The 144,179-nt window shown below is 39.4% G+C and overlaps 1 pseudogene; it reads right to left on the bottom strand.

The window, feature by feature from the left end:
• Positions 1-46,677: 46,677 nt before the first annotated feature.
• Positions 46,678-94,072, bottom strand: LOC149251289 (uncharacterized; annotated as a pseudogene).
• Positions 94,073-144,179: the final 50,107 nt, after the last annotated feature.

The following is a 144,179-nucleotide window of genomic DNA, read 5'->3' as shown; positions in this document are numbered from 1 at the left end:
GGGTATCGAATATTGTCCCTGTTATGAAAAAACAAGGGACGATTAGAGTGTGTGTTGATTATAGGGATGTAAACCAAGCTTGTCCGAAGGACAACTACCCTACATCCTTCATCGACCAGATAATTGATGAATGCGCCGGATGTGAAATCTTTTCATTTATGGATGGATTTTCCGGGTATAATCAAATAAATATCCGCCCACAGGACCAGTCAAAGACTGCATTTATTTGTCCGTGGGGCACATTCGCTTATCGAAAATTACCCTTTGGTTTAAAGAACGCAGGGGCGACGTTTCAGAGGGCGATAAATTATGCCTTCCATGACATCAAGAACATTGTTCAACCTTATCTCGACGATCTTCCGGCTCATTCGCGAAAGCGGACTGATCATCCGCAACATTTAAGAGCGATATTTCTACGTTGCCGACACTACAAGATAAGACTCAATCCGCACAAATGTGTGTTTTGCGTCGGTTCTGGTCGTTTACTTGGCTTTGTAGTCTCTAAGGATGGGATTCGTCTCGACCCCTGCAAGGTTCAGGCAATCATTAATTTGCCTCCACCTTCAAATTTGCTTCAGATTCAGAAACTCCAAGGGAAAGCAAACTTTCTGAGGAGGTTCATTCCAAATTACGCAGAACTTGCTAAGGGTTATACTCGTCTATTGAAAAAGGATGTACCTTTTGTCTGGGACCAGGTGGCGCAAGCTTCTTTTGATGCTCTGAAAGATTGTCTAGTAAAAGCATCATTAATGTACGCCCCAGACTATCAAAGAGATTTTAACCTGTATCTAGCTGCAGCGGATACGACCATTGCGATGGTTTTAGTTCAAGAAGTCGATGGAATAGAACATCCTATCTATTATTTAAGTAAAAACTTAAACGATACAGAAAGTAAATATTCTTATGTTGAAAAACTAGCGCTTGCAGCTGTTCAAGCGATTCAAAGGTTTCGACATTATGTCCTCTTTCGGAAAACTACCATCCTGTCAGATTGCAACCCCATGACTTATATACTGTCGCGACAGTTGCTGGGGGGCAAATATTCAAAATGGATAGCAATCCTTCAAGAGTTTGATCTGGAATTTGTAAAATCCAAATCAAAGAAGGTCCTAGATTTCGCAGAATTATTGTGCGATCTCCCATCATCGTCCAACGATGAAACATCGGAAGAGTCAATCGTGGACGAAAGTTTGTTTCTGATATCTGTAAGCGATGAGTGGTATGGGGATATCATAGTTTATCTCCAAACCCAAAAGTTCAGGCCTAACACCTCTCACTCCGAATAAAAACGTATACGATACCAAGCAAAAGACTACATGATCGTCGGTGATACACTTTACCGTTGTGGTGTCGATACAGTTCTGAGGAGGTGCCTTACCCATGAGGAGGCCGAAAAAGCCCTGAATGATTGTCATTCAGGCGCGTGTGGGGGGCATCAGTCTGGATATGCAACAGCACAAAGAATCTTACGAGCAGGATACTTCTGGCCAACCATGTTCAAAGATTGCATAACCGCAGTCAGAAGTTGCCATGCTTGTCAAATCTTTGATAGCAAAACCAGACGACCACCCGCACCTTTACAGCCGATAGTTGGTGTTGGGCCCTTCGCCAAGTGGGGCATCGATTTCATGCAATGTAACCCCACCTCGACTGGGGGGCATGGGTATATTATAGTCGCTGTTGACTATTTTACCAAATGGGCCGAGGCGATGCCTACATCGGATAACACTGGTGAAACAGCCGCCCTTTTCTTTTTTAATCATGTAGTCGCCAGGTTCGGCGTACCACAGGCTATAGTTACAGATCATGGGTCGCATTTTCGCAACCACATGATGGTCGAATTAGCTGCCAAGCTAGGGCTATCTCACGACAGCTCTACCCCATATTATCCGCAAGCCAACGGACAAGTTGAGGCAATCAACAAGGTCCTGAAGCGTATGTTGCAAAGGATGATCGGGGTTCACAAAAGAAGGTGGCACCTAATCCTGTACTCAGCCTTGTGGGCCTACCGAACGTCGGTAAAGAACGCAACCGGGTTCACACCTTTTCAATTGGTGTATGGCCTGGAAGCAGTCTTACCGATCCAGTGCGAAATTTCGTCGCTTAAACTCGTAATTGATCTTCTCCCCGGAACCTCAGAAGAAGAGGCTCGTTTCTTGGAATTAATCCAGTTGGATGAAACCCGTCGTGACGCCGCTTTGGCTAACAAAGCTCATAAGAAACGAGTCAAGGCTCAGTTTGACAAAAATGTCAAACCCCGTGTCTTCTCAAAAGGTGATTTGGTCTTGCTTTATGACCAAGAATCCGATAAATTGGGAGCAGGTAAATTCAAGTCCTTATGGATGGGCCCCTATATTGTTAAAAGGGTGTTAGCAAAAGGAGCCTACGAGTTAATGGATTACGATGGAATTCCACTGGCGCAGCCCCGCAACGGGTTGTACCTCAAGCGTTACTATGCTTAAATAGTAACCTGCATGCTTTTGTTGTATTTTGTTTTCGCTAAAGTGTTTGTTCTGGTCGAGTGATCCACCTTTTTTCCGTTGCAGATGTCGAACCTTCTGGAGACATGTGTTGAATATGCCGACGGAGCGAGTCGTAGTTCGCGGAACCTGTCCTCCGCAGCCTGGGCCATTTTTGATCCAAGCGGCGAGTTAGTAAGTTTCAGAGGTGTATGTATTGGGCAATCAACGAATAACATCGCTGAGTATAGCGCGTTGATAGAACTACTCTCTGATGCCATCACACGTGGCATACGCCGACTAATTGTCAGGCTAGACTCACAGCTCGTAATACTGCAACTCAATGGTATATATTTTGTTCGCAATCCAGCTATTTATCGCATGTTCCTAAGGGTTAAGATCTTGGAAAGACGATTTGATTCAATTCAATATCAACATATTTCAAGAAACTTAAACACATTAACTGACTCATTAGCGAACTATGTGTTAGATAGACATTTGCAACATTTATAAAAAAGGGACACATCACCAAAAATTGTACATATGGATCTCGTAAATCAACCAGAATAAAACCCGAAAATCAAAATATATAAGCTGTTTATATAAGTTCATACATAATGTTCTGTAACCAAGACAAAATTGGTCATATGACCTAAGAACTCAAAAAGATGCTAGGGGGCACCCTAGCCTAGTGGTGCTCATGATAGTACGTCACGGCCTGTGCAATCATGCGCAAGAGACGAGTCCATCGTCTAGGCACACCAATGGTATGCCGCTGCATCTGTAAAGGTAACTCGTCAATCTGTACATCCGGAAGGCCACGAGTAAGGCTCTCAACCTGCTCCTGCACAGCTGTAAGGGTCTCGGTGTCGTCAAGATCGCGAATAACAACTCTCCTAGCAGGCTCCCCTGCCGGGGCAGCAGCTGGCGATCTCGGACGAACTGCTGGACGAATAGGACCAATATCTGCATGCACCTAAGAGTACAATTAAAAGTCTTGATAGAATAAAGCACAGCAACATTATGAGTAAGAACAATAAACAGTAATATGGTCAAAGAGTTTATCAATGGCACCCTACTGCTCGCCATCCGGTAGCACCAAATCCCGATCACCTCGGAAATCCATACCCACATATGGATACTCAGAAAACGCCATCTCCTGACGCTCGAACCACCTAAAGAAGGCCTCAGTAAAAGTAATCTGAGGTTGACCTGCATGCCTAGACATGTGGTCAACCCACCTCTGCATGCGTGGCTCGGTCAGAGAAGGCAAGTCAAGTATGATGTACTGAGGCTGCATCAGTGGGATTTTCTCCAAGGCGAAGGCAGTCAGAATAGAACCAAATCCAAAGTTCTTCAGCTTCCCGTCCTTTACCTTGGTCAATTGACTTTTCATCTGAACAAGTACCGCATCACACCAGTTGAATACTTTCGGTTGGAGACACTCCAAGGCGTGCTGCATATAAGACCTGTTGGCAACATGTAAAGCTGCGCTGCCGGCCATCCTACCAATAGTGAACAGAATGGACCTGAGAGCCCGATCAGTAATCTCACGGATAACAATCTTGCCGTCTCTGCTCGGCTGAGAACCTTCCCTGCAATACTGGCAGACATAATCTCTGGTGGAATCAGTCCCCCGGGCCGTACCTGATAAGGAAATGAGGGCACCTCGTCTTGACAACCCAGTCAAGAAGTACATGTCCTCTATAGTCAAGGGGATGGTCTTCCCCCTAATCTGGAACACTTGGTTAACAGGATCCCAAGCATCAAGCATATACTGCAGTAAAGAAATCTGTGCTCTCATGCTAGAGATACGGAAGAACTTCAGCAGGCCACAGTTCCGCAGCGCGTTCACCGTGACCGGGTCATGGAGGGCAATCATGTCCTCCTCTTCATGTTCTCGTTCTCGCCATGTAAGGGACATTTTGTTCAAGGTTCCCTGCAAAGCAAACAAGAGAAAGAGTGAATTCCTGATTTGATGAAAAACTGGCGAAAAATTCATCAAAAATAACCTTAAAGCTCAGTCTTTTTGAGCCCAGCGCAGGCAAGAAGTCTCCCACTTGCGCTGAGGGTCAGGCTGCCTTAAGGCAGCTTGACCTTCAGCGCAGGTTTTGAAAGGGAAACCTGCGCTGATCCTAGGGCGCCCTGGCAAAACCCCAGGGGCTCAGAAAGACCGGAAAACAGGCAAAAAACAGGAAAAGAAAACCATGAAAAGAAAGAGCTAGGGTTTAGCTCCTACCTGGTCCAGACGGCACCGAAAATCGTCCGCAGAATCTCCCGGAATCAGCTGGTGAAAATCAAGGGGGAAGAGGCACCTCCAGAGCTCCAACAAACCAAATGCAAATGAAATGGTAAATGAGAGGTAAAAACACCTTTTAATGGCTTTTTACACAGTTTAAAGTGAAATATTAGGGTTATAATCTCATTTTCATGCATCTTCTATTCATTTCTAACAAAGTTTGTTGCAGCAATTGAAAAAGCAGTACTATATTTGAAGAGAGAAAAGCTAGTAATAGTAAAAAATCAAAATTTTGACCATATAATTCGAGCAGTTTTACCGCGGAATTTATGCTCGTTAAAAAATAGAAAAGCGAGATCCGAGCAGTTTTAGCGTCATAGTTCATGCTCGTTAAAAAATAAACATAAGCTTTTGAGCAGTGTTTTGGCGCATTCAAGCTCTTTAAAAAATGAACCCAGTACCGGTAAATAACCATTGTGATCGTAAATTTATTAGCCATAAAAGCCTTGGTCGTGTTTGCACCCGCCACCTCCATTTCATTTGGCCAATCGTTCACCTCCATATGATTGTTTACCCATTTTGAGGAACAGCTGCGAAGAGTGATTTCACTTAGCCATCCTTGTGACACTGCCGTGATTGGAAAATTCCAACCTGTACCTGGAATCCACTGCTATCCCTGTTTATCACTCGTTCCTCAAAAGACGAGTCTTCTTTGAGCTCTTTTCTCCTGACTCGTAAAATATGAAAAGTTTGCCGAGTTTTGGCCTTCCAGCTCGTTAAAGTGACCGGAAGAGCTATCCCTCCTCTAGATTTTAATCTTTTTGGACCTGAGGGATTATTGCACAAAAAGTTCGAGCGCTTGTTTTATTCGGCTCGTTAAAGTTATCGAAAACTCATCCCTTTTGTATTGTTTTATACTTTTTCGGACTTAAGGGATTAGATGACGAAAAAGGAATTTTGGAGTTAACTTTCTGTACCTTTTCAGACTCTCTAAAAATGAAAAGGACCGAGTTTTCCTTGTCGTTAGACTCGTTAAAATGATTAAATAGCGACAAACTTGTCTTTAGACGAGAACGAGTTTCCCTATCGCTAAGCTCGTTAAAACATAGCGATGGGCTTGCCCGAAGGGCAGGTTATAGAACAAGCATATGTTATCCTCCTCAAGCTTGACAAAAATAAAGAGGTACTGGTCAGAAATGACTGGGGAAAAATTGGGAGAACCTCAAAGCTTTAATGGTAGCAAGTCGCTCTTGAACATGACACTTTGTCCTCCGTATCACATCGGGTTGGGTTGTTTCATTCACCGGTCTCATCACCATGGTCCTCGCCAAACCATCCACATTTGGGGTAATGCTACCGATCCATCACATCAGTGTCGTTATATGTTCAAGAGATGTTGTTCAGAAAGAGTCAACCGTGTCCCATCCACTGCCATACATTATCCTTCATCCACCCATGATCGCCACCCTGAATCATATTTCACAGATTGTTTTCGCCTCCACTAAAATCATTAGCTCCGTTCCGTGTCATTGATGTGGGATTCATTAAGGCCCTCCTTTGACGGATCGCTTCTTGTCGACTTCAGCTCATTATCCAAGAATTTGATCTAGGAACAAACCCCCCAGTACTTTGAAGCTTGCATGCCTCAATGGCAAGTTTCTCACTTCCGGCGACAGGTATACATCAATGACCTTCGACCAGAAGATTTTGCGTGGTGTTCGACGCCAAGTCCTTTATTCACACCACGTGAATTGTACTGCAGTACCTTGAGGGTCATTGTCATTATTGGTGATTCCTCTCGCGCTTGTTAACGGTTTACATTATTGACCGGTAATCAAGCGATGTCTTTCCATGTTCGACTTCAGCGCAATTCTCACATGGATCGACTTGTACTTAGAGTGAAGATCGAACGAGTTTGAAGACCCCGGATCTAGTTTCATCCATCCGGGCTGCGATATATATATTCAGGATATAAAGACATTTGTTATGTACATCATTGCAACAGATGATCATCCTACTCAAAGGATGATAATTTCAGCAGAGAATTATCAGTCTACCATCAGACGATCGTCTGTTCTATGTACCAAAATGAATTTATAAAGCTGAGCATGGGAATGCCCGCCTCAGCTAGATCATGAAAGTAGAATGAAAAAATAATGTATTGTATTGTATTTTATTACAGGGCACCTCTCAGCGATTGAATGAACTTCGGATCCTCCTGATAAAGCATTTCACCCGATAAACGACCTCATACTTTAGGGGGCAACTGTTATAGACATTTTTGTGCCTTACAGCATGAAGCATGAAATGTCGATAATCTGAGGGATCCAAAGTCCCTAAACATGTTGTTCCTACCCCTAGAGGAACAAGGTCAGCAAACCACAGCACTGAAAATCAGTTCTCCACCTGAAAACACTCAAAAACAAGCTATTTCTGGATCATGTTAGCTGATCCACTGAGCATCTGCGCTGAATGTCAACTGCTCCACTCTGTACCTGCGCTGAATGTCAAAAGCAATGAAGGCTACCTGCGCTGGGCGAGATTGGCCAAGTGGCACAGTCATTCTGCAAGGTGTCAAATGCCCAGGAAGCTTCCAAAATGACACTTGGATCAGGGAATTCGCCTTGTGATGAGTAAGAGGATCTAGATCTCCAAGTGGAAGCAAGAAACTTCAAGTGGACTCAAGAACTGAAGTATAACTGAAGTGGGAGAGGACACTAGTCAGCTTCATGCCAGCCTCAAGCTGACTCATCCTTTCTCCAAAACTCCTATATATAGAGCTCTCTCATGAGGTCTAGGGAGGCTGGAATCGGGTGAATGTAAGGAAGTGTTGTTGGTTTGTGAATAGAACTATTGGGTGATTGCTTTGAAGGAGGTGAAGAGGAGATTTCTTTCTGCTGGGAGGTGTTGCTGGATTGGGCCTATTATGGTTGTAACACTCTCAGAACTTTACTTCTTCTATTAATAAAGTATTTGAGGTTCTTCTATATGCATGTGTCTCTATGGTGAATTGATGCTTGTATATTTGATTTATTCTAATCCTTGAATCAGTTATGGATGAATGCTTCTTGTAGTTTCCTTTCTTTGTGCTTTTACAGGATCTTTGTGTAGCTGGGCCAGTGAAAGAGCAAGGAGCTAGGAGCAAGCAGCAAAGAGGGAAGATTGGATCAACCATTAGCGGAAGATAACGGTTAGTGGATCCCTTTTCTCTTCTCTCTCTCATCTCATAAAGAAGTAATCTTGAATAGCTTTGCATTCAGTTGTTGCTGAGGTACTATCACCCTTAGAGTGGGATAGGGTCATTCCGTATTGGATACTTTTCCCAACAACAAACTAAGAATTATTTTTCAGTGATAGTGTAATTCAACTCAGCTTTAGAGAAATTCTTACTAATGAAATAGATGGTATAGCATAATTTATCATCTACTTCTACTAAGGCTACCCCCACAGCTTTATCTGATGCCTCAGTATGGATATGGAAAGGCAATGCCCAGTTGGGACCCCTAAGGATGGGTGTAGTGGTTAGTTTTTCTTTCAACACTTCAAGGGCCTCTTGACAATCGTTGGTCCAATAGAAATCTAAATCTTTGGCCAATAATATAAACAAAGGTGAATACACTTTACTAAATTCTTTTATGAATCTCCTATAATACCCAAATAGACCTAAGAAAATCCTGACATCTCTTTGCTTTTTATGGGTAGGGACCGTTTTGATGATGGAAATTTTGTTTGGGTCAACATGTATCCCTTCCTTAGATATGGAATAGCTGAGGATAGTCCCTTCATTCATCAAGAATTCACATATCTCAGGGCTCAAACAGAGATTCATTTCGATACATTTATTCAAGACCTTGCACAAATTGGGGAGAGCTTCATCGAAGTGACACCCATAACCAAATGTTTTGTGAAGACACTCTAATTGCAAGGTAGGCTACCTAAACTCACTTGTGCATCAAATTTGGTAAAGATATGATGGTTTCATGCCTGTGATTGAATGCAAAAATTTCTTAGAGCAACCACAAAAAGACACCAAGAAATCATCTTGCTAGGGTTGTATAACAGTGTTATTGCTGCCAAGGTATTTTCCCTTCCCTACCCCTGTTCCTTATTCTGCTATTGCATTCTTCCTACTATCACTACCCTAACACTACCAAACTCATATTCCCTTACCCCTCCTCTCATTACTCAGTACAAACCCTAAAACCCTACCTTTCCAAAAACCCAAACCCTACCCTATCAAAAATACCCAAACCCCCTACATGTCCCTAAACAAAATTCTCCCTATAACCCCTGTTCCCATAATATTATTCCCCTCCTAATATTCCCTTGTTTCATTGTCCCCTTGGTGGCAGATTCTACCAATGGGTTTCCTTCTAGCCTGCAACTCCACCAGATCCCAAGCCTCATTTTTGTGCAAAGATGCCATTTCATCAACCATGGCCTCTTTCTAGAGTTTTCCATCCTCTGAATCTACTGCTTCCTTCACAGTTCTGGGATCATTGTCAGTAATATATAAAGAAAAATTTGAATAGAAATCAAATGGACTATACCTTTCTGGCTGCCTTCTTTCTCGAATTGATCTTCTCACGCCCAGATTTTGTGGCTCTTCATCTTCTAATTACTCCTCTGTTGTAGAGTGCTCTTCATCTTCTAATTACTCCTCTGTTGTAGAGTCTGATTCTTCCTCCTTAAGCTCAAACTCTATCCTCTCAGGTTCCTTTGGTTGGAATTCATGTTTAATAACATATTTTACCTCTTTGAACACCACATCTCGACTGTACACAACCTTCCTTGTTACTGGGTTCCAAATCTTATAACCCTTTAAATGATCCTTATACCCAATAAAGATGCACTTTTCAGATTTACTATCCAACTTGGTTAGTTTCTCCTTTGGAACATGTACATATGCATCACATCCAAATACCCTCAGATGTGAAAGGGATGGTTTCTTACCAGTCCATATCTCTTGTGGAGTCTTATCCTCCAACGCTAATGAGGGTGATTTGTTGACCAAGTAACATGTTGTCTCCATCGCATCTACCTAGAATTCCTGTCCTAACCCAAAACCATTGAGCATGCTTCTTGCCCTTTCCATCAACATCTTGTTCATTCTTTTGGTAACTCCATTTTTCTTATGTGTGAATGGAGTAGTCTTCTACCGTGCTATACCACACTTCTTACAGAATTCTTTAAATTCCTTACTTCAAAACTCTCCATTGTTATCTATCCTCAACACCTTTATCTTCTTCTCTGTCTAGTTTTCCACTATAGCCTTAAATTCTTTAAACCTCTCAAAGAATTCATATTTCTTCTTAAGGAAATATATCCATGTATTCCTTGAGAAGTCATCTATAAATGATACATAGTATACAAACTTACCTAGTGATGGAACCTTCACAGATCCAAACACATCACTGTGAACAAGTTCTAATATCTATTTTACCCTCTTACCACTAGAGGGGAAACTCACCCAATTCTGCTTCCCATATACGCAATTCTCTTAGAAATCAAAATCCAGAGAGCTATTACCTCATACCTTCTACCATACCTTTACCATGAAGTATTCGAAGGCCCTTCTCTCTAATATGTCCAAGCCTTTGATGCCACAGCATGGTATTCTCTCCAGAGACCACTAGATTGTTTGCTCCACTTTCAGGAAGCACAAAGATTTTGCACCCATCAAGAACAGTGCTACCTTGGATCTTGTATAGAGTTCCTATCCAAACTCCTCGCATCAATACCAATGCTCCTTGAACCATCTTGTAGATATCCTTCTCGAACACTATTTTTACACCTCCATCATCCAGCTTACTTACATAAATCAGATTTCTGGCCAAAGTAGGTTTATGCAGAACACTCGGAAGTGTTCTAACCCTTCCACCTTGCAACTTCAACTTTACTTTTCCACGAACAATGATTCTAGCCTTCCTATCATCCCCTAAGAAGACATCACCACCATCGTATTTCTCATATCACAGAACCACTCTCTATGGGGAGTGAAGTGAAGGGATGCACTTAAGTCAATCAACCATGCCTCATGATCTACATGTGTACTTGAAGAAGCCAAGTACATATCCCCACCTTCATCTGAGGTGGTTTTCGCCTCTATAGAAGGAGCATCATCAGATCCCTTTCCTCTATCAGGAGCTTTAGATTTACAGTCCCTTTTGTAGTGCCCTTCCTTTCCGCATTTCCAACACACCACCTTTACAGGTTTTCCTGGAGACTTAGATCTCCCACTAGATTTAAATCTCTGACTTGATGACTTATTTTTGTTTCTGTTTTGGGACCATACTTGTACAGACAAGGCATCACCATTCTGGATCTCCATATTTTTTCATCTCATCTCCTCCATCAGCAAGGATGAGACTATTTCATCAAACTGCAAGGCAGTTGTATTGCTACCTATTGCAATAACCAGACTATCCCACGAATCTGGTAGAGAACACAACAAGCTGATGCACTTATCTTCATCTAAAATTTTAATATCAACAAATAATAACTGACTTACCACAGTATTAAATGTGTTCATATGCTCTATCATCGAGTCTCCATCATCCTCAAGTTATACAAATTTTTCTGCAAGACTAGTTTATTCACTAGAGACTTAGATTGGTACAAAGTCCCAAACTTGTCCCACAAAGCCTTCGTCATAGCTTCCCCTGATACATTCAGCAATACTGAATCTAAGACACACAAGTGTATTGTTCTCTTTGCCTTCTGATCCAACTTCTTCCATTCTTCATCGGACACTCCCCTTGGTTTAGTATGTGGATCTACCGTGATCCACTAATCTTTAATCACCAATAGATCCTCCATCTTGAGTTTCCACAATTCAAAACTCTGACCATTAAATTTCTTGATCTCTATCTTTCCACTGCTCGCCATCTTCTTTCACCACCAGAATCGATCTCACAGATCTCCCACTGAACAAGGTCTACCACAGGCCCGAGCTAAACCCCTCAGCAACAAAGGCATCCCCTTGAAGCCAAAATAGCTCTGATACCAAATGTAGGTTTTAACCATGTACCAAAATTACCTGCATACAAATTCTAAAACACAGAAAATAAACAATGCAAGAGCATAACACATAAAACACATATACATAGAGATTTTCCCTTGGATCCCAAAACCATAACTACCAGCTTGATTTTTCATTATATTCTTTTCAATGTTAAAATACATATTTATACATTCCGAAGCATCCAATACCATGGACCAAAAAACCATCGCGTCCAAAACCGTGTGCAAAAATCATGCACAAAACCATAGGTTGGTCCACCAACCTAATATAGGGTCTAAAAAACAAAATTTTCTAGGGCACTACCCAAGACCCCATAAAGGGGGGTTACCTACACCCCTCAATCCCCTGTGACCCCCCGCTATGAAATCGGTGTAATGAAGGGGGGCTCCACCCCCCTCTAACTCCCCGATTAACGACGTGGGCTAGTCGCGGAAAGAATATAACACAACCCAACAGGAAATTGTGATGAGACTGCATGAAATGCCGATTCAAGACATTGATTTAGGAGTACAACAGATCCATGTGGAGTTGCAAAATATTTTCCTAGAGTTTCAAATTTTAAAGAAGGATAGAGCGGCTCAGCCAGAGGTGCAAGAAGTTTGGTGCCTGAAGTGTAAGAGCCAGGGGCATGATAAAGATCACTGCCCTGTCTTCACGAATTATGTTACAAGAGGAGGGCCAATGCCTCCAAGGCTGGAAGCTCAAGCAGGGCCAAGTACAAGGCCCACGCTATGGTGCACTATCTGTTAGGTAGCTAGAGAACATGTAACAGAAAATTTCCACTTACTGTAGAAATTTTTGCAGACACTGCAACAAGTCTTCTGAAACTTCTGTAAATCGGTGGGTCACAATGAGCACAACTGTCGTATCTATGAGTTAATGATGGAGAGAACACCCGCGTGTCGAATGCAAATAGAAAATAGACCTCCAGATCATGGTATTGGGGGAGTGCGTGAAGGATATCAGGTGTGCGGATGAGGCCAATGTGGAGCAGGACATGCGAGAGGTCGGGGGAAAGTTATTTTCTACAATTGTGGAGTTCCAGACACTACACACAGGAGTGTACGAGCCCAACACACCTGTCATTCTGATAATGTACTCAGTTTGATCACGTGATAGAAGACTGCATTGTATTGATAGCTAAAATGTAGGAGAAGAGGGTGCAGCCTCAGCAGCCTACCCAGATCCTGCAGATGATGAGGGTTGAACCCCACGAAGAAGATCCTAATGTGAATATCGTGTTGCAAAGTGGAATGACAACTTGCGAGGATAAAGGAAAGCAACTTGAAGAATGTGAGTGGGTCCACAAGGCTCAAAAAAAGGAGGTTGGGTTTGATTTGGAGCATGTGAAAGAAACATTCATGGAGGCAAAGAAAAGCTTCGCTGAGGCCTCTACCTCAGGAAGTTAGGATAAGTTGTCTGAAGAAATGGAACCCTCCATGATTAATACGTTCTTGGAGACTCGTTTGAAGCTGTTACACAATAGAAAGGACGTGAAAAGGTTACAGGAGTTGATAAATAAACGTGGCAGTAAAGAAAATGCTCCTGAAGGACCCTGCGTAGTTTGAAAAATTGGTAAGCATAAGGCAAGAACTGGGCGTGAGATGAGGTTCACCGTGAATATAGGAGAATATGAGATGGACCAACTTATTATGGATCTTGGGGAAAATGCAAATGTTTTGCCTAAATAGACATGTGAGAGAATGGGGAGACCTGTGCTGTAGTGGTCTTCGATTCAATTGAGGATGGAAAATCCGCAGAATATTATCCCCATAGGAAGATTGCAGGGAGTGATAGTAGACGTTGAAGGCATGAGCATGTTGGCCGATTTTGAAGTGATAGAGATTGTGGATGACAACAATCCATACCCTGCGCTCCTTAGGATCGATTGGGCTATTTACATGAATGGAGTAATCAATCTGAAGAAGTAGATGATGTCATTTGAAAGAAAAAAATCTCTCTGCGTGGTAGTGCCTTTGGACCCGGTAGAAGGACTACGCTATACTGAACCGGTCTGTGATTATGAGGAAAGTGATGATGATTTGGACCAGATCTACAAAATAACAGCATGAGACCAAGATTGGTTGAATCCAACAGTAGATGGATGCATTTTAAGGGACTATGAAAGTTCCTGTACATGAGATTTAGATGAGGAGTTGGAACATTGGAAGAGTAGGTTGCACGAAGTATCTACAATGCACTGTAACATTATGACTAAATCGTTGCACTGTGTATCATCAGAGGTAAGAATTTTGCCTTATTATGATGGTCTAATGGATGTAGATAATGTTTTGGATGCATTTGAAAGGGAAGTTCTTGAGAAGCATCGCTTCCAAGCACTAGATTGGCATTGTGTGCTATGCCCACAAGGTGGTGGGGTACGCATAAAGAGTTTTGAGGGGTGGTGCGAGTGCAGAAAAATGATGTGATTATGGTTTGGTTGACCAAAAGTCTGGTTAACAGAGAAGTATGATGGAAGGACTAATCTGCGTGATCACTTAGCAAAATGGACTGACGCTTATGGAACAGAGCTGCAACCTTAGTGGTTACATTTATTCTGTCACACTTTGGATGTAATACCAATCAATTGGTACCTGGAAACAAAGCTCTTCCATGGCATTGAAGAGTGGGACGTTTTGAGACAATGATTTTTTATGAAATTCAACTTTAAGGATGGATTTGAATGCTTCTATGAAGTGTTGCATTAGGTCAAGGCAACGATCTTAAGAATACCGCAGGATCCCTTGGATTTGATTCAACCAGATTGGACCACCCAACTATGCCATCCGCTGGAGTGATACAATGTGACTGCTGAAGAAGAAGACGAGGATCCTAGGAATATTAATATCCTAGAGGAAGAAGGCCATCGCAAAGTGGAGGGACCACAAATAGAGAATCCAGATATCACTGCGCCACTAAAAAATAGACAAGTGAACATTGGAATAGAGGTGGAGCTGAATTTTGTGAAGATAGTGGACTAATGGGATTATGCTACGGTGGATAAGGTCATTCAGTTTCTCTGTGGATATCAGGATTTGTTTCCCACAAATTTTTCAGACTTAAAAGGGATCATATGCGATTTGGGAATGATGAAAATAACTTTGAAACCAGATGCGAATCCTGTTAAGTAGAGGCCATATCACATTAATCCCAAGTATAAGGAAAAGTTTCGATTAGAGTTGGACAAGATGCTTGCAATAGGTATTATTAAACCAGCAGAGGAATATGATTGGGTGAGTCCAATGGTAGTTCAGGAAAAGAAGAAGAAGGATGAAATAAGGATTTGCATAGATCTCAGGAAGTTGAACGATGCTTGTGTTCATGATCCTTTTCCAACTCCGTTCACAGATGAATTACTGGATAATGTTGGTAGGTAGGAGGCCTATTCATTCACTGATGGATTCTCTTGATACCATCAGATAAAGATCATGTCAGAATATAGGAGTAAGACTACCTTCGCAACTAAGCAGGGATGCTTTCAGTATATGGTAATGCCTTTTGGACTTAAGAATGTGCCAACAATATTCTTGTGTGTAATCATCACAACGTTCAAAGAGTTGATTCATAAGTTTTTGGAGGTATATTTTGATGATTGGACAGTGTTTGGACTCGTAAAGCACCATGTAGCTAGTATGCGCTTGATGTTGGATACATGCTGAAGATATCTAATTGCGCTAAAATTGAAGAAGTGCTTATTTTGTGTCCCCTTTGGAATCTTGCTGGGTCATGTAGTGTGCAAACAAGGATTAATGGTGGACCATGCTAAGATCATGGTTATAATTAATTTGGAGGTGCCAAGAAGTGTTAGACAACTGTGTGCAATACTGGGTCATATTGGATACTATCAGAAGTTCATCAAGAGTTATGCCCAAATCACCGCGCTGATGGAAAAGCTACTAAAGAAGGACACTACATTCTATTGGGATGAAGAATGTCAGTGGAGTCTAGATGTATTAAAGGAGAAAATGTCACCACGTTGATCCTAGTCTTTCCGGATTGGAAGAAGGAATTTCATGTGCATGTGGATGCTTCATGTATTGTGTTGGGAGCAGTGTTGATGCAAGCTGGTGAAGGAGAATTGTATCACCCTATAATGTTTGCAAGTAGGAAGTTGTCTAAGGTTGAAAAGAGTTATTTGATGACAGAGCGCAAAGGGTTGCCTACGGTGTACAGGCTCCAGAAGCTCGTACATTATCTATTAGGCAGACACTTTAAGATGTATATAGACCATTCTACATTAAAATACCTAGTCAACAAGCCTATGTTGGGGGGGCGATATGTAGATGGCTATTGTTGTTTCAAGAGTATGATTTTGAAGTAATTGTGAAGCTAGGGAGAATGAATGCAGGGCCAGATCATATGTCATGCATTGAAATAGGAGAGAAGGCTACCAATTTAGAAGAAGGGATACCTGACGCATAGCTCTTTACGGTGCATGTAGCCGACAATAACTTTGTAGACATTATCCACTTCCTAACTACGGGAATGGCTCCAGAAGGATACACAAGTCAACAGAAGAAGGAATTGGTGGTGTGTGTGACAGATTTTTCTGTTATTATAGGCCAATTGTATAAGATGGGATCAGACAAGATGATGTGACACTATGTGCCTGGTTTTGAACAAAATGGTATTCTAGCTAAAGCTCATGGAGGGGTTGCGGGAGGCCATTATGCAGGAAGACAACAACGTAGAAGATTTTACATGCTAGGTTATGGTGGCCGACACTGGATAAGGATTCCAAAGCATATTGTTGGGAATGCGATGCATGTCAGAGAATAGGTAGGCCATCGTGGAGGGATGATATGCCTTTGAATTCATAGGTATCACTGCAGCCATTTGAGAAATGGGCAATTGATTTTGTAGGACTGATTCAACCCCCGTGAAAGAAGAAAAGTGTGTAGTATTTCGTCACCATGACTAAGTATTTGACAAGATGGGTGGAGGCACAACCCATGAAGGACTACACAGGGGAAACAATAGTGAAGTTATTATTTGAATATGTTTTGACCAGGTGCGGTTTCCCAAATATTTTGATGAGCGATCGCAACATGCACTTCTTCGATGAAACAATTAGCATGCTGATAGAAGAATTCCAAGTTTATCACTAGAAGAGTACACCATATCATCCTCAGTCCAATGGGACAATTGAAGTGTTTAATAAGGTATTGGAGAATTCCATGACAAAGGTTTGCAATACATAGAGGACTTATTGGGGCGTGCATGTACCAGTAGTATTATGGGCTTACATAACTACTTATAAGAAGATTACTGGCCAGACACCTTTTCGGTTGGTCTATGGCATAGAGGCTGTGATGCCTATGGAATACATTGTGCCTAGTCTACAGATAGTAGTGTTCATGGGAATGGCGGACCATGGAGCCTTAGAAGAGAGGCTCCCGCAGCTGACAAAGCTCAAGCAAGATAGGTTTTTGGCTAGATTCCATCCGCAAGTTCAGAAGGAATGCAAAAAATCTTGGCACGATCGGCACATCAAACTGCACACCTTCAAGGTAAATGATTTAGTTTTATTATATGATAGTAAGTTTGATAAGTTTCAAGGAAAATTTCACATGCACTAGTTGGGGCCATATGTTATCAAAGAAATTACCAATGGTGGAGCAGTTTAGCTTGTGAAATTGAATGGAGATCCATTTCCAAGAAAGGTAAATGGAATCTAGTTGAAGCCATACACAGGGGATTCAACCTAATAAATACATGATGGTAGCACAACCTTAGTGCTCCAAGAAGCTGTAAGGAGGCATGAGACTATAAACTACATTTCACGTGTTGTAGAGCTGCACGACAAGGGGTCTGTGCGAAATAGGAGGGTGTCACAGTACTAGAAGAAGTGTGAAGGGAGTTGCACTATAGGGTTGGAGACCACGCAGCACAGCCAAAAAGTGACTGTTACCGTCACTATTCATGATTTGACAGTGAGAAGACAGTTAAGAGGTGCAGGAAGGGGTGGAATTTAAGGCTGAATTGAAGAGTGAAATCTTTGTAAATATTCCACCAATCTAGCATTTATGGACATATTTTGGGGGGAAGGGTTGAATTGGAATTTGAATTCGCCTATAAATTACACGTGGCCGCCCAATGTAAAAAACTTTTCATTTTGAGAATTTCTGTGTTGTGTTGTCTATTGTGCATGAACCATGAGTTCGTTGAGGATTTGCTTACAAGTCCTATGTTTGATCAGTGTCCCGAGTTAGACAGAAAGCTTATTCGTGATATCATGTTAGGACCAAGTCCTGCAGAAATTGCAAGCACTGTAGGGACTATTGCCTTTGAGGGAGCTGCTCCTAAGGTTGTAAGTATGGAGGTTCCAATAGTAGTGCCTATGGCGCCGAGGTCGCCTAGACCGAAGCCTACACCAGTGAGAGAGGTCCCCAAGCAGAAGAAGGATAATAAAAAGAAGTTGATTCAAGTGTGCGAATTACCAAGGTAGCATGTAGCTACATAGGCTCAGAGAAAAGAAAAGCCAAGCACAAAATAAAAGGGGAAAGTGGTAGATCTCGAGGCAGAGGAGGGCACAAAAGATATTTACATTGAGGGGGTGGACCCTATTTCTAAGCTACTGGAGTATATCCCTCCACGCAAGGGAAAGGTGAAGATCATGAAGGACCTAGATGTAGGACATTTCCTCCTCAACACACCTTGTTGCCGAAGAACATCACCTTTGAAGGTCTATTCTTGGCGCGGATCCTGCACTTAAAGCTCGAAGACTAGGATTTGGTAGACCATGAGCAGTTCCCCCACCTTGCTACTAACACCTTCATATAGAGGGTCTTCTACAAATAATTTGGTGTCACTACATTGGATTCGGTGGAATGGATTCGCGGAGTAAAAAAATCAGGGTTTTTGAACCTATTGTGGGTGCTGCACTACCATCAGTCAAATATAAACATGATTGTCATTAATTAGTTCTTGTTCCTGGTGCATGACGGGTGCTTACGGTTAAACGCACTGATCCCCATCACCGATATGATGAGCCATCAAATCACGTTATTTCCCCATTCAGGATTGAATCCAACCAAGATGTTTGGCAAGAAGACGAGCAAGCATGACCTCGCTGAGAAGATGAAGGACAAGTTTAAAGTTGTGAAGAAGCTACGTGGATACTCGATTACTTCAATTACAGACCCCGCGGTTAAGATTTCCATGTAGATTCTAGCTGGAAAGGTTATGCGAAAGTGTCACGCAGACGAGTTGCTGGCACCAGTGGTTTCATTGGCAGCTTAGTGTGTGGAGGGTGTACAGTTCAACTGGGCACATTACTTGTGCAGTGAGTTCCTCGCAAACTGTAGAGAGGCATAGAATGACAGTAAGACATTCCATTATTCATGGTTATTTCTTTCGACAGTGCTCATCACTTGGTATTTGTTGAAGGACAACGAGTTTCCTCCAGTGGAGAAGGATTAAAAGGAAGCAGTGAAGTTTGCATCTCTCTGGGCCACCAAAGATGTTCCACATGTCACAGAGAGAAAATTCTTTTGGGTGCTGATGGAGGTGAGAATTCGCATGGTTGTCAACTAGAAAGGACCCCGAGAAAAAATGGTTCACCTAAAATACCTTGCTATGGATGACGCTATTGAGGAGGTCATCAAGCGTTGGCCAGCAGAGTGGAATTCTCCTTCTAACCTTGTCGTAGGGACTAGCAAGTCCACGAAGAAGAAGAAAAAGGAAGCAACCAAGTAGAACATTCAATAGTTGGCTAAGAAGAGGAAGAAAGAGGCCAAGGAAAAGGCCCGAGTAGAAGAGGAGCATGCTGCGAAGGAACAGGCATAGAAGGAAGAGTGTCGCTCCAAAAGAAGTTATAAGTATCCTTTACCCCAAACAGAGGAAGAAGAATGGCCAGAGTAGGGCGGCGAAGATCAGGAGGAGAGCACTCCCTTCCAAGTGAAGTGCTATAGGGAGCAGGGGAAGGAAGGACAACGAGAGAAGACAAAAGCCATCAATTCGTCGCCAGATCTGATTACCTTGACAGATGGCAACTTGGACGAAATCGACAAGAAGGTATAGCATACTACTGTGGAACTATTGCAACAGTTTGAGTAGGAGTAGAAGCAAGCATTGAGAATCATACATAAGGATCTGCGTGATCTATAGATCCAAAAAAATAGAATCCAAGTAGGTGCAGGACATAGCAGCGCTACATCAACAAATTTGGTATTGGGGACCACTCAAGTAGTAGAGATGGTTCGGTCAATGGATCTTCAGGTAGTGGTGCTGCTTGATGGAGCTTTTAGCATGGAGGCAGCCACTGACAAGGCTATTTTGGCACTTTGAACAATATTGGCCTCAACCTAGTTGCGCTCCTCAGTGATTTCCTTCACACATTGCAAGCAAGTCAGATAGTAGAAGTTAAGGCCCGGGAGCAGCGCACACTGAGCATGATCAGCGAGTACAAAGTCGACAACGAACAAATGATCATGGAAAAATCAAGAGTGTTGGAATCATGGAAGAAAGTTTAGGTGAAAAATGAACAAACTGTAGCCATGGTGGTTGAGGCATGCAAAACAGTCTCTAAACTGCATATCCTATGGGAAGTGCCATTGGAGGCGAAGATCAGGAAGTTGGTTACAGGTGTGCACGACACAAAGACATAAGTGGCCAAGGTTCAGTTTGAACTAAACCTAAAAATTATAGAGTTAGAGTTGAAGTCATAGCCTTCAACTCTGCCAGAGGTCAGAGAATAACAGGAAGCAACTGTAAAGTATGGACTCGCAGTAGTGGATGCTGTGGTGGTAGATTTCATTGCGCTCTTTAAGTAGTCCATGGAGGTAGTCACGACACTGTAGGAAGATCCTAACCTGTACAGGTTAAACACAGAAGCCTGTGAATTTCAGCATCAGTATGATGAAGCGAGAACGATGATGTGCACCATCACCATAGCCTAGTGATTGGCCAAGCTACATGAGGAAAAAAAGTTGCCTGAACAGATGGAAGCAGCGCAGAGGAAAGAGGCGGTCTTCAAGGCCATATTGGGGCCTTGGCTGATGAGGCCTATGTTATCTCTGCCAACATTGAGGAGAAGTTAGATACAACAAACACAACATAAAATCAAGGAAGACAGTGCAAGACTAGCAACAGAGCAGCTGATGGAGCAGATTAAACAGGTAGCCACGTAGAGCGTGGCTGAAGTAGCGATAGCACAAGTAGAGTTGGGTGGTATCTGCAGTAAGATCTTTGTGCCAGCAGAGTAACTTAAGGCTGAGTCATGATATTTGTGTTTGGGGCCTATTGGGACAAGGTCCCCTAAGGTCAATTTTGGGGCAAAAGCACAAGTTTTGGGGCAAAAAGCCCAAGTTTTGTTGTATAAAATGTAAAGTCTCCACAAGTTTGGTCGTGGATCACGTAGATAGTAAAGTGTCATAAAGGGTCTTACTCTTATTTTATGTAAGTTGTGTCGGCTTGTATAAACCTACCCATGGTCCATGGACCATGGTATTGTATAAGTAAGAGAGTCTTAGAGAGTCTAAGGACAAGAAAGGGATGATGAAGATGAATGGGATGGGTCAGTAGAGAAAAGAGCAAGGAAGTCTTAGAGTATAAGAGAGGCTCTGTAGCTGTTTGCGCAGAAGCCTAGAGTAGATTCCACAGCTGAGTACGCATATCCCTACAACTAAGTGCGCAAGGAAGTCTTGAGTCTATAAGCAGAATTGAAGTATTAATAAATGGATTATTCTAGAAATTCTTGTGTTTGTCTATTTTAATTCTGTTAAGAACGAATGCACTATTATTTCATGATGAATGATGGGTTTATGAATTAATGTTGTATTGATGCATGATTTTACAGGATTTGTATTATCATATGAATGCAAGTAATAGTAACCCTTTACATGAATAATATCTTGTTGCATGTTGAAGTTATCCAACACTTAAACTGATCTAGGTAAATACAGGATTAAGGGTAATCACAGAGGCATGTAAGTGGTTGATTCACCTATTTAGGTTCCGTGAAAGATAGTCATGAAAATTCGTAGAGGTATAGAATCTGATTAAGGGAAGTTATATCGATAAACCCCAAAAGGATTATCGATCTACTCGAAGGAAATTTTAAGACATAAAATGACATTACACTAATCTCTAGGTGAGGAAACTTGCTTCCAACATCCCCCCATATTGCTTTGGGTGAGACTTCCATTTGCGTATTGTTATCTATCAGGTTGTTCCCTCACTCCTGAAGGGAATATGGCCGAGGTAACCACTAACTAGTCTTTTAGCTGCAGGTCCTAGCCTACCTGCAACCAGAGAGGGCTCTCTCTTTGTAATTTAGCTTTGTTTTTGGAGTATTTTAGGCTAGTTATCATGCACAAGTTTTTGTTTTAAGTTTGTTGGATGGTGATTTTAGGCAAAGCCGGGATGCAAGTCTAAGATAGTCTATTCCATTGGGCTATGGAGTCTATGATGGTGTACAGTTGAAAGTGTTTCTTGGGTAAAGGCAATACTCCAGAGCGAGATAGGCAGTTCTGGAACAATTTTCAAATCTAGAAATTGGTGGAATGAAGTCAAGGAATGAAAGGAAATCAAGAATCTTTCATTATGTTGGCAAAGGGAAAGTGTATGAATGTTATTCAGGAGCAATTAATAATTCATAAACAATATTCAAAATGAAAGGAATTAGTGAAAACATGAGCATTTAAGAATTCATATTTGTGACTAACCCTGAAGAAAACATAATTAATAGCAGAGATTGAGCACAGGGTGCATTTAAACAAATCTTGGGCTATTCTTCTTCTCTATTACTAAGATTATGGAACATACATGACATCTTACAAACACAGAAAACATAAAACAGAATTTAGAATAACTTATTGTTCCATAGAGTGACACAGGAATCCTGTTGCAGGTCCCAGACCATCATTTCCACATTCAGACAGTGCAGAAACCATGAACTTCAATAGCCATTTGTATTAGACAGTCTTAGAATTACAGCGTAGCTTAGAAAGAAAATCACCAACCCCAAATACATATTATGGGGATGTATTTATACAATAGAGAGATATAAAATATCATGAAGATAAGTCTTGAACTCATAAATTCCTTTACCAACTATTAAGTAGTAAGTGAGGGAATAAATGTTGTAGTAAATATGAATGTGCTAGCTCTCCAATTTGTCAGAGGTATTTTGACTTTCTGGGATGAATGAGTCAGCTAGTTACTGCGCATTCATTCTGCGTTTGCTGCCTTGATGTTACTATGCTGCTTGTCGCTGTCTTGGCCTTTATTATCGGTGCTTGCTTCCTTTGCATTCAATGAGCTGTAGTGACCATTCCATTTCTGCCTTGCGCTGCTTTTTCTTCCCTTTGACAGGTGGACCGTGCTATCTGTATGTGTTGACCTGTAGCTGATCAAAAAAGAATTAATAAACAAAATCACCTTAGCAATGTCTCCATCATTCCTTTCCACCAATCCTCTGTAGGCAGCTGATGTCTTTGTATCTTTATCACTGTTTCAGCAGCTTCAGTGTATCTATAAAAGTTTGGCTGAACTTCAAAGAGATGGTTTATCTCATGTTTAATATAGAATAAATTTTCCAGCTTTTCATAAAGACTCTGTCCGGATGGAGGCCCTGTTTCTTTTGAGGTGCTTGAGGATGTTGTGATTTGATTGGAGGCATAGTTATTGACCCTGTTGGCATAATGCTCATGTGACAACAATCTTCCAGCGCTAGTTACTAAACTGGGTAGCCCTCTGCTCTGCAATGCTGCAAACTTTATTATGAATTCATTCACCTCTGCTTGCATCTCTTGGCATTTTCTTTCGAGAGTTTGCACAAAATTCCTCAGGGTCAACACCCTTTTTACTAGTAAAATGGTATTAGTCCTGTTCCTGATTCCTATTGCTGCCAACTGCTCTTTGGTGTGAGTGTTTAGGAATTGGATCATTCTATTGGCTTGCTTAGGCATATTTCCCAAAGATGCTCTAGCCTTTTGATTTTCAAACTGAGCCAAGCCTATCAAATCCATTTGCTCATGAATAGTTTCAATGGATTGCCATTGGTCTGTAATGGATTGGCCAATTTTGGCCCACAAAATTCTCTTGACTTCAGCCAGAGTTCTATCAAGAGTAAGCTCCTTTTCCAGCTCCTTTATCCTTTTCTCCAAGGTTTTTACTTCCCTTGTCTTCTCAGCTACATCCATCTTTGACTTGTCATATCTTTCCTCAATTTTGGCCAGCTTTTCTTTGGCCTCTTTCAATTCTGCCATTTGCACTTCCAGGGCCTTTATTTCTTTCATCATCCCCTCCATACTTAGGCTGGCCTCTTGCTCTGCTGCTGCTGTAGTTGTTGTTGAAACTGGTGTTGAGCTTGAGGTACCTGCTTCTGATGTTGGACCAGTGGGAGGGACTTTTGTGGTGGCCATAGGAGGAGTAGCTGTAAGAATCTGAGTTGTTTGAATTGGCTGAGAGGCCAACTCTCCCTATCTTCCTCGCAATGATGCCTCCAAGGCACTCTATGTTTCTATCAATCTTTTGTGAAAGCTCATAAGTAAAGTTACCACATCCTGCTCCTCTTTTTGTTGTGCTACCTCTGTGGTTTGGGGATGTAGTGTAGCTGGCAGCCTAAGTTGTCTTTTAAGGGCTACTATGTCTTCCTCTTTCTTTTTGATCAAGGCCTGAATGCCCTTCAGATTCTAGGGATCATGTCCCAACTCTATAATAATCTCCTCCAAGGACTTGATTCTATTATCCTTGGCCTGTGATGAAGCTTTCTCCAATTCTAGTTGGGCAGCAGTATTATGCAATGAATTTTGTAATCTATGGGCCAACAATGTTTTGTTGGCCAAGGTAGAATATACCATTTCGCCAGTCTGCTTGTGCAATTCAATCTGGTCCATCGGATGGATATCCCTGGAGAGAACTTCCAGATTGGTTCTAATATAGTCAGCAGCTGATTGTGGTTGCTGCGTTGTAGGTCTGAAATGACTGAGGGTCATTTTCCCTTCTTGAATGTCATAGGCTACCATTAGCCTTTGCTGATTAGTGGGAGCCATTCTTAGCAGTTGGTTGTAAAGCTGGAACCTCACTGGCTCATTTCTAGCCTTAATATCAATGAATGCTTTTTAGATATTAGAGTCCTATCTGCTTTGTTGCCTGGTGGATGTGACCTCCACCCCTTGTTGTCTTTCTTGCTCTGGCTGGAAGGAGCTGGCTGATGTCTCCATGCTTTGGGGAGCTTGTTGTTCAGTTGGCCCCTCTGGCATTTCTTCCTATGAATAAGGATTCAATCTTTGTCTCTTTTCTCCTTGCTGATCTGTAGATGTCCCTGTAGGGGTTTCTTCCTGTCTATCCCTTTTCTTGGCCCTTTCCTCATTGAGAGGAGTTTGTAATATTGGGATTTCAGTTGCCTTTGCTTGAGTAGAAGGGTCTTGCTCTTGAATTTGTTCATATGTAGAAACCGGCCGGTCTGCCATTGTCTCTTGCTGCTCAGAATGATGCACTTGCTATTCTGAATGCTGCACCTCTTTTCCTTTAGCTGTCCCTGTTGGTGGAGCACTTACTTGAGCAGGTTGTTGGGGAGCAGTAGTGGATGAGGTGCTTCTCCAGGGTGCCGAGGAGCTGTGAAAAACAACTGTCCAAAAGATTCCAAGTTGTTACACTAAAAAATGTCACCATGACTATTCACAGTTAGGATGGCTCTATCAACAGTCATGCTACCCTCTTAGGCAAGTCTTATGCCTCTGCTCTCCATGTCAAACTCCAAAAAGAGAGAAAGTCTTTCTAAATGTATTTATCTCTGGGGATGCAGGTTCTCTCAACCTTACCTGCGGGGCCGCACCCAATGTTCACAAAAGCTGCGTCTTTGGACGCTCTGTATGTAAAGGTGCAGGTGCGTCCCCCTGAAAAGGTTAAAATGTGCAAGTTTCATCTTTAAAAAGTCACTTGTGGTCATTTCTAGAGCATTCTAGAAGGTTGTTCGACGTGTATTGAGCACCTCCAGATGGTTCATGCACTCCTACCAAAGAGGAACTTATCCCATCAATAAGGGAGCTATCCCATCCAAAGAGGGGATTATCCCATTGATGGTGGACCTGATTAACTTCCTCTTGAGCACTATAAATACAGGCATTGGGCCAGAAGGAGAGGAGGTTAAAAGCTATACATTTCTAAGGGTAAATGCTGCAGGAATTAGGACTCCCATTTAGAAGCTTGTGAGGAGAGATTGCCATCTTTGCTTTTTCTATTTGGAAGTGGGTGAGCTTTGTCAAAGTAAAGGAGAACTCTTGATGGACCCTGGGAGGGACTTGCACAACACCAAGGCTCAGGTTGTATTTGTTCCTTTTGTTACCTATTAATGCAAATGAGTCCATTCTTCTCAATAACTTGTTATTTATGAGTTGTTTCATGTACTCCTTGGTCTATGTGTTAAATATGTTTTATTCTATGAGATTATCAAGTGCTATTTAATCGTTTGATTGTTAGTGTATGCAGGTTTCAAAGTGAAGGAGGAGCTCATCCGGATCAGCGGAGCTGGACTGCTACAACAGCGTTGGATTACAGGTAGGATCTAAACACTTGATTTCCCGTATAGTAAATGCATGTTTAGAGAAGGATTGCTCTTGTTTGTCACTAGAGAGTCTTAGGCTCCTAGGGAGGTTGGTTGTGTCCGCACAATCGACTCTTTCCGCCTGACAAATTGACGACTCCACTGGGGACTCCATTGATGTGAAAAGTATTTTCCTTTGTGTGAACTTTGCTCTGAGAAAATTGGTTTATTTTTCTGGTTTTGGCTCTGTGACTTTGTCTTTGGGTGGGTTAGCTTAGGATTAGATTCATTTTGGTTTTTCTTGAGTTTTTCAGTAGGACGCACCCTCTGAGTGTTGCACAGTGCGTCCCTGGACGCACTGTCGCTGTGTGCACAGAGCGGGCCCGCACCTGTTCTAACGGGTCGCCTGCGTCCCCTGCTAAAATTTGAGAAAATTCCATTTTTTGCATTTTTGCTCTTAGATTTTGTTTTTTCTTAGTTTTTACTGCCCAGATTCATTAGTCACTTGTCAAAGATCTTCACCTGAACTTGTTTCGATAGCATTGAGTGTTTTAGTGGATTTCATCGAAGTGTAAGCCCTAGGGTTTGATTTTTGAGTAGGTCTTGTAGTGACTTTGGCGGTAGAAGTTGTCAAGCCTTAGATCTCTCTGGTTTTGTCAGCATTCTAAGAAGTCAGACCTGTCATAAAGTCTACCTGTGTGAGCAACTTACCATTGAGTTGTCTCTTTGGGCAAATTTCGAAGTGCTTGTTGTTTAAGTCTTGAATTCCATTTTACAAAAAGAACAAAAAGATTTGAGTTTTGTTTTGACTAGTCTTTTGATTCTGCATTAGCTGGTCCTTGATTTGATTTTGGTCAAGTAAAACAACCTAGAATCATCTTTGTGAGCTTTTGCCTTGTTAGGTTTGCTTAGAGTAATTTCCCTTTTGATTTGCTTGTGAGTCCAGTTTTCATAGATTTTATATCTTTTGAGATTGTTTTTGTTAAGATAGGTTTATATGCTTAATTAAAAAGAGAAAATACAAAAACATCTCCTTTGAAAAGTTTTGTTTCAAGTAGCTTTGAAAAGTTTTGAAAGAAAAAGAGTTTTTTCGTGCACGTAAGGAGTGGTCATGTTTGTATGCTTGAAAAGATAAAGAGAATTGTTTCTTTGATTGTCTTTTCTAAGAAAGTGGTTTTCTATAAAATTTGCATCTCTCAACTCTCTTAGTTAAGAATTTCATTGAAAAAGGAAAGTAGCATAAATCATCTTAGGTGCATCTTTGTAGTGGTTTGAGTCGAGTCTACACACCATTGGTTTCACTTCCGCTACCTTTTGTCTTTAAGAAAAACCATAAAATTAACGCTTAAAGTAAAATCAACGTAGTAACTTTTATTTACTAGGGCTCTGAAACACCAATTTAGATTAGGCTAGTGTCTTGGAGTAGGTGAGTAATTAACTCTCCAAGACAACAAAACCAAACAAGTAGCTTATCTTGTGATAGAATAAATCCAATTGTCTCACTTGTACTCTGGGAAAGCTCCTCTTAAAGGAGAAGCACGAGCTCGTGTCCGAACCAGTGAGGGGATCAATCCCCCCTCGTTGGGAACGACGCCAGACACGCACGTATTACAAACGGTAAACCTCGGATTAACCATTGTCGAGGAGCCAGGGGTCACTTGTCGGTAAACCTTGGATTATTGTCAAGGAGCCGGCAAGGGGATTGAGCTTGCTACTCTGCCCTTGCGTGCTGTCGGAGTTTAGACTGTTCCCCCAGGTGCATTTGTTGCGGTTGGTAACCTTAGTGACCATTATCTTTAGGATTCTACCGAGGTGACGGTGGAGGGAAGGTCCCACTGTACCTGGAGCAGACGTCGGCTAGACTCACTTGGATTTTCTGGGGGGTTCACTTCACTCGAGACGGTTAAAGTGGAGGAACTTGGTCCAGTCTATTCATTAAGCAGGTTGCCGGGGTAACTGTTCCACCCGCCACTTCTGTACTGAATCCAGCGATGTTGGGCTTCATCACCAACTAGCGCTTTCGGTCTGGAAGGCTACTGTTTGTGCTTGGTTTGACGCCCTAGATTCTTTAGGCGTGTGATTCAAATTTGTTTGGTTCTTTAGAGACTTTAGGTGGTTTGATTTGAATTTTTATTTTGTTTTCGTGTGTAGTAGTTAAAAGTTTTTAGCTGTGGCGGAATTACCGAGACAGTCCCGTAGACTTCGGGGCCAGTCTCCTGAAGTTGTTTCTGTGGCCGAATTGTTGAGAAGATCTCGTAGGCTTAGGGGATCGCCTCCTCGAGACGACCCAGGTAATCTAGAAGGTTTAAAGGTCCTTATAACTCCTCCTAGTGGCAGTAGAGTAGGTTCACCTGAAGAAGGAGAATCTTCCTTGGTAGTCCATTCAGATTACCAAGGCTTAGAGACAGGGTATAATCCCGAAGCTGTTACAGTTTCCGAGCTTGTTGGTAGTTTTTCGTCTGCTAGTGATACAGGCGAAGAACCAGAAATATCTGAACCTGTTACTCCGACTTCTAGTGTTCCTGATTCACCGAGAATAGAAAGAATTATCACCGAAAATCTTCCTACTGGTTTGATTGCTATTGAAGAACTTGCTCCAGAGGAAGAAATAGGCGTCTCTAACCTTGAAGATCAACTTACTATTGATCTAAGGGAGCGTGAATCTATCTTTTACAGTCCTCCTAGAAGTACTACTTGGTACCTTTCGTTAACCAATTATTTAGACAACTTTGGGCTAGGTTTTTCTACACCTCGTACTCCTTTTCCACCTGGAGGTATTCATACTCCTGTAAATATGTCTGGTCAGTCGTCCGTGTTTACTCAAAGTCCTGAATCTTTCTTACACGGCGGTCCTTCTGTTCCCACTGGGTATCAATCTCTTTCTGGTACCTTTGCGGGGGCATCTCCTCAACCCGTTGATCATGGGTTATTAGTTGGAAACAGTGGTAATATACCATTGGGTGTAGGAGACATTTACATGATGTCAGGTTCAGTTCCCGTTTCCCAACCTCAAGGTGGCCAATTACCGCCTGGGGGGCAGCCTCAGTTAACGCCTGGGGGGCAACCTCAAGGTACATCATTTGTGTCTGGGGGGCAACCTCAAGGTCAGTACGCGCCTATGGTGCAATACATACCTCAAGGTCAACCCCAGCCTCAATATGTACCCCAGGGTCAACCTCAGTATCAATATCAACCTCAAGGATGGCAACCTCAAGGATGGCAACCCCAAGGGTATCAACCCCAAGGGTATCAACCTCAAGGGTACCAACCTCAAGGTCAAGGTCAACCCCAGTATCCGTATTTACCTCAAGGTTATCAACCTCAAGGTCAATACTCAGGTCAAGGTTATCAACCACCTCAAGGTCGATCATATGTTCCAAGTATAGGAACTGCACCTTACAATTATCAATCCTATCCTCAATCCGGTTATGGATCTCAGTATCCTCAACCTGTTACGGGTCAATACCCTGGAATGTTAGTGTGGGATCCATCACAGGGTCAACAGGTGTTGCAGCCAAGTATACAGTCGGTACCTCAAGCTGGACAACCCGTAGTTTCTGGTCCACCCCAGCAACCGCAACCTGTCCAGTCAAATGTTCAAACTTCTGTAACTTTGGTAGTTACTCAGCCGCCAATCGCACCTAGTACTCCATCTCAAACGACTGCTGCAACTACCGCCACATCTACCATACTTACTTCTGGAGTATCGACGGCTCCAGTTTCTACTGTCCCTGTGACCACTCCTCAGACATCTTTACCGTTGTCTGGATCTACGATTCAAACCACGGTCCAGATGCCTGTAGGTCAGCCTGGTATAAGTACGGTTGTCACTACTCAACCTCAATTTGTTCAACCTCCGTACCAGGGACAGTACCAACATGGGCAAGCTGTCCAACAGCCAGTTTACCAGTATCAACCATATCCTGGGTACACTTATCAACAACCTCAACAACCCCAGTACGGTCCGGTTAATCCTGGTTTTCCAGGAGGATATAATATCCCAAATGCGACTCCTGTTCCTAGTTATCCTGGATATCCTCCTCCTGGGGCTGGTATTGTGACCCAGAGTTTTAGAGATCCTAACCGGCAGTTACCGTTTATCGCAACTTTGGATTTACCAGACTTGACGCGCCTAACGAACGATCCAATTCAATATCTTCAGTTCTGGCCGCCAATGCCAAATAAGTTGCCCAGTGATATACCCAAGTTCGAAGGTAAGTCTGGAGAGGATCCGTCCAATCACGTGATGACTTACCACCTCTGGTGTGCTTCAAATTCTATCTCGGATGATTCGATCCGCTTACGTCTTTTCCAGCGTACACTCATTGGTCTCGCGGCCAAGTGGTACATTGAGTTACCACGGGCCTCTTTTTACAATTTTAGCCAGTTAGCTACCTCGTTCTTAACTCACTTTCAGTTGCCGGTCAGATACGATAACGGCACGGAGTTATTAACTTCACTAAAACAATCGACGTCCACGTATATTTCTGATCACATTCATGAGTGGAGACGTCGAAGAAGGCTAGTGAAAGTTTTTATCCCGGACCAAATCTTAGCTGAATGGTTTGTTAAATCATTATTACCGAAGATTACTGAAGATGTAGCTAAGGCCGGAGTAGTTACTGAGGAGCAAGTCATTGCTCAGGCGCAATACCTTGACTTAGTTTATACTCAGTCGGGTACGTTACACGAGAAGATTCCGGATCTTCCAAAGTCGAATCAAATTGCTGCTGCTCCTTCGGGATCTCATGCCGCTGATGGTATGATTGGTATCGTGAATACGAAGAACAAGAAGAAGTCTTCCAAGGCTTCAACTACTCCTATTATCACTTTGCCTGATTCCCCGACAGGAGAGTCTTCTCCTGAACTTACCGCCGATATTCACGCTGTAGAGACATCTACAGCTAAATCAAAAAACGGTGGAAAGAAGAAAGGAAAGAAGAAGGCTAAAGCAGACAAGGCTCCGAAGGAGAAAACGGAAAAGTCGAAAACCAATGACGAAAAGCGCAAACCTCGATATCCTTGTCTTATTTGTGAAGAGGATCATTTTACGAGAGATTGCCCTCATCGGGCCGAGGTTGTGAAAATAGTCAAAGGTTCTCCCACTCCTGCTGTATTAAAAAATCCATTTCCGGAGCAGGAGAATAAGATGATAGGTTCTTCCTCGAATGCCAGTGAAGAACCCATTTTGATGATGTCTCATGTGAGGATTGCGACTCGATCGCAAGATTATGGTAGTAAGGCTCCTGTTGATGGTAAGGAAGCAGAATCTTCTCATTCTAACCCATCAACCTCAGCTCCTGGTTCCGATCCACTACAGATCGAAAAACCTAACCCGGACTTAGTAATTAAACCGCCCGCCAAGGGTGTACTTCGAAGGTCTGCTTTCAATCCACATGCGAGAGCAGCCCAGAATTACAACATTGTTGAGGACTTAGCTGTTTCACCCTCAGCAATGTCGGCGTTAGAAGTGCTGCAATCATGCCCAGCACAACGAAAGTTACTTTTGTCGGCTATCGGAGCTGTTGATGTTCAGGACCCGAACCTGATAATCTTCGATCTAGAAAATAGTACACCACGTCTCCCCCATCAAATGGCTTTCCAAATTCCAGTGATAGTCAAAAACAGGCCTATTCATCGGACTGTGATTGATGAGGGAGCCTCTACGTGTATTATGTCGATTCAATGTTGGAGATCTCTTGGTTCTCCTTCGTTGAACCAATCCCCCACCATCCTTAAGGCCTTTGATGGCCGTGGGTTCCGTCCGTTTGGTATTCTACAGGAATTGCCTATAGGGGTAGAAGGTAAAACCGTTAGTCTGGATGTGGAAGTGGTTGATGCCCCTCTAGACTACAACCTTCTTTTGGGTCGAAGTTGGTCATATGCTATGACGGCGGTCGTTTCATCGGTCTTCAGAGTAATTAAGTTTCCACATAACGGTAAGATCGTGACTATTGATCAGCTGACATACTTTTCATCCGACCCAGCCTCTTCAGAGAGTATCCAGCATGTCGGTAAGACGACAATCCCTTATAGGGACGTTGGCGTAGGTTTAGTTAAAGATTCCGGTTTACTGGGAACTTTTTCTCTCCCTCCACTCAGCGTAGATCCTTCATTTGCAACAATTCATATGATTACATCAGAAAACATTATTTATGATGATCCTTGGATTGTCCCATCTGAATCTGAGATAGACTCATTCGGTGATGCTATGCCTTTGAGTCCATATGAAATTGCTTATGAAGCTGTCATGTCTTTTACCGACTCGCGTTCAACCGAAATCGACCAAATGAATGTGGTCAGTGAAGAATCACTTTTCACCTCAACCTTAGAACGGATAACGTTTCCCGAAGTCGTGTCATCTGACGAACAACTTCGCGAAATCCTAAGTGTAGACGATCTACCATGGGAGGATCTCCATCACAGATCTTCGTTTTTACCTAAGGATGATGTATTTGAAAATGATTTTTCATCTATCTTTACCGCTGAATATGTCAAAGACGCTCAGGATCCAACGAAACATTCTGATTCAGAGTTGAATTTAGGGAATATTTCTCGTACTACTCCCATTGATATTTCAGTGAAGCCCGGAATTGAGGAGAACATTCATATAGGTGCCGCATGTACAGAAGATGAAATCCACACTTACAAGGCCCTATTCCAAGAATTCCGCGATGTGTTTGCCTGGTCTTACGAGGAAATGCCAGGAATCGATCCTGCCATTGTTGTTCATGAAATAAAGACCTACCCGGATGCTAAACCCGTCCGGCAACGGTTGCGTCAGATTCACCCTCGAAAAGCGGCTGCGATTAAAGCAGAAGTCGAAAAGCTGTTGAAAGCAGGTTTCATATATCCGATCCCCTTAACGGATTGGGTATCGAATATTGTTCCAGTCAACAAGAAACAAGGGACAATAAGAATCTGTATCGACTATAGGGATATAAATCGAGCTTGTCCAAAAGACAACTATCCTACGCCTTATATCGATCAAATTATTGATGATTGTGCCGGAAGTGAAATGTTTTCCTTTATGGATGGTTTTTCGGGCTATAATCAAATCAATATTCTACCTGCCGACCAACCAAAAACGGCATTCATTTGTCCATGGGGGACATTTGCTTATTGCAAATTACCTTTTGGGCTTAAGAATGCCGGGGCCACTTTTCAACGGGCGATGTCTTACGCATTTCATGACATCAAGCACATTGTGCAACCGTACCTCGATGATTTGCCTGCTCATTCTTTACATCGAGCTGATCACCTTGTCCACCTACGAGCAATCTTTATGAGGTGTAGGCATTATCGAATTCGTTTGAATCCCCACAAGTGTGTTTTCTGTATAGAAACAGGTCGATTGCTGGGATTTGTTGTTTCAAAAGCCGGCATTCGCGTCGATCCCTCGAAAGTCGAAGCTATCATCAAATTGCCTCCTCCTTCGAGTTTGCGCCAACTCCAAAGTTTGCAAGGGAAAGCGAACTTTTTACGCCGATTCATCCCAAACTACGCCGAGGTCACTAAAGGTTTTACACGGTTGTTGAAACAGAACGCACAATTCTTTTGGGACGAGATTGCCCAACAATCTTTTGATGCACTAAAACACGCGTTGACCCATGCACCATTGTTGCATCCTCCCAACTACAACCAGGACTACTTCTTATACCTCGCAGCTTCGCATTCCACCATTGGAATGGTGTTAGTTCAAGAAGATGAATTCGGAGCGGAACATGTGATATATTATCTTAGTAGGACCTTAAATCCCACTGAGTTAAAATATTCGCATGTGGAGAAATTGGCCCTGGCAGCCGTTCAAGCTGTCCAGCGTTTTCGTCACTACATTCTTCTCCGTAAAACTACAGTTATTTCGGATTGCAACCCTATGATTTATATTTTGACAAAACAACTGCTAGGGGGAAAGTACTCTAAATGGATCGTTATCCTGCAAGAGTTCGACTTGGAGTTCGAGAAGTCCAAGTCTAAGAAATCCTTAGTTTTTGCGGAATTGATGTGTGATTTCCCGTGTGCTGACACAGAGACTGTGGCAGAGGAGTCCATTGCGGACGAATCTTTGTTTCTTATCAGTACTGTAGATCCGTGGTACGGAGATATAATCATCTATCTCCAAACCCAAACCTTTCGGCCTGAAGCTTCCAAAGCGGAACGTCGAAAAATTCGGTTTCAATCCCAGCAATACAAAATTATTGGAGATACACTTTATCGCCGGGGGGCAGACTTAGTTTTTCGACGTTGTTTAACTCATGAAGAGGCTGAGAAGGTTTTGAATGATTGTCACTCTGGAGCATGTGGCGGTCATATGTCTGGGTATGCCACAGCTCAGAAGGTGTTGCGCGCTGGCTATTTCTGGCCGTCTATGTTTAAAGATTGTATCATTGCAGTCCGGAAGTGCCACAACTGTCAAGTGTTTGATCGCAAGATGCGTGCACCACCTGCTCCTCTCCACCCTATAATTGTCGTTGGTCCATTCGCCAAATGGGGTATCGACTTTATTACTTGTAACCCTCACTCGGCCGGGGGGCATGCGTATATCATCCTCGCGGTTGATTATTTTACTAAATGGGCCGAGGCGATGCCTACATTCGACGCAAGCGGCAAAACAGCTGCAGTTTTCGTATTCAATCATATTATAACTAGGTTTGGTGTCCCACAAGCAATCATTACTGACCATGGGAGCCATTTTCGAAACATCATGATGACTGAGCTTACAAGCCAGCTTGGTTTGCGCCACGATAGCTCTACTCCTTATTATCCGCAAGCCAACGGTTTGGTTGAGTCTATCAACAAAGTTCTGGTTATCATGATCCGACGAACCATTGGTATTCATCGGTCGAATTGGCACAACATGTTATTTTCGGCGCTATGGGCATACCGAACCTCAGTGAAAACTTCAATAGGGTTCACTCCTTTCCAGCTAGTTTATGGCTTGGAAGCTGTGTTACCCATTGAATGCGAAATCCCATCACTTCAAATGGTTGTCGAATTACTCCCAGCTACTTCCGAAGAGGAGAAACGTTTATTGTACTTAGCTAAATTAGATGAGACTCGACGTGACGCTGCATTGGCAATCGAGACTCACGCGAAGCGAATGAAAGCTCAGTATGATAGAAATGTGACCCCTCGAAGTTTTTCGGAGGGAGACCTAGTGCTATTATATGATCAAGCTAACGATAAGCTAGGTGCTGGAAAATTCGTTCCTATGTGGCATGGACCCTATATTGTAAAGCGAAAGCTAGCAAAAGGGGCTTATGAGCTGGTAGATTTTGATGGGGACTCTTTGGGTAAACCCAGAAATGGACTTTACCTAAAGAGGTATTATGCTTAAATGGTGGGTATGGAGATTTTTTAGTTAGGTTAGGTTTTCTTTCTAGCTAGTATGTTTGTTAGTTAGTCAGTGTGCTTAGCTTAGAGAGTGTGTTTTTCGTCGTTATTCTGGCTTATCTTGGTTTTACTCTTGATATTGCAGATGTTGACGCCTCTCCAAACATACATTGGATTTGCTGATGGTGCTTGTCGTAGTACACGGAATATCTCTTCCGCAGCTTGGGTTATCTATTCACCCTCTGACGAGTTAGTTTCTATGCATGGGGTAAGCCTCGGTCAAACAACGAACAACATTGCAGAATACAGTGCAGTGGTTGAATTATTATCCGAATCTATTTCATTTGGAATTCGACGTTTGATAGTGACGTTAGATTCTGAACTTGTTGTATTACAGCTTAATAGAGTTTATGCCATTAGAAATCCTGTGTTATTAAGGTTGTTTTTGAGAGTGCGTCTCTTGGAACGTGAATTTGATTACATTGAATATCAGCATATTCCAAGGTCTTTAAATACATTAGCAGATGCAATTGCTTCTCGAATGTTGGACAGACATTTACGATAATCATGCAAGTAAATTTAAAAACATTTCATCACATATGTTAAACAAGATAAGCCGGTAATAGTGATATATATAGATAGGAGTGTGTCAAAAAATATACATCGTCTTCGATCATAGGTTGAAAAACACCTTATGATCGGCAAAAATGATAAAGTACAAAAAGTCAAAAATGTCGCATGTGTCTACAAAGTGACTAGCCAATCACTGGTGGTGCTCCCTATACGACACCACTGCACGGGCTACCTTACGTAAAAATCTCCTAAACGGTCCAGGGACTGCGACTACATAGCGCTGAAGCCTGATAGGAATATCATCCATGGTAGTCTCAGGCATATCCGCCGTCAGACGCTCTAGATCATGCTCCAACTCAGCTAGTACCTCTGCAGCCGCGTCCTGTGGGGCCGGTACCGGTGCAACTGGATGTCTCCTTTCAAAAGGCCGGAGGTTGGTTGGGCGCTGTGGACCAACATCTGCATTTTGAAAATTTTTACTGTCAGTTTTGAGACGATATATATAAAAAACAAAAAAAAAATACATAATTTGAAAACTTGTGAAAAATAAAGTACCTCTGTCATCCCATTGTTCTCCCTGTGGAAGAACCGTGTCCGGATCATGTCGAAAATCTACTCTGGCATACGGAAAGTCCTGGATCGAAAAAACCTGGTCCTCTAACCAGTGAAAATAACTATCAGAGAATCGAACAACCGCCGCGCCCTCGTCAGGATGCCGGGCCATCACCGCAACCCATCGTACCAGCTTTGGCTCCCGAGGACCCAAGATATCAACAGTGAGTTGCTGAGGGATCAGCATCGGAACTCTCTCTAAGGCAAAGCTCACGACTAAAGGCCCATATACAAAAGTTTTCAGTCGTCCGTTCTTTGCCTTAGTCAGTTGGCTCTTCACATTAGCCGACACAGCATCACACCAGTTGAAAATGGTGCCTTGGTAACAGTCAATTGCCATCCGCATTTGGGACCCGGAAGCAATGTGTAAAGCGGCTGCGCCGCAAATTCTGGTAACCGTGAAAGCTATAACTTTGAGTTCACGCAGAGAGATGTGTTTGATTTCCACGCCTTTCGAATGGTGTGCATTGGGTGTGCACCAATCTTCCCGGAGACTAACAAGGGATTGGCCACCCGGCCTAGTCCCGGCTAGATTGAGTTGCTCGCCTCTATTTGGCAAGCCAGTGAGAAAGTATACATCAGAGGGCTCTATCTCGAGCTGGTGCCCTCCTATGTAAAAGCATTGCTCTTGAACGTTCCATCTCTCAACCAGCCATTCTAAGAATCTCACCTGAGCCCTCATGCCAGGTATGGCCCAGTATTTATATAGCCCGCATGCTTTTAGGGCATCAATGGAAGGTTGATGTTCAATTGCAGCTAAATCAACGTCCTCGTGCTCTCTTTCTCTCCAATCCAACATGGTGAGTGCCCTACACACCAAGAAACAATGATTAGAATTAATTTGGGGAAATTTGAATGGTTGTTTGTGAGGATTGGGGTTTCAAATTCCGCGTTCCACGGAGGACGCACCCCGCGTTTAGAACACAGGGCGTCCGGACGCAGCTGGCCTGAAGGTGGGCTGCGTCCCCCGACCATTTTCCTGTATAGGAAAAAGTCGGGGGACGCAGGTCACCCGAAGGGCACCTGCGTCCACCGAGGAGCGCATTTTGAAACCTAAACCCCCCCAAAAAACAAAACTAAAACCTAAAATACAATTTTAATCGGATGAAATTGAAGAGTAGGATGTTGTAAAATACCTGGAAGAGACGGCGTTCGATTCTGACGGTCGGATTTTCCGCAGCGACCACGGGAAGTTTCTTGCCAAAAGCCCTTTTTTCAACCTCAACAGTAAAATGGTAAAAATGACATGGTAAAAAGTCTTTTTATAGGTTTTTTGGATGAATTTGTTCATTTTTCACCATGGAAGGATGTTTTTCGATGTATTTTTGCCTATCTTAAACAGGTATGAGTAATGTGTTGTTTTTGTGCAGGACAAAGGGACTTAGAGGGAAAATTGTCATTTTTCACAAACCAAAATATCAGAGTCATCTTTTAAGCCCTTTTCTGACTCCTAAAAAATGAAAAGATTGCCGAGCGTTTCTTTTACGCTCGTTAAAACGGAATTAAAAGACGGTCCCCTTATAGCTCTTTTCTGACCGTAGAATCAGGAAAAGATTGCCAGGTTTTTGTCGTTTCAAACTCGATACGGAAATAAAACGACGTGTCCTTGATCGCTTTTTACTTTTCAGGTCAGTGACACTAATTATGAAAGTAGTCCTTGGTCGCAAGATCAAGCGGTTCCCCCAGGTATTATTTTATACTTTTTCGGGCTTGAGGGACACAAATCTACGAAAAAGTTCAACTTGGAGTCTTCTTAAGTTTTTCAGACTCTCTAAAATTGAAAAACGCCGAGTTTCTCCTATACTGGACTCGTTAAACATTTCACAGTAAAGGACCTGTTCAATTACAAACAGGAACGAACCACTCCTTCCTAGGGTTCGAATCAAAACTAGGTTGGACTCATCCGAAGGATGAGCTTATAATCAAGCATATGTTATCCTCCTCAAGCTTGTTAAAAATAAAGAGGTACTTGCCAGAAATGGTGGGGGAAAAGAGAGAAGAATGAGCCTATTTGTTACCTTTTGTCTCAGAAGAAACTTTATTACCACTCTTGAACACGACACTTTTTATTCACCTGGGTTGGGAAATCCTTCACCTCACAGTTGATCAAACCACTTTGAAAGTCTTCAGCCGGGTTCCGGGGATTAACTTTGAGTTATTCAGCACCAAGCCATCTGTCGTGTCGTTATGTGTTCAAGAGGTCTGCAAGCAAAACTTTCATCTGCAAAATACTTGTCATCCGTTTGACCATCCCCGAGTCAGTCCTTACAGCAACATTTCTTCAACTTGAACAATGATTTCGTGTTGTAGGCTTCCCTGCAACGGGTCGCTTTCTATCGACATCAGCACATTATCTAGAGAGATGACTTAGAAATCGTCAGTACCTTGAAGTCTGCATGCATCAATGGCAGGTTTCTCGCCTTTGACGTCAGTTTACATCATTGACTTTCGATCAAAGGATTCCGTGAAATGTTCGACATCAACTCATTCATTCACATCTCATGGATTGTACTGGGTACTTTGAGAACCATCGACATTACTGGTGGTCTCTCTCACGCTTGTTAACAGTTTACATCATCGACTGGTAATCAAGTGGTTTCTACCATGTTCGACATCAACTCATTTATTCGCATGGCTAGAATCGTACCAATTTGAGAAGTAGAAATGAAGACCCTGGATCTAGTTTCCACCATCCAGGCTGCGAGGAGTTTTGTATTCATTATCTAAGTAGACTAATCATAAACAGATGGCTGCGCCCATACTGTGTCTACAAAAGTCTATGATTATGATGTACTGCAAGATCATTCCTGTATCAGAGTAGTTAGTCTGTTAGTTAAAGTTTTAATCTGAGTATGGGAATGCCTACCTCAGTGATGATATAATCTTATACATGTATTTTGTGTTGAAAATTGCAGGTTCTGACCAGGCTCTCCACGAGATAATCCTTGAAATGATAAAGCGCTTCACCCTTCCTAGATAATACAAAACCCTAATCTATTTCAGGCTTCGCACTTTAGGGGGCAATCTGTTACACTAAAAAATGTCACCATGACTATTCACAGTTAGGATGGCTCTATCAACAGTCATGCTACCCTCTTAGGCAAGTCTTATGCCTCTGCTCTCCATGTCAAACTCCAAAAAGAGAGAAAGTCTTTCTAAATGTATTTATCTCTGGGGACGCAGGTTCTCTCAACCTTACCTGCGGGGCCGCACCCAATGTTCACAAAAGCTGCGTCTTTGGACGCTCTGTATGTAAAGGTGCAGGTGCGTCCCCCTGAAAAGGTTAAAATGCGCAAGTTTCATCTTTAAAAAGTCACTTGTGGTCATTTCTAGAGCATTCTAGAAGGTTGTTCGACGTGTATTGAGCGCCTCCAGATGGTTCATGCACTCCTACCAAAGAGGAACTTATCCCATCAATAAGGGAGCTATCCCATCCAAAGAGGGGATTATCCCATTGATGGTGGACCTGATTAACTTCCTCTTGAGCACTATAAATACAGGCATTGGGCCAGAAGGAGAGGAGGTTGAAAGCTATACATTTCTAAGGGTAAATGCTGCAGGAATTAGGACTCCCATTTAGAAGCTTGTGAGGAGAGATTGCCATCTTTGCTTTTTCTATTTGGAAGTGGGTGAGCTTTGTCAAAGTAAAGGAGAACTCTTGATGGACCCTGGGAGGGACTTGCACAACACCAAGGCTCAGGTTGTATTTGTTCCTTTTGTTACCTATTAATGCAAATGAGTCCATTCTTCTCAATAACTTGTTATTTATGAGTTGTTTCATGTACTCCTTGGTCTATGTGTTAAATATGTTTTATTCTATGAGATTATCAAGTGCTATTTAATCGTTTGATTGTTAGTGTATGCAGGTTTCAAAGTGAAGGAGGAGCTCATCCGGATCAGCGGAGCTGGACTGCTACAACAGCGTTGGATTACAGGTAGGATCTAAACACTTGATTTCCCGTATAGTAAATGCATGTTTAGAGAAGGATTTCTCTTGTTTGTCACTAGAGAGTCTTAGGCTCCTAGGGAGGTTGGTTGTGTCCGCACAATCGACTCTTTCCGCATGACACAAGTCAACTGATTTTTCAAGATTCTTGATTGCTTTTTCTGTAATTTCTTCTTCAGTAATCTCTTCCACTAGTGTGCCCTCTACCCATTCTTGTTGGTTGGCATATTGTTCAATTTCAGGGATTCTGTGGTGGGGATACCCTGTGAGCTTGTTCTTGACCCTTCTAAATCTTATGAAGTGTTCAGGGTCATATGGTGACCAATAAAAACTCAGTTTGAGCTTAAGTTTCTCTCTCAGAATCTCATCGGCATCCTTCCATGCTTCTTCCCTTTTATTAAAGATAAAGGGGCCCAATTGATGTCTTATTTTAAGTTGTGCCTTTTTCCTACCACCATAGAAAAGCTTTAAGTCTGCACTGTTGAACTGCCAATAGTACTCCAAGGCAAAGAATCTCATGGGGACATATTTTGGTAGTTTGCATGGGGCTAATTCACAGCCATAGATCCTTATTACAGTGTGGTTTTGGTAGTAGTACCAGTCACCAATGCTGTATCCCTTTGAGAGGTGCAGAATTCTCTACATTTCAGCAGTGAGCCTAGGAGGAGGATCTGCTGATAAAAGGCAAGTGGCTGGGTAGATAAAAAGGTCAATGAACTCACAGTATGTGTATGGGGAGAGATTAACATGATGGAACACTGATGACCAAAATATCATAGACCTTCGCTCCCCCCTAGCATCCAATTTCTTAAGGAAGACCGGGAAACTTTCAGACTGATAGTATAGAAGCAAATGATAGATATATGAGGTGTATTTGAATACCCTTTCCCTCTCTAAGTTCATGAACTGCTCATGAATCTTGTTGGCTATGAAGGTGGCATAGTCATACTTGACAGCAGGGGGTTGTCCTGGAGTAAAGATAGACATCAAGGCAAAGACAGTCTCATCCACAATTTCACTGGTTCTGAATCCTAGGATGTAAGAGATCATGTCTATGAGCAATTTCCCCTCCTCAGTAAACCAAGCATGGTGATAGGGGATTGTGAATCTGGAGTAACACTCTGGTGGCATAAACAGCTTGGCAACTCGGTCAACTTCTGCAGAGGACAACTTTGAGGCTTGATCCAGTAATTGTTTCATGGAAAGGGAGACTAGAGGCTGAGTTGGCTTGAATTGCAACATCTCATTTATGGACTGAGGGGTAATATAAAATAGGATATTTCTAGTAGGGTCCATCACTGCCCTTTGAGAAGGCTCATAATTTGCACAACATTGGTGGATAAGGTCAGGGAAGACATTCACTGAGGGCAGGTAGTACATAGGCATGTTGGATTCCCATATTCCTAATAGGTCAACTTTGTTTCTGAATTTATTCCTTATTTCACAGAAAGCCTGAAGGTGAGGCTTGACTCCCTCCATATCATCAATTTGATAGTCTCTGTCTGCCAAAGGTATCCACTCTAACTCTCTATGGGGTGCATTTAATGGTGCAATATTTAAGGCTACTGGGGCCTCCATGATTTTACTGGGATTATAATTGGATTTGGTGTATACTTCAACAGGAAACAGAGTCCTGATAATGGATTTCTTGGCAGGAAATTTACAGTGTTGAGTTCTGTGCAAAGATGTCCCTGCTGAGCAGAGCTTCAAGGGAAATAAAGAGTATGCAGGGCTCTGCAACAAGTAAGCCTGAAAGGAATGGAGATAGCAGGGATTTTGCAGATTTTCTTTAGTGGTTTTGCGGGCGAACTGGAGCCGGATTTCGAGCTTCAATGGCAATTTTGCAGAGGGCTATAGGGTAAACAGGTTTTCTTTGGAAGTAGTGGTGAGTGGTGAGTTGAAACAGGGAGGTTTAGAGGTTCCAATATATTTCAAACACATTTAATTCTTTCGGAGGTGTTTTAACAGAGAAACTTGACAAAACAGGGTTTCCGGGTGACAATCGAATAAATACCTATTTATTCGTGACTTTGTGGTGGAAAGGAGCTGCAGGTAGAGCCGAGGAGGTCAGGTTGGTAGGTTGAACACGCGTGGGCGGCCAACTAGGATGTAAATGGTGGACTGAACATAAAAAATCATGCATGAAATTTTACAATTGGTCACGCAAAAACAAATAAAAACATCACTTTCATTGGTTTTTAACAAAAACTTGTGTTTTTTCAAGCCTTTGGCGCTTCTTTTCGCTGACGTCAGCATGACGTCACATGGTACTGTAGCAGGGTACAACGGGTAACATGGCGCCTGACGTGGATTGGTGACGGGGCAGCCACGGTGAACTATACCGTAGCGGGCGTGCTAATGCAAAAGCTGACGTGGGCATCGGGGAGGACAGGCAGTAAGTGGTTTGCTATCGGACCGCCTTTGGTACGGGGGCGGTATGTGTCAGCGCAGGCCCGATGCAATCAAAACGGGCCACGCGTCCCCCCGTACGGCGACAAAACCACCCTCTATCGGGAGCTAACCCTCGTATAACGGGGTCGCTCAGATATCGGTGAGGGTCGTCCAATCTGCCGAATGTAAATCAACGGCTGACGGGATGCATAGATGTGGGCGCAATACGTGTGGGGACCCGCCCATATATTAAACATTATAACATGTCGCAGGGGGTTAAAAACTTTGGATTAATGGGTTGATATGGTTATGCGGGTTGACATGGCTATTAATTTAACCAAAGATTAAATTAATCCCGAGTAAAGGTATATGCGCGGGGTTCTCATGTATGGTTTATGTGTGGTAAAGTGGGAGGGTTAAAGCGGTTAGGTATTTAACCTGAGGTTAAATAAATCCCGAGGGTTATACGTGGAAGGGTTAATATGAAGTCCCGGGTGGACTTAATATTTCCCAAAACTATATTATATGGCTATAGTGCCAAGGGGTAGGGATATTTAGTGTTTTTTGGGGTTTTTATTATAGTTTTTTGTAGAATAGGGATGGGAAAATGATTTAGGGAGCTATATAATAGGGTTAAATGTTAATATGACCTTATGAATTGAAGTGGTATGGATGAATGCTAAGTTTATAGAATGAAAACTTAGGCATAGGAAAATGAAAGGAGTATGGAATGATCATTTTACACAAGAAATGTGGCTTCTTTCCACTAAGTAAACTCAGAGTTTAACTTAGAATTTCTCATAGAATGAAGTGAAATAGGATTATTGGGTAGATCCCAATGTCCTTGAGGGGATGTTAGCAAATGATTTCTGGGGAATGAAGGGGAAATTAGTCATGCTTCCACTATTATGCAACCAAACAACTGCCATGGTACTTATGTCACTGATGATATGAGTCTTTCTTGACAAGACAAGAGTGAGCACCCATCTGCTTCTGCAACCTCAAACTACCTACCCAGCCTAATACACCTAAAATATCTTCTTCCTTTTGATTGGGTGCACTTAAACTGGCAAACCTTGAAGTTCCTCTTTTCTTTTGACTGCCCTCCTATCTATGTCTACCCTTATCTCTTTCAAGGGCCCAGATTAAGTAGTTAGGCTCCTTAATTTCTCTGCCTAACTACTCATCTGCCAAGCTTTAATTACAGGTAATCATTCTCTATTCTATAACAAGCAATTTAAACATGGCATGGTTCAGATTGAACTGTTGGGCCATCCATCAAGTGTGATAACTAACAATATTTGCACATTGTAGACTTGCAAATAAGATAGTAGTGGCATTTTTACTGGCCACTTTCCTGGTCTTTTGGTTAGGGGTTCATTTTCTTTACTTTTGTTGACCAGTTTACTATTTTTTCCCTTTGATTTTTCTTTTAGGGCATACCCTCTTTACATTTTTAAATTTTCCCTATCTGTATACAAAATATGGAACCTTTGCAACATAAAAAGATGAACATATTTGGCACTTCCCTGGTCAATCATGAAAGATGAAACCTATTGGTATAGGAACCTAACACGTACCATGGACTAATGCCAAAAGGTCCAATAGTCTAGGGATTTGTTTGGAAAATCTAACTCTAAACCTGGGTCAGGACCCACTAAGCCAAAAAAATTTGTAATCTTCATCTTGTTGAAGATTGTTGGTAACTAGCATTTGTAAACCCTAGTTAGTATACCCTATTCATATGAAAACCCTAATCCTAATCTGCTTGTTCCCTCATAGAAACCCTAAATTTTAATTTCTAGGGTTTTTAGGTACTATATGGTAAATAACGAGGATGAAATTAAATAAATTCTAGGGTATGACATCATGTCCCTAGAGATGGTTAGATTTTGTACTTGAAAACCCTAGGAATCACCCTATAAGACTCCATGGAATCCCTAGATTAACAAGATTGGTGATTATCCTCTTGTGTTTGTATGTCTTACTTGGTGGTACTTGTCGATGATTAATGCAGGTGCACAATGAAGGAAGCAAAATGAAGGAAATCAAATCTTATGCTTTGATGGGAATGATGGATGGAGGGAACTGTAAAGACCCTGGAAGTATTGATGATATCAAGTTCATTAAAGGAGTAAGCATGCATCACTCAATTTTTTATTTATTATGGCATCATGTGATAGTAGGATATCTAGATTTTACTTGATTGGCTTACTTTATAAGAATTATCTAGTCTCTTAAATTTTAAGATCAACTTACATAAGGTTCATCTCTCATTCTCTAACATTATGTTAAAGGAATTCAACTTGCTAAGCTGGGCTGTTAAGATCCTATAAGAACCATCTCTTTGGAGGTTCTTAGAAGAAGCAATATGACGTAGACTCTTGAAGGTTGATAAAATGTAGATGGTCTCGTTACAGTCTCATAAGGAAAGAGATCAATTTCTCTTTCAATATAAGATGTTGACTCATTTAAGATATAATAGCGAGATGAGTGAATGAAAGCATAAGAATGCATATTTAAAGACAAATTTTGGGTAGGACATATAAATCCTACAAGAAAAGTTTATTATGCCTATAAAAATTAAGTTGACTTACTCTATAAATAATGGAATGTTGATACTTTCTCATTAGAATCTGTAAGTTCAACATCTAATATGATCTCTAGAAAAGAATGGTAACGTGATAATCAAGTTGGATCCTTGGGTAATTTGATGCATAAATCTAGACTCATGTGGAGATAATCTATGAAGATGTTGATGCCTTGTTGAGAAAGTCATCACGTTGAGGTAAATTTTTTGTTAATATCTATTATTGGTTATTTTGTTAACATGTTGTTTTTCTATCTGGAGGAATATTACAAGTATCCATGATAAAATTTGAGGCAAATTCAATTATGTGGATTGAATACTTGAATAATATTAATAAGAGCTCAAGCTTTGATACCTGGACACTAATGTCTAATACATGGAAATATTTGATAATCTAGGATTAGAAGGTAGCAGTGGGAGAAGGTAACATGAAGGTCAAATTTCACACTACGATAAGGAAGATAACTTTTGAAGAAACTATGGCCTTGGAGTCTGGGAAGGCTCAAGAGAATGTCTTCATGAATCAAGACAAGATGAAAGTGATGTGAAAAATGGATGACCCAAAACATGTCATGAGAAGATGGCTCTATGACCTATGACACTAAGAAAGGAAGCATGCTCAATATAATGATATGCAGAGGAAAGAGGGGTCCATATAGGCTTTGAGGAACTAGTAGCTAAATGAAATACAAGTAAGAAAACTTGTGGACGTAAATTTTCTAAGGAAGTTTGGAATCTCCTCCGGTTTTGATAGTTTATGGTGCCAAATACTCATGAGTTCTTATGAATGACATGGATTGGGTACTTATTGGCTTTGCAATGAGCTCAAGAAAAGGAGTCACTTGAAAGCCAACTTCCAATGTGTCGTAGAGAACTTAAATAACATATCACAAACATTTACCATGCTAATATGCCACACTGATTTCTAAACCAACAATATTCATTTCCACATTGATGTAGACAAGTAGTTACAATTGTGCAAACTATGCTATTGATGAATCACATCCTAAGAAGACCCATCAAATTTTATCATGTATTGTTTGTCTGGTGATGAATGTGCCAACAATTTCGAATCATTGCATTAGACTTTGGTGTTTTTTTAATATAAATTCGAGCGTGAAGAAAATGAAAGAGGCCTTAATTTATGCCTTGCTCTTTGGAATTTATTATCAAGATCCTAAGAAATATGTCTCTCGTAATCTTCAGGAATGATCAATTTTCACTTAAAAATATCCTTATATCTTTAAGAGCTATAGATTTTATGTCAATTGCATAAGCATAAAGATCAGAAACAAACTATAGAGCAAGTCATTCATCACATTTTAAAATAAAAATGCTCAAAAAAAGTTGGTTAAATTTTTCTTCATCGTTGTCATCCACTTCACCATTTTACCTAAAAACTGATTGACACAAGATGAAGACCTTGATCTGCTCATGGTTACCAGTTCTTGAAAAAATAGGGCCATTTGTGCCAAGATTATCTTTAATAACAACGGATGGTTTTGGACGGTGTTGGTTTGAGGGGGCCTAACCTAGGTTCAGAGTTAATTAGCCAAACAAATCCCTGTACTACAGAGTGTAGACTAAGGTCTCACCTGAAGCAGTATGGGGGGATGTTGGAACCAAGTTTTCGCACCCTTGAGATGTCTGAGGGGTCGCTTTAGTCCAACTGTGAATACCTTTGCGCAGGTCACTCTGTGCACTATCCTGACCTGCGAGGCCTTCGCCATCTGTTATAATCGCCTTCACGCAACCCTAACTAGGGGTTGAGGTGCTTTTGTGCTGCTAAAGCAGCGATCTGTTCTATTTCCCCATGTTACACCACAGATCTTACTTATCTTCTTATAACTATTAGTTACCTTCATGTAAACAGATACCTTATCTTATATTCACTTAATCAACATAATCATATAAGTTCATGCATCTTATAAACAATAGAAATGTAATTTATAACCGATACATTCATTGAAAAAAACAGGAAATAAATACACAGGAATGGTATAAAACTTCTCTTTATTAATGCTTCAATCAGTTATAGACTCAATCTTCCCTGCACACTCAGTTGCAGGGGTTCACACACTCATCTACGAACTAATAGGCCTCTGTGCACTCAGCTGTAGAGCCTTCTCCTACTTTACGACCCAAAGACTTGACTCTACACTTAGATAAGACTCAATTCTCAATCTATTGCTTCCTTCTCCCTCTTACTTCAATACAGCTTAGAGCCTTGCTCTATTTATACAATCCCATTATCTGCGAACCATGGTAAGATTTGTAAAGCTGACATTGCATTACAAAAATGAGGGCGGACAACCCTATGACTTATTTACAATCTTCGCACTCCGCTCCCACGAAACGCGGAGTCTTTACATCCGATTTGGTCAAAATCTGGGATTTAAGCCCCAAAACTTGCCTTGGGGTATCCCAAGCGCAACATGCCCCCAACACTAACATCGTGACTCACCCTCGAGTCACTCTGTTGGTGCGGAGATCTTCACGCGGAAACCTCCAAACTCTATCCAAACTATTGCAATATCGGCAGTGCACTGAGCAGTTGCCTGCTATACTTCCTACACATGTTGTTCAGAGACCGATGTAACGGAACTGCTGCCCTGCACCTGTTTATAGTCCAGCACCTCCTTTCAGCTACCTGGTGTGCTAAGGCTATGCTTCTATCGATTATTCATATAGACAGGTGACCCGTGTATGGCTTCAACTGGCTGCCATTCACTTTTCCTGGGAAAGGTTCTCCATTTAACTTTACCAACTACACTTCGCCTCCATTTGTGACGTCCTTAATAACATACTTTCCCGGCCAATGCATTCTGAATTTTCCTAGGAATTTATCAAACTTATTATCATACAGTAACACTAAATCATTCACCTTGAAGGTGCACAATTTAATATGTCGATCGTGCCAAGCCTTTTCACGCTGCTTTTGTACATGTTTGTGAAAGCCAGCCAGAAATCATTCTTCCTCGAGTTCCTCCAACTGTGAAAGTCTTTCCTCCAGGGCTCTGTGGTCTATCATACCCTTGAGTGCTGCTATGAGGAGACTAGGCATGATGTATTCCATCGGCATTATGGTTTCCACTCCATAGACCAGCCAGAAAGGTGTTTGTCTCGTCAGTTTCTTGCATGTCATCCTATAAGCCCATAATACTACAGGTACGCATAGGTCCCAATCGCTTCATTGCATGTTGCATACTTCGGTCAGTGCAATCTCAAATACTTTGTTAAATGTCTTGTGGGTGATATGGTGAACTTTTCTGATGATACACCTAAAACTCTTCTATCAACACATTGATCGTCTCGTTCAGGAAATGTGTGCTTCAATCGCTCATCAAGATCTTCGGACATCCAAATCATGTCAATACGTGTTCAAATAGAAAATTCATGTCATGGTGGCCATGCAATATTTTACCATCTGCACTTTTGCCCAACGAGTTAGGTACTATGTCGCAATGATAATATATGTCGCGCCCATTTTTCCTTGAGGTTTGATAGGTCCTACGAATTTGATCGCCCACTTTTCAAATGGCTACAATGTCATTTACAGATTTAAAGGTATCTCGTCCCTCCGCAATGGTTTATCTGTTCTTTGACATACATCACAGGCCTTGCAATGTGCTTTTGAATCTTGATGAAGGGTCGGCCGCCACAACCCTGCATGGAGAATCTTTTGCACGGTTGCTCTTCCTGCATAGTGTCCTCCCATAGTGCCCCCATGATTGTCTGCGAGGATATGGATTTGTTCAAATTCAAGTACATACCTTCGCAGTATCTCATCATTACCCATCTTATATAGGTGGCTTGCAATGACAAAAAAAAATGTCGCCCATACCACTAGTTCCTTCTTCTGCTGGACGAAGTACTCGTTTGGTGTAGTTCCAATTGTGATAAAGTGGATTATATCTTCAAATTGTCCATCCGCTATGCGCATAGAAAATAGATGCATGTTTATTAATCCTTCCTCCAGACTAGTAGGTTCTTCTCCTGTCTTAATGCATGACAGGTTATCTAGTCCTGCGTTCAATCATCTAGGTTTCACAACAACTTCAAAATCATATTCTTGGAACAATAGAAGCCATTTCCTAGCAATGGAACCATTTGTTCACTTGAGGGGGCCTGACGTAGGTTCAAAGTTAATTAGCCAAAAAACTCCCTATAGTACTCGCCCTTTTGGCAATAGCCCATGGAGTGCAAACTGAGGTCTCACTCGAAGCAGTATGGGAGGATGTTGGAACCAAGTTTCTACACCCTTGAGATGTCTGAGGGGTCGGTTTAGTCCAACTATGAATAGCTTCGCGTAGGTCACTTTGCGCACTATCCTAACCTATGAGGCCTTCATGATCTATTATAATCACCTTCACATAGTCCTCACCAGGGGCTGAGGTGCTTCTGCATTGCTAAAGCAGCGATCTGTGCTATTTCCCCGTGTTACACCATAGATCTTACTTGTCTTCTTATAACTGTTAGTTACCTTCATGTAAACAAATACCTTATCTTATATTCACTTAATCAACATACTCATATAAGTTCGTGCATCTTATAAACAACATAAATCTAAAATACCTGATACATTCAATGCAGAAAATAGGAAATAAATACACAGGAGTGGTATACAACTTCTCTTTATTAATGCTTCAATCAGTTACAGACTCAATCTGCCCTGCGCACTCAACTGCAGGGGTCTGTGCACTCAGTTGCAGAGCCTTCTCCTACTCTATGACCCAAAGACTCAACTCTATATTTAGATAAGACTCAATTCTCCATATATTTCTTCCTTCTCCCTCTTACTTCATTACAACTTAAAGCCTCACTCTATTTATACAATCCCTTGGTCTGCGGACCATGGGTAGATTTATAAAGCTGAAATTACATTACAAAAATGAGGGTGGACAACCTTATGACTCATTTACAATCTTCACGCTCCGCACCCACAAAACACAGATTCTTTACATCGGATTTGGTCAAAATCTAGGCTTTAAGCCCCAAAACTTGCCTTGGGGGATCCCACGCCCAACAGAGGGCCTATTTTTGGAGGTGGGCACATCCTGGAGGCTTCAATGTATTGGTCCTTTAGGTGTCCCAACAAGCTTCTTTTTCAATGGAAACATAGCTCCCACTTGAAAAATGAGCATGATGTACTTGTTGTGTCCCTGGGAAACTGCATGTTTGGTTATTTTTTATAAGCTTGGGAACCCCAAACTTAGAGGTGTAGAACAAGTACTAGAATTAGGCCCGAGGAAGAAAATCCATCAATTCTATCATCAGCCATTCCAATTGTAGAGTCATCACTATGAAGAATATCAAAATTTTAGACCTTGATAGGAGATTTTGTGCTTATATTTTTATCATTCAAGGATATGGGATGAGGATCACATGTACCACCAACTTGACTACACACTATAGGCAAAATAGTTGATGCATGAGAACCTATATGCTTTTTATTATCCTCGGATGCAAGTTAATATTTTTCCTTTCTCCTTATTTATGAGGGTATTTTAACAAATGAACTTGAATGTTCTTCCAACTCTTTTGAATGACATAAATATTCAGAATCCCTAATGCAAACATTTTTTTTTGCAACCAAAGAAGTTTCAAGATTATCCTTATTGTCATCCTATGATGAGTTTGAAGAGGGAGTTAGCATGTCAAAAGGAGGTTTGGTAGTATGAATATGAGACACAAAATTTTTCCTTTTTTCATCTAATACTAAGGTTCTTACTCCATCATAATCATTAGAAATCCTTATATCCACAATTTCAGAAGATAGTGAAATGCATTCAGATCTCTCAGTTTCTACATTTCTCTCAATATGTGAATTTGCTAGCAGTGTTCAATTTGATAATGAGTTATGAGAAATCCTTTTAATTCTTTCCTTAACTCCACTTTTTAGATGTGGATTACTTCCATCAAACTTCTTTTGAGGGTTAGTTTGTCTAATATGCCTTTCATAGGTGTTAATGTAAAATGTATCTACACCTGCACTAATTGCCAAGTTTATTCTTGTTATATAGGGAATATTCAAAAAAATTGGTTTGGAAGGTATAGAGCATGCTACATTGCTAAAAAACAACTAAATATGGTTTACTATGCTCTAAACTCATGGAATTTTAGGTGGAAGAAAAAAAGATGGAATGTTTAAAACAACAAACATGATACAACAATGGAAAATAAAATCAGGTTGGGAGAAGGGGTTAGATGTCAAACATATAAGGAGCTGAAAATTAAAAAATATTGTTTGTCCCTAATAAACCAAAGGAATTAAAATTAAGTGCTAAAAATCAAAATCACCTTACCCCATAATTTTTTAGTTGGCAGCACTTACTTAAATGATTATTGGATGATTACGATACAAAGGTAGATATCTTTAAAAACTAGTGCTATGATCACAAAAGGTTGAACTGCTGAAATCAAATGTTGATGCTAATATATATATATATATATATATATATATATATATATATATATATATATATATATATATATGGTTATATATATGAATATAATGATAATATATATATATATATATATATGGTTGGTGCCCTAAAATGAATAATAATGATAATAATAATAAATAAGAAGAATAAGAAGTGGAACTTGGACTGTATGCATGGTTAAGAACTCTAGAAATGTGGAAACCATATTGAAACTACAGGTGTGTAAGCTACTATTGGAGATTATATCCTTTTCTTATTAGAAAACTATTGCAAATTTATTTTATAACCACTGTTATAGACATTTTTGTGCCTTACAGCATTGAGCATGAAATGTCCATAATCCAAGGGATCCAAAGTCCCTAAATGAATTGTTCCTACCCCTAAAGGAACAAGGTCAACCAATGACAGCTTCTCCCAGAAGTTCTCCACCAAAAACCACTCAGAAACAGTCAATTCAGGATCAATTCAGAGGCTCCACTAGCTGTCTGCGCTGAAATGCAGAGATTACACTGGCTAGGTGCACTGCAATGCAGGTAGAAGCACTACCAGGGTGCGCTGAGCGGGAAATGACAAATGACAAGTTCATTCAACGAGGTGGAAAGACCCTGGAAGCTTCCAGAGTCTTCTCCAATGACACTTGCCTCAATGAATTCGACTAGTGATGAGTAAGAGGTTCTCAACCTCCAAGTGGAAGAAAGAACTGACAGAGAGAAGCCACAAGTCAAAACATGAGCTGACTCATCCTCTCTGCTCACATCTATATATGGATCTCTCACCAAAGGTTCAGGAGGCTGGAATTTTGTACTTTGCAGAGAATTGCTGTTGGTTTGAGATTGATATTAGCACATTGGGTGATTTATGCTTTGTTGGAGGAGAGGAAGGGATTCCTTTGCTGGGAGGTAGATGCTGGATCGGAACTCACTTAGTTGTATCTCCTCTCAGACTTTATTATTTTATCAATAAACTATTTGATTTTCTCCTACATGTTGTATACCAATGATGTTTTGTTATGCTTACATGTTTAGCTTAATCTGATCTTGAGCTTTTTATGAATGTATATCTGTATCTTTGTGTAGTTTCTCTCTCTTGTGATCTTGCAGGAATTTAGTGAAGCTGGGCCGGTGAGGGAGAAAGAAGCTGGGAGCTACCGAAGAGAGGAGTGATTTGGATCGACAAACTAGTGGAAGATACAGGTTAGTTAGATCCTTCTTCCTCACTTGCATTTCATAAAGAAGAATACTCGAATAAGTTTACCTGTTTGTTGCTAAGGCACTATCACCTCTTAGAGTGGGATAGGGGCATTCCATATTGGATACTTTCCCCAACAACAAATTGGCGACTCCGCTGGGGAGGTATCTTGTTGGTTTATTTGTGTTTCTGGCCTTGTTCTTCTCATAAACTCAGGAGTGCCGAATCGAAATGCACTTGCCATTTTCAAGTGCAAAATAGAGATCTGCCACTCTAGTCCACTCACTGGGCCTGTTTTTATGATCTGAACAAACTGATCCACAAGTGCTCTAACAGCCCTTTGTGATAGATCTTAGTCCTCCTATAAATCATCCTCCTAATTGTACCTAATTGATAGCTTTGATCTGGCCAAAAACTGTTGATTTAACTGCAAACCGTAACCCAGAACCCAGAAACAACTCTCGTTTCTGCTTCAGCGCAGACTCTGTGAAGAGGTTCTGCATTTCAACGCAGGTCCCGTGAAGGCTACCTGTGCTGAATGTCAAAACCTCTGTGTTGGGAGTGCGCTGATCAGTCTTTGCCTTGTGCAGCTGTGGTTCCCTGCTTCCTTTTGCTCAATTTTATCTCTGTTTTTTGCAGCCTGTTATCAGTCAGTGTACCTATCTGAAACCCCTTTTCTTTGCCTCAATTCCGCCTCAGTTGTATAAAGAAACTGTATTTGTTCTTTGTGTATTTGTTACATCATTTGCAGTTTCCCATTACAAAAGTAAACTAGTCATACTGTCACCCTTAGATCTAGACCTGTCATAAGTGTCGTTTTGATCTCAGAAGTGAGTTTGTTTGCTGTTCACAGTTGATTTAGCTTTTACTTTTGTCGTTTGGTTTGAATTTATGCATTTCTAGTGTCGAAACAAGTAAATCATAAAGTGTCATAATCGTCTTTTTGATTTTGAAAAAGGAACTTGTTTATGTTTTCACTTGAAATCGAATTCAAATTTGTACAACAACTTTCTTTTTAGGCATCAATATTAAGGAAGCGAAAACAAATACATGCATTTGTGCATTTTCATTTTGATAGTTTGCATGCTTTGATTTAGGGAAAGTGCATTACAGTGTGCTCTATGCTCTTTGAGAAAATTTGTATCTTCCTTTTCCCTTTGTAGCTAGGATTTTCATTGTTGAAAAGATATAAAAGCTTGCTTATCATCTTTAGACTGCATTTAGGAATTGTATCATACATCTCGTGGTGATCCAAAAAGGAAAACTTCTAAGAAAGATCAACCTAAAATAAATTGAATGAACTTAACAACGCTTTGTAACTTAACGCACAACATAGAGGTCTAGGCTAGAGACGTGTTCCGGCGTCGTAAAACCTGGTGACTGTCGATCTTGCTGATGGTTGGGTGATTCCTCCTGAGGGACGATAGCGCCAGTACGGATTGTGCTCCCACGTACCATCGAGTATATATTGGGAGACCCCTATAGGCATAAAACCTTTATCCTTAGGAAGCCGTGTTGGCCGCCCTACTGATCGCAATGCACTGAACACAACATTCGGGAAGATTGACCGCCCGTACCTTAAAAAGTATTCTGCGGTTTTGCGAAAAGTTTGGCACACCCTCTACCTAGAACTCCAGAGCAGTTCCTTTTGGCCTTTTTCAGACTCTATAACGGAAAAAGTCCATCCGAGCATTTGTCACTTCGGGCTCATTAAAACATCGAAGGAGACTAGAGTCATCTTTAGCTTTTTCTCGACTCTTTAAAATTGAAAAAGCAAGTTGTGTATAAAGCGTCGTTAAAATTTATTTTAAACAGAACAATCACCCCTTTTTCCTGCGTTGATCTTTAAGTTGAGAAAATGGAGCACACCAACCAAGGAATTCCTCTTGGTGGAAATCCTAGTCCCTTCTCCTCTTGGGGAGATGTTGGTGCGCCCCATATGGCCACATTGTCGCTTCCAGGACTGACAATTGGCTTGCCGGTCTGGCTCTTTTCAACCAATGTCGTTCAGAACACCACTATTGCTGAACAGTCGAATCAACAGTTAGACCAGTCCAGAGTTTCCCACCAGCCTTCTACATCCTCTAATTCTTCCTCTCCTCCTTCCTCTTCGCTTGACGGAACTGGTAAAACAAAAAACCAAGTTCCTAAGGAGAAGAAGGAAAAGAAGAAGAAAGAGAAGAAGAAGAAGGAGCCAAAAGCGACTGGGGGCAGACAAGTGTCGTCTGACAAAAATCAACACACAGCACTAACTAGGCCTAAATCGCCATGTGTCATATGCAAGGGAGACCACTTCCACAGAGATTGTCCCTGCATCCCCCGGATACTAAGGGACTGGTCTCCCCATTTGCACAATCCGGTAGCATCAACCTCTGATAGCCATGTTGAATGCATACCGTCAACTAGCGAAAGTGAAGTCCTTGGACAAAAAGGGAGAGCTAGATCTCCCTGTAGACTATGTGAAGGCGATCACGCCATCCACCGTTGTCCCTTCTTAGACGAAGCGAAAAGAGTTTTGGATGATCGTCCGGTGTCACCATCACGACTTCCTCCTGGATATAAAAAACTCTTGCTGAGTCCTTCGTTAGTTGAAAATCCAGCTGGCCCGCTCAAGTGGTCAGCTGAAGCGCCGGTCATTGAAGATGAACCAGCTGAATCCATACCTGATGAAAGTCAAAAGGTCGAGGTGGCAGTTGACCCGGTCTTGCCTTCAGAGGATTTATCTTCGAATGATACAGTCACTGAAGAGAATAAAGATGACACCATCCAAATTCTCTTCATCAACACAGACTCAGACGAGCACGGGGGCACTCCCCCCATTCCTTTATCGCAGGAAGGAAGTTCATCAGAGCGATACCCGGCCGTTTACTCGGTCCCACCACCAAGCAACCTAGTTGTCTCCTTCGACTGGAACCAACTAGGCAGACCCCGTTTGCCAGCAAGCATACCATTCAGAATTATCGTCCAAATATACAGAATGGTCATGGCTGGCACCATCATTGATGAAGGGGCATCTGTGAGTATCCTTTCCTCCACTGCTTGGAAAGCGCTTGGTTCGCCAGCGCTTTTGCCTGAAATGAGAAATCTGACAGGCTTTGATAAAGGAACCAGTTGACCTTTAGGGATCCTCCCCAATGTGCCTATCACATTGAAAGGGAAGACCGTTCAAATGAACGTGATGGCCGTTCAAGGACCCTTGGATTATAACCTACTCCTTGGACGAGACTATATATATTGCATGGGAGCCATAGTCTCCTCACTCTTTAGAGTAATGTGTTTTCCGCACGAAGGAAGAGTGGTCAAGCTCGTGGACCAGCTTTCATTTCCTGGATCACGCATCGCAAATAGTCATATACCTTCCCTAAATGGTCTCTTCACACAAGAAATGTCTCAACCCACGGCCTGTCCTCCCGATGAGCGCGAGTAATTCGGAGGGATATGACTGGAACCCAGGGGGCATGCGTCCTGGTCTGCTTCGGCAGGAAAACTTTGGGTATAGGGTAGATTTCCGCGGGAGAATATGACTAGTCCGTACCTCGTCCATGATTGGAAGAGGGGTTGTTCTAGAATAAGATTCTTTTGTCAAAGTTATGTGTTTGGCAGAACAGAGTCACTCACCTTTGTTCATCTCGGTGGACATCGCCGAAGAAGTGTTTTGTTTGAAAGATTAACAGAATAATCTTTGGGTAACCTGAAAGAGGTAGGCCTCTCTCGGTAAAACAAATGTTTTGGCGGAAGTGAAGTAGAGGTAACCTTGAAATCGTATTTTATACCTGGGGGCATGCAAACCTTTTGGAGTGCAAGCAAGGGGCGGCTATTTATTTTTTAAATTTTTAGGTCCTCCCTTTAAACCTATAGGTCTAACCCTTTAAACTCGTAGGATTAGTCGTTTCCGAACTTGCAGAACGAAAGGATGCGGGGCATAGCTTTGGTAAGGCGCAAGCTCCATAAAAAATGGAATCTTACATGAGACATTCTTATCATATGACTGGATAATTGAGCAGTTTTAGCACATAGTTCATGCTCGTTAAAAAATAAACATAAGACTGAGGAGTGTTTTTCCGCGTTTAAGCTCGTTAAAAAATGAACTATCTTCCGGTAAATAACCACCGTGAACGTAACATTATCAGCCATTAAATCCTTGGTCTTGTTTGCACCGTCACCTCCACTTTTCCATTGGCCGATCGTTCACCTCCATATGATTGTTTACCCATTTTGAGGAACAGCTGCGAAGAGTGATTTCACTAGCCATCCTTGTGACACTGCCGTGCTTGGAAAATTCCAACCCTTACCTGGAATCAGCTGCTAACCCGTTTTATCACTCGTTCCTCAAAAGATGAGTCTTCTTTAAGCTCTTTTCATCTGACTCGTAAAATAGGAAAAGATTGTCGATTTTTTGCCTTCCAGCTCGTTAAAGCGACCGGAAGTGTTATCCCTCCTCTAGATTTTAATCTTTTTGGACCTGAGGGATTATTGCACAAAAAGATCGAGCGCTTGTTTTGTTCGGCTCGTTAAAACTATCGAAAATCCATCCCTTCTGTATTGTTTTATACTTTTTCAGACTTAAGGGATTAGATGACGAAAAAGGACTTTCGGAGTTGACTTTACGTACCTTTTCAGACTCTCTAAAAATGAAAAGGACCGAGTTATCTTTGTCGTTAGACTCGTTAAAAGCATTAAATAGCGACAAACTTGTCTTTAGACGAGAACGAGTTTCACTATCGCTAGGCTCGTTAAAACATAGCGATGGGTTTGCCCGAAGGGCAAATTATAGAACAAGCATATATTATCCTCCTCAAGCTTGACAAAAATAAAGAGGTACTGGTCAGCAATGACTGGGGAAAAATTGGGAAGAAACTCAAAGAACTTTATTGGTAGCAAGTCGCTCTTGAACATGACACTTCCACTCCGTGCCTGAGTCGGGTTGGGTTTCTTCATTCACCGGTCACATCACCATGGTCTCGCCAATACCGTCCATATTTGGGGTAAATGCTACCAATCCATCACACAAGTGTCGCCGATATGTTCAAGAGAAGTCATCCAGAGGAGTCAACAATGTCCCATCCACTACCATACATTATCCTTCATCCTTTCATGACCACCACCCTGAACCATATATCATCAGATCGTTTTCACCTCCATCAAAATCATTTGCTTCGTTCCGTGTCACTGATGTGGGATACATTAAGGCCCTCCTTTGACGGATCGCTTCTTGTCGACATCAGCTCATTATCCAAGAAGTTGATCTAGGAACAACCCCTTCATTACTTTGAAGCTTGCATGCCTCAATGGCAAGTTTCTCACTTCCGGCGACAGGTATACATCAATGACCTTCGACTGAAAGATTTTGCGTGGTGTTCGACGCCAAGTCCTTTATTCACACCACGTGAATTGTACTGCAGTACCGTGAGGGTCATTATCATTATCGGTGATTCCTCTCGCGCTTGTTAACGGTTTACCTCATTGACCGGTAATCAAGCGATGTCTTTCCATGTTCGACTTCAGAACATCTCTCACATGGATCGACTTGTACTTAGAGTGAAGATCGAACGAGATTGAAGACCCCGGATCTAGTTTCATCCATCCGGGCTGCGATATATATTCAGGAAAGATAAAGACATTGACATGTACATCATTGCAGCAGATAATCATCCTACCAAAAGGATGATAATTTCATCAAAATTATCAGCCTACCATCAGACGATTGTCTGTTCTATGTACAGAAAAATGAATTTATAAAGATGAGCATGGGAATGCCTGCCTCAGCTAGATCATGAAAGCACTATGAAAAATAATGTATTGTATTGTATCTTATTACAGGTCTCCTCCCAACATTGGAAGAACTTCGGATCCTCCTAATAAATCATTTCACCCGATAAATGGCCTCATACTTTAGGGGGCAACTGTTATAGACATTTTTGTGCCTTACAGCATTGAGCATGAAATGTCCATAATCCAAGGGATCCAAAGTCCCTAAATGAGTTGTTCCTACCCCTAGAGGAACAAGGTCAACCAATGACAGCTTCTCCCAGAAGTTCTCCACCAAAAACCACTCAGAAACAGTCAATTCAGGATCAATTCAGAGGCTCCACTAGCTGTCTGCGCTGAAATGCAGAGATTACACTGGCTAGGTGCACTGCAACACAGGTAGAAGCACTACCAGGGTGCGCTGAGCGGGAAATGACATATGGCAAGTTCATTCAACGAGGTGGAAAGACCCTGGAAGCTTCCAGAGTCTTCTCCAATGACACTTGCCTCAATGAATTCGACTAGTGATATGTAAGAGGTTCTCAACCTCCAAGTGGAAGCAAGAACTGACAGAGAGAAGCCACAAGTCAAAACATGAGCTGACTCATCCTCTCTGCTCACATCTATATATGGATCTCTCACCTAGAGGTTCAGGAGGCTGGAATTTTGTACTTTGCAGAGAATTGCTATTGGTTTGAGATTGATATTAGCACATTGGGTGATTTATGCTTTGTTGGAGGAGAGGAAGGGATTCCTTTGCTGGGAGGTAGATGCTGGATCGGAAATCACTTGGTTGTATCTCCTCTTAGACTTTATTATTTTATCAATAAACTATTTGAGTTTCTCCTACATGTTGTATACCAATGATGTTTTGTTATGCTTACATGTTTAGCTTAATCTGATCTTGAGCTTTTTATGAATGTATATCTGTATCTTTGTGTAGTTTCTCTCTCTTGTGATCTTGCAGGAATTCAGTGAAGCTGGGCCGTTGAAGGAGCAAGAAGCTGGGAGCTACCGAAGAGAGGAGCGATTTGGATCGACAAACTAGTGGAAGATACAGGTTAGTTAGATCCTTCTTCCTCACTTGCATTTCATAAAGAAGAATACTCGAATAAGTTTACCTATTTGTTGCTAAGGCACTATCACCTCTTAGAGTGGGATAGGGGCATTCCGTATTGGATACTTTTCCCAACAACAACCACGAACCACAAACCAATACCTAGCACAATTCTATCTATGTCAATATTTTTTTCTCAAATAGAACATAAAAAGAAATCACTAGATTACCAATCATTGATGGATGTCATTAACTAGTGTGAGACAACTCACTATTAATTTCAATGAGTGTTAAGGTAAAATAGTGCATTCTGACATGTATGAACGTATGTTTTGAGTTAGAGTCACCTGTAGGATCTAGAAATAAAAAAACATTGATGTATCCCCTTGTTTCCAGTGAGGAGATCTGCCATTAATGTATGAAAATTCCAAGGCACTCAAAAAGATCTCTGATCTTGACCCTAGATAAGGTGTTCAAGTTTATGGGACACGATTTGTTGGAAGGTGGGCCTTAAGGAATCCCATAGCAGCCAACTTGAGCATAGAACCAGAAATATTTTGAAGAAACAATGAAACCAATATGAACTTACAAAGTTTATTGCGGATATTTCCTGCAAAGAGACCTAGTTTTCAAGCAAGATCCATGTTTAGTTGCATTGGTTGCCTGGTTTTAACAACTAGACTTATTTTTGTCTTTACTATTTCATTCATCTATTCACTATACTATCCTATCCTACTTGAAAAATAGTATTCTTATTCAAGTATAGGAGTACTTCCAATGAATCCATGTGCATAACAAGATAACATATATTCTCATACTCATATTTGAGAGATAGGATTTAATGTATACTAGAGCATGAAACACTGATTGCTTCAAGTAATGTGATGTAAATAGTTGTTGGAGAAGAGAATGATGCTTTGATCTAATAGACATATGGAACCAATCTTCAATATAATCATGATATCCATGGCTCACTTTCTCATTCATTCCATTTTATAGATCTTCCTCACCCATTCCATATACATCTCCAACCATTGAATCATTTGTCTCTTGATTGGATGGGAGATCTAATCGTAGACATTTTGAGAACTCCTCAATCTCAAGTTTGAGTTCAGTCCATTATTCTTTAGTCCCCTTGGAAAATCTACAAAGTTGATCAAGGAAGGATTTTGGATCTTCCTATATATATGACTCATGAACTTTCTTTTCTTCTATAACTTCATGGAGTGCATGTATGCCCTTAATGGAAGTTATAATTTTCTCATTATGAGAGGAAGAGACACCAATTGCCTCCATGATCTAGGAAAGTTATTAGAGTATCATTCTCCAACAAGTTCTCGATCATTATTTTTTCTTTGTTGGTTACTAATTCCTACCCAACACATGGATTATTGTGTGGGTGAGGGAGAGGGGGGTTCTTACAGCACCCAAAGAAAGAACTCTTAAAAAAATAAATGAAATATACTAAAAGAAAGCAATTTGAAGTAAAACTTTTCATGTACTTGGATTCTCTCATGCTACTAAGACCTAATATTGATAGTTATCTTTTTGTCATGAGTTATCTTCTTCCATGAATAAAACTTAAAATAAATCACACTTGCATTAAAACACATCAAACCAACATGACAAGGCTTTGGAGAAACACATTAAAGTGGATTCGGAAGACTAGGACCCTTTTTCAAATGTTTTGAAATGAGGCTATATATGCATCTTATTGTTTCTCTTTCACCAAGTCATAAGTGTTGGAAAAAAAAGCTAAGCTACTAATGCTTTAATCCTTTTTTAGCACCTTCCCAGAAATGATACCAAACATGTTGGTCAAAATATATGTATTATATTTCCAACACTTAATTATCAAAATAGGATCGTAATACTTACAAATTCTAGCAAAATATATCTTGAATCAAAGCTTGATCTAACCTAATCTAATCTAGGATAATCTAACATAGAAAATTACTACTACAAATGAACAAGTAAATGACATGTTTAGAAAGGAAATGAATACAAATAAACACAAGTAGAAACTAAGGTTGTTTGGCTAGTCCTTGACTTATATCCCCTATCACAACCTAAGAATGAAAACTTTCACTAATCATAAGCAAGCGTTCATGTATTCAATAGCAAGTTGGATCTGAAGAAATGGAGGATTCTAGTTTTGGTGGTTAGTTTATTCAATAAAATGATGAAAGTAAATGAAATACAATGAATTGAAAGGGAATTTAATGTCATAAAATTGATCAAGAGAAAGAGGAAAATCATTAAACTAGTTTGAAATAAACTAAGGTAAAGGCATGATAAACAATCTAGTTAACCTAAGCTAAACTAGAAAAGTAAAGAAACAAGACATCATTTAGCATTGAGAGATCCTTATCAAGTTGAGTGATGTTGCCAAATCCAATCATATTAAATTAAGATAGTACACCAAGGATGAAGAACAAAAATGTTCCATTAGTTAAGAAATCATCATTGTTACAAAGAGGAGAAACACTTAACTCACTACCATAATCAATCTCTTATCAATTACCTATCTTCAAGCCCCATTACATGAATGAATAATCAGAAACATGAACCCTATTCTAAGTTTGATTATTTGTACAAAATGGAGTATTGGGTGGATTATAACCAATCCCTCAATCTCATATACCTAACGCTAAGATACATACAAACTAACAAATGACAATTTACAAGATAAGATTGGGTGATTTTGCTCCCCAAAGTGAAAATAAGATACAAAAATATTATTCTTATGTTTTGTAAATATTTGGTATTTTTTCCTTGCTTTTAACGTGATTAATTTTATATTTTCCTGAAATATGGGAATTATTTGGAAATTTGGATGAATTGTGCATTTTGGGTAGATTGACATTGATGATCTCACCATAACTCTCAAACCATTTTGAATTTTGAGAAATTTATTATGAATCATTCAATTTTCTATACTAGGAACAAAACCCATGTCCCATATTTTTTAGATTCGCCCCCATTTGCACAGAAATTAAAGTGAAAGTTGGCAGTCTAGAAATTATGAAATGTAACACTATTTTTGAGTTGGCACCTCACATGTGCAACCTATGTGTGATCGTAGTTGCATACAAAAGGTTTGACACCCTAGGCTAGAAAATCCATGTGGCACAATTTCTTCTAAAAGTCGCAAATTTGCTAACGATGATTAGGTACCAAAATCTACATTTTTGGTACCAAAACTGAGCTAAATAGTTCATCATCACTAGAAATAACTCAAAACACAATTAATATATTATAGACTTAGTAATTAGTGAAAATAAGAAACTTTTACCTTGTTAGAAAATTATATATTACGGAGTAATGGAACAAATAAAATATTGCAGAAATATAAACACAGAAAACGCATAAAACAAGAGAGACACAGATATATGTGGTTCACCTAGTTTGGACTACGTCCATGGAGAAACAACCAATCCTTCCTTTTATATTATCCAGCAAACTGAAGAGATACAACCTACAACAGATCCACTGTAACACCCTCTTTGCTCTCAATCTCCTCTCTCTTCCTCACTCAGAATACAGATCTACATAGAGGCATTACAATTCCCTCATATATAGTGAGGGGTTGCCTTCTAGGGAAAAAAACCCTAAATTAAACATAACTTCTACTATCATATCAATTGCCTAATGAATGGCCTAGATTGACTAGAAATTACTAGACTTTTACAAGGCAATTTTACATCTATTTTTAGCTTTGGGGGCATTGCCCCCAAACCCCCACCGGGGGATTGCTGGCCCCTGGCACCCCAGCTGAGGGGGATTTACCCCCCCCGTGGAAGGGTGTATAGTCTTCCTGGGGTATACATCCAACTGAAACCTTTGAATACAGAATATAATCAGGCTCCACACCCAACAATCTCCCACTTGGAGACTGATTATAACAACTCCACTGCTGCTTCATTTGCTAGACAATGACTCCACTTTGGACCTGGTTGTTTCTAATCTTCTTCATCATACTTGAAGACTAATTGAAATTGAGTAGATTCTCAGTTTCTCCCTAGTTACAACTTTTGTTAGCATATCTGCAGGATTTTGGCTATTTTGTATCTTTTCCAGCTTCAACTGTCCATCTTACAATGTTGACCATATGAAATGGTACTTGAGCTGTATATGTTTAGTCTTGGAATGAAATGCAGAGTTTTTTGCAAGATGTATGGCACTCTAGTTATCACTGTATAACCTGCCCAACACCTACTTCTTACCCAACTCATCTAGAAACCTTTGCAACCAAATTATTTCTTTACTAGCCTCTGTAGCAGCAACATACTCTAATTCTGTTGTTGAAAGTGCAAAAACACATTGGATTTTTGAAACCCAAATGACTGTTGTTCCACTTACAGTAAACACATACCGTGTTGTGCTCCTCCTGTTATCTCTATCACCTACCATATATGCATCAACATATCCCTGCAGAGCAATGTTTGAACCACCAAAGCATAATGCTTGATTTGTGGTACCTCTCAAATACCTGAGAATCCACTTCACTGCCATCCAATGTTCTTTTCCTGGATTGTTCATGTACCTGCTTACAACTCCCACTACATGTGCAATATCAAGCCTTGTGCAGATCATTGCATACATTAAGCTTCCAACTGCTGATGCATATGGAACTTTAGACATATGAGCCATTTCTTTCCAAGTTTTGGGACACGCCTCCTTACTTAATTTGATATGGCTAGCCAAAGGTATACCAATTGGTTTTGCATTCTGCATATTAAACCTTTTCAACACCTTTTCTATGTACTCACTTTGAGACAATGTTAATTTGCGATTCTTCCTATCTCTAGTTATTCTCATACCAAGGATTTGTTTGAAGCACCCAAATCCTTCATTGCAAATGAGTTTTCCAATTTCCTTTTGAGCACATTTATTTCCTGCATGTTAGAACCTACAACAAGCATGTCATCTACATACAATAACAATATAATATAGCTGCCATCACTTTTCCTTTTGAGATAAACGCAATGATCAGAGTGACATCTAGTATAACCTTGTTCAGACATAAACCTATCAAATTTTAGATACCACCACCTTGGAGCCTATTTTAAGCCATACAAACTATTCTTCAACCTGCACACTAGTTTCTCCTTCCCTTTTACCTCATGTCCTTGTGACTGTTGCATATATATATCTTCGTCCAAATCCCCATGGAGAAAGGTTGTCTTTACATTTAACTGCTCAAGATGCAAATCTTCAGCTGCTACTAGACTTAAAATAGTTCTGATTGAAGTCATTTTAACAACATGAGAAAATATTTCATCAAAATCAATACCTTTCTTCTGTGCAAAACCCTTCACCACAAGTCTAGCTTTGTACCTCTATTTTCCTCCATCTTCTTCCTCCATCCTGTAAACCCATTTATTCTGCAATGCTATTTTACCTACAGGCAACCTGATTAAGTCCCAAGTCTGGTTATGTGCTAAGGAGTCCATCTCTTCTTTCATGGCTTGCTCCCACTTCTTCCTGGTTTCTACCTACACTGCTTCTTCATAACATTCTGGTTCACCAGAATCAGTCAACAATACATAATATAATGAAGGAGAGTATCGTTCAGGGGGTCTACTTATCTTGGTAGATCTTCTAACACCACTTTTAGGTGTTTGAAGTGCTTGTTTATATTGTGGTTGTTGTTCTGGGTGTTGATCATTATGATTTTCAGGCACCATCACTTTTCCTATGATATCGTCAAGTACTGTGTATTCTTTGTTTTCTTTTTTTTTTCTTTTCCTGCAACTGATTCTTATACAAGACCTTTTCATTGAATATTACATCCCTGCTCCTAATGATTTTGTGATTTTCATAATCATATAAGTGATAACCAAAATCATTAACACCATATCCAATAAAGGTACATTTCTTTGATTTTTCCTCAAGCTTTGTTCTATTTTCTTTGTTAATGTGGACAAAGGCTTCACAACCAAAAGTCTTTAAAAATGAGTAGTTTACCTTTTTACCTATCCATGCCTCCTCTAGAATACCACCATCCAAGGAACTTGAAGGCCTTCTGTTTATTAGATAAACAACAGTATCTACAACATTCACCCAAAATTGTAAAGGCAATCCTGCATGCAATCTCATGCACCTTGCATGCTCCATGATTATCCTGTTCATCCTTTCTTACACACCATTTTCTTGTGGTGTTCTTGGAACTGTCTTCTCTTTGTGAATTCCATTCTCTGAATAGTACCTATCAAACTCTTTGCTGCAATATTCACCTCCATTATCTGATCTGAGACACTTCAACCTTTTGCCTGTCTCATTTTCAACCAAAGCTTTCCATTTCTTGAAAGTATAAAATACATCAGATTTATTTCGAATACAATAAATCCATCTTTTTTTGGTTTCATCATCAATAAAAGTAACATAATAACGAGAGCCACCAAGAGATGATACCTGAGCAGGTCCCCATACATCTGTATGCACAAGCTCTAATTTTTTGCTCTTTTTTTCTTTCCCAAATCTAAGGAATCTGACTCTCTTCTATTTTCCATAAACACGATTCTCACAGAATTTTAAATCAACATGCTTCAAACCTACCAACAGATTTCTTGAGTGAAGAATGTGCATCCCCTTCTCACTCATGTGCGCGAGCCTATGATGCCACAATGTCGTATCTTCTCCTGTAGAGGTTTAAGCATTAACAGAATTAGAAATACCATTGCATAAATACAATGTACCAACCTTTTCTCCTTTTGCTATTACCAGGGATCCTTTAGTAACCTTCCAGGTTTTATCCGTGAAAGTACTTATGAAACCTTCACCTCCCAACTGCCTTGTTGAAATCAATTTTTTCTTCAAATATGTAGCATGCCTTACCTCCTTTAATAACCATTGATTTCCATTCTGTTGTTTTATGAAAACTGTACCCATTCTAACGATTTTATAGGGTTTATCATCACCCAATCGAACCTGTCCAAAATCTCCTTGAACATAATCATGAAAATGTTTCCTATTAGGTGTGGCATGGAATGAGGCCCCCAAATCTACCACCCAGGCATCAATAATATTTTCTAATGAAAGAATCAAAGCATCTTGCAACACATCACCTGTTACATTCGCTTCATGATTAGCTTCTTGTTGCGCGTCTCCTTCTTTTCCCTTCCGAGACTTGCAGTCTTTCTTCAGGTGTCCTTTCTTCTCGCATTTCTAGCACACTATCCCCGATCTGGACTTGGCTCTGCCTTTCCTTGATTTACTATGATATCCTAAGCTATTTCCTCTTTCCATTTTTCTTCCCCTAGTCTCTGTAGTCAAAGCATTACCTGATGTCTCACTAGAGATTTTTCGTCGCATTTCCTCGCTAAGGATTGCACCAACAACATCATCAAACTTTAAAGTACTAGATCTAGAGACAGAGTTACTAATGGCCATAACTAAACCATTCGAACTTTCTAGCAATGAGCACAGAAATAACAGAGCCCTAACTTCATCATCAAAATTTACCCCTACGGAAATTAACTGACTTGTAACTGTATTAAAATCATTTAAATGATCTGCAACAGATCCACCTTCTGACATCTTCATATTAAATAAACGCTTCATAAGAAATACCTTATTTTAGGCCGAGGGTTTTCATATAGTTTGGCCAATGCTGACATTAAACCCTGTGTTGTCGTTTCCTTTGAAATATTAAATTCTACTGATGCCGCTAGGCATAGCCGTATTGTTCCAAGTGCCTTTCTGTCAAGAATATCTCATTCTGTGTCTGTCATACTTGTCGGCTTCTTTGTCTTTCTGCTCAATGGTAGGTACAGATCTCTCTGATACAGATAATATTCCATCTGAATCTTCCACATCTAGTAGTTTTGGGCGTTGAATTTTTCGACCCTAAACCTACCATATTCCACCATTGCTCCCACTCGAACTAGGAACCTTTCTCTCCTGCGAGTTTATCAGCCAAATAGACCTTTGGCTCTAATACCAATTGTTATAAAATTATATATTACATAGCAATGGAACACATAAAATATTGCAGAAATATAAACACAGAAAACACATAAAACAAGAGAGACACAGATGTACGTGGTTCACCTAGTTTGGGCTACGTCCACGGAGAAACAACCAGTCCTTCCTTTTATATTATCCAGCAAAATGAAGAGATACAACCTATAGCAAATCCACTATAACACCCTCTTTTCTCTCAATCTCCTCTCTCTTCCTCACTCAGAATACAGATCTACATAGAGGCATTACAATTCCCTCATATATAGTGAGGGGTTGCCTTCTAGGGCAAAAAACCCTAAATTAAACATAACTTCTACCATCAGATCATCCGCCTAATGAACGGCCCAGATTGACTAGCAATTACTAGACTTTTACAAGGAAATTTTACATCTACTTTTAGCTTTGAGGGCACTGCCCCCAAACCCCCGCCGGGGGACCTTTGGCCCCCGAACCCCCCAGTCGAGGGGGATTTAACCCCCGGGACCCCTGCCTGGGGGACAAGTCCCCCCCGCACCCCCCTGCATGGAGGGGTGTACAGTCTTCATGGGGTATACATCTAGCTGAAACCTTTGAATACATAAGATAATCAGGCTCCACACCCAACATACCTCATTATGAATGCCAAAAGGGTTTCAGGTTAAAAGGGTTAAAAATGCATAATAAAATGGCAATATGTGGTTATATGTATAGGGTATTAATGACAAAAATGTCCAACGAATAATTGAAAAACATGAAAATATAGGATCCAAATAACATGAAATGGTACATTTTAAAATAAAAGAGCATTTATCATCTATGCCACTAGATCTAGTTCACACTGATATTTGCGAACCTATAGGAACACAGAGCCTAACAAGAGAAAAACATTTCATTTTGTTCATTGATGACTATACCAAAGCAACATGGATCATGTTGCTTAAGGAAAAATCAGAAGCTCTCAACAATTTCAAAGTGTTCAAGGCACAATTTGAAATGAAAAGGACATAAAAATCATGTGTTTAAGATCATACAGAGGAGGAGAATTCATCTCTAATGAATTTACAAATTTTGTTAGGAGCATGGGATCAAACGATAGTACTCAGTAGCCAAAACTCCACAGTGAATGGAGTAGTGGAAATAAAGAAAAGAGAAGTTCAAGAAATGGCGAGAGCAATGATGGATGAAGAAAAAGTGGAAAAAAATTTGTGGGGAGAGGAAACTCAAACTATTGTGCTTTTATCACATAGAATTCTTCTCAGACGAAACAAGAACCAAATCCCTTATGGGTTATGGAAAGGAAGATTGGATTCAGTAAAACACCTCAAAGTCTTCGAAAGAAAATGCTACATAAAGAGGAATGATGAAAAATTGGTAAATTTGACTCTTGAGAATATGAGGGTATTTTCCTTGGGTATTCAAATAAAAGCAAGGTCTACAAGTGTTATAACAAGATAACCATGAAGATTTTGGAATTCATTGATGTCGGGGTAGATGAAACCTTTCCACATTTAGTAGCACCTCAGGAAAATAAAAAAATAGATGATGGAGAGTGTGTCTTTAAAGAATATGAATAACAAGAAGAGATGGATGATGATGAAGAAGAAGAAAGGACCCCTTAGTGGCATAAAAAATCATCTAGGTATGTACAAAAGAAACATCCTAATATCCAAATAATTGGAGATAAGCCATTAGAAATACAGACAAGAAGAAAATTCACAGGAAGTCATAGACAGGAAAATATTTTTCTATTGTCTCAAATAGAACCCAAAACTTTCAATCAAGCAAGTGAAGATAAACACAAGAGAAAGGAAATGGATGAAGAGTTGGATCAAATAGAGAAAAACAACGCTTGGGAGTTGGTCCCTAGATCAAAAGGTAAGAATTTCAATGGTGCCAAGTGGGTATTCAAGAACATGCTAAATGAACATGGAGAGGTAGTAATAAACAAAGCAATATTTGTGTGTAAAGGATATGCATAGGTAAAGGGTATTTATTTCGAAAAATACTTTTCCCCTTTATCTAGATTAGAATCTATTAGACTGTTTTTGGCATTTGCAAATCATATAAATTTTAAATTCTATTAGATGGATGTCAAGTTAAAGTTTCTTAATGGTGAGTTAAAGGAGGAAGTATACATTGAACAACTAAAGGGATCTCAACTATTTGAAGATGCAAATCAAGTTTGCAAACTAAATAAAGGGTTGTATGGGTTAAAATAAGCTCTAACATCTTGGTATGTAAGATTGGATAAATATCAGCAGTAGCAAGGTTTTAAACAAGGAACAAGGGACAAAAACATGTACATTAAATCTGATAATGAAAATTTGCTAATCATTTTGTGTATGTAGATGAAATCAACTTTGGGAGTGGTATGGAACAAATGGGTCAATAGTTTGTTGAGGAAATGTAGCAGGAGTTTGAAATGTCCATGCTAGGTGAGTCATTATTCTTCCTTGGCTTACAAGTCTTTGAAACAGACAAAGATATTTTCATTTCCTATTCTAAGTATCTAAAATAAATTTCGATAAATGTTGGTATGGAAGAGTGCAATCTTGTTAGCACACCCATGATAATTGGATGAAAATTAAGTAAGGATGATGAGTCCCTTGATGTCAATTAGACTGCTTATACGTTTATGATAGGAAGTATTTATAACTAACAACATCCAAGACCTTATATAACAAAATTTGTAGGCCTGGTTACCATATTTCAATCAAATTCTAAAGAAATCCATGTGAATGTAGTCAAAAGGATATTCAAATATCTACAGGGAACAATTGATTTTGGTCTATGGTATGGAAGAAGCAAAGAGTTCAATTTAAGAGAATATATTGGTGCCTATTGGGGAGGTATTATTGATGATAGGAAGAGCACAAGTGGTGCAACATTTGCTTTGGGGAACTTTTTGGTGTCTTGGCTAAGTAAGAAACACAACTCTATTTCCTTGTCATACAATTGAAGTTGAGTATATAGCAACAACTACCTTTCGTACTCAAATCCTTTGGATGAATAAAACACTCAAGGATATCAAGGCTAAATTTTATGATCATATTCCCACCATGCGTGACAATACTAGTGTAGTAAGTATTTCCAAGAACTATGTTATGCATTAAAAAAAAAAAACAGTACCAGTTTTTGAGAGACCAAGTTGCTAACCATGTTCTTAGGCTTGAATATGTTTCCACTAATGAGAAGATTGTAGATATCTTCACCAAACAACTTCCTAGGGAACCATCTGAGTAGCTTAGAGAATAGTTGGGAGTGATATCTCCTTCATAACAATAAATCATTTCGTATGGGGATTGGTAGCTACTCAGCACATGGAGAAATTTAGTGAGTAAGCTACTGGAGAAGAATGATGAAGTGGAAAGTTGTCTCAGTCTCTAATCTCATGCCAAAGGGAGTTTTATATTTCAACTATGCAAAGTGTTCAGGGGGATAATTTAAGTCCTTAATAGAATATCAATCAGTAGGAGAAAGTTATGTTTAGGGGGAGAACAATGTGTTCAAATTGTAATGGAAATTCCTAGTGCATAATTATTGAACATGTTGTCAATTGGTGTCATTTGTTTTTACACGAAACCCGTGTATGTTGAGAAATTTTTTTTGGAAGCATAATCTTAGGATGATATTATTAATCCATTGGTCTAAAGTAGTAGTCAACACCCTTTACCATTGATGTCAAAGGGGGCAAAGTACTAAAAAATTGGAGAAAATGGAGGAAATAGAAAGTGTGCAAAGGGGGAGTGTGGTTAGTAGTGGCTTCTTAGAAGCAGAGGGAAAAAGTGAAAAAAAGTAGCAATAGAGTGTGAGAAAGCTCAAATTGGACAATTGGTATTAGTAGGTGAAGTGCTGCTAACTGTTGAGCTTTCCATCAATGACCTGCAATGTTTGGTAATGTTGTGATCAATGCCAAAGTGGGGGATTGTTGAATGAATTGCAATTGTTTTCATTGATGTAAATCCTAGTCATTGATTTCAAGGGACTACATGTTTAGGGGAGTCTATTGATGGTGTTATTGATGTGCTTTTGGTATTTGTAGAGTCTTGTGGTGGTTATAGACTGCTAAAGGTATGATCTAATCGCCTATCTTTGAAGTAACGTTTTATATAGATAATTTTCTCAAAAGAACATCCAAAGTGATTGGTTGGATATCTATCTCAGATACCTTTCCAATAGTATATGACACTAAGTCAAATTCCCAATTAGGAATGAGGAGAAAAATAATTTTGAAGTGAAGGCATTCAAAGGATCTAGGGGTATTCAAGAAATCCAGAGGTTTTATTGTTTTTCTAGGGTCAGGTTTGTTCGGATGTATCCAGGAAGTGCAAAGTATCTAGGGTTCCATTATTTTTAAAGAATCAAATTCAAGTGAGAAGTGTGTAGGGTCAATGTTATGGTAAAGTGTGCTTTCATAGTGAATAGGGTATTTGGGAATCTAAACCTTTTGAGGGAATGATTAAGGAAAATATAGAAAAGTGCAGGATACCAAATTTTCCTCCATAGTAGGTCAAATGGCAGCAATGACATATCACGATAAGTGGTGGATGTTGGTTGATTGACTCAAATAACTTGGTAGTTGAGTTGGCTTCATTACATGGTTGTGGGAGGATGTATCCAGGTGTCGAGGTCTCTAAGAATGAAGTAGAAATTCCATTTTTTCTAAAAACATGGATCCATATTTCTACATAAATAAACAACTAATGGACCACAGACATGTGGTAGTGTGATTTGGTAGCTAGGTGGCAGTGACACGATAGAGAGATGATGTTGCACGCTGATGAAGATACATATTGTAGGTGTAATTAATATTATTGGGTGGCCAAGTGGCCTATCTTTTAGTGACACATGGCACCATTTAAAGGGCACCACGTGGTAGGATGATGCCAACATATAATGTGACAAAAGACATGGCATATCCTTAAGATTCATGCTAGGGTTACCTTTTGTAAGGGTTCCCTTCTTAATTCCATATCCACAAAATGATGAAAATAAGGACACCCCCACCTCTATTAACCATTGAGCATGCAAAGGGACCCAAGGATGGAATTATAGATATTTTATTGAATTGGCCATAAAATCAAGTTTGGCACATTTGGTGAATATGAGCAGGAGTTAGTCACAAATATGACAAATCTCGAACCCCCCCTCCTTTAATTGTCATGCATGAAGGGGGGTCCCGGGATTATTATGGATCATCAATATGTTTTCTTTAAATATAAAATCAAAGAGTAACATGGATTATTTCCAACGATCCCAGTGCTAAGAGCCTGAAGGCTTAGGCCATGGATCCTAGATAGTGGTCATATGTGCCTGAGAGTTGAAATTTAAGGGAGTAGAAAAAATAAAATTTGGTGCTTTGAGTGCCAAATTCAGTTAAGGAACTAAACATTGTTAGTTGTAGGGAAAATTATCATGGGTAAAATTATTAGCATTATTTTATATTGGCATTGATGTCAACAGTGACGCAACAAAACTATGAACCTTCAAGACAAGAAATCAACATTTAGTAGGATCCTAGCATCAAGAATGAAGACCTTAATGCTGTTGTTACATGGAAGTTATCAAATAAGAAATAGAATTTTTGTGTTGATGATACAAGGAAATTATCACATAATAATTCATTTAAATAATTTTATTAATATAAACTTTTGCACTATCTTGTCACTACTAGTCTATGCAAGTTACGCTTTTTAGGAATAAGTGTATTACATAATCTATGTTGGATTCCCCCTTGTAGCCTGTGCAGATCTTCCAAGGTTTGGCAAACAATTTTCCTCACTCAAAAACCATGGTATCTCTCCTCTCATTGGCTCTTTGGCTCATTTTCATAGCAAATACTATCAAATGCTACCATGGTAATGTCTGTGGTATTTCAACAGGACGACTTGATTTGGTCTTTGATCAATAGGTATAAAACACCACATTTGGCATCGAAGGAGGCAAACCATGGAAGAAATTAAAAGTCTAATCTAATGATCTAAAGAATATGGTTTGATTTGTTTTATTTTTCTTACTTGTTCTAGTTCAGGTACAAATCTAAGTCTAATGGTCGTCACATAGTCTTGGTATGATAAAGAGAAAATCCAAGTATAGTTTTTTAATGGCATTGAACAGGCTAGATTTATTCAAGTGTGATCATAGGTGTTTGTTTTTTGTTTTGGAATTGAAATATGATTAAATGAGGATGAGACTTTGTGCATAGGATGTGTGCACTTGTGACAGTAGTATTGTTCGATTTAGCCTATAGGGGATGTGATGAAGAGACTTGGTTTTTTGTTAGTCAAAGTTCAAGGTTATCCAATTATATGAAAAGACCATTGATCCAATCTAACACATTGAAGTATTAAGGTTGTGGGAAAAATAACTAATATGTAATCACATCGTCTTCCTTTCTCTAGTGGAGTCAACTAGTTTCATGGAAGATTGACACAATTGTCCATATAATTGAGATCTCAATTCATGTGAAGGGTGATGCAATGGTTTGTCTAGGCTACATAGCCGTTTGGTTCATGCGGAGGAGTATTCCCAAAGTGTGGTTTTGAACTAATATTGATATGTGATGAGAGAACAAGTCCTAATCTAGAGTGATGGTGGTTTTTTTATCCTGAGAATCTTGTTTGGTAAGATGGTGATTTGAATCTTTGCAAGGGTTTTTAAGTAAAATCATATGGTTGTATGGTCTATATAAATAACCATCTAGTTTTAAGTTGCAAGTGCAATGGCCTGTAATATCTACAGTGTGATGTGGTCTGTTGATGAGCTATTGTAGTCTGGAATTAATGAGATCTATGAAAAGATAAAAAATATAATGAGTTGCGAGATACATGTTTTTTCCAAAGCTTGTTTTGAGTACAATATGGAAGGCCAAGCTCTTATGAGCTTATGTTGTGCCAAGGTTTTCCTTTGGGAAAAGGAGTTTTGTCAAAATGTCCTCTATTTCTTGTAGGGAAAAAGCATATGATTATTTTATGACAAGTTTATAAGTATTTTATTCATTGATTAGATCATAAGACTAAGACTGTTTATTATGTACTATTGCTTCAACGTTAGGGTTTTGATAAGGTTAAACCAAATTTAAGTGTAGCTATTCAATACTGAGATCATACTTGAGGGCTTTTGTACATTTTGTTGTTTTTTGGAGTTGTGTTTATGATAGGATACGTGATAGTGTTAGAGACATGATTGAAAGGTAAATACCTAGTGGCTTCAATCCATACACAAAGTTGGATCACTACCTAGTTATGTTGTTCACCCAAGTGACTAAGTATGACAGGGACACATCTTGCTTGATGGTGTGTGAGAACTAGAGACAGAACATGTAATAGGGTTTGAGTATTATTAATGACTAGGGATGTGATTATATTGCCAAAATATTGTGACATATTTAACCTTTCATATACTGAGTATTTGATTATTGTTTAAAAGTTGTTAGTTCACAAGTGTGTAAAACTTGTTGTCAGAAGGTTTCTAGTAAAGATGATGATCATCTACTGTTAAGAATGATTAGAAGTGTTGAGTAGAGTTGGGACTTATTATTTTCCTTATGATTACTCAGCTAGTGAAACTACTTGTGACCATAGCTGGTTGTTAGCATTCAGGAAGTCCAAGGAATCTATGGCTTGTGTCATATGAGAAATTCTTACTCTAGTCAGAGCTTGTTGTCAGTCTTAACTAGGTGACGTATTTTTTGGTTGATTTATTTATTGTAGTACTTGTTGATGTATATGAGGTTTGCTAAGCTTACACCCATAGATTGTTAAGGTTGAAATTGAGTATGATGTTTGAGTCCCATGCACGGTTTTGAATGAGGGAATGGAGTGAGGTATCCTAATTTTGAAAAATCTACCAACTCTTATTATATTTATAAGAAAATTAAGTCTTTTATTCTTCATCTTTGGTTCCTCCAACAGGTTGGTGACTGCAAATCTATTTTCAAGGTTGGTACCTACAGCATGTTGGTCCCTGCAAATATATTTTTGTGGTTGGTACTTCAAGCAGGTTGGAGCTTGCACACTAATGCAATCAAAGACTAAAGAAGATAAAGAAAATATTTGTAGTCCCCCCCCCAACCAACTGTTTCCACATACATCTGGTATTTTTCACGTGTTGATGTGATAATAATATATAGTGGTGCATGATTATGTTTACAATTGTGAAATTATTTTAAATCGATTAAAATTGGCCATTAAATTATTACACCCCCCTCTTAGTGTAATAATTATTATAGCAATTGGTCAGAATAGCTTCCATCAAGAAAACATAATCATTCATAAGGGAGAATGAACATTTATGTCAAATAAGCCTATTTATCCCTTTGTCATAGTCATTTCACTTAAATTATTTTTTCATCTTTCCATCATATTGTTCATCATTTTTCATACATCCACCACCCTTGATAACAATGATAAAGAGAAAATTGGAAAACCAATATTTTCCAAACATTGAAGGATGGAACCTAAGGTAAGAGTCAAACCAACTAGACCTGATTTATTAAAAACCTATCAAAAGCATAGAGAAATATTTGAAAAAGTAGGTTGCTTAAAATTATTGGAAAATTTCCAAGGGTATGATGTTTAAGTAATAAAAGATTTTTTGGGAGAATTTGATGGATTATAACCTAACATTGGGGACATCGAGTTGAATATCACATAATCTTTCTTAGTTGAAGCCGCTAAATTACCAAGGATTTGAGAAAAAATGTTTAAAAACTAGAGGATCAAAGGATAAACATGGAGGAAACTTGTGATAAATATTGAGATGACAACAACAATTTGGAAAAAGGATATACCAATATCAACATTTAAGGGAAAGTGGAGGACATTAATCTCTTTCTTCTCCAAAAGTTCATCACTTGTGAAGGAAACTATGGTCTCATAATGTTCTATCATATTTGTCTCCTGATGCCTTTCCAAAAAGGACATGAAATGAACTTAGTTAATTATCTTTTTAATAGTCTTAAGAAAATGGCTTCAAAAGTTTAGAAAAAACATAAAAATATAGAAATAAGTGCATATCATTTTGGGCTTGTTTAATATTAATTGACAAGGAATTGCATAAAAAAAGAGATAATTGGAATAGTTTTCTTTTAATAAATCACTTCAAAGAAGCTCCAACAGTTTCACAAAAAACAAATGCTCTAATACTTAAGAAAAAACAAACTGGGGATAGGGTTTCAAAGACTGAGACTCAAAACCCTAAGCTTGTAGTAGAATTTGCATGTGATCTTAGAGAAAAATCCACAACTAAGCCTATGTATGACACAATAAGAGAATTTTAAGATTAATTTTAAGAAAATCATGAGAATATAGATACTTTCGATCTTGAAGGGTCTCCAGTGAAAGAAGTACTTGAAGAGAGGGTTTCTAGTTCTAAATCAAGAAAAGCTAACACAAAATCACAACAAAATAAAAGGGTAAAGAAACATCAAAAAAAGAAACCTTATGCATGAAATTCAAAGGAAAATTTAGCCACAGAGGAAGTTGTAATAAAGGAAATCATAAAAGGAAAAATCTCAAAGAAGAAAGATTCAAAAAAATAAACCCTAGATTTGATGACAAACCCTAGAGGATTACTCGAAAAATGACTAAAGAAATTATGGAAAAAGGAAGTGGTGACTATATAGTATTCGACATTGAAATATCAAATGAAGAGGGAAATTACTCATCAAGGAAAAAAAACAAGAAACCGAGGGTTTCTTCTTCGAAGACATCTACAACAAATAGAAACTAGTCAAAGAATTGATATTGTTTAGGATATTCCACAGCAAAGCGAAACTAGTCCAAAAATAGATATTGTTCAACAAAAGGTATATCAGTATATTAGTTTTCTTGAAAAAGAAACTCAGCAAGAAAAGGTACAATAGTCTTATGGTTATTCCCATGTTTTTAGTCCACTAATGTCTCTTCTTCGTTGTTTAGTACCATCTCATATAGGTAAGCCATCATCTGATGATTTTAATGAAATGGATACAATTGAGAAGTTAAAATAGGAAATCAAGGAATTGGAATATTAGAAAGACACATCAAGAGTGAAAATGAGCCTTGAGGACACAGAATTAGAAAATGTTGAAAAGGATGCTGCACTGGTACAAAATGAATTTAAAACTCAAGAAAACCAATAAGAAGATGCATTCCAAAATTAAAAAAATGAATGGAAGAATACTCTTAAGGGAGCCAAGGTGGTTGATTTATATGAGGAGTAAGGGAGATCAAGGAAGTAACTTGGATATTCTCATCCAAGCTACTAAAACCATACAGTGACAAGGAAGATATTATACAATTTTGCAATTTTGTTGGTGCATGAGGACATGCAAAATCCATGACATAGGGGAATGTTGAGGTTCAACCGTAAGATCTTTGTGTCACTATGATATCTTTAGATTCACTTACCTTTTATCTTAGAGGCCCATCATAGTTATCGTTTCATAAACAAATGTTATCATTTATATCCAAAAAGCATGATTAGGCTATGGTGGCTACAACTGAAGAATTTAAAGGTAGCAATTTCCATATTTCTAATAGTTTTATGTTCTTCTTTATAAAAATAGTTAAAGATGTTATGACTATAGAAATTCACATATTATGTAGCTAATTCTTTTTTCTGTATCTAGATCACGTGTTACCATATTTGCAACCATGATCTAATAAATTCAAGAATTAAGGGATGTGGAAAGAAATCAAGAGATGTTTTTCTACCTATAGTCACATTCAAAAGGATATCCATGTCACCAAAAAATCTTAGTCAACAATCTAGTCAACATCTTAGGCAAGAGACAAAGTAACAAATGTGGCGGTGGCAGAGTTTGAGATTAATTATACTGTGTAATGGAGTAATGTTCTATAAAGATGAGATATTAAGAGACGTTCCTATTGCCATCATGAATTTCTCAAATCCTCAAATCCCTATTTTATTTCCATGAAATCTAAAACAATATTATGTATTCCTAAAGATTAGAAATATTTTTTTGAAGATAGTATTATTTTTTACATTATAAATACTTTTACTCCTATTGGAGAATACATGTCGTATGTGTTGGAAACAATTCTCAATTTAATATATTATGTTTGGTACTTATGATATGCCAATTTTAATTCAGTTATAACTAAGCAGTGCGTGAACCAACCAGGAGGGCCCCCTGCAAGGACACACTTTTCAATTGTTCATCTTGTTCATGTTAAATTTATGTTCATTTTGTTTCCATGGAATAGAATAAGTTGCAGTTTAAAATTCTTACGATCGTTGGTGTTTAATAGTTCTATTCATAATCATAATGGTGGGTTTCCAATTAATTTTAAATTGATTATTTAATTGAATCTGAATACAAAGCCTTGTGTTATTTTTCTTGTGTAAGAACCTTGAATATCTTGCGACATTTGTTTAAATTATATAAATAATTTCATAAAAGGATAAAGTAGCTATATTGGATCAGAAGGATTGAGATTTTTGTTCCCTTTCAATATTCTTTTGTTGTTTAATATTTTCTAACGAGGAATTAGCCTTGTGTTAATTGTTTACGCAAGAACCCTGAGAAACATTGTGAAACTTGTCCCAATATTATTTTGTTGTTAATATTTGGATATATTAAAAGTTGGATCAGAAGGACTAAGCCTGGTGTTACTTGTTTAAGAAATAACCCTAAGCAACATGTAGAAATGTGTCTCGATATTGTTTTGATGTTAATATTTGCATAGATTAAAAATTGGATTGCAAGGATTGAGCCTTGTGTTAATTTTTTAGGAAATAACCCTGAGCGACATATTGAAACTTGTCCCAATATTCTTTTAATATTTTTAATACTAGCATAGATAATAAAATTAGAAATTAATCCTTGCATATAATTTGTTTTACAATTCATAAATTTACTAACCCTAATTGATGAATTAAAGGTAAAGGAATTCTATTATGAAGTGTGAATTTTGCAATCTTGAAGGAGTAAGAAGAATCTTGTTTAGTTGGGTGAAGTTGTGCATTCTTCCATTAGCCATATCCTTGAATTCTTTAAAAATTTGCCTAGTTTGGGTAGTGTTTAGATGCCTTTGGAGATTTTTTTTAACACTTTTTAACCTTCCAAAGTCTTCAAGGAAATATTTCTCCATGTCAATATTAGTATTTAGTCCCTATAGTAGGTTGAAACAAATCTTATTGAAACCTTGTAACCCTTGAAATTTCAAGGATTGAATTTGGAAATTCATGGATTGGAGTTCTAATCTCAAACCCCTTTCCACATGGTCCAATGGGGGATGTGACTAAGGGCTAGTGAGAAAGGAGGATAAAAGGGTGGAGGTCCTATGTGAGTAGATGTCATCATTATCTAGGAATCTAGATGACCAGATATCCAAGCACTTTCCTTGTCAAAGCACTAGCATAGGGTGTGCGATGCTTTGTATATCTAGATGTCCAAACATATAGATAATTAATATTCATGATAGTGGGGATGTGGGGAAGCTTTTTATATCAATAGATCCAAATACCTAGGCATCCAGAAAACTTTATAAATGGATTCTATGAAAATCTCATATTTCAGATGGTGTGCCCTGCATATGGTAGAATCCTAAGCAAAAGGAACTATTCCATTGTGGTTATGATGTATCTAGAAATCCAAAAAATATTAAATGATATCCTTTCATGAAAATCCAAATCCAAATGGTAGTTGTACAAACCACATCGAGGTTACATGGTGTCCACATGGAGAAGTGATGTGGACATTGATGTGTCATGTTGACATGGCATGGAGGAGATGTTTGGGTGATGTGGGATGATTTCATGGCATGCCAGTGTGACATGTTGATGTGGAACTGAGGTATCAACAAGTTGACATGATAGCTGATATGGCACTTCCATGGCAAGAGTGACACATAATTTGAGAATCTAAAGGTTTGGCTCTTTTAGTTAATGGGTTTTCTAGATTTTATAGGTATCTAGAGGGTTAACTAAGTTAACAAAGTGTAAGGCCTAGATATAGATATATATAGATGGATTTAAGTCGGTTGGAAACTTATGATATTAGAGATGCAAATATATTTAGTAAGGGTATTTAAGGAAAATCCTAGATCAAGATGTAAGCTCATAGGATGATGGGTCTAGCAGAGGATGTGGCCCTATGCAGTGGTGACACACACAAGGTTTATCACATGTAACCCACATGTTAGTTGGTGTACCATTGTATAGTGGAGACACACTAGAAAAGGACCACCATGTGTCTACCATATGTTAATGGTATAAATGTTGACATGGTTCTAGGAAGGTTAAATCGTATAAGGATCATAACTTTGTGTCTAGAGCTCAGAATTAAATGAAATTTATATCATTGAAAAACTATCAATCAATAGAAGATGATGGTGATCTTAGAAAAAATCTCTAAGGTGGTTGAATAAATTGGAATTTTGATAACTCCATCTCCATAAAGAATTGATATTGAGTCTATACCCTCCATACTCTCAAAAATTCCGTGAGGGAGTTGGATGGGTTATAGAGTGGTACCAGAGCTAATTTTCAACACTCGAGATGAATGGGATCAAGAGAGAGAGAGAGAGTTTGGTATTTTTTAATATTTTATGTAGGGAAATGTTAAGATTTAGAATTTAGTTTTCTTTGAGAATTTTACTAGATAGAATACCTAATAAGTTTCTTAGTGTGACTTGCAGCCACAAGAAAACACTCAATTTTAGGCCATTATAGGTCAATGCATATATGGCCATGGAAATTAGATATGTTGAGATTTTTTTTTTTTCAAAACTAACGTGGCAAGTTAATTCAGCATATAAGAAGAAATACAATAGTAAACAAGGAAGGAATGATACATCATGGATAAAAATTCACACATCAGTGATGACGAGTCATATGAGAGAAAATTTGTTGAAACCCCTCCAAATTTGGTAGAAATACTGAGAAGTATAAATATTGAACTTTAGGGATATAAAATAGAACAAGATTAAAATAAATGTAATGATACTACAAACCCTATATAATATATAGAGGCAAATGTAACATGGATCAATTTCCAATAATGTGGATAAGGATTAGTCAAAGAAGATCCATATTCCATCATAAATTTAGAAATATGGACCAGTGGTGAGATATAGGAAGAAAAATTTAAAATAAGATGCTCACGAATGCTATGAAATATGCATACATTAATTACATCTCAACAGAGACCTCTAGTTATGAAAAAAATAATTCAGAAAGTATCAATGCTATTAGATTAGGCTTGCATAAGAAAAAGAAGAAAAGGTCTACAAAAAGTTCCTTACTTTAGAAATTCAAAAAGGTAAAGCCTCCTACTCTTGATGGTGAAATTAGGAAAATGAAGAAGTAGAAGCATGGATATTAGGGCTAAAGAATTACTTTAGGATGAAGAGTTACTCTAAAAGATGAAGGCTAGAGTAGCCATATTTAACTTGGAGGAAAATGCTAACATTTCATGCGAAGATATAAATAATGTCAAGGGAATTGAATAAATAAAGTTGACATGGAGAAATTTTGAGAGAAAAATCAAGGGAAAATACCTATCAAAAAGGAATTATGATGGAAAAAACAGAGAAATTCACAAGCATAGATTATGACAACTCACTATGGATGCATATACAAACATATTCCTAGAGTTGCTAAGGTATATATAATACATTACATATGAGAAAGTGAATATACAATGCTTTTGTAGTAGACTGCCATAGTCATATCAAGATTGGATTGAGTTTAATTAACATAAGACATTATGGCACCATGAAAAAGGCCAAATACTATTATTACTAGTAAATGCATAAATTGGAATCCCAGAGAGTGTGGAAGAAGAAAGATAAATTTGGATTCAGAAAGATAGGATCCAAGTAAAAGACATAATTGAAAATATACAACTACTATGAAACTAATTTATCCAGCTTGAAATATGACCTTCTAGTGCAAATTAATTATCTTTTTGCTCTAGAAATTCAATACAACTTGTAAAAAAAACCTAGTTGGAGAAAATGAAATTACAATAACTAATAACATGATACTAGAAATGAATTAAAGTGATACTATAGAAACTAAATACATTTTTAGCTACAAAAATATAGATCGCAAATATAGTTATTTTATTTAAGCATCAAAACAAAAACTAAATCTGTAGCTACAATAATGAAAAACTAACTATAAAGATTAATATTAAAAAGTTCCACTAAAGAAATGTTTCTTGATTTGAAATAAATCATAAACATATAGAAAATAGAAATTCAATATACAATAAAATATACTTTACAACAAACATATGAATGCATGGATAAAGAAATAAATACATAAATTGGAAAGAAAATTAAAAGAAGATACAAATAAATATCACCACGGCTATAGAGTGACCCTTGATTTATAGTTTATTGAGATCACACAGGTATATTCTCAATAAACGAGAGTTAAAAATAGGTAATTTATTTGTATTCAGAAATAAAAATAAGGAAAAAATTATTTCAACATTTTTAATTTCCTTCTTCTATATTTTATACAAAAACTATTAACTATTTATGCAACTAATTAGCTACCTTCCAATGGTTCTTTCCTTAGATGGAGGAAAGAAATCATTTTTTTGTTTAAGAAAAAAACTACCAACTACCAAAAACTATTGAACTAACTATGAGATTATGCCCTATACTTCAATCGAGTAAGATGAATGGTCATGTGATGACATGGACAAAATTTTGTAGGGTTGGTGTGGAAAAAATGCTTTAATACAACAATGTGGTAAAAAGTAAATATTGACAAATTCACTTCACACTGTTGCTAACAAAATATTGTGCAATAATATGTATGTTCTTATTTGATTATGTGGTTGTTGAAAAACTCTATATAAATTTTCATTCACATTGAATAGCTCAATGTTGATTAAAGACTCTTCAACAACTATTGTCAATAAGAAAATTTTACACCAAGTGTTTGGTCACAAGAAATTATGTAGCTCCTCTTCTAACATGAAAGTACATGGGTGTCTCGTTGAACCTACAAAGCACATATTATCCATCCAAAATACTCTAGATCATATAATTTCATCAATTCCCCATTAAAAGGACACAATTTTCACTTAGAATACAACCATGATAAATGTGTTATATCGATGGAATAAAATGAGATAAAATAAGCAAACAATGGAGGAAAAAGGTTGAATTAAGAGTAAAAAGAGTAACTTAATGTATAATTGAGAAGGATAATCACAAAACTCGTCATCACATCCAAATTTAATCTCTTGCATGTCCCTTGTGCAATTATTTTGAATTTGAGGATATCAATTGCACATGTTTGGTCACACACACTACTTGAAAATCATATGGAACTAATTTTTTAGATGTTTCTTCAGCATGGAATCCAACTAACATCTTGGTCATATTCCACCTCTACCTCACCTTTGATGGGAAAAATGCTGAGAGGGGGTGTGAATCACTGTTTACACTTTCATAATAATCATCCTCCTTTTCAAATTGTATACATTATTTTATAGAAGCCAATCAGTGTATGTCCACACCTTTAAACAATGAAGCCAACATATATATAATAAACTTTGATAAACAACTAATTCTTTGTCTTAAATCAGAGTGTGATGCATTAAGTAGTAAACAAATGCAGTAAGAATAGAATAAATCAACACACATAAGCAACACACATGAACACCAGGATTTTTCAGGTGGAAACCCAATGCGGGAAAAAACCACTGCTCATGTCCTCTTATTCTTCAATATTCTTATAATAAAAAAATGTTTACAAGTTTTTTACTAGTGCATACTTTTCCAGTATGCAAGCATCTAACTATTGAAGGCTACAACCTTCACTCGTTTTCCAGCTTCTACTAGAAGGGAGCTCCAACCCCCTAGCTTTTGTACTGGATGATATGTTTACCTGTACATAGGCGCCGACCTACAAAAGGATACTACCTTCACTTTTCTTCGAGGGACCATATTTCATAAATTTTCAGACTGGATGCCCCTGGTACACATCAACACAATATGAAGGCCATGCTTCATCAAATTTTCATACTGGACCCATCAAAAACATTGAAGCTCAAAATCAATCAGCACAGCAATAACTGCATCTACAAACACTCAGTCACATCACTGTCACCAGAACTCAGAGTTGAACCCAGCACACTGCGTCGACAACATGAACCAACTGTAACCTCAAAATTCATATGTCAAAATGTATACGCTACTTCAGTGAAGTCAACCTGCATGTATACACTACTTACTTTAACCGAACTTTCATATACCTCTAAAAATACTGAATCAGAAAATTTCTGAACCAAAAATTGTATCAACCATTACCATTCTGAAGATCTACTATCAAATTACAAAGTTCTAAATAGACAGCAACAAAGATCACCCTTCTCACTTAATTAATCAATCAATCAGACTCAATCTCCTTATACAGTGAGTTATATTTTTAGATCAATGAAGAAATCATTGATAAATAGAAGTAAAACAATAGAACTTATCAGATAGATTAGTCATCTCTTAACAATAGGATTTTCTTCTACAGACACTACTTGGAAGTGTCGAACCAGCATGTATATGTGCCTTCACCAAGGTGAACTAGCGTATAGATTTGAAAATAATAACTTATAACTTCACATCTATTCCAAACTTCATGCATACCTAGATCATAACATATAAAGGATAAAACAGGCATTAGCAATCAGATCTAGCCCATCCATTATCAGATCTTACAATGATAAGTCATTTCAGGTCTCATGATCCTAATCCAACATTGTATTCAATGGTGCACAAGATATTTAAGATCATATCATAGCCATACCCTTTACAACATAAAATATACTTCAGATAGATGTATTCGTGTAAAACCCTTTTACTTGCACACTTAGCCCTTTGATCTTCTCCTCCTTATATATTTTTAGCCTTTCTCAATACCTTGGACCAAAACAACACTTAGAACCTGTGGTATTCTTACATGGGATCAAATAACCATTTTTCCCCTCAATATTGTGGGCTAATAGCATGGTATGGACCCTTGGTATTCATTTATCTTAATTTTCCATCCCATACATGCTTTTTGCTTTTGTAAGTGTGTGCATACGTATTGATGTAGGAAAAACCACCTAAAGGCAATTTCCCTGATTTTCATAATAACCTTTTGTGAACCTGTGGGTTATGGCCCACCTATACAAATCGGAAGCATTTATATTGGTGGGTTTTAACCCGACCAGTCACCAATCAGCACTTTAACACATAATCCACCATGAATGCCGGTCCCACCTAAATGCAAGATCGGACTCCAAATGAAATAAACCTGCGTCCATAAACTTCTTGAGTCCACTCAGGATCCTTGTATCACACATCGGATTTCGCAATTCCTCCAGGCCAAGGTTAATTCGCTCATGAATGATGTGATGCAATATTAATCCAACGGTCAGCAGTCAACAGTGATCCAATGGTCAGCAGTGATATCACATGGGGATCTGCACAACGTTTATGTGCCCTCACAGAGCCGATAAGGTTTATAAACCCCTGGTCTATAAAATTTTGGGTCTGGTTTTGAAATTAACGTCCAATCATATTAAGACCTCATATCCATTGGATAGAAGAGGCCATTAAATCCTACAGCTCACAAGACTTCTATTAGCACACGAGTTAAAAACAGCTTAACCACCGCAGTTTGACTGCGATGTAAGCATTTGAAAATGAGATCGACAGCTAGGATTTATTGCAAGTATTCAACCACGGTCAAGACATTCGTACACTTCTAACCTTTGTAGTTACTAATCACCTAGTTCCATCACCAACTCACCATTCCACTACTCAAGATTCCGCTTACTCTGAAATCCACTTAATCACAATTCCACTTTGTCATGGTTCCACTCTTCCACCAAACGTCATGCTTCCACTAAATTTCCTTCTCACCTCTAGATCCACTTGTTACCAAGTTCAACACTACCAACTCCTTTGACCACTTAGAAATATTGTTGTTATCACCCTAAAATTTTTGTTTCTAAGCTTTGGAAAGTTTGCCTTGTTTCTAGTCATAGTCTTATAGGTTTTGAGTCATCTCATCTCAACAAGTGTCATTCTCTTTTCCAAAAAGTTTCATAGCCTCATTCCATGTCCTAAAATCCTCACCATGTGTTTTGACATGAGTTTGATTCCAAAGGATTCATGTTAGTCTTGGTATAGTCTTTCCATGGTTGTTTTCATGTCTAAGATCTATAAAAGAGTCTTGTTGGTATGGTCAAATAGGGTCAACACTCCGTTCTTGCCCATCACTGGTCCCACATCACCTAAAATTCCATGTGTCAAACTTGTGTCAAGGTTTTCATAGTGAAAAACTCACTCTAGGTGTTTTCGTAGTGCAGACAGTGTAAAAACCAGTTTTGTGCTACGAAATCACTGAAATAGGAGTTTTCGAGCACGCTATGAAACCCCTGAAGCAGCCTGTTTGAGTAGAAAAACTGTTTTTACTAGTTAACTTCTAGAAGGTTTCCTGAGCAGCTGAGAACTCAATTTTGAAAACTGAAAGAGGATTTTATTCCTAACATGCTGAACTACGAAAACCTCTTTCCGTTTATTCAAATTCATTCTAAGGTGGGAGGAATTTATGATTAAGCTTGCGCTACGAAACTGCTGAAAGTGAAGCTTGGTCTTTTGGTTTTAGCAGTCTTTTTCAAGATCAGTTTCTGGTCACATGAAAAGGTATTTTGGAATTATGAAGGAGGTTTCTCTTCATCAACTCTCCAGATAAAATAAACTATCTCACTTTATTCATAAGTGTTTTCAGTTGGGTGATAATAAGCTTTCTTTGAAACCCAAAATTCAGAGAACAGATTATTGTTGTTTGAAACGTGTTTTTCAAGGATAGCTTTGGGACAGCTGGAGAAGTATTTTAAAAAAACAAGAGAGTTTTTTGTTCTAGACATCATGGAATACAAAAATATCCTTTAGTTTTGAAAAATGTGTCATGGATGAGGAGATAAAGGCTCTGTCCCACGTGCCATTTTCAGGGATCCTAAACCTAAAAACAGGGAACATGTTCCCTAATTTCTAGGGTTTATCTTCAGCAGTCAGATGACTTCGTGGGAGGCTTCATCAAATTAGACTTCTTGAGGTTGCAAGTTGTCAAATAATGCTTTAAATGCTTATATAAGGTTGTTGTAATCATGATAAGGAGTTACACTCCTAGTTGTATTAGGTCACTAGCACTCCTAGTTAACAGCTAGTTCTAATTAATGGTTTGCTTTATGGTTAGAATAGGTGTCACTGGTAAAATCGAATTCTCTTGATGAGGGGTGATGGAATTATAATTGTAAATGCTTTATATAGAGCAAGAGGTCGAATTAGCAAAGGGTTGGAGACTTTTTGGCTCAGCTGCTGCTCTATGTGCAGACTGTGTATATTTTTAACCTAATGCAGATTTCTACTTAGACAACTCAAGATTCATGAAGAGTTTTTGTATGTTCTTGTTATGATGGAATCTTCCAATACTTACATTGCAGTGGTGTTTAGTTATGATACTCATAACTCATCAATGATTCTCTGACTTCCTTCATAGATAAAATAACTATGTTTCACTGTTTTGTATTTTCATTTCTGCACTTGAACTATATAATGCCTTGACTTCCATGCTAGGTTGAATGCTTTGGATTCACTATTCAGGATTCAAAGAGAGTTTTTAATGTCATATTGTCTCATGGATTTCCTCTTTCACTTTCTTGCAGTGGTATGAATACATGTTACTTAGAACTCATCAATCATGCTCTAACTTCCTTCATGTATTTATAAATTGTGTTTCCTTGCATTGTATCTTTGTTTTGTTGATGCATAAAAGCTCTCTATGCCCTGATTTAATGTTAAGCTGATCTTGATGTGGTACTGAAACGTACTTTGACTCCATAGCCCAATGGTAGCCAGCCTTCATCTTTCAACCTATAAACATATACAATTACAAACCATAGAGTTAGCCATCTATTCATATCTTTATTCTAAATCATTAACCCTTTGAGAGAGCCCTCTCAGGCTGAGGAGGCTAAGCCTTAGCTAAAAGATTGTTTTGAAATAGTTACACCGAGATAGTCTGATCAGCAGCCTATCAGGGTCCTATTTTGGTGATAACATTTTGGTGCGTCTGCCGGGAGCCTGAAGTCTATTCATTCCCGAAATTAAGAGGCTGAACTTTTGAAGGCAGCAGGAGCTTAGACATCTTTTTGAGGCTACAAAACTACCTTGGTGACTCCACACATCGAATAAGAAATTGGAAGGTGACTCCACTGCTAGAAGATCAGTAGCTTGATGAAGTTTCAAGATGAGTTCCACTGCAAGAATGAATTCCAGGTATGCTCCTATGAATCGGTCTCATATCCCTGGTTTTCCAAATCCTATGCCAAAGGTTGATTGGTGAGAGGATCTTCCGATATTCAAAGATGAAAAGAAAGACAATGCTTCTCTTCATTTGGTTAGGTTTCATATGCATGTACGCAATCTTAAGGTTCAGTTTCCTGAAGATTGTCTCATGAGGATGTTTATGACCACTTTAGAAGGAAAAGCATGGTCTTGGTATAAAAGTCTAGAAAATGGTTCAATATATTCTCTTGCTAATTTTCATGATGAATTCTATGAGATGTATAAAGAATGTCATCCTTCCTTATTGCTACTCAAAGATTGCTGTAAACATTCTTTAAGTCTCATTCAGTATTTGGAGGATTGTTATGATGATGATGAATTTATGGATGAAGAAATTTTAGAGGCTCTTCATAACAATACATTTCAACACCAAGAAGAAATTATAACATCCCATGAAATGCAGCATGAAGATTAGCAGGGGTTTACTTATGAAAATCATATTACGTCCTCTGAGATTGATGTAGAGATGTAGTAGACTTGTCAGTCTTCGGATCATTATCAAGATGAACATGATTACAAACACCAAGAAGAAATGCTGGAAGAAATTTTTTATGACCCTCAGGCAGAGGAAAAGGTTGTTCATTTTTGTAATTCCTTGCAGCAGCTTACACCAAAGAATGATGATAATAATGAGGAAAATTACATTGTTTGTTGGAATCATTTAAAAAAGCAGTTGGATAGCTTGTCAAATAAATGTTGTGTAGTTGAGGATCAATTGTTTGAAGATATAGAATGTTATGGGAATCATCAAACTAACCATGTGTTTTTTGACCCTATAGCTGAGTACATGGAAAAGATTTATTGTTCAGGCTTCCAGTTATATTTTCATCTTGAAGAATAGTTACAGCTCATGCTGCCTTGGTTATTTCAATATCTTGCTTATTTTTGCTTCAAGCACAGTCAAGAGATTCAAGTGTCAGATCAGATCGACGACTTGCTTCATGGGAAGTTTCATGTTCCTTGAGCTACAAGTGGAGATTGCAGCTGATAGGGTAGGTAGGAATGTGCAAATAAGCTCAAGTTAGGTTGATTGAGCATCTATTTCAGTAGGTGCAGTTTTAATTCTTCTTTCAGAAATCATTAAAGGCTTGAGGAGCAGATTGGGCAGAAGTTCAGAGTTTTATTCTAGAGGATGGATAGCGGAACTGGAGCTAGAAGTTCTTAGTATACCACAAGGGCACACTATCCTTAGTGGAGCCACTGTTATCACCCTAAAATTTTTGTTTCTAAGCTTTGGAAAGTTTGCCTTGTTTCTAGTCATAGTCTTATAGGTTTTGAGTCATCTCATCTCAACAAGTGTCATTCTCTTTTCCAAAACGTTTCATAGCCTCATTCCATGTCCTAAAAGCCTCACCATGTGTTTTTACATCAGTTTGATTCCAAAGGATTCATGTTAGTCTTGGTCTAGTCTTTCCATGGTTGTTTTCGTGTCTAAGATCTATAAAAGAGTCTTATTGGTATGGTCAAATAGGGTCAACACTCCATTCTTGCCCATCACTAGTCCCACATCACCTAAAATTCCATGTGTCAAACTCGTGTCAAGGTTTTCATAGTGAAAAACTCACTCTAGGTGTTTTATAGCGCAAACAGCATAAAAAACCAGTTTTTCGCTATGAAATCACTGAACTAGGAGTTTTCGTAGTGCAGTACGAAACCCCTGAAGCAGCCTGTTTCAGCAGAAAAACTATTTTTACTAGTTAACTTCCAGAAGGTTTCTTGAGTAGCTGAGAACTCAATTTTGAAAAATGAAAGAGGATTTTCTTCCTAAAATGCTGAACTACAAAAACCTCTTTCATTTTCTTCGAATTCATTCTGAGGTGGGAGGAATGTATGGTTAAACTTGCACTACGAAACTGCTGAAAGTCAAGCTTGGTCTTTTGGTTTTAGTAGTATTTTTCAAGATCCGTTTCTGGTTACATGAAAAGGTATTTTGGAATTATGAATGAGGTTTCTATTCATCAACTCGCCAAATAAAATAACCTATCTCACTTTCTTCATAAGTGTTTTCAGTTGGGAGATAATAAGCTTTCTTTGAAACCCAAAATTCAGAGAACAGATTTTTCCTGTTTGACACATGTTTTTCAACGATAGCTTCGAAACAGCTGGAGACGTATTTTAAAAAACCAAGAGAGGTTTTTGTTCTATACATCATGGAATACAAAAACCTCCTTAAGTTTTGAAAAATGTTTCATGGATGAGGAGATAAAGGCTCTGTACCACGTGCCATTTTCAGGGATCCTAAACCTAAAAACAGGGAAACATGTTCCCTAATTTCTAGGGTCTGTCTTCAGCAGTCAGATGACCACGTGGGAGGCTTCATCAAATTCGACTTCTTGAGGTTGAAAGTTGTCAAATAATTCTTTAAATTCTTAGATAAGGTTGTTGTAATCATGATAAGGAGTTACACTCCTAGTTGTATTAGGTCACTAGCACTCCTAGTTAACAACTAGTTCTAATTAATGGTTTGCTTTATGGTTGGAATAGGTGTCACTGATGGGAAATTCGAATTATATTGATTAGGGATGATGGAATCCTAATTGTAAATGCTTTATATAGAGCAAGATGTCGAATTATCAAAGGGTTGGAGACTTTTTGGCTCAGCTGTTTCTCTATGTGCAGACTGTGTATATTTTTAACCTAATGCAGATTTCTACTTAGACAACTCAATATTCATGAAGAGTTCTTGTATGTTCTTGTTATGATGGCATCTTCCAATACTTACATTTCAATGGTGTTTAGTTATGATACTCAGAAATCATCAATGATGCTCTGACTTCCTTCATAGATAAACTAACTATGTTTCACTGTTTTGTATTTTCATTTCTGCACTTGAACTCTATAATGCCTTGACTTCCATGCTGTTGAATGCATTGGCTTCACTATTCAGGATTCAAAGCGAGTTTTTAATGTCAATTGTCTCATGGCCTTCCTCTTTCACTTACTTGCAGTGGTATGAGTACATGTTACTTAGAACTCATCAATCATGCTCTAACTTCCTTCATGTATTTATAAACTGTGTTTCCTTGCATTGTATCTTTGTTTTGTTGATGCATAAAAACTCTCTATGCCCTGACTTCATGTTAAGCTGATCTTGATGTGGTACTAAAACATACTTTGACTCCATAGCCCAATTGTAGCCAGCCTTCATCTTTCAACCTATAAACATATACAATTACAAACCATAGAGTTAGCCATCTATTCATATCTTTAATCTAAATCATTAACCCTTTGAGAGAGCCCTCTCAGGCTGAGGAGGCTAAGACTTAGCTAAAATATTGATTTGAAATAGTTACACCAAGATAGTCTGATCAGCAGCCTATCAGGGTCCTATTTTGGTGATAACAAGTGTGTTGATACTTCTCTAATTTCTTTAATCCTCCTTGCCACTATACCTGATTATCTGACATTTAACAGTGCATACGTATCTTTGAATCCACTTTTTTGTTAGTTTCCAAACTCCTTCCAATGGAATCACACCGTTCTCAAATGGCCCTTCTTAGAGAATCAAGTTCACATTGCTTCCTGAACCAAACCCAGTAAACTCCCAATCGATTCTCCACCATTATCACTATTGCATACACATTCATTTATATGTAAAAACACTCACATCCCCTGTTACAGAACCATATTCAAGCATAGTCACAAGCGTTGTGATATATACACACAGTCATTATGGGATTTCCTCCTTATTCAAAAATACATGGACAAATCCTTCAGATAACCATACATACAGACAGATCATATACAGACCCTCAACTAATATTAACTCAGAAGATATGAAATTCTATTTGCTAATTAAAATTTGTATGTACATAAACTCAATGGCTTGATTTACCTTCAGTTGGCCTTTCTCGTTTCAATGCCCATAGGCTCACAATCCAACCCTCTAGTCTGCTAACTCTCTCACTAACTCCCCTTTAAGCCTTCGAGGCTTACAAACTATACACAAAAGGATTCTGTTAACCAATTTTGGTTCAGATCCTGAATAATTTCACCTGAATCCTAAATATCCTAATCTAATCCCTAAAATCATGAAACTAAATCATAGTTCCTCTAACTCACATATTATTCTTGAAATCTCTCTTAACGAGGGGATTTCATTACAATATCCTCACTATTATACAACCCTCATAAAAACATAGGAAAATAAATAGTTAATCACTCTTTAGGGAATAAGGTCCCTTGAAACAGAAGACCCTATGCTTACTAAAATGCAATGGTTTTTCTGAGCAGGATGCTCCTGCATTAGACTCCCCGGGTAATAAAGTTTATGACCTCCTGGTCATAAGTTTGGATAATTGATTCCTCCTGGATCCTAGACTTTATTTTGTAATCTATCTTTGCTTGTAAGTTGTTCTATTATTGTTATTGTCTACTGTTGTTCTCCAGGTCTCCATACCTTATGTTGCAATGCTCCACTTGCCATGCTTTCATAATCTACTACTGTCTTCCTCCTGTTGTTGCTTCTTTTCTTTCTTGTTGTTGTCTTCTTCTGAGGCACTTTCATCATTAGCCTTCTTACCAACTCAATTTCTTTGTCCAGTATATCCTTTGTTTGGTGATTGCCTTCAACTCTTAATTGCTGAATTTTCATTTTTACTACCACCTTTACATCCTTACCCTCTTGTTCACTATTGTCTTGCACCTTTTTAGTTGCTACCATATTATCCTTCAAGACAATTTTCTGCTTATGTTTACTATACCTGTCAACTTCTTCCTGACTATCATTTATGACAATTTCTTGTCATCCTTCATCAACAATTTACTCTGGATATTTATCCTCTGATGTTCTATCTTTCTCCTTTGAAGGTCTAACTCTCTATATAACTTAATGATTTTACTTGGAGTAAAATTTTGAAATTTTACACAATCTCCAATTTCTTCATTTGCTATTGACCAATCATCAGATGGTCCTTCTTCCTCTGCTAAATCTTCCTTAACATCTTTTAGTAGATGTCCTTTCTCTTCTTCTTTCATTTGGCTCTCCATCTATTCCAAATATGTTCCAGTTTCTGCAACAAAATCTGCAATAGTAAGACAATTATCAAAATAAAAAATATAAGGCCTTTATGCCTCTTCTTCCTCTGGCAACCTTTCAGTATGCTACCCTGATATTTCCTTTAACTCCTTTGTCAGCACATTAGTATGCTGATTCAAACCCAAAGAATTCTTCAGACTGTCAGCAAGTCTCTTTTCCACACCATATGTTTTAATTATGCTTCTATGCACTTGTTCACTGTAATGAACTGTTTCTTCTCCAATCTCATTATGATACTCTGCTTCAAAACTTTCATCTTCTGAAAGGTATTCTTCTGTGCTTTTGACAGCTTTAAAAGACTGCCTATCCTCTTCCAAATCTACAACTATACACAAATTATCAGTTTTAAAAACACAGGACCTTATGGTCTCATTTGATGCTTTAGCCATCAAGTCTTCTGGCTGCTCTGAATCATTCATATGATTCAACTCCTCTGTCTCTTAATTACTTTCAAAAAGTAATGGTCCATGTTTTGGTTCACATACCAAAACTTCAACACCTTCTCTAGAATTTTCCTTTTGCTGTAGCTCAACTCCTTTGAGCTTCTCCATCTTCAATTTGACATCTATAATCTGTTCAAGCTCCCTTAGCTCCTTTATTAGCTACATATTTTCTTGTTGATTCCTCTTCTCTTGTAGCCTCTGCCACTTTTCTTTCTTTCTCATGACATAACCATATTTCTGGTCCTTCTCATTTCTCTGCAACATCTCCATTAATACTTCAAGATGAACTGCTATCTCAGCCATTTCTTTATCATATTTTTCTTCACTCATTCTCATGCCATTTTCCTTGGCATCTTTCTTCTTTTTTCCTATATTGTGATCTCTTTCAAAACTTCTGCTATGACTGTCACTAGTCATCATCCTTTCCATCTCTATGAGTTCCTCACTTACTTCACTATGAGTTGCGAAAGCCTCTGCAACAACAAGTCTTCCCTACTACCCCTTACCTCACCATGCTCTCCTTTGGACTTGGTATTTTGGCAAGTATTGGTCCTCTATCTGGAACCTCCTTGAGAAATTCTCTCTGCTCCTTCTAGGCTTCAACTCATCTGCACCTTCTAAGAACACAATTGTCATCTTCTTCCAATATTTAGTTGGAACATTTATGTTATGACCACCTCTTTGTTCACTTAGAAACTCTTACCAGCTTCCTTCATCCCTTATCAATTCTACCCACATCCTTTGTGTAATTGCCTTTGTGAGCTGCAACAATACCTCTGTAGTAACAAGTCTCCTTTTTGATACATATGCCTCACTAAGCTTCTCTCCTCCGAGCTCAGTCTTTCGGAATCTCTTTGGTTCTTTCCTATGGAACCAATTGAGAACTTCTTGCTTCTAGGTTGTTGCAATCTTCTCACCTTCTTATGCTGCTACATGTGCATCAATATAAAGAGTCAAGACCACAAAATATCCAATCTTCAAATCAAATTAAAATAAAAACATATCTTCCCACCTTCAAGATCTTTGTCTGATATTGTCCCCCCATTCACCTGTACTTTGAATGGATTGTTCTTTTATCCAACCTTCAGTTGTATCTTCAAACTCTACCACTCTTCAAGAACCTGCAAAAGTCCCTCTTACAGTTTAACTACTGTAATCCTGCTCTAAATTCTCGCTCATTTGATTTCTGATAATAATTAAACAAACTTGCAAACCATCACCTATCTTTAGAATCTCACCACTCCTGAAAATATGTTTCAGGAAATCTTCATACTTCCACTGCACAAATTTTCAACATTCAGCTACTGTCAATCAAATTTTAGAATCTGATTCCTTCTTTCAATCTCTTAGCTTTACCTTTGTGAAGCCTAACTATCAGTAACAATTACTCCTTCGCTCAGTTTTCTTTCACTATTTCATTCTTGCTCTAAGTTTCTTCAAAAATTCCTTTTTCACGCAAAGTCTTCTTTCTACTCGCAAGAAACCTTTCCTTGCTCTAATACCACTTGATGCAGGAAAAACTGCCTAAAGGTAATTTCCCTGATTTTCATAATAACCTTACTTGAACCTGTGGGTTATGGCCCACCTATACAAATCGAAGCGTTTATATTTGTGGGTTTTAACTTTAACAATCACCAATCAGCACTTTAACGCATAATCTGCCAATGAATGCCCGTCCCACCTAAATGCACAAGACCGAACTTTAAATGAACTAAATCTGCACCGATAAACTTCTTGGGTCCTCTTAGGATCCTCGTATCGCACATCACATTTCACAATTCCTCCAGGCCAGGGTTCATTTACTCATGAATGATGCGTTGCGATATTAATCCAAAGGTCAGTAGTTAGCAATGATTCAACAGTCAGTAGTGATATCGCATGGGGATCTGCGCGACGTTTATCTGCCCTCACGGAGCCGATAAGGTTTATAAACCACTGGTCTATAAAAATTTGAGTCCAATTTTGAAATTAACGTCCAATCATCTTAAGGTCTGATATCCATTGGATAGCAAAGGCCATTAAATCCTATGGCTCGCGGGACTTCTATTAGAACACGGGTTAAAAATAGCTTAACCACCACAGTTTGACTGTGACGTAAGCATTTGAAAATGAGATCGACAGCTAGGATTTAGTGCGGGTATTTAGCCACAGTCAAGAAATTCATACACTCCTAACCTCCACAGTTACTGATCACCCAGTTCCATCACCAACTCACCATTCCACTGCTCCATATTCCGCTTACTCTAAAGTCCACATAATCACAATTCCACTTCGTCATGGTTCCACTCTTCCACCAAACTTCGCACTTCCACTAAATTTCCTTCTCACCTCTAGATAGACTTGTTACCAAGTTCAATTCTGCCAACTCCTTTCTCTGCTTAAAAATAGTGTGCCAAGACTTCTCTAATATATTTACTCTGCCTTGCCACTATAGCTTTTTATCCGACATTTGACAGTGCATGTGGATCTTTGAATCCACTCCACTTTTAGTTTCTGAACTCCTTCCAACTGAATCACACCGATCTCGAATGGCCCTTCTTACAGAATCATGTTCACATTACTTCCTTAGCAAACCCAATAAACTCTCAATCGATTCTCCACCATAATCACTATTTCATACACATTCATTTATATGTCAAAACATTCACATCCCCTGTTACAAAACCATATTCAAGATTAGTCACAAACGTTGTGATATATACACAAAGTCATTATGGGGTTTCTTCCTCATTCACAAATACATGGACAAATCCTTTGGATAACCATACATACAGATAGATCATATAAAAACCCTCAACCAATATTAACTCAGAAGATACAAAACTTCTATTTGCTAATTAAAATCTATATATACATAAACTCAATGGCATGATTTCCATTTAGTTGGCCTTTCTCGTTTTCATGCTCGTAGGCTCACAATCCAACCCTCTGGTCTACTAACTCTCTCACTAACTCCCCTTTAAGCCTTCAAGGCTTACAAATTATACACAAAAGGATTCTGTTAACCAATTTTGGTTCAGATCCTAAATAATTTCGCCTGAATCCTAAATATCCTAATCCAATCCCCAAAATCATGAAAGTAACTCCTACTTCCTCTAACTCACACATTATTCTTGAAATCTCTCTTAACGATAGGATTTCATTACAATATCCTCACTATTATACAACCCTCATAAAAAGATAGGAAAAAAAATAATTAATCACTCTTTAGGGAATTAGGTCCCTTGAAACACAAGACCCTATGCTTACTAAAATGAAATGGTTTTTCTGAGCAGGATGCTCTTGCATCACGTATACACTACTTTTGTTCTGTAAACCCACTTGTATATGCTACTTGGACTAGGTGAACCAACATATACCACTTAAAACATTCTTTTTATTCACTTGCTTGATAATCCTTTTTCCCGCCATCCTAATCTTCTGTGCCAACATCTTCCCCTTTGGACTTGATGGAAACCATGTTGGTGTTGATCACTTCAAGTTGTAGAACCTGTTAGATATATCAAGAAACACCAAGATAATCTCCCCCTTTGACATCAAGGGCAAATGGAGGACCAAAATATTCTCCCCCTGAGTACATGCTGAGATGAACTATACTGACCATGCTCCCCTTGAGCATATGCAGAGTCTGCAAAAATATTTTTGAAAGAATAACATGACTCTATAACTCAACTATGTGAGTATGACCTTCCTATCACCAAAGAATCAACACATGCATCAATCACCCAACCAAGTGGGGATATAACAAATGTTCATACATGTCTGAAAAATTGGAATTATTACATCATCCTTCCCATGCATAGTGGGGGTACAAATTACATCATATGTCCAAAAGGATTAATTCATCATAGAATATGACAGAAGGAGACACATTATTACACCATAGGTCTTTACATGACCTTTACAACAAATGATATGGATATCTGAGACCATAGCTGAATTCAGCAACCATGATGCCAACAATGCATAATGTTTTTGAAGGCTAATTCTCCCCCTAAACCTATGCTACATGTGCATTTTCAACAATTCATTCATCAAGCCATCTTCATCAATCAAATAAAAGATAACGAACAAAGCATATCAACAGGCTGTAACCATCAATATCAAACTGAACACCCATGTTAGAAACTAATTTAGAGTCTGATCACTATTTTTCTATCAGAAAAAAACATATGTTACTGCAGCCACAAAAACTCACTTATATACGTGACTCTGCTTCATGAAACCCGTGTATAGGAAACATTCATATGAAACTGGTTTTAACAGCAGGATGAGGTAGAAACAACTCCCAGCCTTTTTTTGAGATATTCAAATTCTTCTCTGAGAAGATGTTTGGTAAATATATCAACAACCTATCCTTTGGAGGGAACATAATCCAATTTAACCTTTTGTTCAAGCACTTGTTCTTGTATAAAGTGGTACTTAATCGGTATGTGCTTGGTCTTGGAGTGCATGACAAGATTTTTCAAAATACTAATAGCACTTGTATTATCACATAGAATGGGGATGGGTGGAGAACAAGGAAAATTTTAAGGATGGAAATTTATGTTAATGTTTAGAAACTCTGGCGAATCCCACTAGTCCATAATATGAAATCTATAAAATGTTTGGAGATAATTTTGTAAAAATATTGAAATCTATAATATTTTTATATAGTCTATATATAATGTTTTGGTGATTTTTAGGGTAAAATAATTTCATTCTATAAAATTTGGGTGAATCATTTTTACAAAAAAAGGAAATGAGTGAATCTTTTTTTGGAAAAAGTATAGAAAATTATCCCATGGGAAAATATTAGCCCCTAAAATTTTCCCTAGTAGAGAACATGTGATTTGAAAATCTTGTAATGTATGCATCATCCAGAGAAGTTGTTTGCAGCAAGATGCAACAGCCACATATTTTGCTTCAATTGTAGATAAGGAAATCGAACTTTGTTTCTTGCTGAACCAAGATACTAATCGTGATCCCATATAGAATGCACCTCCACTAGTTCGTTTTTAGTCATCAACATTTCGAGCCCAATCTGCATCTGTATATGCATGAAAAGTGAGATCTATATTGGTAAGATACCATAGACCGAAGTCTTGAGTTCCTTGGAGATATTTGAATATTCTTTTCCTAGCCTAAAGATGTGATTCCTTTGGATTGGCTTCGAATCTTCCAACAATTCCCACTGCATGCATGATATCTGGTCTGGTACCTGTTAGATCAAGTAAACTTCCAATCATAGATCTATACACTGGTCGATTCACTGTACGAGATTCATCATTAGAACTGAGACTATGTCCTATTACCATTAGAGTACATACTGGTTTAAAATCTTCCATTCCATACTTCTTTAGGATCTGCTTGAGATATTTAGTTTGTGAAAGAAAGATTCCATCTTTTGTTTGTTGTACCTTTAGACCAAGAAAATAAGTTGTTTCTCCAATTAAGACATTTCAAATTCTTGCTGCATAACAGAAGAAATTTTTTGACACATAGATTCTTCATTACTACCAAAGATGATATCATCAACATAAACAACAATAATTAGTAGTTTATCATTATCAATTTTTGTATATAAGTTTTTGTCTGCAGATCCTTTTGTGAAACCTTGTTGTTGAAGATATTTGTCAAGATGATAATACCATGCCCTCAAAGCCTGTTTTAGTCCATATAAATCCTTTTTGAGTTTGTATACAAGATTTGCATCATTTCCTAGAATGAATCCTTCTGGTTGTTCAACATATGCTTCTTCTTCTAAATATCCATTAAGAAATACAAATTTTACATCCATTTGATAAACTTTGAATTTTCGAAAACTTGAAAGAGAAAGAAACATTCTTATGGCTTCAAGTCCAGAAATAGGTGCAAACATTTCTTCAAATTCTATACCTTCTTTTTGAGCATACCCTTTACAAACAAGCCTTTCTCTATTTCTAATTACCTCTCCATTTACATTCAACTTATCCATAATATCCATTTTGTTCCTATAACATTTTCATCATGAGGTCTAGGAACTAATTTCGAAGTATCATTCTTTTCAATTTCGTCAAGTTCTTCATCCATGGCCTTAACCCAACATTCATCTCTTCTAGCTTCATTTACATTTTTTGGCTCTATTGAGGATAATAATGCTAGATAACTAGAATCTCCTACAAGATTTCTTCTTGTATGTACTCCAGACCCTTTTTCTCCTAGAACTTGAGATTCTGGATGATTATTTTGAACATACCTGGATGAAGCGTTTTCCCTGTTAGATATATCTTCTTCTAATGCTTCATTGGTTTCTTCCTCAATATCACTTTGATTTGATACATGAAAGAATTCACCATCTTCATCATTATCATATTCCTTTGTTGATGTCACCTGTTTCGGATTTCTGCAAGCTTCATTGATTACAACATCAATGCATTCAATAATCTTTTGAAGTCTATTATTATAACATTTGTATCCTTTACTTCTAGATGAATAACCAAGAAATATTCCTTTGTCTGCTCTGGGTTCGAACTTACCAAGTTTTTCATTAGCCTTTTTGATGAAACATTTGCCTCCAAAAACTCCAAAGTGTTATATAGTAGGAGACTTACCATACCAAAGTTCATATGGATTTTGATCACTATTTACATGTACATGAGCTTTGTTGAGAATATTTATTGTCATATGTGCAGCTTTGCCCCAAAAGGTGTTAGGAGTTCCAAACTCATCAAGCATAGCTCGAGCCATTTGTTGAACTATTCTATTCATTCTTTCCACCATGCCATTTTGTTGAGGAGTTCTGGCAACATAGAATTGTCTCTTTATTCCATGTTGTTCACAAAATTCAAAAAAATCATCTAATTTGAATTCTCCTCCTCGATCAGATTTGAGACTTTTGATTTTTAGATCTAATTCATTTTCAACTAAAGCTTTGAAGACTTTAAAATTTTCAAATTCTTCATCTTTATGCTTTAGTAAACCAATCCATCACATCCTAGAAAAATCATCAATGAATAAAATCTAGTATTCTTCTCCACGAGGTAACTTTTTCCTTTTTGGGCCACACAAATCAGTATGAATGAGTTCAAGAGGCTTACTTGTTGATCCCTCTTTGGCATTGAATTTAACTCTAGTTTTCTTACCGAATTGACATGGTTTTTAGATGGTATTTTCTGGGATGATGATATCTGGAAGATCACAAACTGCCTTGAGCCTGAATGCTTTTCTTATTTGAGAAAAGCTTAGATGACCCAATAGTATATGCCATAACTAGTGCTCTTCTATTTTTCTTAGATAACATTGTTCTTGACCTCCTTTTAGCATATATAGATTGCTTGGAGTTCTTGTACCTTTGATTATGGTCTTTCCTATGTCAAGCTCACGAACCACACATTCTTTTGATTGAAACACAAATTCATTTCCTTGATCACACATTTGAGTAACACTCAACAAGTTATGCTTTAAACCATCAATATACATAACATTTCCAACTTTAACCTTTTCTTTTAGAAAATCAAAACCTTTACCCTTAATGACAACTAGTGTATCGTTTCCAAAGGAGACATTCTTTTCCTTTTCTAAAGATTTGTATGAAATGAGTTTATGTTTATCACCTGTCATGTGTTTTGACCATCCACTATCAATGTACCACTAACTTTCTTGTCCTTCTACAAATAGAGTTATGCCACATCTTTCTGACTGAAATTCCTTCTTTTTCCATACCTTGGAATTTGATGACGTTTGCACCTTTTAAACTATTGGCCAAAATTTACTCCTGCATTTAGATTCTTCATGACCAAAGTTATTGGAAAATGAAAATTCAATTTCATCTTCAAGAGGAGAAAAGTTATTATAAAAGCTTTTCTTCATTCCTGTCACGCTCCTTTGTTTTCTTGCTTCTCTAGTCATGATATTTTTGTAAGCAACATTGAGCAGCCTTATGACCAAAGTTATGGCATGAAAAACATTGTCCATTAAAGAAGAAGTTTTTGTGATCATAATTTTTTTTGGTATTGTTCACCTTTTGGTTGGTTCTTCTATTGATGTTCACCCTTGGAGTAAAATGAGCATGATTTACTTGGGGAGTACCTTTAGGCTTTTGTTGAGGATTGAAGCATTTTTCATTGGTTGTTGTTGCATCAAGATAGCTTCTGGTGATGGCTGAAGGCTTTTCTGGTTGGGATGTTTCTCCAATATATCCAAGGCCAGTCTATAAAAGAGGGAACATTGAACCTTGATGATCTCATCTAAGGTTTATGATCCTTTAGCAAATCTAAGATTCAGAGATTTTGTCTTTTCAAGTTCTTTTCTTAAACCCACTACTTCACATTCTAATTTTTCATTGTGCTTTTCCCTTTCAGTGAGTTTATGTGCCAAAATGTCTATGACCATATTCTTTTCTTCCAAACATATTTTAAGTTTAGTGATTTCTTCAAGAAAATCTTTGAGTAGTTTAATATCTTGCTTAGATTGATCTTCATCATTATTAGACAAGCCATCAGTATCTTCATGAGTATAGTAACTTCTTCTATTAACAAATTGTTTCCTATTACCTTTTGTAGAATCCTTTCCTTTGTCATGATTGTCTTTATGAGGACATTTAGCAACATAGTGACCAACTCTACCACAAGCAAAACATTTGAAGGGAAGCTTGCCTATGAATCTTCTAGAACCTCGTTGAAGTTTATTCACTAAGTTTACCTCATCTTCTTCTAATATATATCCTCATTCCTTGAGATATTCCTTTTCTTTTCCCTTTTCCAAGGCTTTGAAATTGGGTTCTTTGATATCTGATGGACCTCCTTTCCTCATTTCAAAGGCAATTAAAATTCCATGAAGTTGAACAACATTAATATATTGTAGGTCCTTCTTCTCTTCAATGGCAGATATTTTTGACTCAAACTTAGAAGATAGAGATCTCAAAATTTTCTCTACTAAAGTAGCCTCCTATATTTCTTCACCTAGATTCTTCATAAAATTAACAATCTCATCTACTCGTAAAAAGTAACTAGCAATACTCTCATCACTATGCATCTTGAGAGTTTCATATTGAATTATGAGAGTTTGGAGCTTAGCACATTTATCTGGGAGCCTCCTTCGTAGCTCTAAATGATTTTGTCCCATATGGCTTTGGTTGTGTTGAGCTGCATGACTTTGACAAATTTTGATTCTGATAGACTTCCTAATAATGCATTAGTGGCTTTGGCATTGTTTTCATATGCTTTCTTTTCTGCAGGATTTGTGGGGATTGCTGCTGGATATTGGTGCCCTCCTTCCACTATTCCCCAAACATCAGCTCTAAGTGACTGAAGATAGGCTCTGGTTCTTATATTTTAATATGATAAGTTATTCTCATTGAAGATTGGTGGTCTGATCGATCCCATTCCTTCATGATTTCTCATCTTGTAAGATCTCCCTTCAAGCGATCAAGCTTCTTCTGAAGGACCTGGCTCCGATACCAATTGTTAGGAAAAATACTAAGAGGGGGAGTGAATTAGTATTTATGCTTTCATAATAATGATTCTCATCTTCAAACTGTATATTGGGCATGGAATCCCCTCAAAGCCCAAGTTTTGAACCAATCTTGTTGTAAAGCTCTGCGAATTGCGGGTGCAGAGCACAAAAGTATGATAGACTCATAGGGTTGTCCGCCCTATTTTTGTAATGTAATGTCAGCTAGGTAGACCTACCCATGGTCTGCGGACCATGGGATTGTATAAATAGAGTGAGGCTCTAAGTAGATAGAAGAGAGGTAGAGAGAAAAGAGTGTAAGTAACTAAGTGAAGTGTGTCTTTGGGTTGTAGAGTATCTGTAGTTGAGTGCGCAGAGGCCTAGTAGTCCGTAGCTAAGTGCACAGGGCAGAGTCAAGTTTGTAACCGAGGAAGGAATTAATAAAGAGAAGTTTGTTATCATTTTGTGTATCTGTTATCGGGTTAATGAATGATTGATATAATTTGTAAATATATGAATGGTTTATGTTGTTAAGTATAATTTAAAGCACGCAAGTAGGTTAAAATAATCAACTAATGTTGGAATACCAGTAAGATATTGGGTAATAATGCAAAGCGCGATGCTCAGCCCCTGAGTATGGCTACGCGAAGGTAGTATATCGGGTGGCGAAGGATGGGAAAGTGTGTGAAGCAACCTGCACGTAGGGTCAAACTGTGGACCACTTGAACTTATCAGACATCTCCAGGGTGCAGAAACCTAGTTTTGGCACCCTCCCATACTACTTCAGGTGAGACCTCAATCCACGCTCCATGGACTATTACCGAAAGGGCCAGTAGTACGGGGATTTGTTTGGCTAAATTAAATTTGAACCTGGGTTAGGCCCCTATAAGCCAACAAACTGTTTTGTTGCCGGGACCGGGATCTGCATAGAGATGTCTGATGTCGTATCACTCGAATCCGACAAAGAAATGAATTGAAGAGTGGTTGGGCAGAAATATTCATGAGTTCGTCGCGTAGGAAAATATGAATCCATGATTATCAAAGGAAGAGTGGTTAGATTGCTACTTATATACGAAAATCCATGAAATTTTCTTTGCATCCTTCCCCTCTGAGTTGTACGAGTGGATCGCAAAGCTATTAGATAGTCAAGGAAGGTGTAGGCTCAAAAAACCTAGTATTTGGACTCCAGAGTTGGTGCGCAGACTGGAAGCATCAGAAGATAAGATCGTGCATGTTGTGGATCACTAGCTCAATCGAATTATAGGAGGATTTATCACCGAGTTCGTGGTAGATACTTTAGTCAGCTATACCGAGGTAGAACGATGCTTCCTCAAAGGATCACGAGGTAAGTATGTTAAATCTTTGAACACTTGGATTAAAATTCTACTGTGTGAAAAGCGGGTTATGTGAATAAATTGATGTCTGGGGCTACGCGAAGAGGGAGGAACTACAGAAACAAAGGTAGCGCAAAACTAGAAACTAGCCCTTTGATTTCACCTCCACGAGAAAGTGAGGAATAGCTCGTGAAGGTCTCACCAAGAAGTGGGATCAGTTTCATAAAGCAGCGAATTCCGTGCATACCACTTCCACCTACAACACTGCCAATTTCACCATCTTCACCCTCGTATTCACCCACACCACCTCCGCCACCACCATAATTCAAAATGGGAATCGCGATAAAATTACCATTGTTCAAAGGAGTAGGGAATGAAGATCCAGACTAGTTTTGGTTCGTGGTAAAGGCTGTATGGGAAGCACAGGGGGTCATGGATGAAAATATAAAGAAAGAAACGCTTGTTAGTGATCTATAGGATCGTACACTGACGTGGTACATTAAGCACTCCAATGATAATCTGAACGCAGGGATCACGGATATCCAAGCTACGCTAAACAAGGAATTTAGCAAGCGAAAATCAAAGACACAGTCGATCATCAGATTTAAGGAAATCATGATGCTTCTAGGCAAGACCCCCTGGGAGTTGGATCAGAGACTGAAGTGAATGATTCATGAAGCCAACATGACCTTGATGGACCGTGCATGGTTTGTAGCATCGCTAATGCTGCATCTAAGGAACGTGTTGTCATAGCAGAAGCTATCCACTCAAGGTGAGGCCTTGGAGATCACAATGAGACTGGATGAGACCCCGATACAAAATCCTAACCTGGGAGTCCAACAGATCCACGCACAGTTGAAACACTTGTGCCTTGAGATGCAAAGTTGAAACAAGACAGGACAACTTTCCCAGAAGCGCGTGAAGAGGTATGGTGTGTAAAGTGCAAAGGCTAGGGATATGACAAGGACCATTGTCTAGTATTAGTGAACTACCTAGCAAGAGGAGGACTAATTCCATTGAGACCTGAGGCACAAGAGGGACCGAGTTTGGCACTTGCATTATGGTATGTGATTTTTCAGATAGGAGGAAAGCATGCTACAGATATCTGCCATCTATTATAGAAGTATACGCAAACTTCCCAACTGTTGTTCTGTAATTTCTGCAAGTCAGTAGGATACAATGAGTACACCTGTAGAAGTTATGAATTGATGATGGATCAGACTCCTACCTACAGAGTTCAAACCGAAACACAGGCCCTCGATCAAAATGCAGGGATGGAATGCATAGGATTTCAGGGGCATGGACAAGGTCGAGGTGGAATGGGACCAGGAAGAGGCTGCGAACAACAGATATGCTACAATTGTGGAGGACCGGAGCATTATGCCCATGATTGTAAAAATCCGACGAGACCATCATGCTTATATTGTACCCAGTTTGATCATGAGATAGACCACTATCCCACGCTGATAACGAGGTTGCGCGATAAAGGAGCACTCCAACCTCCCCCGACTCAGAACCTGCAAATGATGATGTATGAGCCATGGGAGGAAGACCCAAATGTAAATATCGTGCTCCGAAGTGGTATTATGACAGGAGATGAAAAAGACAAGCAATTTGAAGAGAGTGCCTGGGTTCGCAAGGCTCTAATAAAGGAACTAGAATTTGATTTGGAGCGTGCTAAGGAGACATTCATGGAAGCTAAGAAGAGCTTTGTAGAGGCCTCCACTTCAGGAAATAAAGACAAACTAGAACCCGAAATGGACCCATCAATGCTCACTACATTTTTGGAGACATGCATGAAGTTGTTGCATGATAGGAAAGCTATGAAGGGACTGCAAGAACTCATCACTAGATGTGTTGGGACCACGCCAGAAGAATCGCGTGTAGTCCGGAATCTTGGGAAGGACACAACGCGAGCAGGAAGAGAGATGAGATTGACCATACAGATTGGGGAATATGAAATGGATCAAGTGATTTTCGATCTAGGATCGAACGCGAACGTCCTACCAAAGTAGACATGTGAACGCATGGGTAGGCCTACATTGTAATGGTCTCCTATTTAATTGCGAATGGCGAACTAGAAAAAGATCCTACCTATGGGAATATTGCAGGGAATAATGGAAGATATCGAAGGTGTGAGTGTGCTTGCAAATTTCGAAGTGATAGAGATTGTTGATGATAGAAATCCCTATCCCACACTACTGGGAATAGATTGGGCCACTGACATGAATGGAGTGATAAATCTAAAGAAGCGCAAGATGATTTTTTAGAAAAAGTCAATGCGCGTAGTGGTACCTTTAGACCCTACGGAAGGATTGCGCTACACAACGCTGATGTGCAACTACGATAGTAACGACGATCTAGACTGTATCTACAAGATAAACACGTAGGAATAGGATTGGTTAAATCCAAGAGTGGACGGAAAACTCTCGTGGGAGCTTGAAAGCTCTTGCACCTCAGATTCAGACGAGGAAATAGAGCGATAGTAGAACCGGTTACATGAGGTAACCATGCTCAAATGTAACACGATGACAAGTTCGTTGCATTGCATGGCAACAAAGGTAAGAGATATGCCTATGTATGACGGGTTGAGATAGGTGGATGATTTCCTAAACAAATTTGAAAAAGAAGTGCTAGAAAAACAATGGTTCAATGCTCTGAAATGGGTACTACAAGCTACGCCCGCAAGGTGGTGGGGTACATGCCAACAGAATTTTGAGGACTGGCACGAATGCAGAAGGATGATGCACATGTGGTTTGGAAATCCTTAGATGTGGATGAAAGCTGGATATGACGAATGAAACAACCCGCTCTCCCGCCTGTCAAAATGGGTATAGGCAAATGGTGCGCAACTTGCACGAAGGCACACTGTCCGCATGGAAGGAAACATGATTAGTGAGTAGGAATAGGCAAGGCAATGGCGTGAACGATGACCAAGAAGTATGGTAAGACCAAGCACGAGGAAGCATATCCATGCAGAAGCTTTTAAAAAAGCACACGAAGCACTGAACGTGGTCCACCATCTGAAGCAAACTGACTAGGACCTGCACATATTAGCGGTTCTATAGGCTTAAAGGACAATACAAAAAACCCTGACCACGTGGGCACTTTCGAAGCTGAAGTATGAAGTAGATGTTGTAATCTCTATGGAGCATGCAAAGCCTAGTCCGCGCAAAGTAGTAACCATCGCTATGATGGTTCGCAAAGCCTAGAAAGAAGGGATCACATAGCCACAAGAAACAGAACACATAGGACTTGAGGAAGAAATCTAACAGGGAAACCTTATACACAAAAAACTTAAAGAGAAAAGGGTACAATTAAGGAAGAAAATTACTTTGATGGATGTGGAAGTTAAGAAGATGGAGGACGAAATAAAGAAATATTTTCTCAGCAAAAAGACTAGAGTGGTAAGGCAGGAGGTGTACGATCACGATGGTAGGGTTAAGGCCTATCACCATGAATTGATCAGTTTGATGCCTTGGCTTGGACCACATATTTCTAAGCATGGTGACCAGGGTAGCTTGTTGCAAATGGTGAAGTGTGCGATGCCGACCATAACAATACAAGGTGGGGATTCTCTAGGATCCATGACAGAGGACCGGATGGAACTCTATGCGGGTGGTGCAGCCACCTGACTAGCCAAGGGAAGGACAGTCTTAGCACTCTAGGTAGTTGGAAGGGAGTGTGGGACTATAAACTATTTTGCATGGTAGCTACACGATTTTAGAGATGCGCGTAGAAGCAAATAGTCACAAGGTTCGCGATCGCTCACAAGGGCCTACGCTACCACGGGGGTTGGCCAAAAAGTGGCCATTGAAGTCACTATTCATGATGGGATGCTTGGCTTGAGGCCGAATGGAGTGGGCGACTGCCATTTAAGATGCGATTTACAAGAAAGATTTGGGAAAATCTAATGCCAAGGGAGCATTAATGAACCAGATTTGGGGGAAACGGTCGAATTTGAATTCAAAAAGCACTATACAATACAAAGGGCTACCCAGCAAACAACACTTGGTCATTTGCAAATTGAGCGATTGAGAAAAACCCTGAGTGTTGTGATACAAGCATTAATTGAGCCCCTAAGTTCACAAGTGATTGATTACAGTATAGATACAATGAAAATAGCTAAGATTGGTATGGAGAGAGCAGAAGTGACCGTTGAGGAGGCCGCGTAAGCCCTAACTATGGGGGATGTTCCAGAAGGTGCTGAGATTGTGGCAAAAATCCTGAAATCACCGCACATGCCAAGACCTAAGAAGGACAAACAAGTAATGGCTCCCATACACGCGTCCCCACGGAACTCGCTGGGTAGCAAACTGTCGATGGAGGAGAAGGGAAAAGCCGTCACTATAGAAACCGATGAAGAAGAAGAAGTTTTGTAGGAGCTTATCATCGCATAAGAAGAAGACGAAGCCATGGAGGTGGATACGCAACCTATGTACTTTGGGGAAAAATTACCTACCTATGTCCCCCCACGAAAAGGGAAGGCCAAAGTACTCAAGGACTTGGACATAACCAAGAGCTCTCCTCCCAGATGGCATCATGTTTGAAGGCACGCTCCTGGGCCATGTACCAAGCATGAAATTTGTAGATTGGAACCCCCTGACCAAGAGAAGTTCCCTCACCTTGAGACCAGAAACTTCATGAAGCAGAACACCACGGAGGTGGTGACAACATTAGAGCCGTGGAAGTGGTTGCACAGAGTGGAGAAGAGCCAACGACCATATTGGAAGGAAAGGGTAGTGATTTGGCCATCGTGGAGGCCATGAAGAAGAAGTACAAGCTGGAAAAGAAGAATAGGGGCTATGCCATCTCCAACATCAAGGACAAAGCAGTCCGTGTAGTAACCCAAATCATCGCAGGCAAAGTTATGCGCAAATGTCGCACCGATGAGGTATCTGCGCCAGTGGCTGCACTGGTCGAGCAGTGCGCAGAGGGGGTCCAGTTTAACTAGTCCCAATTCCTCTACATGAAATTTTTAAAGAATTGTAGTGAAGCCCAGGAGCAGGGAAAAACCTTCCACTATGCATGGCTGTTGCTGTCCATAGTGCTCATAGCTAGGGAATTGTTGGAGGACAGTAAATTCCCCATAATTGACAGATATTTACTGGAGGTCATGAAGTACGCTTTGCTCTGGGCCACGAAGGATGCTACAAGGATACATGACAGTAAGATCTTCTAGGTGCTCATGGAGATGAACATCCGAATGTGGATCAACCATAAGCCACGATTGTCGCCAATGGTTTACAACTGTCTACAGAGTTTTGCAGAATTTAAGGCAGATATGCACAACATATATATCATGGCGCGCAAGGATCCGACAAAGCAGTGGACAAAGCTACCCTTTGTAGCCACTGAAGATTCCATTTTCAATGTCTTGGAGGCATGGCATGCCCCAAACATTGTAGAACTTGAGAAGTCGACAACGCAAAAGAAGAAAGGCGATGCCAAGTTGCGCATCGCCCAGTTGGCCGAAAAATGAAGAAAGGAAACAGCAGCAGCAGAAGTGCGGGCAGCACGGGATGTGGAACAGAAAGTATCCAAGTAGGAAAAGGCCTCAGTAGCAGTAGCACCATAGGAAGCAGCCGTAAAGATGGGTGAGGGCCAAGCAACACCTTCGAATGGGTAGATAACAGAAGAAGCAAAAACAAAATAAGGAGGCACGAGCCCAGGAACCGCCTCCACACAGTTGAAGCACCAACACCCAATAGAGTGAGTAGGATCACAGAAGAAGGTCAAGGCCTTGAAATTGTCCATCGACCTGATCACCCTAATTGAGAGTGATCTGTATGAAATCGGTGAGACAATGTGTGATGTCACAAATGAGGCTCTCCGATATTTCATGCAGGAGCACCAGACTGTGTTGGGGGCCCTCGAAGCATAGTTGCATGACTTATAGGCGCACCTCCCTCAGGTTGGTACCCTTTTGACTAACCTCGTAGTCGGATCCACGGCAACAGAACAGATGTTGCGCGCACAGAGGAAGAACACAATATTATTGCTGAAAGGGGCTCTAGTGACATCAAATGAGGCCGAAAAGATTTCAGTTAGCACGATGAAAGGTCTCTATGTGAATATAGTTTCCCTTCTATGTGATACATTATATCTATTGCAGGATGTGATAACAGCAGAGTTGTGCACTAGGGAGATCTGCATGGTCCAAGTCCTCAGTGAGTAGAAGATAAATATGGAACAACTTAGCTTGCAGCATGATGAATTGGTGTCACAAAATCAATAGCTGGTGCAGGTGATAGACGAAGCTTGTCAAAGCATCCCAGAGCTGGCCATCCCAGCAGATATACCAATGGAGGCGCGGATCCATAAGTTAGAAACTGGAGTCTGCGAGGCCAAGGAGGAAACGACAAAGGTTCAGCTAGAGCTAAATCTTCAGATCGTCGAGTTGCAGTTAAAGGTGCAGCCATCCACTCCCTCAGAAGTTAGAGAACAACGTGCTAGCACTATCACAGTGGGATTGGAGGAAATCATAGGTGTAGTGCGAGACTGCACCAACATGTTGGAAGAATCACTTGAGGTCCTCACAACTCTGTAGGAGGATCCCAACATCTACGCTTAGAGACAAAGGCACGAGAACTCCAACAACAGTATGACAGTGTCTAAGGAACTACATAGATAGTGGTCCTCACCCAGTGACTTGCAAGGATGCAGCAAGCTAAAGCACTGAAGGAGCAGGTGAACGCGACACGACATAAGGAGGCAGTCCTAAAAGCACGTGTCTAGCCATGGATCAATGAGGCCTTCACCATCATGGCATACATCAAAGGCAATCTCACGCACATACAGGGGATGCACACATTAACGTAAAGAAGCACCCCAGACATATAGGTCTCAGAATAATGTATGCAGCAAATCCAACAATCAACGGCTTAGTGCGTTGTTGACCTCCACGCAGTTCGAGAACATTTGGAGGGACTTTACGCAAATATCGCCACCTCGATAGAGTGACTCGATGGTGAATCACGATGTTTGTGGTGGGGGCCTGTTGGGCATGGAATCCCCCCAAGGCATGTTTTGGTGCTCAAAGCCCAAGTTTTGAACCAATATTGTTGTAAAGCTCCGCGAGTTGTGGGCGCGGAGCGTGAAAGTATGATAGAGTCACAAGGTTGTCCGCCCTAGTTTTGTAATGTAATGTCGGATGGATAGACCTACCCATGGTTCGTGGACCATGGGATTGTATAAATAGAGCGAGGCTCTAAGTAGATAGAAGAGAGGTAGAGAGAAAAGATTCTAAGTAACTAAGTGAAGTGTGCCTTTGGGTTGTAGAGTAGGAAAAGGCTCTGCAGCTGAGTGCACGGACCCTTGGAGCTAAGTGCGCAGGGTGGAGTCGAGTCTGTAACCGAGGAAGGAATTAATAAAGAGAAGTTTGTTATCATTTTGTGTATTTTTTCTCGAGTTAATGAATGATTGATATAATTTGAAAATATACTGTTTATTTACTGTGCACACCTGTATGAATGGTTTATGTTGTTAAGTATAATTTAAAGCACGCAAGTAGGCTAGACAATCAACTAACATTGGAATACTAGTAAGATCTTGGGTAATAACATAGAGTGTGATGCTCAACCCCTATGTAGAGTTGCATGAAGGCAGTATATTGGGTGGCGAAGGACAGGAAAGTGCGCGAAGAAACCTGCACGCAGGGTGAAACTGCGGATCACTTGAACTCATCAGACATCTCCACAGAAACCTGGTTCTAGCACCCTCCCATACTACTTCGGGTGAGACCTTAGTCCGCACTCTGTGGACTATTGTCGAAAGGGCCAGTATTACTAGGATTTGTTTGGATAAATTAACTCCGAACCTGGGTTAGGCTCCTATAAGCCAACACTGTGTATGCTATTTTACAGAAGTCAATCAGCGTATTTCCACACCTTTAAAGAATGAAACTAGCGTATAGAAAATAAACTTTGATAAACAACTAATTCTTTATTTTAAATCAGAGTGTGATGTATTAAGCAGTAAATAGGTGCAGTAAGAATAGAATAAATCAACACACATGAACAACAAGATTTTTTAGGTGGAAACCCAATGTTGAAAAAAACCACCACTGTTGTTGTCTTAGTCTTCAATCTTCTTATAATAAAAAAAAGTTTACAAGTTTGGTACTAGTGAAAAATTTTGCAATACACAGGAATCTACCTACTGAAGGCTACAACCTTCACTCATTTTCCAAATTCTATTGGAAGGGAGCTTCAACCCCCTAGCTTTTGTACTAGCTCATATGTTTACCTGTACGTAGGCGCCAGCCTACAGAAGGATACTACCTTCACTTTTCCTCCAGGGACCATGTTTCATAAATTTTCAGACTGGATGCTCTTGGTACACATCAACACAATATGAAGGTCATGTTTCATCAAATTTTCATATTTGACCCATCAGAAACATTGAAGCTCAAAATAAATCACCAATACAATAACTGCATCTACCAACACTCAGTCAATCTAAATAGTCAGATCACTGTCACCAGAACTTAGAGTTGAACCCAGAACACTACATCGACAACCAAAACCAAATGCAACCTCAAAATTCATATGTCATAATGTATACGCTACTCAGTGAAGCCAACTTGCATGTATACACTACTTCCTTTAACCGTATACCTCTAAAAATACTTAATAATAAAACTTCTGAACCAAAAACTGTATTAACTAGTAACATTCTCAAGATCTATTGTCAAATTACAAAGTTCTAACAGACAACAGCAAAGATCACCCTTTTGACTTAATCAATCAATTAGACTCAATCTCCTTATACAATCAGTTCTACTTTAAGATCTAATGAAGACATCATTGACAGAGAGCAGTAAAACCATAGCACTAATCAGATAGATCAGTCATCTGTGAACAATAGGCTTTTATTCTACATATGCTAGTTGGAAGTGCCGAACTAGCATGTATATGTGCCTTCACCAAGGTGAACTAGAATATATATCTGCAAATAATAAATTATAACTTCACAACTATTCCAGACTTCAAACATAACCAGATCATAACATATAAAGGATAAAACATGAGTTAGCAATTAGATTTTGCCCATCCAATATCAGATATTAGAATGATAAGTCATTTCAGGTCTCATGATCCTAATCCAACATTGTATCCAATGGTGCACAAGATATTTAAGATCATATCATAAGCACAGCCTTTACAAGATAAAATATACTTCAAATAGATGTATTCATGTAAAACCCTTTTACTTGCACACTTAGCCCTTTGATCTTGTCCTCCTTATATATTTTTATCCTTTCCCAATACCTTGGACCAAAACAACACTTAGAACCTGTTGTATTCTTAGACAGGATCAAATAACCATTATTATTCTCAATATTGTGGGCTAATACCATGGTATGGACCATTGGTATTCATTGATCTTAATTTTCCATCCGATACGTGATTTTCCACTTGTGAAAGTGCTTGCATGCATATACGCTACTTTTATTATGTAATCCTGCTTGTATATGCTACTTGGACTAGGTGAATAGCATATACTTCTTCATTAGCTTGATAATCCTTTGTCCCATCATCCTGATCTTCTGTGCCATTACCCTGTTACCTCTGAATTGACCTGTTACAATGTGAGTTTCCCTTTATCAAATCTGAACTGGCTTATGAGTGGGTTGCCATCAAAGGACAACACCTGTATCATAATGCCAACTTCCTTTTCCTTATCCATAAATAAATCTCTTCTGCAATTTGGTATTGGATATAATAGAAATGTATGGTTTAATATCAACCCAAATTTCCATTTTAGTCGTATGTTTCATATTGATTGTACATAGAGTTTATTGTAGAATAGAGTTGCATAATTATTTTATAGGGAATGAGTTTCTTGTGCTTTAAGACTATCATCTAATTCTTCCCATCATTTCTAGAAGGCTGTTAGAAAAGATAATTTTTGAGTTGTTGTATAAGTTGATGAATTCTCATACAACCTTTGATTGGAATTACATGATTACTTCTCTAATCTAGAAATTAGACACTTTCTTCTTATGGTCTTGACAGATGTTGTGATAAAGCTAGCCTCAAGTTCCACCCATAAGGGCGTAGTTAACTCAGTTTTATACAGTTCCATTTCATCATACCTTTTAAGTTCATTTTTGAAGATAGATTGAAACACTCTCAAGTTGATATCCAAGAAAACATAACATGATTAAAGAAAACATCAAGTAAATTAATGTTATTAATGGTTTTAATTCTTACATGGTGCTTATTGGCATTAAATGATTGGGAAAAAATAATTCACAATGTAAATTCTTTCTTTCGAGAATACTAAAAGAATATACTGAACAAAAACCCTTTCTGGTAGGTCATATGTCTATTACAAAAATTTAAACTAATTGTTCAATTTGAAATCTTACCTATTTTTCTTTTAAATATAATGCATAACCTAGTGATTGTGGTAATACAATACTAATTCTACAACTTGTTCGCTGATTTTGTTAAACTTAATTTCTTCAACTTTTTATTTAGTTTCTTCTTCATATTCTCGTTTCATAGCTACAATTTTTCTATACATCTCTTTATTATTTTCTCAGAGTCACCAAGTTGTATTTTCTTGGTGGCTATAGAATCTAAAGAATTTCTCCTTCTTAAGTTAATTTTCTTTTGTAATGTTCCACAAGGGCATACTCTTCTAGATTGAAGGATGTATATAAAATTTTCCAATTATCATGCTCAAGATTGATCCCTTTCACCTATTCTCTTAACTTGTCTAACTCCTCAGTTAAATTAAAATGAAATTATGAAGTCACTTGAGTTGATTTTGGTTGCTTACTTATTTCTTTAGTAACCATGATTTTTGTTCTTCCTCAGGATCATTAAGTTGCATGGGCACTATATATGGCCTAGATTAATAATAGCATGTGGCTCTTAAATACTCGATTGTATCTCAATTGTATTTAAGGGGGGAGGGGGTACATAGTAGTTTTAAAATTTAATGTAGGGGTGGTGGGTGAGGGGGTGAAATACCTAAAAATGTTCCACATCAGTTGGTAGTAAATATAAAAACCCTCATAGATAATCCCTCTTGTAAATAATATCATGAATTGTATAATAATGTAAATAATGTGGAAACGTACAAACATGACTGACTGAGGAAGTGGACATGGATTCAGAGGTTTGAGGGGAGGAGTTGCTTGTAAACCCAAGCCTTTCATTTATTTCATCACCTAAATCCCCGTTGGTTTAATGACATTGATGTGTAATATTTGAATGGAGGACATGGGCCTCCTAAGTGAAGGATGATTTTACGGACTTTCCGTCACAAATTGTGTTAACAAGGTTTGTTAGGTCCCTATAATACTAGTGATTCCCCCATTACTATTGTCATTGTAGACCTTATTGTTATTATTGTACCCCTATTGTCCCCATATTGTTATTAGTGTGCCCCATAGAAGCCCACTATTGTTATTTTTGTGCCCTTATATTATTATTGTTATGTCGGCTTTGATTATATTGTGACCCCTTAGACTCTTATATATAGAAAGGAGGTTTATTCATTTGTATCATCCAAGAATTTTCCATTTGTGTAATGTAAAGGAGGTTTCCACCTCGAAGAGGATGATTTTGAAGTCATTGATCTATCTTTTCTATATTTTTGTGAGTTGGTTCATAACATTTGGTATCAGAGCTTTGGATTCTAGGGTTTCGCTGCTCCAAACAAGCTCCTGAATTACATCCCAAACATGTGACCTTGGGAAAATCATCATAACTTTCTCTTTAAGTATCAAATTAAATTTTCATAATAAATTAAAAAAATTGGATGGACTGTAGTTTTTTGTACATCGTTTTCAGGTCTGAAGGTTGAAACAGTGACACGTAGAACTTCGTACAAGTTCGCTCTACTGAAAAAGTGTATAATCAAATCATCTTGGGAGATTAGGCATAACTCTTTCTTGGAGAATCCAATTTTGATCAGACTAGTGGCATTAGAAAGAGGACTCAGAGGGCTAGCACAGTTCACAATTTTAGACCTTGGAGATCTGAAATTTCAGAGATACATTAGATTCAATATCAAGCTCATACAAAGTGAAAAAAAGTTTGTAGTTTTTTTTTAAATTTTGCATAAGTTTGGTTTGAAAAATTAGTTTAAATGAATTCAAATGGCATAGTGAAGCATAATTATCATTATTTGATGCCCCGAAGAATGAAAATAGAAACACCTAGTAAGAAACCTGAAATCTCTAGCATGACTCATTAAGAAGAGGAATAAATGCAACATGATATATCAAAATTACGAGACCAAGTGTAACAAAATTCACTCTCACAAAAAGTAACAAAAGCTAAGATGGATGGTTTAAAGAAATGTGTGGAAGATAAGATGGATGACATCGAAGATAAGATGGATAGTTTTAAGGAATGCATGGAAACTAAGATTAATGATGTGGAAGCTAAGATGTATGGTTTAAATAAAGGTGTGGAAGCTAAGATGGAAGGAAAAATGGAAGATTTGAAGACAAATTTAACAAAGTTGCTACAAGAAATGTTTACTAATCGTGAAAGGGTAGTAAAGGAAACTCATAATGAGAACAAAATAAATGTTAATCATGATTTCATAGACTCTAACATTGGATTGAAGACCCACCATGTTCCAAAGATCAATATGAGGAAGTTTGATGGCAAGGATCTATAACATGGATACTACAGATGGAGCAGTATTTTGATCTCCATAATGCGAAAAGCATAAAAAAGGTATGCATGGCAACTTTATATTTGGAACCAAATCAGTTTGTATGGTATCGATGGCTTTTCTCTCATTAAAAAATTGTCACTTGGGCAATTTTTAAGGAAGAAATGATAGCACATTATGAGGATACAAAATCAACACCCTTTTTAACCAATTGGTAAATCTCAAACAAAAGGGTTCAATGATGGAGAACATTGAGGACTTCCAAAAATTGAATAAGGGTAAAAGATATTCCAGAGGAGCACAAGATTGATGTGTTCATAGGGACTTTAAAGGATAACATCCAACATGAGGTTTGCCTTTGGGAACGTGATTCATTAGAGAAGGCATTCAGGTTGGCAAGAAAAATGGAAAGAAAAATTATGGCAACCAAGAAGTCTACCACTCGCAACTATAAAGATGAAAGTGTTGTTTCCCCTAGCCTTCCACAACCTACAAGGTTGACACCACAACAATTAGAAGAAAAAAGAGTAAAAGGGCTTTGTTACAGTTGTGGTAGAAAATACACTAAAGGTCATAATTGTGTTGACAAGAAATTATTTTACATAGATTGTGAAGAGAAGAAGAAAATGAACAAGAGACATCAAAAGAAGAGGATATACACTAGGAACAAACCCTAGAGAAAGATAAATGAATCTGACCATATCTTGTAATGTATTGGCTGGAATTACCACTCCTCAAACTATCAAGATAGAAGAACATATCAAGAAGGAAAAGGTAATAGCATTGATTGATTTGGGAAGTATCCATAATTTTATTCATTGTATGATAGCTAAGGAATTGAATTGCTTCATATATACAACACCAAAGTGTCAAGTGATGGTTGCAAGTGGAGGAACCATAAATTGCTCAGGAAAGTTCCATAATATCAAACTATCCATGGGAGAATATGTATTGAATAGCCCAATGTTTTCCATTCCAATGGGTGGTGTTGATGTTGTACTAGGAGTCCAATGGCTACAATCCTTGGGTAAAATAGCTTTTAATTTTCAAGAAATTTTCATGAAATTTTGTTAGGAAGGAAAGGAATTTGAATTAAGTGGTATCACAGGAAAAACAGGAAAGATAATAAGCTCTAACTGAATGAAAAAGCTTCTAATGAAAGAACAATGAGGCATACTTGCACAATTATGTTCACTAGAGGTTCCCACATTGAAATCATCTATTTCTCTAGATCTCCAAAAAGTCTTGGACAATCATTCCAAGGTATTTGAGACTCCCAAAGGCCTCCCACCTATTCTTGATCATGATCATGGTATTAATTTGATTCCAGGAAGTGTTCCTCCAAACATCAGGTCTTACAGATATACTTATTCCCAAAAGAGTGAAAGTGAACGTATGGTTGCAGAAATGATAGAGGCTGGTGTAATTCAACCTAGTCAAAGTTATTTCTCTACTCCAGTAGTATTGGTGCATATGAAGGATGGATCATGGTGCATGTGTCCGGATTACAGGGAGCTCAACAAGCTCACTATTAAAAATAAATTTCCCATTCTTGTCATTGATGAATTGCATGGATCAACTTACTTCACCAAGTTGGATCTTCATTCAAGATATCATCAAATCATAATGAAGACTGAATAAATTCCGAAAACATCATTTATAACTCATGAGGGTCATTATGAATTTTTGGTCATGCCTTTTGGCCTTACCAATGCACCTTCTACATTTCAAGGTTTGATGAATTCCATTTTCAAACCCTTATTTAGAAAATTTGTGCTAGTATTTTTTGATGATATACTAATCTATAAAAAGTCTTGGAAGGATCATGTTCAACATGTTGACAGGGTGCTCAAACTATTGGAGTAGAAACAATTATATGAAAAAATCTCCAATTTTCCTTTGGAGTATAAGAGGTGGAATATCTGGGTCATATTGTATCTCATGAAGGTGTTAAGGTAACAAAATTAAAGGCATTAAGGAATGGAAAATCCCCACATCCATAAAGCATCTATGAGGATTTCTCAGGTTGACAGGGTATTATCGCAAGTTTGTTAAGAATTATGCTAGAATAGCAGCACCTCTAACAACATTATTGAAGAAATATGAATTTTCATGGAAGAAGTAAAAAATGCCTTTGAACATCTTAAAGAGGCAATGTGCCAAGCACCGGTCTTAACTACATCGGACATCACAAAAACCTTTATTGTGGAATGTGATGCCTCAGGAAATGGAATTGGTGTTATTTTAATGCAAGAAGAAAGACCCATTTCTTTTGGAAGTCGTCCAATCAAAGGAAAGTATTTACACAAATCTATTTATGAGAAAGAAATGTTGGCAATACTACTTGCACTTAAGAAATGATGACCCTACCTGATGGGAAGACACTTCAAGGTAAAAGCAAATCATGATAGTCTTAAACAGTTTTTAGAACAAAGATTATCTTTATAATAGAAGCAAAAATGGGTCACAAAGATGTTGGGTTATGACTTTGAAATCATCTACAAAAAAGGGAAGCAAAATGTTATGGCAGATGCACTCTCAAGAAAGGATGAGGATGTGGAAGCATTTCTTTGTGAAATTTCTATTATCCAACCAGATGGATAAACGAAGCAAGGGATGAATGGAAGAATGACGAAGAATTGTGGGAACTCATTCAAAAGTTACAACAAGATCCTAGTACATCTGACACATTTAGCTGGAAAAATGATTTGTTATGATACAAAGATCACTTATACCTATATAATAATTCCCAACTCAAACAAAATATTCTTATGGCATTGCACACTTCTCCCTTAGGATGGCACTCAGGATTTTTAAAACCTTACCACAGGGTTAAGAAGGAATTTGTTTGGGATGACCTTAAATCAGATATTCAAAATTTTGTGGCGAAATTTTTAGTTTTCCAACAAAATAAAGTTGAAACAATTAATACCGCAGGTCTATTACAACCTTTATCCATTCCAAGCCAACTTTGGTAGGAGTCTTCAATGGATTTTATCACAGGTTTACTCAAGCACAAAGGAAAGAGTGTCATCATGGTGGTAGTTGATAGACTTACCAAGTATGCACACTTTTGTTCATTATCTCATCCATTTAAAGCCATTACAATTTCTACTGCATTTATGGAAACAATTCAAAAGCTACATGGAAACCGAAAGATTATTTTAAGCGACACAGATCCCATTTTCACTGGAATTTTTTGGATAGAATTATTTTCTTATCTCAGTACTCAGTTAGCTCATAGTTCATTTTATCATCCTCAATCTTATGGGAACACTGAGATAGTAAACAAATTTATGGAAGGATATCTTCGTTTCTTTGTCTTTGATAAACAAAAAGAAAGGGTCAAATGGTTGCCTCTAGCTGAATGGTGGTATAACACTTCCTTCCATACTGCACCAAAAGTGACCCCATTTATGGCACTTTATGGATATCATCCACCATCCATCATATCATATTTAAGAGAAAATTCTAAGGTTCAAGCAGTGGAAGATCACATTGAGCATCAACAACAAGTTCCCCAACTCTTAAAGGATAACCTAACTTTGGCGCAGAATAAAATGAAACAATAGGCAAATCAACATCCCAGTGAAAGAATTTTTAATGTAGGTGTTTGGGTATTCCTACAGCAAAAACCATATAAAAAAATGTCGCTCAAGTAAGCTAAGAAGGATAATAAATTATCACCAAAGTATTATGGTCCATACAAGGTGTTGGAAAAAATTGGTACTATGGCATACAAATTGGAGCTTCCTGCAATTTCCTGAGTGCACCTAGTTTTCCATGTTTCATGTTTAAATAATGCTATAGTTGACAAGCTTCTAGTTCAAACAATATTGCCAGAACTTGACGAGGAAGGAAAAGTCATATTTGAACCTGAAGCAGACATAGAAACAAGAACTCAATAGCTACGAAATCGATCAATTTTGGAGTATCTCATCAAGTGGAAGGACTTACCTGCCGAAGATTCTACATGGGAGGATGATAATTTTATACAGAAGCGTCCAAAACTATTCAAGCATTGAGGACAACACCTTTTTGAAGGAGAGGAGCATGTTATGTCCCTATAATACTAGTGATTCCCCCATTACTATTGTCATTGTAGCCCTTATTGTTATTATTGTGCCCCTATTGTCCCCATATTGTTATTAGTGTGCCTAATAGAAGTCCACTATTGTTATTGTTGTGCCCTTATATTATTATTGTTATGTTGGATTTGATTATATTGTGACCCCTTAAACTCCTACATATAGAAAGGAGGTTTAGTCATTTGTATCATCCAAGAATTGTTTGTTTATGTAATGTAAAGGAGGTTTCCCCCTCAAAGACGCTGATTTTGAAGTTGTTGATATATATTTTCTATATTTTTGTGAGTTGGTTCATAACAAGGTCAACATGCAAGAGAATTTGGGGAAGAAACATCTTGACGTAAAGAATTAGGAGTGTCTTCATCTATGCATACTACTAAAAAGAGTAAGGAGGAGGGAAGGAGGATGCGAAGAGGAGTTGGCAACAATTGTGGTTTTCTAGAAGACCTGAATTCTTTCTAGCCCATTTCTATGCTTATGGGATGGAATCCCTGTGTAATTTTTTAGGTTGTGTGTGTACCTATGTGATGCTTATTGAGGATTATGTGTGCTTGTGTATGGTTTCTAGAGAGATTTTGGTGGAGTTGTCATGCTTGCCTACTTATTGGGCTAATAAACCTATGACATCTTTCTCGTTGATAAATCACCTTAGCAATGACTTACCTCAAGGCTAATAAACCACTAGGAAAATTAGTTGGTTGAGAAATTAATATTTAGGTTAAGGCACCCATGTACTAGTGGGACTGATAAACACCAAGTGTAGCCTTGGGGTGATAGCCATAGCGGTAGAAACGACTAATAAAACACTTGGTTAGATATTCTCTTATCCCTATTATATCCAATCCAACTAATAAACCTCCCATTAGTAATGCACATCCTTCTCCATAACTGAAGTAAGATTCTACGTGCTTTTCTTGAACCCTTGCAGTTGTCATGTTATTGGTTGAGAGTCATTGTGGTGTTATAGCTAGGAGATGTTGGGAAATCAGCTGAGAAATGGAATTTGCCTCTTACCATTGTTGATTGGTTGAGAACTCCCAAGAAATTACCTACTCATACTCTAAATCTGGCTCAAGGCTGGTCAATTGCAAGACAGATTATTGTGTAGTTGGCCTAAGGTTAGGTGGAGAGTTGGAGTCCCTCCCTCAGTTTCTAGTTGATCCAAGATAGTAATATAAGTGTTTATTTTCATAAATGTTGTACTTTAATGATGAAATGTTATTATTGTATAACATTGCGTGTGTAATTTCATTTTCAGTATGGAAGGCATATTCATGTACATGTCTGCAATGGTAAGTATTCTAGGATTGCCTCAAGGATATGAGGGACTAATAGATACCTGTGTATACCGATGTATTTTTTGAGTTACAGGGTTATTTACATGCCATGTGATGACTATTGTGAACCTATGTTTAATTTTTATGGTGTTTTTGGTAGGTTTACAACAACCCTCTTTTGCTTTGTACATACAAAAAATGAATAATAAATAAAAACAAAATTCCCTAAACAATCCTTTTTTTCCTAAAAAACCCAAAAATATTGAAGTTTTAAGTAGAGGTAAGATTTATAAAGGTATTTGCAAACAAAAATATAAATTCCTGACCACCCAACTTCCCAACCATCTAACCACCCGACTAGTAGGTCAGGCCAAATACAAATTATTTGTGTCAATATTATTCCCGACTGACTGACTACCCAACTACCCGGCTTCAAGACAAAACCCGAATATGGCGTAGTTGGGTTCAGGATGAAATAAATCAGCAAAAAATGAAAAAAACTATCTGACTACGTGACCTCCTGACTATCCAGCTATTAGAATAAAATATTGATTTTTCTTGATATTGCATGCAAATCGCTTTTTTAAATAAAATATTAAAATTTCTATCTGTTAGCACCTAAATCTGCCTTAGGCTGGAGGAAGGCAAAAATTAGGGTAACCACAAACCACGCTCAATCTGGTAGCTAGCCCTACCAGAGCAGGAGAGGGCTCTCTCCGAGTCACGCTTAGTGAATAGATAATCGAAAATGGTCTGAGATGACTTACAATGAAATATTTACCTTATTCTAGTAAGTGAAAACAGATACAAGAAACGATTTTTATGAATGACCGAGCTTCTGCGATGTTATGGGACTGGCGCTCGGCAAAGAATAGAGAATTTAATACAAAGGCACAGATTATTCCGTGAGGCAAGGTAGGTGGAAAATGCAGAAATTTCGGTTTAAGGTAATGCAGAATGGAAAGATTTCTGAAGAGAGTGAAAAGGGCATAGTCACATGGATCCTTTTCAACAGAAGAATAACACTGTACATTAAATTTTCCCACAGGTAGAGCAATATAAATTGAATTCTACCTAATCTCACTTAGAAAATTTCACTAAAATGAAACATGAATTGAATTATGAAACATAAAAAGATATATATGGAACATAATAACACATTTGCTACACTCACAACCACAAGAATCTCATGAAACAGAGCCGCTTCCTTTCATTAATTCTATGTCAAATTTACACAGTGCAGAAACAAAGTTTCTTTCCCACAGTCTCCCAGAAGTTACAAGCCAGCCAACCCTTAACAAATAACTTGCATACAATATATAGAATGTGTGAGGAAGAGATAGAATTCCCATGGGTTGGGAAGTTACTCAAATCATTACGAAATGGAGATGGAGATCCAACCATTAGCTACAGGTGCATCGCTCACAAGCATGACATTTGGTTGAGGTGACCCTTTGCATTCCTTTGCCACTTGGATAGATGCCCATCTGGAGATAAAACTCTTTAAATGCCGCCTTTGGTGCCAAAAAACTGAAGTGTAGTGACCGGGCCCACTTGGAGAAGTCGCGACCCGAAATTTCGCGAAATGGGAGCAAATTGGCAGTTTTTTCCCCTGTGCATCGTGCCAAATTCTCTGTGCGTCGCGCCACTTTGGAGCCTGTTTTGGGGAACTTTCAGGTGTCCAAAATGTGCCCAAGTGGGCTTGTTGGAAAGCCTGTCAAGTCTACTTTCTAACTCCACTGGAATTTCCAAATGTGGTGCTCATTTGCCCCTCTAAATCTTCATTCTACCAAGACTACTTTCTGTGTGTCAAAAAAGTGGTAGAGAGGCCATTTTTAGGTGTTTTTTGACCTTTAGGAGACCCAGATCTTGTCAAAATTTCTTTCTCGGACACCAGGAGTCGTGAATTTTGATGCTGAATCCAAATATGCAAGCCGTTCCTCAATTAGAGCCCTATAATTTTAGCGTAAGGAGGAATTTCCTATTTTTTTCCAAAAAATTGCCAAGTGACCGAAATTTGCCCAATTTTTTTGAAATCTAGGCTGGAAGTTCTCTATGAAGTGATATGCTATGCCAAGGAAGCCTCAACCAAGATTTGAAGCTAATCTTGCTCCTTTTCCTTCTTTTCCTCCTTTGTCGCTTTTCTCAATGTTGCCTTTAGGCTCCTGATTCTTGCTTTGGAACTCATGTTTCGGGCCTGGTAGTGGTGAGTCATGCACCTCAGCATATCTTTCTCCCTATTAGCTTTATCCAACTGCTCCTCCAAGTGAACGTTCACTTTCTCTAACACATACTCCCGGTCCTCGTCTCTTTGCTCCATAGTGTTGTGGGGAAAAATGCCTATGCAGGACGATCCTATCCACCTAAGGTGTGACAGTGCCTTAGCAACAAACGAGTACAACTATTCTGGTTTCTTCCTTTATGAAATGTGAAAGAAGAGAGATCAATAGACTTACCGGTGTCTTCCGTTTGTCCCTCGATCTGGTCTCTCTTCTCTTTGGGAGTTCACAACTACTTGCCTTCTTGCTTCTCCAGCTTCAATTTCCTGCAAGATCACAAGAGAACAGCTACTTGCGACAAGAGAACAACTACTTGCGACAAGAGAAGAACATTACACAAAGACAGATATTCACATTCATAACTAGTTTAGGATTAGAAATAAACTAAACATACTAATGCATTCATACATCAAAATACATCAGCATATAGGAGAAACCAAGATAGCTTTATTGATGAATAACAAGGTTCAGGAAGAGATACAACCCAGAAGGCTCCAATCCAGCATCTCCTTCCCAGCAAATGGAATTCCTATCTTCACCCCCTTCAAAGAATTAAGCACCCAATGATTCCAATCTCAAACCAACAACAATTCTTTGCAATAACAAAATTCCAGCCTCTAGATCTCATGGAGGAGAGATCCATATATAGATGTTTGGAGAGAGGATGAGTCAGCTTGAGATCTGACTAGTGTCCTCTCCCTCTGTCAATTCTTGAGTCCACTTGGAGGTTCTTGCTTCCACTTGGAGATTTGGAACCTCTTACTCATCACCAGTCGAATTCCCTGAGGCAAGTGTTATTTTGGAAGCTTCCTGGGTTTTGACACCTTGAGAAATGAGCCTGCCACATGTCCACTCTCGTTTAGTGCAGGTAGCCAGTGTTCTAGTTGACATTCAACGCAGGTAGCCAGTGTTGGCTTTGACATTCAGTGCAAACAGCTAGTGTAGCCACTGAAATGATCCTGAATTGACTTATTTTTGAGCAGTTTCAGGTGGAGAACTTCTGTGAATTGCTGTGGTTTGTTAGCCTTGTTCCTCTAGGGGTAGGAACAACATGTTTAGGGACTTTGGATCCCTTAGATTATGGACATTTCATGCTCAATTCTATAAGGCACAAAAATTTCTATAACAGTTGCCCCCTAAAGTATGAGGTTGTTTATCAGGGGGATCCAAAGTTCATCCAATGCTGGGAGGAGACCTATAATAAGATACAATACAATACATTATTTTTCATTCTGCTTTCATGATCTAGCCAAGGCGGGCATTCCCATGCTCAGCTTTATAAATTCATTTTTCTGTACATAGAACAGACAATCGTCTGATGGTAGCCTGATAATTTTGATGAAATTATCATCCTTTGAGTAGGATGATTATCTGCTGCAATGATGTACATGTAAATGTCTTTATCTTTCCTGAATATATATCGCAGCCCAGATGGATGAAACTAGATCCGGGGTCTTCAAACTCGTTCGATCTTCACTCTAAGTACAAGTCGATCCATGTGAGAAATGTTCTGAAGTCGAACATGGAAAGACATCACTTGATTACCGGTCAATGATGTAAACCGTTAACAAGCGCGAGAGGAATCACCGATAATGATAATGACCCTCAAGGTACTGTAGTACAATTCACGTGGTGTGAATAAAGGACTTGGCGTCGAACACCACGCAAAATCTTTCGGTCGAAGGTCATTGATGTATACCTGTCGCCGGAAGTGAGAAACTTGCCATTGAGGCATGCAAGTTTCAAAGTACTGAAGGGGTTGTTCCTAGATCAACTTCTTGGATAATGAGCTGATGTCAAAAAGAAGCGATCCGTCAAAGGAGGGCCTTAATGAATCCAACATCAGTGACACGGAACGGAGCTAATGATTTTAATGGAGGTGAAAACGATCTGTGACGTATGATTCAGGGTGGCGGTCATGAAAGGATGAAGGATAATGTATGGCAGTGGATGGGACACGGTTGACTTTTCTAAACAACTTCTCTTGAACATATGGCAACATTGATGTGATGGATTGGTAGCATTACCCCAAATATGGATGGTATGGCGAGACCATGGATGTGACCGGTGAATGAAACAACCCAACCCGATTGTGGTACGGAGGAAAAGTGTCATGTTCAAGAGTGACTTGCTACCATCAAAGTTTTCTTTAGTTTCTCCCAATTTTTCCCCAGTCATTGCTGACCAGTACCTCTTTATTTTTTTCAAGCTTGAGGAGGATAACATATGCTTGTTCTATAACCTGCCCTTCGGGCAAGCCCATCGCTATATTTTAACGAGCCTAGCGATAGTGAAACTCATTCTCGTCTAAAGACAAGTTTGTCGTTATTTAATGATTTTAACGAGTCTAACGACAAGGATAACTCGGTCCTTTTCATTTTTAGAGAGTCTGAAAAGGTACATAAAGTTAACTCCAAAATTCCTTTTTCGTCATCTAATCCCTTAAGTTCGAAAAAGTATAAAACAACACAGAAGGGATGAGTTTTCGATAGCTTTAACAAGCTGAATAAAACAAGCGCTCGATCTTTTTGTGCAATAATCCCTCAGGTCCAAAAAGATTAAAATCTAGAAGAGGGATAGCTCTTCCTGTCCCTTTAACGAGCTGGAAGGCCAAGGACTCGGCAATCTTTTCATATTTTACGAGTCAGCTGAAAAGAGCTTAAAGAAGACTCGTCTTTTGAGGAACGAGTGATAAACAGGGTTAGCAGCTGATTCCAGGTACAGGTTGGAATTTTCCAATCACGGCAGTGTCACAAGGATGGCTAGGTGAAATCACTCTTCGCAGCTGTTCCTCAAAATGGGTAAACAATCATATGGAGGTGAACGATCGGCCAATGAAAAAGTGGAGGTGACTGTGCAAACACGACCAAGGCTTTAATGGTTGATGATGATTACATTCACAGTGGTTATTTACCGGGATAGTTCATTTTTTAACTAGCTTAAACGCGGGTGGAAACATTTGCTCGGTCTTATGTTTATTTTTTAACGAGCATGAACTATGTGCTAAAACTGCTCGGATCTTGCGTTTATTTTTTAACGAGCATGAACTTTGTGCTAAAACTGCTCGATATTATATGGTCAAATTTTTGATTTTCACCATGACTAGCTTTGCCCTTTTCAAAGATAGTATTGTATCCTCAATTGCTGCATCAAACTAGTTAGAAATGAATAACATTTGCTTGAAAATGAGATTATAACCCTAATATTTCGCTTTGAACTACGTAAAAAGCCATTAAAAGGTGTTTTTACCTCTCATTTTACAATTTCATTTGAACTTGGTTTGTTGGAGCTTTGGAGGTGCCTGTTCCCCCTTGATTTTCACCAGCTGATTCCAGGAGATTCTGCGGACGATTTTCGGCGCCGTCTGGACTAGGTAGGAGCTAAACTCTAGCTCTTTCTTTTCATGGTTTCCTTTTTCCATTCTGTGCCTGTTTTCCTGTTCCCATGAGCCCCTGGGGTTTTTCTATGGCGCTCTGCCATCAGCGCAAGCAGTCCATTCGAAACCTACATTGAATGTCAAGCTGTATGAAGGCAGTTTGACCTTCAACGCAGGTAGGACATTAGCCAGTTGCATTCAGCATAGAAAAACAGTCCCGTTGCACAGTTTTTGATGAAATTTTGCCAGTTTCTCATCAAATCCAGGATCTTACTCTTTCTCTTGTTTGTTTTGCAGGGACTTTTGAGCAAAATGACCCTCACATGGCGAGAACGAGAACATGAAGAAGAGGACATGATTGCCCTCCATGACCCTGTCACGGTGAACGCGCTGCGGAACTGTGGCCTGCTGAAGTTCTTCCGTATCTCTAGTATGAGAGCACAGATCTCTTTACTGCAGTATATGCTTGATGCTTGGGATCCTATTAACCAAGTATTTCAGATCAGGAGCAAATCCATCCCTTTGACCGTGGTAGACATTTACTTCTTGACTGGTTTGTCGAGGCGGGGTTCCCCCATTTCTTTGTCAGGTTCGGCTCGAGGGAATGACTTCGTGAGAGATTATGTCCGCCAGTATTGCAGGGAAGGATCCCAGCCAAGTAGAGACGACAACGTTGTTATCCGTGAGATTACTGACAGGTCTCTCAGGTCCATTCTGTATACTATTGGTAGGATGGCCGGCAGTTCATCTCTACATGTTGCCAACAGATCTTATGTGCAGCACGCCTTGTAGTGTCTCCAACCGAGATGCAGTACTTCTTCAGATGAAAAAGTCAGTTGAACAAGGTAAAGGACGGGAAGCTGAAGAACTTTGGATTTGGTTCTATTCTGACTGCCTTTGCCTTGGAGAAAATACCACTGATGCAGCCTCAGTATATCGCACTCGACTTGCCTTCTCCTACCGAGCCATGCATGCAGAGATGGGTTGATCACATGTCTAGGCATGCTGGTCAATCTCAGATTTCTTTCACTGATACCTTCTTCAGGTGGTTGGAGCGTCAGGAGATGGTCTATTCCGAGTATCCATATGTTGGTATGGATTTCCAAGGTGATCCGGACTTGGTACTGCCGGATGGCGAACAGTGGGGCGCTATTGGTAAAATCTTCGACCATATTACTGTTTACTGTTCTTAATTATAATGTCCTTGTGATTTATTCTATCAAGACTTTAATCAAACTCATGTGTGCATGCAGATGTTGGTCCTGTTCGTCCAGCAGTTCGCCCGAGAGCGCCAGTTGCTGCCCCAGCAGGGGAGACTGCTGGGAGAGTTATTCTCCGCGACATTGACGTAGCCGAGACCCTTACAGCTGTGCAGGAGTAGGTTGATAGCCTTACTCTCGGCATTCCCGATGTGAGGATTGATGAGTTACCTTTAGAGTTGCAGCGGCATACTACTGGTGTGCCTAGACGATGGACTCGTCTCTTGCGCATGATTGCACAGGCCGTGACGTGCTATCATGAGCATCACTAGGCTAGGGTTCCCCCTAGCATTTTTGAGTTTTTGGGTCATATGACCGATTTTTGTCTTGGTTACAGAACATTATGTATAAACGATAAACAACTTATATATATATATTTTGATTTTCGAGTTTTATTCTGGTTGAGTTATATGATCCATATGTACAACATTGATGATGTGTCTCTTTTTATAAATGTCGCAAATGTCTATCTACAACATAGTTTGCTAATGAGTTGGTTAATGTGTTTAAGTTTCTGGAAATATGCTGGTATTGAATTGAATCAAATCGTCTTTCCAAAATCTTAACCCTTAGGAACATGCGATAAATAGCTGGATTGCGAACGGAATATATACCATTGAGTTGTAGTATTACGAGTTGTGAGTCTAGCCTGACGATTAGTCGGCGTATACCATGGGTGATGGCATCAGAGAGTAGTTCTATCAACGCGCTATACTCAGCGATGTTATTCGTTGATTGCCCAATACATACACCTCTGAAACTTACTAACTCGCCGCTTGGATCAAAAATGGCCCAGGCTGCGGAGGACAGGTTCCGCGAACTACGACTCGCTCCGTCGGCATATCCAACACATGTCTCCAGAAGGTTTGACATCTGCAATAAGTGTAAAAAGGTGGATTACTCGACCAAAACAAATACTTTAACGAAAACAAAATACAACAAAAGCATACAGGTTACTATTTAAGCATAGTAACGCTTGAGGTACAACCCATTACGGGGTTGCGCCAGTGGAATTCCGTCATAATCCATTAACTCGTAGGCTCCTTTTGCTAACACTCGTTTAACAATATAGGGGCCCATCCATAAAGAATTAAATTTACCCGCTCCCAATTTATTGGACTCTTGGTCGTAAAGCAAGACCAAGTCACCTTCTGAGAAGACACGGGGTTTGACATTTTTGTCGAACTGTGCCTTGACTCGTTTCTTATGGGCTTCGTTAGCCAAAGCGGCATCACGACGGGTTTCATCCAATTGGATTAATTCCAAGAAACGAGCCTCTTCTTCTGAAGTTCCGGAGAGGAGATCAATTGCGAGTTTAAGAGACGAAATTTCACACTGGATTGGCAAGACTGCTTAGGATCAGATTTAAGCTAAACATGCAAATATAACAAAACATCATCGATACACAAGCATGTAGGAGAAACTCAAATAGTTTTATTGATATAAAAAGAAGGTCCAGGAGGAGTTACAACCAATGATTCCTGATCCAGCATCAACCCCCCAGCAAAGGAATCCCCTCTTCACCTCCAACAAAGCATAAATCACCCAATGCACTGATCTCTATCTCAAAACCAACAACAATTCTCTGCAAAGTACAAAATTCCAGCCTCTGGATCTCTGGGATGAGGGATCCATATATAGATGTATGCAAAGAGGATGAGTCAACTTATGATTTGACTAGTGGCCTCTCTCTATCAGTTCTTGCTTCCACTTGGAGACTGAGAGCCTCTTACTCATCCTTGGTCGAACTCAGTGAGGCAAGTGTCATTGGGGAAGATTCTAGAAGCTTCCATTGTCTGTCCACCTCACGGAACGACACTGCCATTTATCATTTCCCACTCAGCGCACCCTGGTAGTGCATTTAGGTGCGATGCAACGCACCTAGCTAGTGTACTGGGGTGCTATGCAACGCAACTGGCTAGTGGAGCAGCTGAAATGATCCTGATTTGACTGATTCTGAGCAGTTTCTGGTGGAGAACTTCTGGGAGAAGCTGTAATTGGTTGCCCTTGTTCCTTTAGGGGAAGGAACAACTCTTTTAGGGACTTAGGATCCCTTGGTTTATGGACATTTCATGCTTACAGCTGTAAGGCACAAAAATGTCTATAACAGTTGCCCCCTAAAGTATGAGGCCGTTTATCGGGTGAAATGCTTTATTAGGAGGATCCGAAGTTCTTTCAATGCTGGGAGGAGACCTGTAATAAGATACAATACAATACATTATCTTCATACTGTTTTCATGATCTAGCTGAGGCAGGCATTCCCATGCTCAGCTTTATAAATTCATTTTTATGTACATAGGACAGACAATCGTCTGATGGTAGACTGATGATTCTGATGAAGTCATCATCCTTTTGGTAGGATGATTATCTGTGCTGCAATGTTGTACATGTCAATGTTTTTATTTTTCCTGAATATATATCGCAGCCCGGATGGATGAAACTAGATCCGGGGTCTTCAATCTCGTCCGATCTTCACTCGAAGTACAAGTCGATCCATGTGAGAAATGTTTTGAAGTCGAACATGGAAAGACATCGCTTGATTACCAGTCGATGATGTAAACTGTTAACAAGCGCGAGAGGAATCACCGATAAGGACGATGACCCTCAAGGTACTGCAGTACAATTCACGTGGTGTGAATAAAGGACTTGGCGTCGAACACCACGCAAAATCTTTCGGTCGAAGGTCATTGATGTATACTTGTGGCCGAAAGTGAGAAACTTGCCATTGAGGCATGCAAGCTTCAAAGTACTGAATGGGGTGTTCCTAGATCAACTTCTTGGATAATGAGCTGGTGTCGACAAGAAGCGATCCGTTAAAGGAGGGCCTTAATGAATCCCACATCAATGACACAGAACGGAGCAAATTATTTTGATGGAGGTGAAAACGATCTGATGATATATGGTTCAGGATGGCGGTCATGAAGGAATGAAGTATAATGTATGGTAGTGGATGGGACATGGGTGACTTCTCTGGATGACTTCTCTTGAACATGTCGGCGACACTTATGTGATGGATTGGTAGCATTTACCCCAAATGTGGATGGTATGGCGTGACCATGGTGATGTGACCGGTGAATGAAACAACCCAACCCGACTCAAGCACAGAGTGGAAGTGTCATGTTCAAGAGCGACTTGCTACCAATAAAGATTCTTTGAGTTTCTTCCCAATTGTTTCCCAGTCAATGCTGACCAGTACCTCTTTATTTTTGTCAAGCTTGAGGAGGATAACATATGCTTGTTCTATAATTTACCCTTCGGGCAAACCCATCGCTATGTTTTAACGAGCCTAGCGATAGTGAAACTCGTTCTCGTCTAAAGACAAGTTTGTCGCTATTAATCTTTTTAACGAATTTATCGACAAAGATAACTCGGTCCTTTTCATTTTTACAGAGTCTGAAAAGGTACGTAAAGGTAACTCCAAAATTCCTTTTTCGTCATCTAATCCCTTAAGTCCGAAAAAGTATAAAACAATACAGAAGGGATGAATTTTCGATAGTTTTAACGAGCCGAACAAAACAAGCGCTCGATCTTTTTGTGCAATAATCCCTTAGGTCCAAAAAGATTAAAATATAGAGGAGGGATAGCGCTTTCGGTCGTTTTAACTAGCTGGAAGGCCAAAACTCGGCAATCTTTTCATATTTTACGAGTCAGTTGAAAAGAGCTTAAAGAAGACTCGTCTTTTGAGGAACGAGTGATAAAATGGGTAGCAGCTGATTCCAGGTAATGGTTGGAATTTTCCAATCACGGCAGTGTCACAAGGATGGCTAGTGAAATCACTCTTCGCAGCTATTCCTCAAAATGGGTAAACAATCAAATGGAGGCGAATGATTGGCCAATGAAAAGTGGAGGTGACGGTGCAAACACGACCAAGGCTTTAATGGCTGAAATCTTCATTCACGGTGGTTATTTACCGGGGAATAGTTCATTTTTTAACGAGCTTAAACGCGGGTCGAAACACTTGCTCACGTCTTATGTTTATTTTTTAATGAGCTTGAACTACGTGCTAAAACTGCTCGATTAGATGGTCTTGTTTTGATTTTTTACCATAAATAGCTTCGTCTTTCCAAATATAGTACTGTATTTTCAACTGCTTCATCAAACTAGTTAGAAATGAACAACATTTGCTTGAAAATGAGATTAAAACGCTAATATTTTACTTTGAACTATGTAAAAAGCAATTAAAAAGTGTTTTTACCTCTCATTTTACCATTTCATTTGAACTTGGTTTGTTGGAGCTTTGGAGGTGCCTTTTCCCCCTTGATTTTCATCAGTTGATTTCGGGAGATTCTGTGGACGATTCTCGGCGCCGTTTGGACCAGGTAGGAGCTAAACCCGAGCTCTTTCATTTCATGGTTTCCTTTCTGCATTCTGTGCTTCATTCCCTACTTTTCTGAGCCCTTGGGGTTTGATGGGCTCGTTCTGCCATCAACGCACCCTGAGTACATCGAAACCTGCGCTGAATGTTAGCCAGTATGAAGGCAGTTTGACATTCAACGCAGGTGGAACACTGCTGCAGGTGCGTTGGGCGCAGAAAGGGAATTTGTTGCACAGTTTTTGATGAAATTTTTTGCCTGTTTCTCATCAAAATCAGGATCTAACTCCTCTCTTGTTTGTTTTTCAGAGATCTCGAAGCAAGATGACCCTTACATGGCGAGAACGAGAACATGAAGAAGAGGACATGATTGCCCTACATGATCCGGTTACAGTGAACGCGCTGCGGAACTGTGGCTTGCTGAAGTTCTTCCGCATCTCTAGCATGAGACAGCAGATCAACCTATTGCAGTATTTTCTCAATGCTTGGTATCCTATCAATCAAGTTTTCCAGATTAGGGTCAAATCTATCCCCTTGACTGCAGTAGACATTTACTTCTTGACTGGCTTGTCGAGGCGGGGTGCCCCCATCTCTTTGTCAGGTTCGGCCCGAGGAGGTGACTATGTGAGAGATTATGTCCGCCAGTATTGTAGGGAAGGATCTCAGCCGAGTAAAGACGGAAAGATCATCATCCGTGATGTCACTGATAGGTCCCTTAGGTCTATCTTGTTTACTTTTGGTAGGATGGCCGGTAGTGCGTCTCTTCATGTAGCCAACAGATCCTATATGCAGCATGCCTTGGAATGTCTCCAACCGAAAGTATTCAACTGGTGCGACGTAGTACTTCTTGTGATGAAAGATCAGTTGACCAAGATAAAGGATGGGAGGTTGAAGAACTTTGGGTTTGGTTCTATTTTGACCGCATTTTCCTTGGAGAAGATACCACTGATGTAGCCGCAGTACATTGCACTCGACTTACCTTCTCCTACTGAACCACGTATGCAGAGATGGGTTGACCATATGTCTAGGCATGCTGGCCAGTCTCAGATTTTGTTTTCTGATACCTTCTTCAGGTGGTTTGATCTTCAGGAGATGGTTTATGCCGAGTATCCATATGCTGGCATGGACTTCCAGGGTGATCCAGATTTAGTACTGCCGGATGGCGAGCAGTGGGGTGTTATTGGTAAAATCTTTGACCATATCACTGTTTACTGTTTTTTATTTATAATGTCCTTGTGCTTTATTCTATCAAGACCTTAATCAAACTCATGTGTACATGCAGATGTTGGTCCTGTTCGTCCAGTAGTTCGCCTGAGAGTGCCAACCGTTGCCCCAGTAGGAGAGGCCGTCGGGAGGGTTATTCTTCGTGACCTCGATGTGGCCGAGACTCTCATAGCTGTGCAGGAGCAGGTTGAGAGCCTTACTCTCGGTATTCCAGATGTGAGGATCGACGAGCTACCTTTGTAGTTACAGCGGCATACCACTGGTGTGCCCAGATGATGGACTCGTCTCTTACGCATGATCGCACAGGCTGTGACTTGCTATCACGAGCATCATTAGACTAGGGTGCCCCCTAGAATTTTGAGTTTTTGGGTCATGTGACCGATTTTGTCTTGGCTACAGAACATTATATGTAAACCATAAACAGCTATATATATTTTGATTTTCGGGGTTTTATTCTGGTTGAGCTATATGATCCACATGTAAAACATTGATGATGTGTTTCTTTTTATAAATGTTGCAAATGTCTATCTAACACATAGTTTTCTAATGAATCGGTTAATGTGTTTAAGTTTCTGGAAATATGTTGGTATTGAATAAGATCAAATTGTCTTTCCAAAATCTTAACCCTTAGGAACATGCGATAAATAGCTGGGTTTCAGACGGAATATATACCATTGAGTTGTAGTATTACGAGTTGTGAGTCTAGCCTGACAATTAGTCGGCGTATACCATGGGTGATGGCATCAGAGAGAAGTTCTATCAACGCGCTATACTCAGCGATGTTATTCATTGATTGACCAAAACATACACCTCTGAAACTTACTAACTCGCCGCTTGGATAAAAAATGGCCCAGGCTGCGGAGGACAGGTTCCGCGAACTACGACTCACTCCGTCGGCGTATCCAACACATGTCTCCAAAAGGTTTGACATCTGCAATAAATGTAAAAAAGGTGGATTAATCGACCAAAATAAACACTTTAGAGAAAACAAAATACAACAAAAGCATATTGGTTACTATTTAAGCATAGTAACGCTTGAGGTACAACCCATTACGAGGTTGCGCCAGTGGAACTCCGTCATAATCCATTAACTCGTAGGCTCCTTTTGCTAACACCCGTTTAACAATATAGGGGCCCATCCATAAAGACTTAAATTTACCTGCTCCCAATTTATCGGATTCTTGGTCGTAAAGCAAGACCAAGTCACCTTCTGAGAAGACACGGGGTTTGACATTTTTGTCGAACTGTGCCTTGACTCGTTTCTTATGGGCTTCGTTAACCAAAGCGGCATCACGACGGGTTTCATCCAATTGGATTAATTCCAAGAAACGAGCTTCTTCTTCTGAAGTTCCGGGGAGGAGATCGATTGCGAGTTTAAGAGACGAGATTTTGCACTGGACCGGTAAGACTGCTTCCAGACCATATACCAGTTGGAAGGGTGTGAACCCGGTTGCATTCCTTATCGATGTTCGGTAAGCCCACAAGGCTAAGTACAGGATTAGGTGCCACCTTATTTTGTGAACTCCGATCATCCTTTGCAACATACGCTTCACGACCTTGTTGATCGCTTCAACTTGTCCGTTGGCTTTCGGATAATACAGAGTAGAGCTGTCGTGAGACAATCCTAGTTTGGCAGCTAATTCGAGCATCATGTGATTGCGAAAATACGATCCATGATCTGTGACTATAGCCTGTGGTACGCTAAATCTGGCGACTACATGATTGGAAAAGAAAAGGGTAGCTGTTTCACTAGTATTATCTAATGTAGGCATCACCTCGGCCCATTTGGTAAAATAGTCAACTGCGACTATGATATACCCATGCCCCCCGGTCGAGGTGGGGTTACATGTCATGAAATCGATGCCCCATTTGACGAACGGCCCAACAACAACTATTGGCTGTAGAGGTGCAGGTGGTTTTCTGGTTTTGCTATCAAAAAATTGACAAGCATGGCAACTTCTGACTGCGGTTATGCAATCTTTGAACATTGTTGGCCAGAAGTATCCTGCTCGTAAGATTTTTTGTGCTGTAGCATATCCAGATTGATGCCCCCCACATGCTCCTGAATGACATTCATTCAGGGATTTTTTGGCCTCCTCATGGGTGAGGCACCTTCTCAGAACTGTATCGATACCACGACGGTAAAGTGTATCACCGACGATCATGTAGTCTTTTGCTTGGTATCAAATATGTTTTTGTTCAGAGTGTGAGGTGTTAGGCCTAAACTTTTGGGTTTGGAGATAAATTATTATATCTCCATACCACTCATTGCTTGTAGATATCAGAAACAAATTTTCATCCACGATTGATTCTTCGGATGTTTCATCGTTGGACGACGATGGGAGATCGCATAATAGTTCCGCAAAAACTAGAGCTTTCATCGATTTGGATTTTACGAATTCCAGATCAAACTCTTGAAGGATCGCTATCCATTTCGAATATTTGCCCCCCAACAATTGTCGCGACAATATATAAGTCATGGGGTTGCAATCGGACAAAATGGTAGTTTTCCGAAAGAGGACATAGTGTCGAAATCTTTGTATCGCTTGAGCAGCCGCAAGCACTAGTTTTTCAACGTAAGAATATTTGCTTTCTATATCATTTAAGTTCTTACTTAAATAATATATAGGATGTTCAATTCCGTCGACTTCTTGGACTAAAACCATTGCGATGGTTGTATCTGCTGCAGCCAGATACAGGTTAAAATCTCTTTGATAATCAGGGGCGTACATTAAAGATGCTTTCATTAGGGAATATTTTAAAGCATCAACGGAAGCTTGCGCGACCTGATCCCAGACAAAAGGTACATCCTTTTTCAAAAGACAAGTATAACCTTTAGCAAGTTCGGCGTAATTTGGAATGAACCTCCTCAGAAAGTTTGCTTTCCCTTGGAGTTTCTGAATCTGAAGCAAATTTGAAGGTGGAGGCAAATTAATGATTGCCTGAACCTTGCAAGGGTCGAGCCGAATCCCATCCTTAGAGACTACAAAGCCAAGTAAACGACCAGAACCGATGCAAAACACACATTTGTGCGGATTGAGTCTTATCTTGTAGTGTCGGCAACGTAGAAATATCGCTCTTAAATGCTGCGGATGATCGGTCCGCTTTCGCGAATGAGCCGGAAGGTCGTCGAGATAAGGTTGAACGATGTTCTTGATGTCATGGAAGGCATAATTCATTTCCCTCTGAAACGTCGCCCCTGCATTCTTTAAACCAAAGGGTAATTTTTGATAAGCGAATGTGCCCCACAGACAGATGAATGCAGTCTTTGACTGGTCCTGTGGGCGGATATTTATTTGATTATACCCGGAAAATCCATCCATAAATGAAAAGATTTCACATCCGGCGCATTCATCAATTATCTGGTCGATGAAGGGTGTAGGGTAGTTGTCCTTCGGACAAGATTGGTTTACATCCCTATAATCGACACACACTCTGATTGTCCCTTGTTTCTTCATAACAGGGACAATATTCGATACCCAATCGGTTAGAGGAAACGGGTAGATGAAACCAGCATGGAGGAGCTTTTCAACTTCTGCTTTAATGGCAGCGGCTTTCTTGGGGTGCACCTACCGAAGCCGTTGTCTTACTGGTTTGACATCAGGATACATTTTAATTTCATGTTCAACAATACTCGACTCAATGCCTGGCATTTCATCATATGACCAAGCAAAGACATCTCTGAACTCGCGAAAAAGAGCGTTATATATTTCCAGTTCTGAAGGAGAACATCCTTTGCCGACATAAATATTCTCTACAACATTTGTCTTAGTCGAGATATTTATGGCTATAGTCTCTTCAATAATGGATAAGTTTCGCTCGGAATCCACCGTATTTACAGTATTTGATAGGAATTCAAAAACTGAAGGGTGGTAAAGGTCCTGCTGAGTATCTTCTTCATATTCTGGAAGAAGGGAACGATGGTGGCAATCATTCCATGGTGCCCCCTCAATCAACATTGATTGTAGAATTCCTTCGTCAGTCCCATGTACTTTCGACCAAGGATCTAACGGGGTACCATATTCTCTAGACCTATCTACCCAAACGCTTTATGAGCGTTGATTTGGGTTCGCCTCCCATGCTCGAAACATTGATTGCTACAATATTTCTATAGGGATTGGGGGCAAAACCATTGCATGATCCATGTCGATATCGTCTTCTGAGATCTTCGTGGAAGATATCATGTTGCAGGCTCTTACCAATGCTACTTGTCCTATATAGATTGGAGGTGGAAGTGCGAAGGTTCCCATCAATGTGGGGTCTTTCAGTAGGCCTACTCCGATGTCTTGAAGCGAGTGGTTGCTTCCATGGATCATGGGAATGCTTCCTGTAACTTGTGAACCATTAGGGAGGAAGTCTTGTTGGTCGACGATCGTAATCCCTCCTTGAAAAGGGAATGCGATCTTCCTAAAATAAGTCGACGCTACAGCTGCCATGGCATATATCCACGGTCTTCCCAGTAGGATGTTGTAGTCCAGATTCCCATCGATGACTTCAACATCTATTTCTACTGTTTTTCCTCCCAGTTCAACTTTCAAGTTATTAAGGATACCGCACGGGGTATATGTCCTTCTGTCGAATGCTTTTAACGTCGTCGAAGATCGCGACAAGGTTGGAGATCCTAAATTTTTCCAGCAACTCATCGACATAATACATGTAGATGCCCCCTCATCAATAATTGTTCGGTGAACAGTTTTGTTGAGGGCTTTCACTTGAATAAGGAAAGCTAGTTGAGCTGGTAACTGAGGATCGTATCCTTTGTGGTCAAAGGATACAAGATTGGAATCCTTAGGATCAACCCCACCAATAGCCGATAACAAAGCCTGCCTTTGGGATGGGCAATTTTGTAGTACTTCAAGAGTCGACATAGCGGATGGTGATTGGGCCAAATCTTCCACTATGTTATAATGCTGCGCCGCTCTGGCGCGAGGATTAAATGTCGACTTGTGTACTACTCCCTTTGGCAGTTTTATTGTTAATTCAGGAATGATGGGCGGTACAACTTCTGTCAAAGTTGTTGTTGAACTACTTGGTTGATCTTTACCTTTGTCGTTCGACAGCTACGGATTCCCGTAATCTTTGTTCCTTGTCGAAATCAAAGCATCATTCTGTTGTTTTGAGACCGATAACATAAGCACTTGCGACGGGGAAGCATTTCCACTATCAACCAGATTTTGACCTGGGTTTGGGAACGGATCAGTTAACACAGCTGAGGTCTGCGAACTTTTGAAGAACCTTCTAATCTCAGCTTTGTATGGACAATCGGATGTCCAATGATCCTCGTCACATATCATGCATGGACTTTTTGGTTTCCCTTTCCTAGGAGGGTTTGAAGAAGTTTTTCTGGGAGATGACTCACCCTGTTTCTTCTTCTTCCCTTTGTTTTGCTTCTTCTTGCTTCCTGGTTGATTGGTTTCTTTGCCCTTATCTGCTGATACGGCATTTACTTCCGAAGCAAGAATTTCATCTTTTGCATTTTGATCCGAATTCTTATGGGCTTTCTTAGACGAAGCCTTTGTCGATTTTGCGTTTGCCGTGTCAATCACACCATCACCGGCATGAGAGTCACTATTTGATTTAGGAGGAGTAGGAATTGAGAATTTCGGTCTAGGGGCGTCAGGTATTTTGTCGTAGAGCATGCCAGACTGAGTATAAACTGAGTCTAGATATTGTGCACGAGCAATAACTTGCTCCTCTGTTACGACTCCCCCCTTTGCCACATCTTCTGTTATAGCAGGAAGTAATGACTTTATAAACCATTCAGCTAATAGCTGATCGGGAACGTACGTTTTTACCATCCTGTGATGACGACGCCACTCATGTATATGATCGGATATATGAGTGGCAGTTGTCTGCTTGAAGTTGGTTAAGATTTCGGTTCCCGTTTCATACCTTATCGGTAATTGAAAATGGGTTAAGAAAGTCGTGGCTAGGGAGCTGAAATTGTCGAACGAGGCTCTAGGTAATTCAATATACCATTTTTCCGCTGTACCCATTAACGTCCTCTGGAAAAGGCGAAGCCTTATCGAATCATCATTTAGGGTGTTTGATGAACACCACAGATGAAAAGTCATCACGTGATTCGATGGGTCTTCACCTGGATTTCCATTGAATTTAGGAATGTCCGAAGGAAGTTTGTGAGGAATCACTGACCACCAAGGGGCGTAAGAAATTGGATCGTTGGTTAACCGGTGTAAATCGGGTAACTCTAAAGTTGCCACGAATGGTAACTGTTGATTCAGGTTAGGTGAAGCATACCCAGGGTACGATGGAATCACCTGAGCAGTGGGCCTTTGCATACCAGCATAATGTAATTGATGTTGGTATCACTGATACGGTTGGTGGACTTGACCACTGTAAAGCGGTTGATTTTGACCGTTTTGAATATACGGTTGTCCACTGTTCGCAAAGATCTGCTGCTCAGAACCTTGGTACACTTGCTGGAATTGCGGTTGTTGGTATTGCACTAGCCACAGTTGTGAAGCCATGTTCTGTTGCGCTATACTAACTGTTGGACCAAGGTGTGGGGTAATTGTACCCGTTTGGACCTGTGTCGCCCCACCAGTTGGCGATTGTGGTTGTGTCCCAGGGTCAAGGGGCTGTTGCATTACAACTTGAGAAATCTGAGGTTGACATACAATAGGCAACGTTTGAACTTGCGACACTGTCACAATAGCCGGTGTGGTCGGGATGTTCGACATAGGTACACACTGTTGCATAGAATATACAACCCTTGGTTGTTGAGGTGGCATAGGTACCCAACCACTTGATGTAATGCCAGTATAACCTGAATACTGTTGTGAACTCCCGTATGGATACCCTCCCGGAGGGGGTAATGAAAGGGCATACTGCCCCCCATACGGTAGCAATCCAGAACTCAAGGGGATTATTTGTCCTTGGGGACTGGATTGCCCAAATTGACCTCCAAATGGATCAATCTGGCGAGTCTCAACATAAGAGTTGCCGGATATTATTCCGGATGAACAAACTGGAACGGACCACACTGTCGAAATAGTCCCTTGGTGGACTCCTTCTAGCGGTTGTGAGCTAGTCGGGACAGATGGTATGCCGGCGAACATTGTCGGAGTGACGGCAGGGGCTTCTGTTGTCGCTGTGTCGTTTGACACAGTCCTAGATGTCAACGGTTGTTCAGACATTTTGAGTCTATCCAATAGATTTCCTAGCGATTCTACAGGAACTTCCACTTGCGGTGGACTAACTTCTGATGAAGGAAATAGAGTGACCCCGACTCCAAAATAGGTTGGCGTACTTGCTTGCGGATCCTCTACAATTTCCTCTATCGCAATCAAAGCTGGTGGAAGAGGAAGACCGTCAGGTCCGTAAAATATTTCTGGTGCCGAAGAAAGGGTTGAATCGACAGCGACAGTTGTTTGAGGAGCAAGACTCTCTGAACCGGTTACAGATGGAACTGGTTCAGTAACGCAAGTATTTGCCCCCAGACTAGGATCAGTGTTACTGTCCCTCTGTGGTTGTTGAACTTCTTCTATAGAGGCAGGGTTTCCATAAATGTTTGGAGTAACCGGAATCTCAGACGTCGTTGGAACACTTATTCTAACTTTGATAGGAGATTTCGAACCGGTTAAACGAGTTTGCTTTGTCCGTACTGTTTTCGATTCCGGAGACAAAGACGGTTGACTCGTAAGCCTCCGCGAACGACGGGGTTTCAATTGACTTTCTTCCACGATTGCGGATCACTCCATCAACCAAAATACAAAAGGGGAAAGTGTGTTTCCGAATTAAATGAATTTTTTAGACGCTTTTAGACACAACTTGCTTTTTCACTTTTAAAGAGTCGAGAAAAAGCTAAAGATGACTCTAGTCTCCTTTGATGTTTTAACGAGCCTGAAGTGACAAATGCTCGGATGGACTTTTTCCGTTATAGAGTCTGAAAAAGGCCAAAAGGAACTGCTCTGGAGTTCTAGGCAGAGGGTGTGCCAAACTTTTCACAAAACCGCAGAATACTTTTTAGGGTACGGGCGGTCGATCTTCCTGAATGTTGTGTTCAGTGCATTGCGATCAGTAGGGCGGCCGACACGGCTTCCTAAGGATAAAGGTTTTATGCC

This window comes from Pinus tabuliformis, chromosome 7 (genome assembly GCF_031772625.1).
Source record: "Pinus tabuliformis cultivar Carrire ecotype Pingquan chromosome 7, CPIR1, whole genome shotgun sequence".
NCBI classification, from domain to species: Eukaryota; Viridiplantae; Streptophyta; class Pinopsida; order Pinales; family Pinaceae; genus Pinus; species Pinus tabuliformis.
Note: the sequence above shows the minus strand (reverse complement) of the source record. Positions and strands in the feature narration are given on the sequence as shown.